Below are 144,179 nucleotides of genomic sequence, written 5' to 3' on the forward strand. Positions count from 1 at the left end.
CTGATGGCGACACCGCCCCGCCAACCAAGAGCAATGTGGTCGGGAGGAGGTATGAGAGGTAAAAGGCGTGTTTGTGGAGCATTGTGCACGTGTGTCGGTAGCGCAGTGGGTAGATCTTCCGGCAGCTTTCGTCGCGATCCGAGAGGTCGTTGGAGATGTCATCCGCGTCAATAAAATTTTTCTTCTTCTTTTTCTTCGTCATCTGATCGTATGCATTTTACCAAAGTAATTTCTTTGATGAAATGTCTTGGGGGACCCTCGCATCAAGCACTTTCGTAATAATTAAACTTTGAATTGCGGAGAATTCGGGATTTTAGAAAAGCAAACTCAGATAAACGCCGAGTTTCTTCCCAAAAATAAATCGAAAAACACCCTCGGAATTTCAAGAAAGATAAACCGAGAACACAGAGCCTTAGCTATATAGCAAAGCGCTACAAAGATGAAAAAAACAAAGGCGTGAAACAAACACGGATGATTAGACGGGACCGCGTGCTTGTTTCGCAATTCTTGTGATCGCGTCACGTGTTAGTCGCCCAGTATAATTCCTACTATCTTGGTAACACGGCTGCCCGCTGTTTTCAACAGCTGCACAGGTGGGGACATAGTAGGCGCACGGGCGCTGTGATTTAGAAACCGTAATTATTCGTTCACATTACTTGCCAACGCTTTAAAAAATACACGAAAAAATTTAGAACTTACCCGCCATGAACTGCGCATGATCAGAGTCACGGATACTTGCTTTGAAGGATGAACATGCCCTCGTCGCACCTACGTTCGATTTGAATCTTCTTTTACAGCGAAAGCTGTTATTAGATCGCAACAAGGGCCGATTTTGGCGCCGTAGTTGCCCGCCGCCGCCGGTGTCCGTAACCACTATCGCTCGAAATAGGGAAAAAAACGAAATAAGAAAAAATATCCGGGATGGAACGAGGTTCGAACCTGGGCCCTCTACATGGGTGCCTAGAGTTCTACCTCAGAGCCATGGCGGTGGTTGAAAATGCTTTGCAAAAAGACCCTTTACATGCTTGATGTAGGGAAGGAACCACAATCACCTATGTAATGCGAATTCTGTATTCAGGCGTCACACAACGCGAATCGCGCAACGAGAGGGATCGTTGAATGCTTCCAACCCATTACAAAAGGATCTGCCATTACTTCTTCATCGTCATCAGCCACAGCATCAACAAAGTGAACATAATGTCTTACAGGTATTTAGCGGGTACCACAGTTCTCCTCAGAATGACGAAAAACACAGTTGATCCCTCTGTCATAGGAATCGGAATAACACGAAAGAAAATGATTCCTTATAGAAGTAACTGAATGTTGACTGCACATTGACATAAGAGAGTTTGCACAATGTATATTGATGTCTGGCAGCTATAGCACCGTTTAACGTGGATGCGCCCACTTTGATGATTGGTGGTACATCTCCATGCTGACGACTAACGTCCATGTTCAATGATTAAACAAACCCTGTGGTAGCTGTAGTAGTTAACGGTGAAAGCGTGATCAGAGAACGAGTTGTGATAGCCAGAAGAGCGTCACATATTGGACGCAGAACTCTGTCGCCATCCTGCGGCATGTAAGAATGTGAGTGAACACACGGCCGCACTAGAGGGAAACGCAAAGCGCGTCGTGCCGCCCCGGTAGCCCGGCCGCAATTTTTGTCAGGGCGAGCGCGTAGGCGGGGAACGAGGTGTTACAGCCAGGTGTGGCAGGCGCGCGTCGCAGAGCTATTTTTGGTTTGATTAGCGTGATGCTATGAGCGAGACCGACGCTTTTACGACGCTTGCTTTAAGGTCGCCACCTCGCGGTGTGTTAAGCCATTGACAAAATTGCACTTCTACTGAAAACGCGCCGGATGGGACGAACGCGTAACGCGTTGCAGGTACTAATTGCGAAAGCCACAGTAATGATGAATTACTCTACTTTGCCGCTCCCAGAGGGCAACACCACACCGCCTACCGGGAGAGTGGTAGATATAAAAGGCGCGTTTGTAAAGCCTCTAGAGTCTGTGACCGTGGCGCAGTGGATAGCGCGCCCGGCATCTGTTGTTGCGGACCGAGCGGTCGTGGGTTCGGTGCCCGTTGACGGAACTTTTTTTTTGCCATCTCATGGTGTACATTTTTTCGACGTCATTTCCGTGACGGAAATACGTCACTGAAGTCTTGGTGGACCCCGGCATAAAACACTTTCGTGTTAAAATTGCATAGTGGCTGCTTCCCTTCTTCATAAAAATTATGGTGATTTATAGCGTAGTGGGTTCCTCGCAGCGCACTTCTATTAGTTGCCAAGGAAGCCCATAAGGCTCCCATGATCCATTTCCTCAGAGTCTCAATAACGTTAATTCGCTCTCTCTCTCTTTCCCACGTTAACGTATGTTATAAAGCGTGGCGGGAGAGTTCAATAACGACCGGGCATCACACAATGCTAATTACGTAACTAGTGGGTCTTTTAAGGGTTCCAACCCATTACAAAGGGCTCAGCCATAATTCTTTATCGCCGTCAACCGTCGCATCAACAAAGTGCACATGATGCCTTACAGATGGTACCTCGCTTCTCCGCAGAATCACGAATTATTTTGTGGTGGGTGGTTCCCAAATTCACAAAAAGTATGATTTGTGGCGTAGTCGGTACGTTGCTAGAGTACTTGTATTAGTAGCTCTAGAAATGACGCTGTTCCAGCTTTCGCTGGGACTGTGCTGCGCTATCCGCGCAGGCCTGGCGTTTTTTCATTACGAGAAGATTATTGTAATTGGCTTAAATGAGTCTATCAAATCTATCATGTGGAGAATATGCTGATAACGCTCACAATTGTTCCGCCCGCTCGAAATGGAACGTGCAACTTTTGTGGGAACTCAAAAATAGGAGGTGATGTGATCCATATCGCTCGTGAAGCAATTATTGAAACGCATAGACACGTCGTATGAATTTTACTAAGTGCTATACTTATTAAATGAGCTTCACGAAGGCGTTCTTTGCTTTGTATAGCTTCATGCAGAAGCGCTTGTATTCTTATTAGCCGCTTTTTAGAGTGCCTGTTGCTGTCACTTTTGTGTGCTTACGGTTCGTTTGCGTGTAATTTCTCTCCTTGAAAAGAACGTGCTGCCATGACGGTTGTGCAGGATCGACGCTCGCCAGCGTTGTTGCCGTAATAACCCATTTTCATTTTTTTACAACAGTCTTACTCGTTGTTGGAATGATCAGTGTTGTTTTTTATTTGTACAGGCATTTGTGCTTCTCGTACCGACACGGTCATGGCGTTCCTAATGTCGTTCTAAGTTGGTGCCCTTAGCAACTTCGATAAAGGACAGTGGCGTGCTGGATAGACGTCCAGCGTTCGTGCCCGAGAGAGGACAGTCTTTAGCTTCTGTGCCAGGTAGCTGTGAATAAGTGCTTCATGAGTACCACAACCTTTTGAGGTGGGTACCTATGGTGACCACACAATTCCTGGGGTCGGAGTTTCAGGAAGATTCATCTTGTGCTGACCTCCCAAATTCTACTACAACTGCTCTGGATCTGCTCAGACTAACATCATAATTTAGAAACTCTGCAAGTGAATTGCCACTGCAGGAGTAGGGACGACTACTGTACACATTAACTGGTGTGTCTGTTTGCTGACGTAATCGTAGCGTGTAAAGCAGGTTAGGGGACGAGTCGCTCGTGCATTGAAGAGTTCACATTTATGGAGGACCTCACAGAGTCAAGGCGCCGATATAATTAGTATTCCAGTCTTACGTTTCTGTGTTCTTTACCACGGAAGTGGGTGGTTCTGGTAGCGAGGTGGATGGTATATTGATAGAGCACGTTGCCGCCGTTCGCGTAGTTTCCTGTTTGGTGACAAGTTTCGTGTCGTTGTACTCGAAAGAGGCGAAGAAGAATTTCGTCCAGTTTTCAGCGTTATTCTTGAGCCCAGTTATATATGGCTCACAAGTTTTATAGGTTCCTCATACTTTATTCGAGCTCAAAAAATCAGCTTCTTTTTTTTGCACCCTAGAATTGTACGGTTCTCTATGAGGCTGTGATCGAAAATTTTCATCGACACTTCGGGAGTTAGAAATAGTATTTAACAAAAACTCAAAGCTTATTTTACGGTCACACGAGTCTTCCTATTATCCTAAGCTGGCTATTCTTACAAAATGAGGCGTGGTTCTTGTGTGATAGTAATTATTCTCTCTCAAGTCCAGCCGAATATCTCAGTTTCACAGGAAGAAAGACCTACAAACTTAAAGTTCTTAAGCCTTACACAAGCAGGCACGTTCGCCAGGCACTCGCCACTTGCAGAGGACATTGGGACGCACGGGACAAAGCATTGCTGTATCATGTTCCTCGCCCTGTCACGCTATCGACACTCCCAAGTAAGAAGTTCCTCTCTTGCATCGGCGAAATTGCAAAATATGGTATAAAGACGAGTGTGATCATGCCACGACTTGGCCGTGGAGTGTCGAGTTGCCTGGTCCCGTGCCTCAGCCGTATAAGAGTTTTACATTTCGTTGAGTGGTTAGCGATTCAAGGCAGTAATCACGCGATAGATATATTCAAGAAAAACGTAGCCACACGGACCGCGAGGAACTTTTCTTGAGGTGCCACTGGAAGCACCACTGACAAGAAAAGTGGAAATTTCTTTCTTCGCTCTTCGAATGCGTGTATGTCCATATTCACAAGGGAGTGCCGTCAGAAGTATAGTGGCATCGATCCCGGACTGAGCGGCGAACTTAAGCTTAAGAACTTCGTTTGTATATGAGGCGTTTTTTTTTCGAAATGGGTCAAATCCATCCAAAGAGAATTTGAGAAAACGGCAAAAATTTGCTATGCAAACTAAATACAACGCTGTCAAAGCTATTCTATGATATGTTTTACATTTCGGCTAGGGGAAGTTTCTGGCCACAATCAATTAAAAAATATGCAGCGGATTTCATCATTTAGCATGATAACTTTGGGTTTGGCTCATTTCGAATTGAGACATGGAATTCAATGCGGTATTCTTGAAAAAACTTTATTGATATTCGGGCAGTGGCACATTCTTGCTTCGTCGGCGTCGACATTGCTTCTGTTCACGATGTCGTCGACGTCTCGGGACCGATTTCTCGCCGATCTCTTCACTTCCATCAGAAGCCATGATAATCCAGCTCCGAAAGGGCAAAAAAAAATAAAACTTGCACAAACACCCAGAAAACAGGCAGAGTAGTCAGGCTAGGCGGGATATCACACGGAGGTTTCCGCGTTCGCCGAATCACGTGATCGCCGAAGCGCTCTACTATTGGCATACGGGATTTGACTCATTTCGATCCATACAGAGCATGGATCTAGCTCAATTTCGTTTTGAAACGAGATCTGTGAGCACACGTAGCTGTTGGTATTTGACTCATTTAGTTCCGATCTCTCTTTTAGAGGAAAGTTGAGAGAATGTACGTGCCAATGGAGCAATATTTGAGCTAGTTTCGGTTTCTGGATTTAGCCTATTTCGAAAAAAAAACGCCACATATGTCGGTTGCCAAAGCGCCGTAGAAAACAATGCCGCCTGCGAACCAAGCCGTGGTTCGTTAGTATTCGCTGCATTGCAGTTATGCAACGTCTCATTACGATGGATGTTTGAACCTTATGGCGGCAACATGTTCACCAAGCTCGCTAATGGTCAATGATCAGTTACGGTCAATGTACGATGACTCTGGAAATGTTGCAGACTTTTCTGCAGTCCTCGAAAAGCAGTATGAAGCATTTTATTATCAGCATGGCAAGTTTGTCTTAACCTCTGCAGTGGACATTATCTTAGAGTGTAGCCTTGCCTTCTACTTGCTGTCAGTTGCACTGGTTTGTGCGACACTTGTTCTAGCTGTTGCTGACCTGAAAGAAGCGAACATGTGGATTTCAACATCACTCATCGATAGCTTCTCATTACTTCTCCCAGCGTTTTATGCAACTCCGTCAACTGTCCCTAGCCGATTCCGTTGGCCAATAACTCGCTCAATTGTGTATACTGCTTGGCACATTGCAATTTTACCATTATGAAACTAGATCCGCTCTGAACTCGTTTCGGGGCTGAGTTTGCGATCCCGTGTTAGTGTCATGGACACACTCATAGAACACGAACTTGCACTTGGCAGGCAGATGGTCACTCCAGGTATACTTGCGGGAAGCCAAACGGTTGCGTATATAGAGGAAAACTGTAGTGACATAACCTTCTACCGAATGCGGATCTTAGCTGTGAAGTCGAAAAAAGACCGAACGTCACTGCCAAAAGTCAGCGCGAGAGACCGTTTATTGCGCGCACGCAAGCATAACCACGTTTGTTTGATACACAGGGTTCCGGAGTGTGTGTTGCGCAAAGTACATACTGACCTTCCAGAATTTGAAGACAAGATACACAAAGTACTCTTGACCTTTCCGGTAAGCAAACATTTCACTCTCAAATACGCTTTCCGTAAATTCGTGAGAAGAATTGTGGAAACCTCCATTATAGGAAAGTCGCATGACTGCATTCACTTGGCGCCCTCAGAGAAAGTACACGGCGAATATATCGAATTCAACCAAATGAATGAGCAGAGTAGATTTCTTACAGGGTTTGTGATGTTTATAGGTTGTTCAGTTGTCTGGTTTTACTCGACTAGTACCTTGTATAATCAGCATACAAGCATTGTTATTCACATAACGCATACTGCAAACAGCTGGAGCTGAGCGCGACAGCGGTTCGTGTTTGTGCGCTAAGGTTGACAGGGCACGCGTGCAATCGGTGCGCATGCGCCGCGGCTAGACATGGTTCGCTATATTTACCGCGAAGGCAGCAATGCTTCTCCGCGTCAACTCTTTTTACTTCATAAGTAGCACAGAATAGAGCGGGCATGGATGATAATATATATACTCGGATTTTCAGGACTAAAAAATCCGGCAGAACCCACGCACTATGGGAATCGATGTAATGCAAAGCAGCGAGCAGAGAGCTATATACATCGCCTTGTTTCTCTTTCAGGAAAGGAAAATGAAGTCATTCGTGTCATGACATGATCCCATGTTTGTCATGCATGCACGTATGTGCTGTCTTTTATATAATGAAACGTAAATTCTGGTATACACAATGCATGACCTCTCATATATGTTCGTGAAGCACTCATGTCATGCAATACTGATTAAGTTGGCGTATATTAAGTTAGCAAAACGGCTGGAAGCGCACCAAGACAGTGTCATGTAAATCATGTCGTACATATGACATGCATGTTACGATTTGCGTGTTAGGACCTGTCATTTATGTTCGTCATACAGTCACGACGCGCAATAAGTTGGTGCATATTAGGCTAGGGAAACGGCCGCTGTCGCACCATGAGCGTGGCGTGTAAATTATGCTATACATGAAATGCATGTCATGATGGTCATATCACTACCGGCCATTAGTGTTCATGATGCAGTCGCGTCGCGCAATACCAATATTGCTGCATGTCAAGCTAGCGAAACACCGCGAGCAGACCATGAGCGCCGTGGCTTGTAAATCAAGCCCTACACGACATGCATATCATGATTTTCATGTTACCAATTGTCATTTATGTTTGTCACACAGTCACGTCACGCAATACCAATGTTGCTTTAAGTCAAGATAGCGCAACGGTCGCGAGCGGGCCATGAGCTTAACATGTAAATCATGCCCTACACGACATGCATGTCATGATTGTCATGTAACCACTTGTAATTTATGTTCGTCGTACAGACACGCGATGCAATACCAATTTTTGGTGTATATTGAGCTAGCGAAAGAGCCGCGAGCGCACCATGCTCATGGCATACAAATCATACTGTAAACGACATTCATGTCACGATTTTCATGTTTCCACCTGTCGTTTCCGTTCGTCATACAATTACGTCACGAAGGAAGGAAGGAAGGAAGAAACAAGCGGAAAAGACAGGGAGGTTAGTCAGTTCTTGGACCGGCTGGCTACTCTGTGCTGGGGGAAGGGGTAAGGGGGATAAAAGATGATAGAAGAGAGATTTACAAAAAAACATGGTTGATCCCTCCGTCATAGGAATCGGAATAACACGAAAGTAAAGCCTGCCCTTACAGAAGTACCTGAATGCTTACTGTACATTGATATAAGAGAGTTTGCACAATGTATATTGATGTCTGGCAGCTAATGGCACCATTTAACATGTATGCACCCATTTTGATGATTGGTGGTTCATCTTCATCCCTACGACTAACGTCCATGTTAAATGATTAAACAAACCCTTGTGGTAGCGGTAGTAGCTAACGTTGAAAGCGTAATCAGAGAACACGGTGTGATAGCCAGTAGAGCGTCGCATATTGGACGCAGAACTTGGTCGCAATGCCGCGGCATGTTAAAATGCGATTGAACACCACGGCCGGACTAGAGGAGAACGGGCGCGATTTTTCTCGGGGCGAGCGCGTCAGCGTGGAACGTGGTGTTACAGCCAGGTGAGGCAGGCGCGCGTCGCAGAGCTATTTTTGGTTTGCATTAGCGTGATGCTATGAGCGAGGCCGATACTTTTACTACGCTTGGGCAAAGATCGCCACCTCGCGGTGTGTTGAGGCATTGACAAAATTCAACTTGTATTGAAAACGCGCCGAACGGGACGGACGCGCAACGCGTTGCAGGTGCTAGTCGCGGAGGCCGCAGCAATGACGAATTACTTTATCTCACCACTCACAGAGGTCAACACCAACCCGCCGACCTGGAGAGTGGTAGATATAAAAGGCGCGTTTGTAAAGCCTCCAGAGTCTGTGACTATACCAACATCGCTTGATGAAGTGCCATATGATATGTTTTTCCTCATGGGTATGCATAGCTTATGGAAGACACGTATGCAGGACCGTAACGCAGAACCCACCATTTCTTCAAGCATGCACTTCATTCGCATGACTATTCAGCTAAAGGACATTTATGACGACCTGGACTTTAGACCGGACTGGTACCCCCCTCTTGGTGAGGTGCTCGGCCACACCACCTTTCCAGTATAACACGATGTGAAGAACTCTCACCGTTCTACTGCACGTTGTGTTAGCCATCGAGTGTGCACTTAGTAACGCTTGATCGCTTATTGTCGCTATGTGATTGTACTTTTGCTTGCTTTATTTGTGCTCTTATTGCGCACTGTAATACTAAGTGTGATAAATACCATGAAAGAAAGAAAAAAGCGACCGTGGCGCAGTGGATAGCGTGCCCGGCATCTGTTGTTGCGGACCGAGCGGTCGTGGGTTCGATGCCCGTTGACGCTACGTTTTTTAAATGCGAAGCATTTCTTAGCGAACTTCTGCGACTTTGAACGTATCTATCTATCTATCTATCTATCTATCTAGCCGCCTACGACTTTGTGCTCTCCTGGTCGCTTGGTTAATCAAATGTGCACCAAAATTTGTATGGCGTAACATGACTGTATGACGAACATAAATGACAAGTCATAACATGAAAATCATGACACGCATGTCATGTACAGCATGATTTACATGCTACGCTCATGGTGCGCTGGCGGCCGTTTCGCTAGATTGATATACACAAAAATTGGTATCTTGTGACGTGACTATGTGACGAATATAAATAACACGAGTTAACATGAAAATCATGACACGCATGTCATGTACAGCATGACTTACGTGCCAGGCTCATGGTGCGCTGGCGGCCGTTTCGCTAGCTTGATATACACAAAAATTGGTATCTTGTGACGTGACTGTGTAACGACTATAAATAACACGAGTTAACATAAAAATCATGACACGCATGTCATGTACAGCATGACTTACGTGCCACGCTCATGGAGCACTGGCGGCCGTTTCGCTAGCTTGGTCTACCCCGAAATTGGTATTGCGCGACGTGACTGTGTGACGAACAGGATAACACGAGTTAACATGAAAATCATGACACGCATGTCATGTACAGCATGACTTACGTGCCACGCTCATGGCGCACTGGCGGCCGTTTCGCTAGCTTGATATACACCAAAATTGGTATCTTGTGACGTGACTGTGTGACGAATATAAATAACAGGAGTTAACATGAAAATCATGACACGCATGTCATGTACGGCATGATTTACGTGCCACGCTCATGGCGCGCTGGCGGCCGTTTCGCTAGCTTGGTATACACCAAAATTGGTATCTTGCGACGTGACTGTGTGACGAACATGATAACACGAGTTAACATGAAAATCATGACACGCATGTCATGTACAGCATGACTTACGTGCCACGCTCATGGCGCGCTGGCGGCCGTTTCGCTAGCTTGATCTACCCCGGAATTGGTCTTGCGCGACGTGACTGTGGGACGAATATAAATAACAGGAGTTGACATGAAAATCATGACACGCATGTCATGTACAGGGTGACTTACGAGCCACGCTCATGGCGCGCTGGCGGCCGTTTCGCTAGCTTGATATACACCGAAATTGGTATCTTGCGACGTGACTGTGTGACGAATATAAATAACAGGAGTTAACATGAAAATCATGACACGCATGTCATGTACGGCATGATTTACGTGCCACGCTCATGGCGCGCTGGCGGCCGTTTCGCTAGCTTGGTATACACCAAAATTGGTATCTTGCGACGTGGCTGTGTGACGAACATAACACGAGTTAACATGAAAATCATGACACGCATGTCATGTACAGCATGACTTACGTGCCACGCTCATGGCGCGCTGGCGGCCGTTTCGCTAGCTTGATCTACCCCGGAATTGGTCTTGCGCGACGTGACTGTGGGACGAATATAAATAACAGGAGTTGACATGAAAATCATGACACGCATGTCATGTACAGGGTGACTTACGTGCCACGCTCATGGCGCGCTGGCGGCCGTTTGGCTAGCTTGATATACACCGAAATTGGTATCTTGCGACGTGACTGTGTGACGAACATAATTAACACGAGTTAACATGAAAACCATGACACTCATTTTCCTCAATGGCATACAAGACGATGTATGCAGCTCTTTGCTGGCTGCTTCGCATTACATCGATTCCCACAATGCGTGGGATCTGCCGGCTTTTTTTCTTTGCCATCTGATCGTGTCCCCGGCCTGATCGTGAGCCCTTTCTAAAAGAGCCTTGGACACGATCCCGGTATCCCGAGGGGAAGGCGTATGTGTCCCGAGGGGAAGACGTCCGCGGCCCGGTATCCCGAGGGGAAGCCGTATGTGGCAGTGAGCATCAACCACGAGGGGATAATCACGAACTCGACAACGGTCCGGACGACAGCAGCCGAAATAGCGGAGCAAGCTGCGATTGCGTTAGCCTTGCTGGACAACAAGAGGTCCACAATTTACAGCGACTCGAGATCAGCGATTAGAGAATTTGCCAAGGGCACCATCTCGGAACCGGCCTTGCGGATCCTCCGGGACAAGAACATCGAGCCACACACACTCGTCTGGTTCCCAGCTCACATGGGACAGATCAAGGGAGCCCCGCCCAATCTCAATGAGTCGGCCCACATAGCTGCGCGAGGACTAGTAGACCGCGTAGCTACCGGAGGGCGCGCTGAGGTTTTGGAGAATCGGGACCCGTCCACCTCGTATAACGAAATTACCAAACATTTTTACCTGGGGCGGAGACAGTACCCTCCACCACACAGAAAATTAAGCAGACCACAGGCTCTGACACTCAGGCTACTTCAAGTCGGGGCGTACCCTAACCCCGCGCTATTGCACGAGATCTATCCTGAAATACAGCCAAGTAATGCATGTTCATTATGCGCAGATATCGCTAATCTCGAACATATGTTCTGGCGGTGCCCCGCGTTACACGGCGGCGAAGTCATCACGCCGTCAAAATGGGAAGAAGCTATTACAAGCTCCGGACTCGAAGCACAACTATGGGCAGTCCAACGGGCCCGCGACGCAGCAGAGAGACTTGGTCTTTCTGTTCCGACGTGGGAGCGGCCCGCAACGTGCTAGGGCGCGTTCCGAGGGACCGAAATAAAGTTTATTCATCCATCCATCTGATCGTGTATATTTTTTCGACGTAATTTCCGTGACGGAAATACGTCACTGACGTCTTGGTGGACCCCGCCATCAAACACTTTTGTGTTAAAAATGAGAGCAAGAAAAGGAAAAAAAAACATGGCTGATCCCTCCGTCATAGGAATCGGTATAACACGAAAGTGAAACGTATCGACACAGAAGTAGTGCTTATTCTGTAATGATATATGAGAGCATTTGCAATGTCTATTCGCGTTTGGCAGCTATGGAACCGATTGGCGTAGATGCACCCATGTTAACGCCTAGTTCTTTGAGGCTCTTATCTTGAGCCTCAAACGCGTGCGCCCGGCTGGCCTCTGTCTCGCTCCACCAAGGCACGACATTCGCGCGTCGAAATCGTGCCCTTTTTGTACGCGTATTGCAGCAGTTTTGTTAGTCGGTGCTCTCGCAATCGAAGTAGTCGGCGGTGGAGAAATCGGCGACGCCAGCGCGGTCAGTGTCTGTCCCTCGCTGGTATCGAGACGCTTTAACCATGACCTCCGATATCGCACGCCATCTTGGAGTAAGCGCTAGTAAGTGTCGATCGTGACGCATTACTTCGTTTCATCTCTCACAGACGGCGGGCCCACCCCCGCTCCGCCCCGCCTCTCTACACCGCCAACAGAGAACACCGCGCGAGAGAGAATGTGTGAAAAATATAAGGCGCGTTCGTGTGGTGTACAGCATCTGCCAAGCTAGCTTAGTATAGCATCGGGCGCTTACCGTCGCGGCCGCAGCGTCGTGGGATCGAGTCCCAGAGGCGGATCTTTTTCTTGTTTTTTTTCCTTCACACCCGTTGGCGTCCATTTTACGAACGTCACATCCGGTAACGGAAGTACTTGGTGGACCCCGGCATAAAACACTTTGGTGTTAAAAGAAAAAGAGAGGGCAAAAAAGGAAACGAGAATATGGCACTACTTAGAATCTGTCTCTAAGACCAGTTGTCCGAAATACCAATTTTGGTGCCTATCAAGCTAGCAAAACGGCCGCGAGCGCACCATGATCGTGGCATGTAAATCATGCTGTACCTGACATGCATGCAACGATTTTCATGTTACCACCTGTGATTTATGATGTTAATACGGTCATATCATGCAATACAATATTTGGTACATGTCAAGATAGCCGAACTGCCGCAGCAGACCATGAGCGGTACATGTGTGCCATGGCGTACATAACATGCATGTCATGATTTTCATGTTACCAGCTGTCGTTTATGTTCGCCATGCAGAAATGGCTCGTCGTACCAATTTTCGCATGTATTCATCTTATTAAACGGACGCGAGCTCCCCCAGACCATGTCATGCAAATCATGCTGCACATGACATGCGTCTCGTGGTTTGCACGACATTACCTGTCATTTATGTTTATTATACTCTCTAGTCGCGCCATACTGATTTTGGTGTTGCACGACGGTACTGATTTTGGTGTTGATATCAAATTGACGAAACGGCCGCAAGAGCACCAACACGATGGCATATAAATCATGCAGTTCATAACATGCGTGTCGTGGTTTTCATGTTATGACCTGTCATTCATGTTCGCCATGCAGTCATGTTATGCCATACCAGTTCGATATACATTCCATTAACGAAACGACCAGGAAAGCACAAAGTCGTAGGCGGCTAGATATTCATGTATAGGAAGACAGATAGATAGATACGCTCAAAGTCGCAGAAGTTCACTAAGAAATGCTTCGCATTTAATATGCTGTGCATAAAAGCATCAGGCTGTGTATAGCTACCGCAACAACTCCAGTGTGGCGTCAAGGCTCTTTCGCTGGGCTGTGCTACACACCAGTTCTTGAAGGAAAGAAGGTGAATTTTAAGAGCCCGTTTTTTTGTTAAGCACAATATTAATGAGAACAGACAATAATGCCAAGGAAAGTATAGGGGGTGTTATTTGTAGTAATTAGGATTTAAATATGAAGGCATTATTGTCTATTAGTTCTCATTAATGTCTCTAACACCGGTTTTACAGCGAAAGCTGTTATGAGATCATTTCAGCGGCCGTTTTCGGCGCCGTAGTTGTCCGCCGCGACCGCCGGTGTCCGTAACCACTGCCGCTAGAAATAAGAAAAAAAAAACAAAATAAGAAAATAATTCCAGAATGGAACGAGGTCCGAACCTGGGCCCTCTGCGTGGGAGCCCAGTATTCAACCTCTGAGCCATGCCGGTGCTGGAAACTGCTTTGTAAAAGGTCCTATACAAGCTTCATGTCGGGAAGGAACCACATTAACACATGCAATATAGCATGGTAGAAGAGTAAAACAAGCACCAAGCGTCGCACAACGCGAATTCTGTAACCAGCCGTCACACAATGCGAATTGCGCAACGAGGAGGTTGTTGAATGCTTCCAACCCATTACAAAGGGATCCGCCATAATTCTACATCGTCATCAGGCACAACATCAACAAAGTGCGCATAATGCCTTACATGCGTTGAGCAGTTACCACCGCTCTCCGTAGAATGACGAAAAATGGCATAGTGCCTGCTTCCCTACTTCTCAAAAATTACAATGATTTATGGCGCAGTGGGTTCCTCGCAAGTGCACTTGTATTGGTTGCCGAGGAAGCCCATAAGCGCATGATGCATTTCCTCGGGGTCTCAGTAAAGTTCTTCGCCCCCCCCCCTCTCTCTCCCACGTCAACGTATGTTATACAGCATGTCGGGAGAGGGAAATAGGGACTGGGCGTCACCCAGTGCAAATTGCATTACTGGTGGGCGGTTTAAAGCTTCCAACCCGTTACAAAGGACTGAGCCATAATTCTTCATCGTCATCAGTCGTCGCGTCAACAAAGTGCACATAATGCCTTACGCACATGTAGCTGGTGCCTCGCTTCTTCGCAGAACGACGAATAATGGCTTAGTAGGTGCTTCCCAACTTCACAAAAATTGTGATATATGGCTTAGTGTGTACCTTGTTAGTGTACTTGTATTAGTAGCCCCAAGAGAGCTTACAACGGACTGTAGAAACGCCGCTCTTACAGCTTTCACTGTGACTGTGCTGCGGTTTCAGCGCAGGCCTGGCACGTTTTGGTGACTCTAAAGCGCAGTCGAATAAATAGTTTTACTCACATTGCAAGAGGGATGCTTGAACTTGTCGTTATAATTTATTATCGTTTCCTTTTTAGCATGATCTAATCACAACTTGCGGCCGCTTTTTCGTCTTTTTTAAGAACCAAAGATAGTTGTATTTTCCGGAGCTTTCCCCTCCGGCGTGCCTTATATTCATATCGTCGTTAGGGCGCGCAAAGCCCCGGAACATATCGTATAGGTGAGCATTTTTAGCTTATGCTCAGACGACGGACTGCAAGACATACATAAATTATGGTGGAATTGATTTACCGTACGCTTGTGGACGGGTCTTTTAGCGCCGCGCGCTGTGGAGCGAGGGGTCGTGGGTTCGATTCCCAGCGCCGAAACTTTTTGTTGTACTTTTTTTGTTTGACATCTGTTAGTGTACATGTTAAAACGTCATATCCGTTACGGATATACGTCAGTGATGTTTTGGTGGACCCTGGCATAAAACACTTTTGTGTTAAAATGTTGCCATTCGTTTCGATGTGAAAGTGCTTTTTTTTCAGCTCCAGTCATACTTAACAATGTATGTTGCAAGATAGACAGAAAGACAGCAGCCAAAGCCAAGTGCCTAGAAAATAAGAGGTGTCATTTTGAAGGCAGCTCGTCCTTTGTTCCATGCGCAGCCTGCGTCGTGTACCTGTTGCCGCTATCATGTGGCCATGTATACTTGGGCCAAATTGACCGATGCATAAACATTCCTTTGCGGGAGCACAAATGAGTGGTAGCGTGAAGCAAGATGCCCACTTGGGGCTGCATTGCACCACATGCGGCTGCTCGCCCTTTTTCGTCGACGCAACCATACTGTCTGGGCATCGTAATAGAACCAATACCACTAGTGAATTAATCAAAGTTTTCCAAAATAAGAGATTCGGGGATCGATGTGTCAGCTACTTGTCAATTGCCTTACCACAGAATAAATACTCTTATTGGATTAAGACGCTGCGCTAACTTTTTAACAGCGATGATGTTTGGCAAATCGTTCCTTTCACCTTGTATCACGAAACTATCATCATGGTAAACGGGTATGGGCCACAGAAATTTAATAAATCCCACCACTAACCACTAGTTCACTAAAAATGAAGAAGAAACCTATTGTTAACAAACGGATATGTGCCACGTGGGTATGTGCCAGTCTCCTCAGGGCAAACAAACAAACAAATATGTGCCACTGTGCGGTCCAACGTTAACAGACTAACCTAAACTGGCAATGTTAGTGCCGCCTATCACCAAGCTATCATCATAATAAACGGGCATGTGCCACAAAAATTGGGTAAATCCCCACTACTCACCAATGGTACTATAAAAATGGTGAAGGCAACAGTTAGCCCAACAAATTGCTCCGAAGCGACGGCGGTGAGCTGCAGACTCCGAGTAAGTACAGCGAGATCATACTAGGTAACAGGAAACGCAATGACGGCTGCGAAAATGCCCCGAAGCGATGGAAGGCCTGTACCAGCGAGGACGTGCCCGTAGATCTATGAGAGGTGCGAACGCTTGGTTTCAGCGAGAGGTTCTGTCTCGGGAGTTTGGACATCCTTGTGTCTTTGACTGCCTGTGGTTTAAGCCGAAGCTCTCTGCGCTGAGAATCAACGGAGAAACAACCTAGCATCACCTAGCTAAACCTAGCAACGTCGTAGAAGCAACCTAGAAATAACCTGCATCACCGAGCTAAGGCCTGGAAACAACCTAGAAGGAACAATATTAGCCTTCAGAATCGTGCAGTTTCGCTGTTTGAAGACTTCTGCGGCTTGGTGCAAGCTTCGGCAATTTTTTTAGCTCTCACCCCGCCTCCGCAATTTTTATGACTTTCCCCCCATTTTTTCGTTGTGACGCATGTGCCTTCACAAATTTAATGTGGAAAGTCTTTCTGTACTTACGGAAGAGGAACCGTACCACGTGTATTAAAATTTAATGTGCAAGTTATATATGGGTTGCCTCTTCAATAAACTTTCAGGTGAGCCTCTGCCGTCATTCTCTTCTTTTGTCCCTGTTTTGTACTGCGCCTCATTTCTGCATATAAGGCAAAGAGAAGGCCGCATTATTCGTTACTTCAACTGACTTCCCAACACGGCTGCTACGTCCTCTTGCGCAGGTTTCGCTAGTTCATCACTTGCGTAGCCAGGGAGAGTCTGGGGAAAGAACTTCCCCCTACCCCCGAAAGTTTTCAATTTCGCATGTGTGTATATAACATGCATACATACAAACACACGTACTAACCTACATAAAAGTTAATTCAACCCGTGCTGGGACAACTGCATCGTTTTTTATGTTTTCCAACCAGCTAGGTTCTACTCAACTCGTCAAAATGGGCCTACAGATAACGCTACAGATAGATCGGCTACCTTGTAGGCGCTGCAGGTGCGCAAACACAACCTGACAAAATCCGTGAAATTTGGGACTTCTACGCAACCCGCAGATTTCTTGGACTGTGCTCCTACTTCCGCAATTTCTCGCAGAACTTCGCGGAAATAGCACATCCTCTCACTTGTCTGCTCAAAAAAGACGTCACTTTCACCTCAGGTCGTGAACAAGCAATCGCGTTATAACCGCTAGTCGCCATCATAACGCATTCACCTGTTTTACCACACTTCGACCCGTCGGCCACTGCGGAGATCATACTGATGCCTTAGCCAGGGCGTACATGCTGGGCCTGCAAATCGTAGTGGCGTACGGAAGCCGCCTTCTGTCGCCGTCGGCGCATAATTACCTCAAAGAACGCGAGTCGTTCCACTGAGCCATCGCTGAATTCCGACCGTTCCTGTCTGGTAAGCACTTCTCCGTCATTAGAGACTGCCATACACCTTGCCGGCTTTTCCTCGCTCAAGGCCCACACGGGACAGTTCAGCCGGTGGGCGCTAAACTCTGAAGGATATATTGTTTCTGTAAATTATGAACCTGGACGATTTCCCCGGAACGCCGACTACTTGTTTCAGAGCCCACTCGATACCCTCACGCGGTGGAAGATGTACCTGAAGTATTTGTTGCCTCCCTTACAGACTTCGTCCGTATAGCCGCTGAACAAGGCCACAACCCCTCCTTGCTGCTCATTACACTCTCTACTCGGGAACTGATTGCACCGGGATGGTGGTTCTACCGCCGGCGGGTGATGTCATCTGCCTAGATGGCACGGAAACACCATGAAGAAGTTGACAGCGGAACGTGCTTGCACTGCGGCAGCACTCTACGTTTTGCCCAACTAAATATACACTCAGTATGTAGTTTCTTCATCCTAGCCTTTTTAACTACGTAGCTTTTTAATATACGTTGATCATACTCGTAAAAGTGGAAGTTATATGATGAATAGACACCAAAAAGGCCATAAAGGCCTACAAAATGCGGCAAAAATTTCATGCGAACAACAAAATCTTTATGAGAAAACAAAAACACAGCGCCTTGTTAAGCAGGCGCTAGGTGAGTCCTTGAGGACAAAAGCTCACTGGAGGAAAATTTCTAACACCATGGGGCGGGTGTCTGTGGTAAAGTCCGTAATCGACGCCAACACTCTTATGGAATGTCACCATAATTCAAGTAAATGCCCATAGGAGGCATCCAGCTTTTACACCCTTTCTTTATGGAAAGCAGGTGGGAGTATTAATCGGTCAGCAGTTGAGATAACTAAGAGATATTTTGAGCTTTATTAGCCAAGAAGCGCATAAGAAGCCCAGAGAACCAAAGTCGTTATAGGCTTATACGCCGTCGTACAATAATGAAATAGAGGTTTCAATGATCGTAAGAAATCGGAAAGAGATAGCCACGGTGCTATACAGCAATGAAAGCTATGAAACCTGGCCATCGGAAGCGTGCTTGGTGTCATTCGACGCTGCGCCGATCAATTAAGACGCCATCAAGGAAGTTGTCAGGATCAAGTTTTTGTGCAGATCTCACAAACGCACTGTACGCAATTATGTTCGCTCATATGAGCCAGCCCGTTTTTCGTGTTGTGTGAGTTGACAATTGTAACTGTATTGCTGTTATTCTTGCTGTGGTTGTTATGCACATCTCCCATTCTGGGATAGATGAGCCCTTACGTCGACAAATGTTTTTCTCAGCATTATTAAGGAAAAAGTAATCGGCATCATGAACGCTGATTCCATGAGTGCTTTCCGAAGATTCAAATATCGACGAAAATGTCAAACTTGGCGCTCCGCTAGTGCGCTTGCAATAGGCAAAAGGCATCTGCGAGCCAGCTGACCAGTGTTGTGGGAGATATCGGCATTTCACATACGATTGATAAACGGAAATGTACGCTGTCAGCATCCTGTTCCTGAGTGCGTTTTGGTGCCGATATGCCGAGTGTGGTTTGCTCAGTGCCATTTGAATTTCAGATTGCACAAACAAACAATTTCAAAGCGCACGTGCGCGGGCGAATGCTCGCACAGCCGTCGCACATGGCACGCAGTTCCGCCGCTGAAGTCAATGTTTATACCTCACGCATTTGCATGTGAGTGTGCATGAGTACTGCGATTCCCCGTCAGTTTGTAAATTGCACCATCTTATTTGAACTTAGGAAAGGGAAATCCGGTGTCTATGATCGAAGTTCACTGTATTATTTGCCTTCATTTGGTCAGAACATTCATCCACAGGTTTACTTCTCATAATCATTTCCTTTTTTTTAGGTCCTTCGTCAGCTATATGAGAAGGACATCTCTCAACAGCTGTAAATTATTTTCCAAAACGATACACAAATTGTGTGCCCAAGAAATGTAAACGACGCACAATGGTAGACAAGGCAAAGGCTGAAAGGCAGAAGTAGATTTTTTAAAATTCAGTTAGTGGGAATGGACATGAAATACTGCGCAACGAGGCCAGCGGTCATTAAGTTACGAACGTGTACATTTCGGAGCTACGAAGTCAACAAATATTCGCTTCAAGCAGAGCCACTGCATAAAACGAGTTGCCTAATTCCTCGAGTATGCACAGCTGTATTGCGAAAGAAAAGTGATCCTTGAATAAAAAAATAAATTAATAATTATTGGGGTTTAACATTCCAGAACAAGATCCCTATATAAGGGACGCCGGAATTGAGGGGTCCGGAAATTTCGACCACCTGAGATTCTTTAACGTGCACCTGAATCAAAGTACGCAGGCCTCAGCCATTTTTGCCTCCATCGAAATGCGACCGCCGCGGTCGGGATCAAGCTCTTAAAAAAAGACAGAGCGAGAATACAAAACCATCTCCTAGCGGCAGGAAATGAACCATGCGACATTTTATGACCGGTCTCAATTCCGTTAGCGTTATGCGATGCATGAGATCTCGAAATACAACAGCATGCTTAAATAAAGTGGCGAATGAGCGACCTCTATACAAGAGAGCATGTATCTTTCACATGCGTATGCACGTTAAGCGCTTCGACATACCAAATACCATGCATTCTGCGCTAACTTGATCATATTGAATCACTTAATTCATCGCAATACACTGCAAAAAAATCTGGCCTCCGTTCACGGATAAAGCAGAAGGTACAGCGCTGCCGAGCACTTTTCCGTGATGCTAAGAAACAATTTCTGTAAAAAGGAGTCTTCTTACGAAGTCCTTGGTTAGCACAGATAAGACAAAGCACTCCGTCACTTCGTGTGAATGATGAACACTATTCGGTGACCAGAAAGAACAATTTCTTTCAAAGAAAGTCTTCTTACGTACTTCTTACGTTAAGATTCCGCAGAACGGTCTGCCCGTATTGTCCAATATGTTACGGCGCATTTGCCTTATTGCAAAATAACTGTTTCGTACCACAGCTGCACATAAAATCTGTTGGCAAAATACGAAAATCCTTTGTGTTTATTAACAAAGTCACATAGACGCTCTGCCACCTATTCAGGTGGCAGTCTCAGTATACAATGGCAACAAGTGAGCGGAGGTCGACCAGTCCACCAGCCACATACCTCCTCGTAAACGTTCGGTATGATCATGTGGTTGTTGTTTCAAGCAGATGCTTCGTGACGTATGAACCATAATTCCAATAGTTTTCTTTCCCCCCGCCTTCGTTCTTGAGCCAGCATCCTCGAATTGTTTAGGTCGAAGCTATTACCTGTCGTCTAGCAGTGTTTAACAAGCTGTCTTAAAATACGCTGCATGAGTGGCTTTAGCAACAACCTCACTTTGTGTTCTTTGGACGTCTTTGGCATATTCCTGTCTGTTTCGCCGATGTAAGTGGTGCCGTGATCCCCGCATCGTACTCTGTAGATGACCCTGCTCTAAACATCCGCAGGTGTGAAGTCTTTGAGCTTTGTGAACACATGTCCCGAGGTATACCCAAACACCGCCGAAGATTAGACCGGGGTCATCTACAAAGTACAATGTTGAGATTGCGACACGACTTGCATAGGCGAAACGGGTGGAAGGTCATCGAAGCTTGAAGAACATAAAAAGGATGTTGCGAAGCAACCCATGCAAAGTGTTCTAAACGGAGCTTGTTGAACGCTGCTGAATGACAAGGCATATTTTCGACCTAATCAATTCGACGACGCTGCCTCGTGTACAAAGGTGGGAGGAAAAGAAAAATCAGGGAATCATGGTTCATTCGTTGCGGCGCATTGGCTTGCAACAACAACACCGGCCTCCTACCAAATGTTTACAAGGAAATGTGCGAATAGTGGACCGGTCTAACTCCACATTTTTGTCGCCAGCGTATACTGAAAATGTCGCCTGCATATGTGGCAATACTTTCATGTCATTTTGTTAATAATCGTTGTGTCAGGTCAAAGTAAACATTTTACAATCAAGCTACACATCACGAGCTGGTAGATGTGGGCGTAGTATGTCATGTGTATATGCACTGTACTGTGTGAACTTGCAGATGAGTGAAGCATACCTGCTGTCTCATGCCAAATAAACAAAGAAGCACACTACTTCATGCTTCTTGAAATGTACTTTCACATATGTATTCAGGAACATAATTGTCAAAGGTGTTGCAAGCCGCTTATGCAACTGTGCACGGCCCATGCACAGCCCCACTTCGCTCCTTTCTGTACGTCTGAAAAGGAAGTGAAAGAAAACACCTGGAGCAACAGCAATGTTCAGAATTTATGCAGATTTAAACATTGCCATGGTGGATGTGTACATGACCTCAATTAGCATCACTGTTTCAGAAATAAAAAAAAGCAGAGACGGTACTTTGCAGATATTTGTGCACTCGTTCTGATCATATGCAGAACAATCAGCATGATTTCACGAAGACTTATTGCTACAGTACACAAGAATTCAGGGTTACATTCTAACTGCAAGAGAATTTATGTACTTGCATAACCGATTCTATTCAATTTTACCATGATGCCGCAGCAAAAGTATTAACAGTTACATTTCTTGAAACTAGTTAATGCTGCGAGAAGACCGAGAGTCGCATGGGTGAAGTAATGAAGAATTGCGCATGTATAAAATGGAATCAGCTCCCACAAGACGAGGCAAATTGTGCACCACTGCGAAGGGCTACTGCTGCAGTGGACATATAATAAGGCTGAAGATGACAAAAAAGCGTAAACGTAAAGGGTGAACATTAAATTGAGAAGCAAGGCTTGCTGTCAATAGCTATTGAATACTATTAGAACACAACTTGACAGTTGTATATCCTGTACATCTTAACGCGACAGAAGTTGAGCTGAAGATGGCTGCTTGAATGAATGTCAAATCATTGAACAAAGAGTGTTGTTGGAGGCAATGTTTCAACAAATTGATGTGTCTAAGTTGTGACAGCAACCTTGATGCGATTCATTGCCCCTATAAAGACGAGTCCCCTTGTCGAATCACTAGCTCCACCAACATTCGTGAGCTGTACATCTCGTTACAGTCTACAAACCTCTACTGTACCAAATGCTACTATGGCAATGATAGTGGGTGCAATACTTAAGCTGCAGTGTCATAACCAGGTGATTGGCTATTCAACTCTTTAAATATATCATATTCATAACGACTGCAAACCTTGAGGCAAGCACAACACAAAGAACAAGCGTAAGGAAATTGAAACGGTTAACTTTAATAAACGAGGTACGGAATTAGTCATCCCCATTTTAAGTATACAAGGTTGTATTTTAGCGAACTCCTTTGCTGTTGAAAAAGATCATGCTGCTAAAAGGATCATACCTGTAGTCAAGTGATAAATTCCAGGACAAAATTTCGTGATGTTGAGAGCATGCATTAAACTTTATGCACGATAAGTGTTAGGTGCAATGTCAGGGAGGTGGAGATCATTTAATGGATAGCAAATACTAAAAATGAAAAGCTCTGAGTAACTATCGCAAGAATAAGGACGAAGTAAGGAGGGAAGCATGCGATAAGCTAGCGCAATGTCTGAGGTGAGGTAATCTTGCCTTTGAATATGCAGTCATAAAGTGAGATCCATTAAGTAGGCGTCACATGCACTGGTTGTGAGAGAGATATGGAAATGACGGACCACCTTTTAAGTAACTGTAAAAATGTCCACCCATGTGCGTGTTGGGAACTAGCTCTCCTGAAGCCCTAGGCTTAGAGAAAGCTTGATAAAGATGAACGCCTGCGCAAGTAAAATCAGTAAATGACAGATGGAGGATTGGTAGTGTAAAAGTAGGGAGAACAGCGAAAAAGAAACTAGCACAAAAACAAGGGTCCTTATGTACAATGCCGAAAAATAAGCTATGACGTTATAAGTTTTTTTAAGGAAAGAAATTTAATTCAGGTAGGAAAGGCATTAAGCCGATTCAAAAATTGAGCCTGGTCAATTGCGTGTGACTGATTCGCTATAAAGGGAACAACTATAGCACCCATCGAAGTGCAGATGTGAAGCTGTGTCATGCAAGATGCAAAGTTATTGCTTTGAGCAATTAGCGCAAAATATTTCAGGAGAGCACCTAAGTGGGCTGGTTAACACATGGTTAAGGCGGGAACAAAGAGCGATGGACACGGGACGGACAAAAGATAGACGAGGGCGACAGCACCCTCGTCTGTTCTTTTTTCACTGTCCAGCGCTGTTCGTTCCCGTTTTAGTGCATAATATTAATTATTCTGAAGGTGGCAGCGTTTCATGGCTAAAATATTTTATTGAATGCTAAACATTTCTTAGCGAACCTCATGCACTTTGGGCGTTTCTATCTATCTATCTATCTATCTATCTATCTATCTATCTATCTATCTATCTATCTATCTATCTATCTATCTATCTATCTATCTATCTATCTATCTATCTATCTATCTATCTATCTATCTATCTATCTATCCGCCTAAGTCTGGGTGCTCTCCTGGTCCTCTCCATAAATTGTGATATACCAAAATTGCAACCGCAGAGCATTAGTGTATGACGAACACGATTCACTGGTGATCACATGAATAACGCAAAATACCTGTCGCCCACATCGTGAAACTCTTTCCCTCAATCACGTATGGCACATACCCGTATACAAGTGTTCATGTTATGCGGGTATGTGCCACAGGTGATAAGAGTCTCAGTCAACGCAGTAACCGTGAACGTACATATTGACACGGAAGGAAAGTAATAATATTACTAATATGTTGAGGTTTTACGCTCATAACCACGATATAATTATGAGAGACGCCATAGTAAAGGGCTCCGGAAGTTTGAACCTTCTGGTATTCGTTCACCTCCACTCTACACGGGCCTCTAGCATTTCGCCTCCATGGAAATGCGACCGCCGTGGCCGGGATGGAATCCGCGACCTTCGGCTCAGCAGCCGAGCACAGTAACCACTACACCACAGCGGTCGACGCGTGGAAAATTAGGGAGCTCAAGACAGAGCACCCCTGGAAGACGCTGGGCTACCATCCACTCGTACACGTGGTCCACAATGTCGACCACGTGGATTACGCAAAAACCGGGGTCAATGCTTTCTACAATAATTCTGCCGAGAGGGCAATGTCCCTCATGGTTATCGGTGACTTCAGCATTGATTCATCAAAACCCAACTACGCCTGGTTCTTATACGGCAGGAAAGACGGCTCGGATGTTGACAGGGCATCACAAGACCTCGGCGCGACGTCCTCAACAGATGGCATCATAGGTAATTTGTTCGTAAAAGCCATACGCGGTTTCCACCAGCTCTACTATTCGCAATGCCAATAGACTGTCGCGCCGCCAAGCGGAATTCAGGAGCGTCCTCTCGAGGAGGGTCAGAAGACGACAAAATGGCAGCACTACGCAGTCGCTCCCTTGTTCGGCTGTCCTAGCCTCAGTGTTAACTCGTTGGCAAGAAAGAACACTACGACTTTGCATGTTCCCTGCATCAGTGACGAAACCGGGTCCTCCGTGACACGAAAAATCTTGTTCGCTCTTGCGATACGCCACATTTTCGTAAAAATACGTGGCAACTCGCGCTTTCAATCCTAGCCCACAGCGTACACATACTATCAGCTTCGCAAGGCTTTCTGTAGCTACCTCGGTTAGTTAAATGTTATCGTCTGAGATATTTAGTTGAAGCTCACCCGGTTTTACTTGCATATAGCATTGGTCAGTGTTTCTTGTAGTTCATGAATCCCAAACACTGTACGCGGGAGGTCGCGCGAGCTCGCCATGTGCCCTTAATTATATAACTGAGCGACCTCAAGTGGGCAATACATTAGAGACTTTTAGCAAGATACGGAAATACGGTACGCAAATACGGTAAGGCCGTATGGTGGCGCTCCTCCTTTCCCGCTCGATGTGCTTTGGCCGCTCAACGAGCGGGAAAGGAGGAGCGGTACCGTACTGCCTTAACGTATTTGCGTATCGTACTTCCGCCACTTGTTAAAGACTATATTCCCTTAACCCCCGCTACCACGCTAAAGCTAAACTATAACTATCTATTAAAATAGGGCCTCTATCCTTTGTCACCAAAGCGCTGTTACGAATCGTGCGAGCGACGTTTCAATCATTCGAGGACGCGTCTGCTCGATGCCTTTCGTGTAGCGAACGCTTTCCACGCCATCCTTCGCCAGTGAATTCGGTTTCATAGCCACCGCTGCACCGCTTGTTTTTGTACGTTTGTTGATAGGTGGCAACACACTGCAAGCGATTTGCTTGTTGACCGGACTGAGAGCATAATGTTCTCCGCACCAAGACGTCTCCCTTATTGTAAACGTGGTGACGCGGAGTGGTAGAAGTCGTTCGGCGGAGAAAATTCTTCAGATTGCTTTCAGCAGTGATGTTGAAAGAGACCATCTTGACGACGAGGATTCTTCACTGCACGTACAAGACTGTGAAAGCACCGAGAGTGACAGTGGCGATGAACGATCAGCTGCTAACTCACGAGGAGCGAGTTGCACTTGACGTCCCTTTGTGCGTTAATGTCCTTTCACGTTCGTAAGTCATTTTGATTGCATTTATGTATAATATCCTTGATGGAGATCAAAACAAAAGCATAGTCCCTCTTGTGCATTGCATGTACCACAATTATTGGGGATATTACGGAGCGCCGGACGCCGTGAACACTCTCGAGCTCGACCAGCGAAGCGAAATGGTTATAGCAATGGAACGTGCAGTCACGGCCACAATCCACGCCTCTCGGCTAACTTCCTCGACGTTGCGAAATCATACGTGTGCATTCTTTTCGACAATCATGTTTTGATCGTGCTGATCGAAACTTTAACATGTGAGTGAAGTTAATTGCACACGGCTAGAGTTTCGGCATGGTTGTGACAGAAGCGCTACTGAATATGGGATGCTAAATGCGTGTGTTCCGTTGAAGACGTAACTCCGTGTTCCCGACTGCGCAAGTAATGACGACGGCGTATTATGTTTGCAAGCCATCACCACGTTAAATTTGCGGTCCCGTGCAGCAGCGATGGCGCTACTTGCTGGCGGCCTAGTACTGCGGCAAATCCGTCAGGCAGGCTCGGTACGTACTACCTCGGAGTGCCGTTCAGCTCATACGTCAATTCTAGTTCATGCAATTTTATGTAGCACGCACAGGATTTCGCAAAGCATCGTTATGCACGGTAACGGAGCTGAAATACAACCTTTCACACCGCAGCAAATAATTAGGTGGCGAGTACTTAGCACTTTTCATGGTTTCGGTGGGTATTTTAGTCTCATATCTATTTCAGCGCAGCTCATGACTTCATCCGGTGAAAGTGGCACGGGCCGCACGTCTGCATGTCCTATCTATTCCTATGCTAACAAACGGGTTGACCCTCCCCCTTAAAAAGCACGGCGCGCCACCTATAGTTCCTGGGCATTGCGAATACCTCGCACTTCACTGCACTTAGACCGTTCGTAGCCCCGATCACGAACGGATCCGATAACAAGCCCTGTCCAGCTGCCGGTGCTCACTGATCACGATGATGATGACCTTATTCAAGAATTGCCAAGAACCCCTTCCACATATGCGCAAGGGTTTGTGAAACGTGCGCGCGTTCTCCGTCATAACGGATAAGTATAAGCATGACAACTGTAACGCAACTCTAACAACGGCATCATCATCATCATCATCATCATCAGCCTGTCTACGCCCACTGCAGGGCAAAGGCCTCTCCCATGTACCGCCAATCAACCCGGTCCTCTGCTTTCTGCTGCCACGTTATACGTACGAACTTCTTAATCTCATCTACCCACCTAATTTTCTGTCTCCTCCTCACGCGTTTGCCAATCTCTTGGAATCCAGTCAGTTACTCTTAATGACCGCCGGTTATCCTGCCAACGTGCTACATGCCCGACCCATATCCATTTCTTCTTCTTGATTTCAACTAAGATATCCTTAGCCCCCGTTTGTTCTCTGACCCACTCTCTTTTCTTCCTGTCTTATAAAGTTACACCTATCACTTTCCATTCCATCACTCGCTGCATCGTCCTCAATTTAAGTTGAACCCTCTTTGTAAGTCTCCAGGTTCCTGCTCCGTAGGTAAGTACGGTAAGATGCAGCTGTTATATACCTTCCTCTTGAGGTATAGTGGTAGATTACCATTCATTATTTCATAATGCTTGCCGAATGAGCCCCATCCCATCCTTATTCTTCTAGTTATTTCACTCTCATGGTTCGGCTCAGCGGCTACTACCTGTTCTAAGTAGACGTGCTCTTTTACAACTTCCAGTGTCTCGCCACCTATTGCAAAGCGCTGTTCTCTGCCAAGATTGTTCCACATTACTTTAGTTTTATGCATATCAATTTTCAGACCTACTCTTCTACTTTCTGTATCCAGTTCAGTAATCATGAGCTGTTTTCGTCTCCCGCGTTGCTCATTAATGCAATCTCATCAGCGAATCGCAGGTTACTGAGATACACTCCATTAACACTTATCCCTAATTCTTCCCACTCTAGGGCCCTGAAAACCTCCTGTAAACACGCGGTGAATAGCATTGAAGAGATCGTGTCTCCCTGCCGTACGCCCTTCTTTATTGGGATTGGGTCGCTTTCTTTATGGTGGACTATAGTGGCTGTGGTACCGCTGTAGAGTTCTTGCACTACGTTTATATAGGCTTCGTCGATACCCTGATTCCGCAGTGCCTGCATGACTGCTGATGTTACCACCGAATCAAATGCCTTCTCGTAATCTATGAAGGCTCTGTATAGGTGTTGCTTGTATTCCGCGCACTTCTCTATCACCTGATTGATAGTATGAATATGGTCTATTTTTGAGAAGCCTGTACGAAATCCTGCCTGGTCCTTTGCTTGATTGAACTCTAATGTCGTATTAATTTTGTTAGCATTTACTTTTGTAAATAGCTTGTAGACAACGGCCAGTAAGCTTATGGGCCTTGAATTTTTCAGGTCCTTGACGTCCCCTTTCTTATGGATGAAGATGATGTTGGCATTTTTCCAAGATTCTGGTATCTTCCCCGTCGGGAGACACTTCGTATACAGGTTGGCCAGTTTTTCTAACATAACCTCTCCACCATCTTTAAACAGGTCTGATGTTACCTGATCCTCATCAGAGGCTTTGCCTCTTGCATTCCCTCTAGGGCTTTCTTTACTTCTCCTGTCAATACTGGTGGGATGTCGGATTCCTCTGGGCTATTACTGCTTCTTACGTTATCATCCTGACTGTCTCGGCTGCTGTACAGGTCTCTGTAGAAGTCTTCCGCTACCTCAACTATTCTATCCACATTGGTTGTGACCTTGCCTTCCTTGTCCCTTAATGCATCATCATCATCAGCCTGTCTACGCCCACTGCAGGGCAAAGGCCTCTCCCATGTTCCGCCAATCAACCCGGTCCTGTGCTTTCTGCTGCCACGCTATACCTACAAACTCCTTAATCTCATCTACCCATCTAATTTTCTGTCTCCCCTCACGCGTTTGCCATCTCTTGGAATCCACTCAGTTACCCTTAATGACCACCGGTTGTCCTGCCAACGTGCTACGTGCCCGGCCCATATCCATTCCTTATTCCTTGATTTCAACTATAGCATCCTTAACCCCCTGATTTTTGCCTATGCACAGTTTTGTCTTCATGGCTTTCAGGCTTCTTCCGTTCTTTACAGCATGCTCAAATCTCTCCATATTATACTTTGTCATGTCGGCTACTTTAGGCCCATTGATTAACTTCGAAATCTCCGCCAGCTCTATGTTGTCTGTTGCATTTGAGGCTTTCATGGCTTGACGTTCCTTAATGAGATTTTTCGTCTCCTGGGATAGCTTACCACTGTCCTGTCTAACGACTGTACCCCCACATTCCACTGCGCACTCCTTAATGATACTAGCCAGATTATCATTCATTGCGTCAACGCTAAGGTCGGTTTCCTCGGTTAAAGCCGCGCACCTACTCTGAAGTGAAACTGAATTCATGTACTTTCCCTCTCAGATCTAGTTCATTAATCGGATTCTTGCGTATCAGTTTCTGCTGTTCCTTCCTCAAGTCTAGTTGAATTCTAGAACTTACCATTCTATGGTCACTGCATCAAATCTTGTTAACTACGTCCACATCCTGAACAATGCCCGGGTGGAGACACATTATGAAGTCTATTTCATTTTTAGTTTCGCCATTAGGGCTGACGCGCTGGAGTTTCGAGTACTGTGGCGGAGCCTGGTGGCGTGCGCCGAAGTTGCTTGGGTAGTCAAAAATGAACGCCGACCGGCGAGTTACGCACTTCTCAGTTGCTTTAAGCGTTTTACTTAATTTTGCGCCTAGTTTTCAGGCTCAAAAAGTGCTTAAAACGTACGCAGGAACTTGTCCGCTATGCCTGCAGAGTCTGACATGTTTGACGAGTGATCCATGCTTCAACAAACCGCGCCGAAAGCAGGTGGTCCGGGCGACGGCTCTGAGCAGCGCGCGGTCCCGAAGCGCGGTCGCCGCCGTTATTGTTGCGTGGTTAATTGCCTCGAACATGGGGGTAAGGATTCTAATGTGCGGTTTTACTGGTTCCCCTGAAAGCCGTACGAAGTGGAGCGACGGAACCGCTGGATACGTGCCGTCCGACGCGTGAAGTGAGTACGCGAGCAAAACGTGGTTTGCAACGTAACGTGCTGATTACTTTTCGTACGCGCGTGCACGCGTTTATATGTGTATATATTCCCTGTGTGCAGTCCAGACGGTACCCCGTGGCTGCCGACGGCGATCACGAGGATATGCAGCCGGCATTTCGTGCGAAACGAGAAAAACGATGCCATGAGTCACCCTGCGTATGTGCCTACGATTTTTCCGGCAGCTTACAGCCGGCTGCTTCCAGCGGCCGGCTGTAAACATTGCGCGCCGTCGCTTCTCGACCGCCACCGCGCGCTGACAGAATTTGACGAATTCCCTAGAAGGAAATGTTGAAAATTACGACCGTGCATGGGGAAAAAGTGTGTTTGCGACTGAATGCGGCAGAAAACGGCACACGACGCGAATGTGCTCATTCGGGCAGCCGACGGCTAGCCTTCGTCACTGGACCTTTCTTGATTCCGTTTCGTCGTGTAATGCAAATCATGTCGGCTTTCTTAACAGCAATCTTTTCGTTTATGCACTGTCGTTAATCGCGCGAGCATGCCTCGTAAAACTTAACTCGAGTTCAACGTCGTATGAGATTGGCTGCACTTGCGAGTTGCAGCGCGGCGAAATGGTTCCTTCAATCTCCTGCACGTCGTAAACATACTTGACGTTGACGAGCTTCTTGCGTTTACGCAGATTGCTTGACCTGAAGAACTCAGCCACGCCAGAAACTGGCCGAGATCCAAAGCGCAGCACAACCGACAGCGGCGGCTCCATTGCGCATCTGAGCTTAGTGCTGCATGCGGCCGCCAGTTTGACTACTCGAAACCAAAGAACTTGTCGTAGGGGGCGCTTTTTAGCACCGTTTTCGCAGCGCCGCCTGGGCAGCCAGTCAGGCCTTTAGGACTCCTCGACGTCCACTTCCGAGTAGCCCGTTTTGTGAAAGAAGGTATTCAAGCTCCGTAAATTATTGCGTTCTCCGAACTCTACTAGTAACTCCCCTCTGGCGTTTCTAGAGCCGATGCCATATTCCCCAACTACATGATCTCCAGCCTGCTTCTTTCCTATGTTTGCGTTAAAGTCACCTATCAGTACAGTATACATTACCTTACTCATTTCTGATTCTGCGTCTTCGTAGAAGCGTTCAACTAGTTGATCATCATGGCTGGATGTAGGCGCGTAGGCCCGTACCACCTTCATCTTATACCTCTTAATAAACTTACGATACATATCACCCTCTCGTTAATGCTATAGTATTCCTCTATATTGTCAGCTATATTTTTATGAATAAGAAACCCCTCCCAGAATTCTCTTCTGTCAGCTGAGCCACGATAGCATAGTACGTGTCCATTCTTGAGCACTGTATAAGCCTCCTGCGGCCTCCTAACGTCACTGAGCCCTATTACATCCCATTTAACACCCTCTAATTCCTCGAATAGTACAGCTAGACTCGCCTCACTAGATAAAGTTCAGGCGTTATACGTAGCCAAGTTCAGACTCCAATGGCGGCCTTTCCGGACGCAGAGACTCTTAGCACCCTCTGCTGCGTTGCAGGTCTGACCGCCGCCTTGGTCAGTTGCTTCGCAGCCGCTGGGGACTGAGGGCCGAGGTTTAATTGGTGTACTCATGTGGGAGGTAGTGGCCAAGTACTACACCAGGGTGGCCAGTCATGCTCTGGCGAGGGAGTGCATTGCTGGCTCTGGTCACCAGTGAGGCCGCACCCCAGGACTCTTTTACACAATTCCATCATCACGCGGATTTTTTTAAAGATCCGGTTGGGAATTGTTCAGCACCGGGATTCGAACCACAGACCTCTTGCATACGAGGCCGATGGTCTACCACTACGCCATCGCTGCCATACATCATGTACATCATGTTGGCATAAATCATGGTGGCATACATCATGCTGTTTCTCTGCATTCCAATCTCATTCATCTTGCACTCATTGTTTCCCTTCAACATGACCAGCTCAAAACAGTATTCTTCATTAAATGGAACTTTGTACATTACCTTTACGTTGCCTGCAGATGCTTATTTCTTCTGGCTGAATAAGCGCCTCTTATGGCATGCTTCCCTCAGCCACATTCCGGACTGGATGGTCAGCACTCCACTGTTTGTCGTGGCACTGCTGTTTGCTACCTGCAGTACGTTCCGAAAAACTTTAGCATTCAAACATGAAAAATAAAAGCCGACGCAGGTGTGCCAGCAGCACCTTGCCCTTTGAGGAGGGAAGAAGAGCTCTGATAGGTGGCTAATTCAAGACAAGCGTTGTTCTTCACAAGATATTATTATGCGATGAGAGGTGGGACTTCAATACACGGACGCACATATAGTGCTAAAAGCAATTGAAAATTCAGCTGAGAGTACGGCTTCTCAAATTAGGTCAACGCCCAGAAAGGATAAAAAAGGGGCAGACCAACCGAACAAAATACAGTGTCGTGCTGCTCAAGTTGTAGTTTTGGCAAATCTACGTTATCTGTTGCTTGAAAATGATAAGCAATTTCCTAGAATACTAATCTAAACGCTTTTGAGGGTCACGTTACTTAATGACATATAAAATTCCGCCTAAAGAAAACACCCCTAGATACATTTTATTTATCCCAGTGTAACGATTCACGATTGACAGCACAACATGGTGGCTCAAGATAATTCCTTCAGAGCTCGTGCGAAAGAAATGAATCTTGAAGCTTCGGTTTCATGGCGTTACTCCAAGTTGACAAGAGCCATGCATAAGTTTGACACGCATAAAACGCATGACAATGGTGTGCCTGGCAAAAATGTCTCCTTTCAGCACAATAATAACGTAGAGCAGTGCGTGCAAGCGAGCTAATTGCCAAAACTATAAAACTACCGACTAAGTTCTTGACAAACATCATGCGCGAGCACAATCCACACAACTACAACCGCATACAGTCGCAACACGTTATGCGATTTTCTTCTGTGACAACGCGTACTGCAATAAGAACAACTCCCAACGTACGAAGCGTAACGCTCAATATCACTTACTAACTCTGGCAAGAAAGCACGGTGGCAGCGTACACTGCAGGCTGACCGCCGGTTTTCAAGCGATGCGTCAAGCAAGGAATGGCCAAGCTACCCGCGTCCGGCCATCCCCGAGGCCATTCTTTTTAGACATTTTGCGTTGCAGCTGCTAGAAAGATCTGCTAGAAAGACCCCTGAAGACGCAGCTCGGAATGTAATTGCCAGAACCATCAGAATTCCGGGGTCGGATCCAAGTATAACAGGGTACCTATGCCCTTGCCCCCCTCCCCGCTTTAATTTTCGTTAGCAAAGAATATGCAGGCATGAGATTTTTCTTTCGAAATTTTTTCCACTGCTTTACTAGCTCACTAACCCCCCCCCCCCCACCCCTCATAGTGGATGCTTGAACTGTTATTTAAAGGCTGGAATGGTCGATGGGTATCTGTTTAGGGATAAAGCAAGAAAGAAAAAACTGGATAAAACGTGCCGCATCGTTTTTGCTACTTTAAAGCTGCCTATACCGTTGTTGTTTCTTGGAAAGGGATGCGCCTCATTGTAGCTCTGCTGCCAAAACAGAAAGCACCAGCAACGAGGTTCTTGGGAAGACGAGCCTGGCAGGTGCATGTCATGACTGACTAAATGCATACGGATAGAGGAAGGTAAAAAATCTCATGCCTGCGTTGTTACACAGCTGGCGGCAGTAAGAAAAATGTGTGTCCTCTGTAAATGCATGGGTAAAACAGCATATGTCTGCCGCTTGACGTTGCGCATTCGGCTCTCTCACTGGGCGCGTTACGTTAGCACGCTCCGAACTCCAAAAGAACACGCTCGAATGCGACGCCTAGAGTGCGACGCCTTCGGTGCTTAGCTTAACGGCGATTTCCGCCGAGTGCGTTCGGGGGCACAAAAGCGTTACATGGCGAATGGCATGTTGCTTTCGCAGTAGGAACGAGTTAGGAAGGAGAACGCACTTCATCGGGGGAAATGGTCGGAAACACGTCATTTTTCCGGAAGAGGTAACAGGCGCGAGCTGTCGTGCACCGTCCCATGCACCGTCTCAGGGTTGGATCGCGTAAAGCGTGCTCCGTAATCACGCACCGGAAGTCGCTTTTTAAGCCTCTTTTGTTAGTTCACAGCGCAAAAGGGACGAGGGCAAGTACAAAGAAGGCGAAGACACGAACGTTATTGGAAGGGTCGTTCCAAATAAATAATATACAAAAGACAACCACGCCTCAGCGGACCGACTGCGCGTGTGCAGCAGAGTCATCCCAGCGATGTCAAGGATCCAGAACACGTAGACTATACGCGTGCGTCCAGAAAACAAAGAAACAAAACTAAAAGAGATGCAAAGAAACTTTTTTCCCGCGTTAATTAGGATTACAATCTCAAATTTAAAAATTGCAGCTTTTTTTTTGCTAACACCAACAGACGGATGGCTTATGCACCTCTCCCCTTCTTTGTTAATGCACAAAGCTTCCATTATTTCCCTCGTGTCCTGAACTTCTGATGTTTCTGCCGGAACAAACAGTTTCCGCACCATCGGCTCGCGTCTACAATCTTTGCAGTGTGGATACGATTTGCAACCCCGGTTTATGCTCGGCAGTCGCGCCCGTTTCCCTCCATTCGGCTAGCGTCTTCAAGTGAAAGGTTGTTGTCTCAAAACTGAATAGACTTTTTTCAAGCACTCGAGTGCCACCAAAGGGAGCGCAAGCACTGATGGGAACAGTGTGTACGCCGCAGCAGTCACCGTGACGAGCGCGCGGGCCAGCGCTTCTCAAATCAAATGAATGTGACAAGGTGTAATATATCACTGCGTAATTCAGTCATGAACTTCTTCTGTGTTTATAGTTAAGATGGCATCTTTGCGATTTCCATAGAGTGCTCCAGCGTGTCACTGTAGGCCATGGCTGAGCACTTTTAAGGCGTTCTTTTTTGTTTTTTTGTTTTTTTTTTGTGGGGGGAGGCAGTATGCCCTCCGACATAATTGAAACAAAGTGGTCACTGCTATTCGCAGATTTCTTTGGAAGCAATGTCTACCGACGCTGTTGACGAGCACAACTGCAAGGCTCTGGGATTTGAACATTGCGCGAGCGTGTAATGTCGGCATTTATTAAAATAAGATACATTGAGTAAACACGTTGCTCCCACCGCAGGTAACACAAGTTATGCTTTTATCACCATTTATTGACACCGTCTGCAGATGGTATACATTTGACGAACGCCGGTTGTGTATTCACGTGCTGGCTCACGTGACCATACTGTGGATATCTAGCCGCACTCGTGAGCCACAAGAGGTTACATTTGAGGGGTCATCGAGGCTGAACGCGGTTGGCAAGTGCACGAGTGTTCATGACACTAAATGCTCAAACGGAAAGCTATATCTCTGGCATTTCTGGCATCTATACATACATTACAAATAATTGCCGAATAAACACGAATTCACGGTTCCAGCTCATGTGGGAGATGGGACGGTTCATTTCATTTTGTAACCCCCCCTTATGTAATGCCCTGTTTAGGGTACTTAAGGGTTAATAAATGATGATGATGATGATGATGATCTCTGCTTCAGCGGCGCTCGTCACCCCCGCTCGCACGCTTTTACCCGCGGGTCGAATATGCGATGCGCGGGGGGACTTTAGCGATCTGGACTTTATACGGAACGTGACGGCGACGGCGAAAACCCATCTAGTGTCTATAAGTGTCTATATATTTGCAGTCGTAATAAAAAAATAAAGATAAACCATGGAGAGCACTCGTTGTTCAACAATCCCCAGGCTTTTCATCAACACATCACGTCTAAAGAAAAAGTAGACTGGTAAACAGTCGCAGTGTGTCCCTGGCTAACTTCACACTCTCTGTACTTTAAAAGAAAGCAATATGTCCGTGGTGTCGGCGTCCCTTTCCTCGGTATTTTGATATAACGAGAGGCATCTGTAAGTTGTACGGCTGTCTTGTTTGGGCCAGTTTTGCAATGTGTCACGGGCAGCATCAGCGCGATGTGTAATCTTCGTATTTCTGTAATTGATAATTTTTTCCCTTGTTCGAACTTGCTTCGGTCACTCGCTAACGCGCTTTCGGTGATTTTGCTCACAGCTGGCGCAAAGGTTCATTCGGCGGAATTTATATTTGGAAAGAGGCGCAGTAGCGCTGGCGTCAAACCCACGAAAGCGCGAGAGCAGGTTGAAGCGTATAACGTTTTGACGTGCCGGCAAGCACTCGTGCTCTATGATTGCAATTGTCTATATATAGTTTGTATGACAGGAGGAAGAGACGGATGGCTTTATATGCTGCCATAACGAACTATGTAGAAATTGGCACCAACAGATATCACTTAAATTTTAAAGTAGGTAGTCAACTTTGCCGCAGCGAAACGAGATCTAACGCCATCAGATTTCCCGCCGTGGCTGTGTGGCAGTGTTCACAGGTTTTCCCTTGGCAACGGTTAAAGGTACGAAAGTGAATTTAGTGCCACCGTCCGGCCTGCCATTACGCTATCGTCGTGATGCCACGCTAGACTTCGCGTCACCGTTATTCATCGTCGTTATTTGTATCACCTTCTCTTCTTCTAGTTCGCCGTAACCAAGTGACTAACAATGAAACAAAGAACTAAGCGAGAAATTCTAACGAAGAAACGTATTCGTGGGCAATACGGTGGTGAAACGTGTGCCCCTCACCTCCGTGAGTAGATGGAGCTCAGACGAGCTAACGACTATGCTTTCAGAGAACGTTTGTTCGTCGATAAAAGGTAATGTCAGAAACACGGTTGGCATAACCTATATCGGCTCCAGCGACTGCAAGTAACAACTTAGCGATCGTGAAAACTTAGTTATTGTAGTACATCGGATCGAACATCAAGAAATGGTACAGTGATAATACCTAAATAAGTTGTTCTTGAGATCATGGAAGTATTAATCACAGACAAAGTAAGCGCAATGGTTGCAAACTCTGTGGCGACCACTCGCTCTGCAGGAAATTCTTTCAAACCTTCCTTAATTCCTATTTTTATTGCGGTGAGCGTTGAGATGGGGTGTGCTGCAGATAGCATTCACCGTGACAATAACTGTGACACCACCAGCGGATTATGTAGCATGGGCTATTTGAGCGCACCGCAATTTTTATTGCGAAATTAAATAGACAGTCTCGGGGGGATTTCGCCGCCACCGTCATGTTCCGTATAACGTGCATAATAATAATATCTGAGGTTTAACGTCCGAAAACAACCATATGATTATGAGAGACGCCGTAGGGGAGGGCTCCGGAAATTTCGACCACCTGGGGTTCTTTAACGTGCACCTAAATCTAAGTACACGGGCCTCGAACATTTTCGCCTCCACCGAAAATGCAGCCGTCGAGGCCGGCATTCGATCCCGCGACCTTCGGTTCAGCAGTCTAGCGCCATAACCACCAGACCACCGTGGCGGGGCCCGTATAACGTACAAATCGATAAAACTGCCCCGCGCCTCGTGTGTTCCGCGCGCGAGTAGAAAGCACGCGAGCGCTGAGGGAAGAACGCCGCTGAAGCAGAGATTAGACGATGCGGCCACCTCTGTCGCACATTTGATAAATTCGCAGAACCAACTGCGAACGCCATTCGCAGCAGCAACTGCGAACTGCCATCGCAAGGGTACGGTCGCGAGTGCTAACTTCACAGACATCAGTAGAAGGCTCGTATACCCTTGTATGTTCCGAGCTCTCAACGCACACCGGGTTGCGACGGCAGACAAGGCAAAAACAGCTTTGCTTCCTTCAACGGCTGTTTCTCTGACTCCAGCGTTTTGTAGACTTACGCAAGATCGGATACAAAAGAGTTAACGGCTAGCCTTCTTTTGTATAACATTAAAATTTGTTATTATCGCATTCATTGATGCGCCCTTGCGGCGAAACTCTGATACTTTCCCGCCTTCTGAGTGCCGTGCTACAGGTCCTTCTTGACTTGTTAATATTCATTGGAGCATGCACACATATTATTTTCTCGCAAGTGCTCTACCACTCACCGACAACGTTTGCAAATAAAATACTTGTGCAGCCTCAGTAATTGCTCCAACTCGCTCCAGTCCGTTCATCATTCGAGCGAGATTCTCGAGTACGGGTGTATAAATGTTCTGTCAGAATCGAACACGTCTTATACGCAGAAGACATTGGCTGCACAAATGCCGGAGTTCAATAAACCCCTTCAATGGCGATTATAACTCAATCTGTTTCAAAGGCCTTCCAGAGGCATGCAATTCTTGTTACCTTGCGCTATTAACTCGACCATCTCGCCCAACTTGTTTCCTCGCCACTAGACATGTGCGGGTCCTGCTGTTCAAAAATAAAAAATAACCTCTTTTGGAACTGCACATATGGACAACCTCCGAAGATCCCTCCCAATGCCTCTGCAACTGTGACATCTGCAGTGAGATATGTCAGCTGCACGTAAATCAGGGCTGGGCAGTATCGCGATAGTATTTCAGAGATACTTTTGAGTATCTGTATTTCTGTATCGAGATACATTTGAAAAATGTATTTGTATCACAGTAGTGAAATACATTTACGATGTATCGTTTGTATCGCGATACTATGCATGACACGAGCATCTCTTTACATTTTTTCTGGTCGCAAATGAGTTGAGGCGTGTTTTTCGAGGCGGAATGAGGGTTTCTTTTTTGTTTGTTTCTGTGCCAAGACAAGCAAAGGCGCGCCGCCGGTCGCCGACAGAAAGGAAAGCGATGGTTTCCCCTCATGCACAGAATGGCCCATGTGGTAAACACGCGACGCCACAGACAGCAGAATCGCGGAGGCAGTGTTGTCGGCCTTCGATGACGAAAGTCGCTGTCTCTCAAGGCCAGTGCAGCACGCCTAATTTTTTTAGGGTGACAAGTGATTACTTCGTGACCTCCCGCGCGGGTACCGCCTTGGACCAGAGGCTTTGCAATGCTTTGCGTGCGTTCAGTTCTCAAAGCGGCTGCACTTCGAAAAGCAGTTCCCGTTGTCGCGGTGGAAGTGACTAGAAGATGGCTATCTTCCTCGCGCTTTCAGCCACCTATCTAGCGTATCGGGGTGCGTTCCTAATTGTTCACAAGCGTGAAACGGTCTTTTGTTTTACCAGGCTCCCCCCACCGCCGGAACTGACTTCGCCTGTTGCGGCTCGCTGAAATGGGTGCTGGTAGCGTCAGTGGTGGTGATAGCTTTATCGAAGAGTGACGCTTTCGGCCCAGGCGACAAGTGCTTGCTGTAGTTTGTGATGGGGCGCTCTGAGCAGCTGTCCCTGTTTCCACGCCTGTTTAGAGAGATGGCAGGAGCGAATTGGGAGGACTTAAACTATCTCACCCCCAAACAACGTGATTTTTGGAAGTCAATGTTTGAATTGTGGAGTTTTTACGTATTGTGTTCCATTGCGCGTAGGTAATGAAGGCCGGCCTATATGGCCAGCGGAATCCTCAGCCGTCTTGCCCGGCGCCAACCGGGCCAGACCGCTGAGGGTTCCGAAGATAGGGACCGACTTCGGCTTCTGAATGGTCAGAACAACCCACGTGAGGGCGGAAAAATATCGGTATCTAGATGATCCAAGAAGAGATATCGCCACGCTGCAGGGCTACCCGGCTATAAAAGCGGTATTTATTCACTATAACACGAATTTGTACTCGTCTGCAGCGGTATAGAGAGACTTTTCTTCTTTCGCGCAAGTCTTGTGCTGCGGCCGAACCGACACTGTCTAGAAGACAGCCTATTTGAAATGCTCACACAGCAACCTACTCAGCAACGCAGATCTTATGTACAAAATAAACGTATACTTTTTTTTCAATTCACTGGTGTTCATAGTGATTCGAGTGATTTGATTAAACTGTTCTTTTTTCTAGCACAGCTCATTTTGTTGTCACCAAGTATGTCGATTTCGGAGTCTAATGCTTGTTACTCTTTCTGTGAAATGGTGTACTTTTTATTGCAGTTGATACGTGTAATTATGTCATTATTACTAATTATGTACTTTGTAACCCCCCCCCCCTGTTTAATGTCTTAATGGCACTGAGGGTACTGTAATCAATAAATAAACTGAAAGTATCAATGCGCTGCAACTTTACTTATAACATTACGCTGCACTTATAAATGTCTTTGCAGAGTATGAGCATCCTTGAAATGAAAAAAGTATTCCAGTATCTGTATTACGGAATACTTTTTTCATCCTGTTGCGAAAGTATCTCCGAAATATCCCGTTACGTTAAAGGCAAATGTGTCTCAGTATCTGTATTTTAGGCTTCCAGTCCATGTATTTCGATATCTGTATTCCGGAATACTTTTTCCGAGTATCTCTGCCCAGCCCTGACGTAAATACGCGGCGCACGTGCACATGTGCATACACCTCAAATGAACATTCTTTTTCGCGACAAGGGTAAGACAACGTTTTAGTTGTAATGACACGCACATGTGAAAGCTAGCGCTGTCGAGGCTACAATAGCGTCGCAAATTTTTAGGCTGTTACTTCGCTTACTCAAAGATGATTCCCGTCATTTCAATGCCAAGAGCAGTTTGTATTTAGGTATTTTTACGGCGGAACTGTTCAAAATCGTCGCTGCGTAGGTTCGCCTCAGTATAAAACTATCATCATCATGAACAGTCTCTACCCTATATAGCATCTCGCCTCGCCTTGCACTTGTCACAGCTGCGCCTAGCGCCTGCAACGCAATAACTGAGCCGGTGCGGGCTCATTGCCCTTGCTAATAAAGACCACGCTAAGAACATGTCAAATAATGCCTCGATAATTACAACCGCCACAAATAGGAACATGTTAATGAGACCATGCTAATTGAGACCCTACTAATTATTACCTGACTAATTAAGATATTGTAAATAAAATATATTAGCTTGTTCCAAACTAATTAAGACCTTGTTAATTAGGTCATTTATCATTATTTAAGCAAGTAGCACACTTGCCAAGGAATTCATAGGGCCCATTTGCAGGCACAGCTTGCTCCCTAACGCCGTACACATGATTGCCGGCGTATAGATCGTTGCCGTGAAGAACACGGCTTGCATTTTAAATATCTTTCTTCGTGTTTAGTTCTGCGGAATCCAAACAATACCACGCGCTGCTCGTTCCGCAATGTCATTACAAAGAGCCCCCGCAACATCTCACGACGGGGTCACGCGCGCGGCCGCCGTAGCGCCACCATACCAGCTGACGAGGCCTATAAAACGAACCTACCAAATGCAGCTTCAATAAGACACGGGTTCACCGAGTCAGCAACCAGCGTTGGTAACAGATGCTCGCATGCTCAAGGAAAAAAAAATCGGTGGCACCTAGACAATTCTTATAATGTGCAAATGCAAGAGCACTACCCGCCGTTGAGTGTGGGGCTGAGTTCACTGCCGACCAAATACGAGACAACCGCAGCGCAGGAAAACGGGTCCAGCCACCCGCTGCTGCGAAGCAACGTGCGCTAGCCAAGCCTCCGATGACGCCAGAAAGCCGAGAAAGTGACTGTGGAGCGAGCACGGCGAGCTGCAGGGCTATCTAGTGAATCGCCCGCAATGCAGAGCCCGATGAAATGGCCGGTATGAAGATGACGTACCTGTGCGCCGCTTCTTCTGCGAGGCCTCTCTCATGACGGCAGATCCGTGCAATGAGCCAAGTAATGCACTCGCATTAAAATCTGAACCAGCCAGAAACATTAGCACTCGGCAATGGTGCTTCCGTGATTTGATACATTATTTTCACGAATGTGACCGACCGTTTTCATAAATAAAATATACCACAGCTTCCCCGACTTCATGTAGCGAAGGCTGATGAAAAAGCGCAGCTGGTGATTTTTGTTTAGCTTTACGATCTCTTTTACTAAGTACTATTTTATCTGTTCGATACTGATGGCAATGCACTGCCACTAAGCCTCCCATCGTCTCCGGCTGTAGCCACTCTCTCTTTCTCTCTCTTGGTGACGGAAGTTTTCCAAGACTCGCAAGCGAGGGTCGGATTCCCTTCGGTGCTGGCCGGCCAAGCGATTTTCTTGCCGATGAGCTTTGTCATAGCGTATTCGTGAGGCCACCTCCTCTCTAGATCGAAACTTGGGGTCTTCGGCTCTTCTCTGTCACTTAGCCTCGGTTTGCTAAGCTCGGAAATCATGGTCGGCACCTCGTCGGAGGGCCCATGCTCGATCAGTGTTCCGCCGCTTGTTCCTGAGACCGTTTCTCTTCACCTTCGCCATCCTCCGCACAGAACGTCGGCATGATCTGCTCCGAGAGACACCCCCCCCCTCCCCACTCTCTCTCCCAGAAAAGCGCCGCCCTGTCTCTCCGCCGATCTGTTGCTCGGCGCGCGATCTATCTCTCATCCTCGCCACTTTTCCAGCACCTGAGCCTGTCGCGCACTTCTTCATCGCTCCGCTCACACCAGCTCCGGCTCTTCTCCTCGCTCTATGTCCGTTTCTTCACTCTCTTTGCTTCCTCTCTCCCCCTCCCTCTCTTAGATATTGGCTTGCTAAACTATGCTACACCTCCGCTGTCTCTTCGCTGAGCCCTTCCTCAGCTGCGCCGAGTTTTTGCGTACGAACGGCAGTGTTCAAGGTTGACCCTAAACAGCTCCGTGTTTACAAGTTACGTTCTCGTATTCCATAATCGGGCAGCTGCAACACCTGTGATCTCTGATGACCGACAAAATAGAGATCGTGAATAAGGAGTAAGCATTCTTCCCTTTTTCTCACTTCATTTTGCTGTTGAAAACAGCTAGGTTCAGCATTCGGTTCAAAACTCTTGCAATCTTTCTCGAGTGCTTTATTCAAAAAAAGAAAAAAAAGAGCCTACGCTTCCTACCCAGATGCTCAACGTCAGAGCGAAAAAGAAAAATTATTCGCGGTACCTCTGCCTTGCATGTGTGCTGTCTGTGCGTTTATGCTTGGTTTGTTTTGTTTTATTTCTCTGCAGCGTCATCGAAACATATGTGCTTGTATATTTTAAATTTACCAAGTGCGACGAACGTTTTAGAATTTTTTTTTATCACGGCAGCCCTGCCCTCTCGAACCGACAGCCAGGGACTTCGACGCAGCAATGCCTCGTCCATTTAAGTGGCTTCCGCAGATGCAGCCTGTATTCCGAACGAGGTGTGCGTCGTCCGAGAAAAGCGCGCACCCCTCAGACTTGAAGCATACTCAATCTACTCTCGGCGTTCTTCGCCCGTCGGAGATCTGATCCTCGCGCTCCTCGCCTTCTGAGTGTTAACGAACTCTCCGGAAGACGCTGCAAAAGCTGTAAGTTTACCAGCTAAAGCTTCATTATTTAATATTTGTTCACATTTATATAATTACTTTTCCAAAAAAAAAGAAGATGTCAGGTCTGCGAGAAACGCGCAGCACAGGCACAACAAAAGCTCAAAGAGCGGCCTTTCTAGGGCCCGTTCTGTCTTTCTAGAGACAGACTGTCCGTTGTAATGATTTATAACGTCTGTCACAAAGCCTTCCGCAGTGTTCCAGGCAGTACAAAAATGTGGAAAGAAAGAAGTGATGAGGTGTTACAAATGAAGTAAAATATGTCATTGGAAGTGTACCTCAGTGTATCACGCTATAAAAGGAATATTTTTTTATTCCATGCATGTCCCAGGTTTTGCCAATATACGAAAAAAAAGGAAGATCATGCTTCTCTATTTCCATCAGCAGTCAACACGTTTATTGCGACAGCACATTTTTTTTTCGGGCAAATAATTGTGATAACGATGGCACTTTGGTTGGTTTTATAAGCTTTCGCTGCAGGAAGACTCCCTAATGGCAGTACCTATGGCGCCATTATTTCAAGAACTAAAATGAGAAATGTCTTTGTGAGTAGCTGGAAATCTCCGCTGGCTATTATGCGTCTGAGAACGTATAACTTGAACGTTTATGGAATCGTTTTTATTATAAAGCGTGATAAACATCTACGCCCTGCCCGGAGCTGAAACGTTAAACAGTGCTTGCCGTTCAGCTTCGTGGTGGTTGAGAAGGTAGTTACGCTGAACCTTAAGTCAGAGAAATACTACTTTTGCTTGAAGAAACCTCAATTTCTCGGTCACATCGTCAATCGCGCTGGAGCTCGTCTGAATCCTGAAGAAAGGTTACCGCTGTCGCACATTTACCCGAACCGTCGTATAAGGCTGTCTGGCGCTTCCTGAGCCTCTGTGCCTATTGCAGGTGATTTATCAGCGAGTTTGAACGTTCTTCGGCGCTGTCAACTCGCTCTACGAGAGATGACGTTGAAGTTGTGTAGGGCGACGAACTGCAAGCTACTTTTGATGATCTGCGCGGACATCTACAAATGACTCCATTTATTCGTGCCAGCTATGACGAGGCAGCTCGTACGAAGCTTCACAATGAGGCCAGAAGTTTCAGTCAGGGATCTGTGCTTGCGCAGCGCAAGAAGACACAGAAATAGTGAGTGTCTATCCAAGCATAGCACTACCCCATACAGCGGCCAATCGCTCGACAAATCAGAAGGAACTTCTCGCCAAGGTTTGTGCGCCTATCAAATTTTGGCCGTATTTGTATGGCCGTCCTTTCGGAAATATCGGTGATTATCATTCACCATTCTGGTTCTCAAATCTTTAGGATCCTTCGATGTGATGAAAACACTGAAACTGCAAGTGTCTGAAGTGCCGGTCATGTGGACTCAAAAGATTACGCGCTTAAAGGTGTACCATTCTTCCATGGCTAACAAGCCAAACCCTAACGGCTCTAAAAAAATTTCTACGCACAAATGGCAGAGACATCTAAATGCACGTATGAGATGCGTGGTTAAAAAGCTTGTAAAGATTCTGACCGCTTGTTATGAAAAGAAGTGAAATCAATATTTTATTTCTCTCTTTGCAATATACAGAAAGGGAGTTGACGTAAGGGCAAAAGCCGCCTGTAGCGGCTTGAGAAGCCCCTTTACGGCCCACATGGCAATGTGGTGAAAAAAGAGCTTAGCTTTGACAAGCCGTATTCGGAACGAGAATTTGCCAGCGATAAATACAAAAAATTATTTCGCGCGAATTTTGTGTAGACTGTTTAGTTATCATAAATTGTACCTGCAATGAGAAGCCGCAAAACCAATTTCCAATGTCGATGCTCATTTCACCGCACAGACAAGCACCAGATCCATAGAAACGCATATACACATCAGTCATACGTTTCTTTTCTATTTCTAAGAACGTCAAGAGCAGCTTGCACATCTGCCTGCATACCTCGCTAAATGCTCTGATCGTATCACTCACTGCCTTCCATTTGCCCTTTGAGCACATGCCGAAAAGGGTTCATTGTGCTTAAAAACCTTAGACCTTTACACATCCACTCTTCGACGCTCGTGGCATTCAGTGCTCCCCTCGACAACCCGTTGCCATTTCATTTCTGTCTGTCGCAAGATTTGATATCCTCACAGTATCTGCTGTTAGCGTCGTACGTTGTTTATGTGATCAGGTTGTAGCCATGCGATCATTACTTGATGAGGGAAAATATTTGTTTGCGCAGATCATCTGGCGTACCTTTGCACGGATAAATGAAATGTTGGCAATGTGATATCTGTAATACTGATTTTCGGTATTTCAGCAGGGACTGGATAAAATAAAAGCAAACGCTAAGCATTGGTTGTTTATTTATTTACATAGTCAGTTAGTTGTTTCTGCAAAAAAAAAAACTCAGGGCATCAAGTGAAGCAAGATGCGCAATACATTACAAAAAAATAACAATAATGGTTGTACCAAAGCACAGCATCAGTGGCGAGAGAGGGGCAAAAAAGAAAGAGAGAGTTGCCATAGGCGCCGGCGAAGTGCTTGCGTTAGTGTAATCCACTCCGCAATGGCTCACGATAAAAAAAGAGAAAAAATTCAACGTATCCGTTCTGCTGAAAATTAGCTTTACATGCGGATGTACGCTGAAGCGGGTCGCAGAAATGGAGTCTACTCGTATCCCGTCAACGCTCCTTGGCCTGCCGCTGCATGAATGTGGTGTAAGTGCACATTACTGTGGACAGCGAGTCGTTTGTTCATATTCTCTCGGTTTTAGGAAAACTGAATATCAATGCATTTTTTTGGCAGGAAAGCTTTTGCATGAGCAAAACGTAATCAATGTTCTGAGATTTCATGTATTCAATCCTTCCAGTACAGTTTAGCGGCTTCACTTCAACTTTTTAGCGTATGCAATGTGGCAACCTGCCCGGGCCATATAATTAGTAGAAGCGATTGACGCATCTCTGTGAAGATCAAGCAGTTTCGCGCTACGTGCTAGTGATGAACCGCATCCCGTAATTCTATCTTTCTTAAAAGGTCACATGGTTATGGTCTGAATATTCCAATCACTGTGGCCGTTCATGTGGGAAGGTTACCTGGCTTTAGGTTCCCATAAAGCGCTGCTTGGCTCCGTGGACTCGTACGCAGTGCCGCGCGAGACGCTGAACGTGGATATATTATGCGTGCTTCTTTTTCAGCGTTCACTGTGATTCCGTCTTCCGAGTGATCATCGACTGCATTAAGCTGTCAAAATACACACTTGATCTAACTAGAAAACGTCATTTCCGGAACTCCAGTCTGGACTGTTGCCGCCGGGAACGTTGTTATAATGAAAATGTCATTTTGTTTTTTCCGTTTAACTACCATCTTTGATGTAGCAGATACAATCGAACATCGTTTTACTAGCTGTAACGAGAACATTGTTTTACCACCCTTTCCGGAGAACTCTAAACAATATGATACGAGGGATACTTAGCACTTTCAAAGAATGTGAAGGCGAAAGGATTCCTAGGGCCTCTGTTCATATGGTGCTGAACTTTCTGCTGATGTGCTGTTGAAGCTAATGTTCCACTCAGTGCTAACGCCCTGTCGAACCTTTGGCTGGCTCTTTGGTGAGAATTCATATTGAAATTTGGATAAATGTTTGCTTGGCTTCCGAAAAACATCCCATTGGTGACCATACATATTCCACTGCATTAACGAACTATTATACTGATGTTTATAGAAATATTGTGTCGTTTACATTACTCGTAGCCGGAGGCGTGCTGAAACGATGCTTTAATTTTGTCACGAACATTGATGTGTGCGTGTCAGCAACTATTTTCTCTTTAATAAATTACATTGAACTCAGACCATGCCAACTGTACTCTTTAATAACATACTTACCTCACACTCTGTCTGATCAATTCTCCCAATGCACATTTCAATCACCACAGCACATATTTTCTATATCAATTTTCAGCATCATATTATGGTCCACTTGATTCACTGCAGAAGTTCGCACATCGTACCCAGCAACTAGAAAGCGTTCTTTCAGTATCCACACTCACAAGCATTATCTTATGATCTTCGAAGTAAAATGAAATATACTGTATCGCTTTTACACATTCTCCGTTGTGAAATGCCAGGTCAATGCATTATGCACGTGTCTCTATTAGCAGTTGCCGTTCGCCATAACGTTCAGCACATCAGCAGAAAATTCGACAGAAGGCGAACAGAAGGTCCAGGTAATCTTCCGCATTCACATTGTTAGAGAGTTCTGAGCATCCCCCGAATTCTTATTTTTTACTCCCGGGAACGCCACAGAAACGAAGTTGAAGCGGAGTTCAGGGACTGACGTGCTCTTCTTTTTCATTTTTTTTTACCCGCATGAGCGCTGCAAAGAAGTGAACGAAGTACTCGCGCAGCTGTCGCTCTCACAAGCTCACTGACAGCTTCTGAAAAGCGCATATGGATGAGTGTAACGCAGAGAGAACCTTTCTTGGAGAATGCATTCCGTTGGAGTAGATTAGCGGTTGGTGGACTCGACGCATACAGGCAGATTTTTCCGCTATCACTGCTTCAAAGCCTAGTAGAATCAGATGTATAGTTTTTTTTTTGCTATGGCAATAACGAAGTTGCATATAATAAGGCCGCAATAAGGCAACAACAAGAGCGGCCATGGTCAGCGTAGAGGAATAGATGGATAGACAAGACAAACCGAAATTCTGCTAGACATACGTGGCAGTAAATTACAGTAAAACAGGGGACACAATCCAGACAGCCGAGGCGGTGAACGACGCTGTATAGCATGAATACACGTCACTGAGTAATTTATTATTATAGAAGGGGCGCTGAAAGAGTTTTCGATCATAGCAAGAAAACATTGCGAACTAAGGTCAGGTTCCTGGGAACTTCATAGCGACGTGTTGTTTCACTGCATCCTTGAAAGGCATTTACGATCATTTGTCAGAAGTAGCCATAAGTATGTCGCATTCCACAACGGCATCAGCAACTTCACAACAAGCGGGCCCAACCGCTATTGGGAGGTCATATATTGCTATGGCAAATATATGGACGTCCAGGTGCACTTGAGCCGTCGTCGTCCCCGTCAGTGTAGCCACGATGTTCCGTATAAAGTCCGAGGGCGATAACATCGCGTGGTATGTCGTATCATCTATCTGCGAGTGAACGCGTGCGAGCGCTGCCGACGATCCCAGCTCCAGTGGGCGGGAAAGGTGCAGCTGTGTCCGACGTGCTATAATCCTATGACGTGGAAGGAGGGGGAGGCGGGCCCGGACGACAGTCTGCGTCGCTGCGACAGAAAGTGCGCACATTGATCGAGCGGGCGTGGTCGCCCGCGTGCGCGCGTTCGCTACCTTGAGATGAAATAGCAGAGGGCTCACACATCTCTACGTGCTGCTTCCTCATCGAAATCTTTGCGTTGCAGCTGCAGGCAGCACGAAACTAGCTCCACTCACTGCTGTGGCCGTGTTTCCTTGCGTCGGGGTTTCATCGTGTTGCGCTAGGTTGGATACTAAAGGAGGAGGATGCTAGAGGAGAACTTATCCGAAAAAAATTCCAATTTGTCGCTATCGCATTCATTGATTCACACTTGCTTTGAAACTGTGACTTATTTTGCCCATTTGTTTGCTTAGTTATGATTTAGTGCGTACGTACTGTCAGTATGTGGGGAATATTTTACAAAAGTGCATGAAGTGTGCCTCGACTGGCCCGAAATTGTTCTTTAAAAAAACTCCAGTAACAGCGGCAAGAGTCGAGCATATAACGAGGGGAACGAAACGAGCTTATACAGACAAGTACGCGCGCAATATATGTGAGCGGCAGGATATGAGTGAAGCACGACATTGCGCACGTAAAAATGAATGTACGAGGCCAAAACAAAAGCAAAAAAGAACGGGACATGTATGAGAAGGATAATAATGAAACTTACGAATGCAAAAAAAAAGAAAAAAAGAAAACGACGCTATGAGAAGATATGGAAAGGAAATGACAAAAAAGAAAGCAGAAGAACAAAAATACACCTGAAAGTGAACAACTTTACGTGCTATTGCTTCTGCCTTTTATGGCGAAAGGATTAAAGTACTTCCTTTGAACAGTTACACATGTCTGTTGTAGTGTATTGTACATGTGGATGAATTACGCGTCTAGAAATTTCCTGCCTCTGTAAGAACGTATGTATGGCTTTCTAGCGTGATTTTTACGAAAACTGTAACGGAGAATCCTGAGGAATGAAGGAAGGAAGGAAGGAACAACGGAAAGACAGGGAGGTTAGCCAATTCTTAGGCCGGCTGCCTGCCCAGTGCTGGGGAAAGGGGCAAGTCGATAAAAGGGATTGAAGAGAGACTTTACAATTAAGGAGAGAGAGAGAGAGAGAGAGAAATGTTTCAATGAAAAGCTGGAGATGTTTGCCTGGCTATTCGCCTGACATGCTACTCCAGGTGCTCCAGGAGAATACGACACTCCATGTTTAGAGTGTATCTCTAAGACCAGTTGTCCGCAAGAAGCGCAATAATGCTTTCAAAGCCTTCTGTGCTGAAGACGACTGGGCCAAGGTCCCAGAACCCTTTTTCCGATAAAGAGCGGCTATCAAGTTTATCTAACGCATATGAAAGTTCCTGTCTTGGAGCACTGAAACGGGGACACTCACACAGAAGATGGCATATCGTTTCTTCGCAGCTTCGGTTATTGCATGTAGAGTTGTTGGCCATTCCAATTAGACAGGAGTAGGCATTCGTGAAAGCCACGCCAAGCCACCGGCGGTACAGAAGCGTCTCCTCAGCTCGCGATACTCCTGACGGAAGACGGTGCTGGAGAGTGGGATCCAAGCTACATAGGAGAGCGTTGGTGAATTGCGCCGAGTTCCTCTGTGCAAGTGTAAGTGCACGTATGCGGAGTAGACACTGTCGCGTGCAGATCGGGCTGGCTCATCCGCACAGTCGTTACCGTATATACCACAATGAGTAGTTAGTTGCTGCTATAAGGCTCCTTCACCACCATGCAATCGATAAACAACACAGCATGGCGTATCAGTGGAAACCGGTACGTCCTGAGGTGTCGTGCCTATGCTTCGGGCGTTTCGCGTGAAATCGATTCAATGTGACAATACTTGATTTTTACAATTGCTTTGGCGGTGTAATTGCTAGTGATAACGTGAAGCATCTATCATTAATACGGCATATTGGGCGAGTCGGTATGTTAGCAGGCTTAGCAAAATGTGCAACGCGGTATACACACAAAAAAGAGGCATTTTATTGCGACAGTAGCTATATGGACACTCTCGGCAGGTTTTCGGCGTTGCCGTCATGTGCCGGATATGTATGTGCATGTATATATTGTGAGTATTATTCATACTCTTCATCATCTTACATGTACACACTCATCATCGCCGCTTGGGTCTGAGCAGCGTGGCTCTGACTCGAGGGTCAATAAAGAAGAATCTTGCGGCCTTAACGGTGTCTCAGAATATAAATAAAAGACGCAAAGAAAAATGGAACCGAAAATTCAAAGCGCATCGCCAGGATTCGAACCTGCGACCCCTCGATCCGCAGCACGCCGCTCTAACAATTTGGGGACGCGCCACTGGTTGTTTTGAATTGTAACGGCGAGCTATTTGTATATACCATTTAACGCTGGCAGTACTAAGAGCTCGGAGGTGCTTCAGCCTCTGTAGAATCATGTGCGAGATTGCCGGAAAGGCGCGCTTAAGGCAACGCTCCTGGCGATTGCTTCAGTTCGAAAACTGCCCTTGAGACGCGCACTAAAAAGTAGCCCGCTGCTGTACCCACTCGCGATATGGAACACCGGATAATCAACGCATCGACCGTCACCGCAAGGAAGGTGACGCGGAGGGGTCACTCCACGCGCTGCAGTTTTCAAGAAAAACATAAGAGCGCTGGGTTCTAGCCCGCTGCTCAAACACGAAGTAACAAATGTGACAGTTGATATTTCGCGCTCGTCCTGTGTATACCTGTGCGTTCTTTTCGGGCTTGCTTCCTTGCGTTTGAGCACAGGCCCGTGCTCTACAACTTAGGTGCACGTTAATCCCCCCCCCCCGAAGCCCTCCACTACGGCGTCTCTCATAATCATATCGCGGTTTGTGGACATTAAACCCCGTAGAATATGATATATTATTCGGCGTTTGAGCAGCGCGCTGCAAATGTGGAGCTGTGACCGTTAGTTTATGGTCATCCTGTCTGTGTTCTTTTCGTGAGTCCTTCGTGCTTGAGCGGCGCGCTGCAAGTATCGAGCTGCTTGCCGTTCTTCGTGTGACATTCTCATTTGTTGCTATCGCATTCATTGCTTCGTCCTTGCGGCGAAACTGTGACTTTTTTGTATTAGCTATCGTAGGGATAAATTTACTTTCATTTGCATAGCTGTACAAGGTAAACTTAGCATTATAATGCAAGTAAGTAAAACGAGTATTAAATGCGTTTATCGTACTATTGTATTGTTTCATTATTATGAAAGTATAAGCAATACAACCGCAATAGAAGCTAACTTATAGTGGGGTTGAGTTAAAAAGAAACCCTTGATTTCTTTTGTTCCATAAGGAACTTACATTTGGCGAAAGATGAGTTTCCACGATGGTTCTCGAGATTTGTTTGTAGCTGGTTGAGTTGAATTCAAAATAGCCAACAGTAAGCGCTAGCTGTTTTTATTTTCGGACAGGCCCAAAACGTATATTTTACCGTGATAACATGCTAGGCAAGCACAGGGAGTTCAACGGAGGATTTCCTTCGTGAAAGCACTTAGAACTCTCATGACAGACGTTACTTCCGTCATGCCACACCTGATGGAAGTGTGAGCTCTCAATTTCGAAGACTTCAAGGTCACTGAATGCGGTAGCATTCCTACAATTAAGGAAAATGACCCGCTAAAATTTCACAAGTCCTTCCCGAAGATGACGACGACGCCATAGTCTAAAAAGTCCGACACGTTCGGTAACCTGAGATGCGCGCTTTGTTCTGAACAAATGCCGACAGTCCGCCAGCGACGCCGACTTGCTCACGAAAGGAAGACCATGCATCTCCTAGGCTAAAGGTGCTGAAAAAGCAGGGTGTAGCATTTGAGCAGCACGTCATCTTCAGCGGCCTTCCTTAAGCTACACGTGTCAACTTCGACGATTCCCATCAGAGGCTAGAATTCCGCGATCGCTATAATGAAGTATAGTCTACAAGAATCTGGAGCTACCGCACCATACAAATTTGAGAATCCGCTGACGTGCTTCAGAGTAGCTGTAAAACAAGGGACCGAAAGCGTTGGCTTGCTGACGTCAGCAACGATATCATAATCCAAGGAGTGGCAATGCACTCTTCGAGAAAAAATACAAGCAAGAACGAAATGTCAGATGGCTTTAGGCATGGAGGCAGGCGAGGATGCAAACGATTTCGAAAAGTTTGTAGAAACGGGTTCACGCTAGGCATGCCCTACGAGCGCGGTCAAGGAGAGAAGCGATGCCCTAGGGATGGAATCGATTATTCGTTAATCAAATTTTATCTCCTAAAGTTAGCCTTTCATCGAATAATGGATTTCAATGTGATGTTTTTATCGATTAATCGAAATTTCTGATGGGTGCTTTAAAAAGGTATCTCATTCTTTGAGAGGCATTGTTTGTGTTTTATCTTGACCGAAGCCTTTCTATCACACGCGCTAGAGATCACATTCTCACGAAAGCGCATTTGCGCTTTCGTGAGAATTCGCACTTTCGTCCAATGTTTACAGGGGGCCCGTCGTCTTTCGGTGATGTCACGTATTGAAGGATATGTGGCCATCATCCATGGACGATTCGGCCGCATGTCGTATTTCCTCGAAGCCTGCCTCCTCGAGCGCACTGAAATCGGAGGCGCTGTCGGCTACGACACTGGTCGAAAAGACGCACTCGTAGGGACGCAATCACTTCTCCCTTTGTAAGTTAGATATTGTGGAAGCCCCCGATAGTACTATAATTGCGCACTAACGTGGTACCTCTTTCGAGGTCACCCATGCGAGATTGCACAGCAGCATACTGCCCTCGAACAGAGCACTTTATTATAGCAAGCATGCTCCCAGTCGGGATGCATGCTTGCTATGCTCCTGCCCGTTTTTCGGTAAGCAGCAGTTTTTCCGCTGTGAAAATTGCTCTAAACGTGTTCATTCGAAGTGTGTAACATGGTCTGATGAAGAGCTGCAACTTCTGAAGTCTGGATCGCGCTCGTTTTGCTGCAGTTTATGTGATCTGAGCCGTGCTGCTCGTAAGCCTAGCGAAGACAACTCGGCGGCGTGCAGCGATGAGCATTCCAGCTCTCAAACCGGTTCCCTCTCCACGTGCACCCCTCCGGGGGGCGATCTCGCCGGGCTGCGCCGCCTTCTCCTCGACGCTTTGGAGGGAATCTCGTTCCTCAGCGACGAGGTATCCCAACTACGTGAAGAAAACGAGCGCCTCCGTAAGGATCACTCCCGCGGTGTTGAACAACAAGCCCGCGTGGTCGCCTCCCTTCGTGCAGAGGTCCGCTTCCTGCGTGAGGAGCTGACGCGCCGCACGGCCGGAGTGGCAGTGAAGGCACCTGTGATCCCCCCAGCGCATGTGATCGTTGACCGATCAGTGACTTCCGAGCAACCTGCCTGCTCTGAACCACCTCTCTCCAAAACTCTTTCACCTTCGAATTCGCCGCCAGCTGACGTAGACACGTCCGAGCGTGGCAGTGTGATGCCTGCGACAGCCTCTTATGCAGCGGTGACTGAGGGTGAAAGAAAGAAGAAACCCGCCTCTTTTGGAGCTATGACAACATCGAATATATCTGTAGCTCAACGGCCACAACGGCCAAAGGCCATTTTTGTTACGAAGCTCAGCCCGGACACCACTGTTGCTGACATCAAAAAACATATTGCCTCATTCGATCTGTCTCCCATCTCCTGCCGGCGACTTCAAACCAAATTTCAGTCCTATTCTTCGTTCTACATCGAAGTCGACAAGGAAACACTACAACGCCTGAATGACCCTTCGATGTGGCCCCTCGAGTGCCTCTTCAAGCCATTTCGTGGGGAGCTGCGCGATGACATGCTTCATCCCTCTGAGCAAGTGACTGGAATCGAAAGTGCCGTGTAACGTAGACATATTCTACCAAAATGCTCGTGGTCTACGTACCAAGACACGAGAGTTTTTCTCTAATGTTCTTTCGTGTTCTTTTCCTATTATTGCTATTTCTAAAACCTGGCTGCGCACTGAAATTCCCTCATCTGACTTTTTCCCCCGACCTACACCACCTTTCGCGGTGACCGAGATTTCAGTGAAACCAAACAGAAAGGCGGTGGCGTGCTGATTCCCATTGACAATTCACTGAAATCCGTTAGACCGAAAGACCTAGACACTATCAAGGAATCCATTTGGCTAGAAACCAACCTTGAGCGCAGTGAAAAATTGTTGATTGGATGTTTCTATTTACCGCCCAGCATGTCCCCTGCCTCGTTTCATGATGTCATGTCTTCCATTGAACTTGTGGTATCTTCTCATAGTGGGCACAGAATTATTGTTCTTGGGGATTTCAGTGCACCTGGAATTGACTGGAGCACGCTTACCTTTTCTCATTACAATCATTTCATAGAGAAAAAGTGCTTTCTGGCGTTTAATTCCCTACTGCAACATAACTCAGTCGTCAATTCCAGTGGCAACGTCTTAGACCTGTGTGTGTCAAACGATCAACCCCTTGAAGTTTCCCGCTCCGACATCTCTCTTGTACGTCCGGACAAATTCCACCCGCCACTTAACGTAAGATTATCCGCATCAGCCGAAACAACGAGCTTCAGCAGTTACGTAAACAAATCTCCGAGATTTGCCTTCAAGCGAGGCGATTACACGGGCCTCTATCATCACTTGTCTACCGTTGAGTGGTCACAGGTTACTGACAAACCAAATGTTGATGAGCAGGTTGATCGGTTTACGGAGCTTGTACTGAGTAGCATGCGTAACTTTATTCCCCAATATACACCTAAACAACGTAAATATCCCCACTGGTTCTCATCTGAACTTATCAGTGCACTGAAGCATAAAGATCACGCACACGGGAAATCTAAATGTTCTCTATCCAGCGAGTGTAAGGAAGAGTTCAGCTTCTTTCCAACTCTCTCTAAACGCCTATATAAACGGGATCATAGTTCGTATATTGAATTCTTAGAAAAAAGCGACTCTGACAGGCCGGCTGAGTTTTGGAAGTATGTACGTAAACGGTCTAGCAAAAGCGGAGAGTCCTTCAGACTACTGGACTCAAATGGGGTAGAAGTGCATGCCGTCGCTGACTGTTTTGCCACGCATTTCTCATCCGTTTATAAGGCCTCAGACTATAGCACTGATGTCAGACAACAGCCCAAGGCGGTTAGCTCATCCAGTGCTTTATCGCTGGATGAAAATCTTATCTGCGAATGCATTAAGCGCTTAAAACCATGCTTATCATGTGGGCCAGATGGCATCCCCTCCGCCATACTAAAAGCTTATGGTAGTATATTTGTCCCAGTACTGACTACGATATTTAATAACTGCCTGGACACTTCCACATTTCCTAGCATGTGGAAAACTGCTCGTGTTTTTCCAGTATTCAAGTCGGGCTCTAAAACAGATGCTTCTAATTATCGCCCGATTTCTCTACTATGTGCCACATCAAAGATCTTCGAGCTGGCTCTTCACAACATATTGTCTTTTAGTGTGAAAAATTCATTGATTCCTAATCAACATGGTTTTCTCGCTGGCCGCTCAACTACCACAAATTTTGCTAGTTTCATGTCGCAGATCTCCGCAACTATTTCTCAGAGAGGACAGGTTGACGTAATTTACTGTGACCTGAGCAAGGCTTTTGACGTAGTCAGCCACACACTGATTATGGTTAAACTTGCGCACTTTGATGTTGACTTGTCAGTTGTGAATCTCCTGCAGAGCTATCTGCTCAATAGATATTGTTATGTAGCCGTAAATCGCCACACCTCTTCTTTGTTTAAAGTGACTAGTGGGGTCCCTGAAGGGTCGGTATTAGGCCCACTCCTATTTTTAATTTACGTTAATGTTGTTTCTTTTGCCATTCGTAATTCTTCTTTCCTCTTGTATGCCGATGATATCAAGATTTTTAAGGAAATTCATTCAGTTAACGACTGTCGCTTGCTGCAGTCAGACTTGCGCTCTTTTTCCGAATGGTGCAACGGTAATAACCTTTCTCTGAATACCTCGAAGACAAAATTCATGTCTATCACTCGCAAAACATCTAGCGTGTCATTTCAATACTCTGTCAATTCTGTGCCGTTATGCAAGGTTTATGAAATCAGTGATCTTGGTGTTGTTGTTGACAGCGCGTTAAACTTTTCTTCTCACGTTAAGCGTGCTGCTATGCGGGGCCTTCGTTCTCTCGGATGTGTTTGTAGAATATCTCGAGAATTCAGGTCTCCCATGGCCCTACACAAATTGTACACGGCAATATGTCTTCCGCAACTTGAGTATGCGTCCGTGATATGGAATGGCACTGCTCAATCCAGCGGTAACACCATTGAACGAGTCCAGAAAAAATTCCTCAGCATATATAACCATCGCTTTGCTAAAAATGACTCTGGATCTCGTTCAAATACTGCTGAATTATTATCACTGCCATCACTTCACTGCCGACGAAATCGCTCTGATCTCTTATTTCTTTACGAGCTAGTCCACGGTATCATATCCTGCCCTGTACTTCTCAATTGTGTAAATTTTCGAATTCCGCGTAAGTTAACCAGAGAGAACAGACCGTTTCACGTACCCGCCTGCTTCTTCCAACACTCTACCGTTCACAGAATACAGTCTCTATAATGTTAATTTTCTTGATCTTGACGTTTTTCATAGCCCGCAATCATTGTTTTTATCCGATCTTTGCACTGTTTTGACATAGTGTGGCACAATGTACCAAGTCTTCCCTTCTCAGTCTTTCCACATAGTTGTGTATATGCAAACTAATTTTTTATTCCCCGTCAATATTTCTCGTGTTGTCTCATTTTACCCCTCCCCTTTTGTGTTCATTTCTCTTTGTCTACGTGTTTTTGCTCTTTTTATTTCTGAAAACTGTCTGTATTTTATTGTTTATTTTTATTGTTTTTTTTGCGTGCGCCAGCACAAAGACCTTACGGTTGTTCCTGGGCACGTTAAATGAATGATTGATTGATTGATTATTATTATTATTATTATTATTATTATTATTATTATTATTATTATTATTATTATTATTATTATTATTATTCCTGATCTTCACATTTCCGCTGTGTAGGTTATATTGCTTCCGCTAACTTGATTCTTGTTTGTTACTGTGTTTCAATGTGGCGTAAATGAGTTGCATGTCTTCTTTCTCTGATTATTTTACGCGACAAAGTTGCCAATATATATGTCATCTATAGTTTGCCGATGTGCCGGGCCCAGTCCTCCAAGCCACCGTCTGGCTTTGACAGGCCTGTTATTTGTTTTGTACAACTCATGATGACAGTAAATAATCAATCAATCAATCAATCATTTATTTAACGTGCCCAGGAACAACCGTGAGGTCTTTGTGCAGGCACACGCAAAAAAAAATCACTAAAAATAAACAATACAATACAGACAGTCTTCAGAAATAAAAAGAGCAAAAACACGTAGACAAAGAGAAATGAGCACAAAAGGGGAGGAGTAAAATAAGACAATATGAGAAATATTTAAGGGGAATAAAAAATTAGATTGCACATATACAACTATGCGGAAAGGCGGAGAAGGGAAGACTTTGTACATTGTGCCATACTATGTCAAAACAGTGCAAAGCTCGGATAAAGACAATGATTGTGGACTATGAAAAACGTCAAGATCAAGAAAATTATTATTATAAAGACTTTGTATTCTGTGAACGGTAGAGTGTTGGAAGAAGCAGGCGGGTACATGAAACGGTCTGTTCTCTCTGGTTAACTTACGCGGAATTCGAAAATTAACACAATTGAGAAGTACAGGGCAGGATATGAAACCGTGGACTAGCTTGTAGAGAAATAAGAGATCAGAACGATTTCGTCGGAAGTGAAGTGATGGCAGTGATAATGACTCAGCAGTATTTGAACGAGATCCAGAGTCATTTTTAGCAAAGCGATGGTTATATATGCTGAGGAATTTTTTCTGGACTCGTTCAATGGTGTTACCGCTGGATTGAGCAATGCCATTCCATATCACGGACGCATACTCAAGTTGCGGAAGACATATTGCCGTGTACAATTTGTGTAGGGCCATGGGAGACCTGAATTCTCGAGATATTCTACAAACACATCCGAGAGAACGAAGGCCCCGCATAGCAGCACGCTTAACGTGAGAAGAAAAGTTTAACGCGCTGTCAACAATAACACCAAGATCACTGATTTCATAAACCTTGCATAACGGCACAGAATTGACAAAGTATTGAAATGACACGCTAGATGTTTTGCGAGTGATAGACATGAATTTTGTCTTTGAGGTATTTAGAGAAAGGTTATTGCCGTTGCACCATTCGGAAAAAGAACACAAATCCGACTGCAGCAAGCGACAGTCGTTAACTGAATGAATTTCCTTAAATATCTTGATGTCATCGGCATACAAGAGGAAAGAAGAATTACGGATGGCAAAAGAAACATCATTAACGTAAATTAAAAATAGGAGTGGGCCTAATACCGACCCTTGAGGGACCCCACTAGTCACTTTATACAAAGAAGAGGTTTGGCCATTCACGGCAACATAACAAGATCTATTGAGCAGATAGCTGTGCAAGAGATTCACAATCGACAAGTCAACGTCGAAGTTCGCAAGTTTAACCATAATCAGTGTGTGGCTGACTACGTCAAAAGCCTTGCTCAGGTCACAGTAGATTGCGTCAACCTGTCCTCTCTGAGAAATAGGTGTGGAGATCTGCGTCATGAAACTAGCAAGATTTGTGGTAGTTGAGCGGCCAGCAAGAAACCATGTTGATTTGGAATCAATGAGTTTTTCACACTAAAAGACAATATTTGTGAAGAGCCAGTTCGAAGATCTTTGATGTGGCACATAGTAGAGAAATCGGGCGATAATTAGAAACATCTGTCTTAGAGCCCGACTTAAATACTGGGAAAACACGAGCAGTTTTCCACATGCTGGGAAATGTGGAAGTGTCCAGGCAGTTATTAAATATCGTAGTCAGTACTGGAACAAATATAGTACCATATGCTTTTAGTATGGCGGAGGGGATGCCATCTGGGCCACATGATAAGGATGGTTTTAAGCGCTTAATGCATTCGCTGATAAGATTTTCATCCAGCGACAAAGCACTGGATGAGCTAACTGCCTTGGGCTGTTGTCTGATAGCAGTGCTGGAGTCTGAGGGCTTATAAACGGATGAGAAATGTGTGGCAAAACAGTCAGCGACGGCATGCACTTCTACCCCATTTGAGTCTAGTAGTCTGAAGGACTCTCCGCTTTTGCTAGACCGTTTACGTACATACTTCCAAAACTCAGCCGGCCTGTCAGAGGCGCTTTTTTCTAAGAATTCAATGTACGAACTATGATCCCGTTTATATTGGCCTCGAGGCCCACCACTGAAAACGCCGGCGCCCCCGTCGGCGTGACGTGCTTGGCAGGATCACGTGGTCTCAGCGGCCGCGTCGGCTGCTTGTGGAGCGCTGCCGCGTGCTTTGAAAACGAGTTTCAAGTACCACATCCGCTGCGGTCTGTTCAAATACGGAAGTTTTCTGTCATTTTCTACTCAATTGAAACCATTGTAATAAAGTGGCTGCCTCTGATGGCGATGAACATGGGGCTCTACCGCTCGGTGCCGCGGTGCCGCGCTGCCGCGCTTACGCAAAGGAGCCCAGTGGTAGCCTGCACTGGTAACCGCGGGACAAGAAACAACGTGAAGCATGGGTTGTAAAGCTGAGAACCGGCAAGTAGCCATCCGCTACGAGCCTTGTGTGCAACAAGCACTTCCGCGACGAAGACTTTTGTTACTGCGTCGGGCCTGCGATGTTCGGTGAGTAGCAGACAGCACGCACTGAGACGATGGCTCGCGCGCGCTTCCCGCCGCCAAATGATGCTTATCTGCCACAGGATGGTAAAAGTGCTACCTTTTACCACGTGCGATGCCATCTCAGAACACTCCAATGCGACCTCTTGATCGTCAGCCCCGTGCTCAGCGTCCACAAAATCGGCTGCAGATGCGCAAGTCATTGTTTAGATACGTTGAATTAAAAAACGCACAGGGTCCCTTATGCATTCGTTAAAGATGACTAGAAGGCAAAAGCCATCTTCTTCTTGTCAGTCGATGTACTGATTCTCCCGCGCATCCCTCCAAAAGCGTTCTGCACCTAACGCGGTTTTGCACGGCCTCCGTGACCGATCACGGAGGCAATGCAAAGCGACCGTGACGTGTGAATACGTCATCATGTGACGCCACATTATGTGACGTCATAATGACGCTACATATTTTGGCGATCTGTGACGTCATGATGACGTCATATGGTGACACCATCACGTGACGATTATTTTTTGCATCACTCGTGTTGACGCCGCCGACACGGGACGCCGACGGGCAATCTTCCCTGATGAGGCATGCATTGCCTCATAAGCTACATAAATTTTGCATTGCCTCCGTGATCGGCCCACCGGCCAAACCCATGTATTTTCTTGGAGCCTCATTTATTTACGTGGGAAAGATGCCACCCTGTTGGCGTTAGACACGACACTGCTGCCAAAATTGCTGGGGCACTCGCTAAATAATTACTATCCTGTTTTGCGGCTGCTGGTTGCTGCAATACCTTCTATTTTATTCACCGCTATTTCAAGTTCATGTGGGTCCTAGTTCACAGCCGACGTTTGCAGAACAAGTCCGGCAAACGTTACTGTATTTTCTTTCTTTTCCTGGGCGTCGCATGCTACTACATGCTCGGTCTCGTAGACTGGTTCTCCTTCCACCAGCAATCTCGAAGTGGTGAAGCTTTGGTCTATGAATTTGTTGATGACAGAGAGCGGCAAGTTCACTGGAATGCAAACGGAACGATAATTAAGGAGCATTAAAAAAAAGGCGTCGCATTTGCTCACGTTTTGTGTGAGCACCAAACGAAATGAATGCGCTGAATAAAGAAATAGAAGCAGCGGCATTTGCCCGCTGAGAAGACCGATCAATACGCAGTGCGAGACAACTTGTCAAATGACATTGAAACGTACCCGAATTTAGACCGAAAAATAAAAAAAAAACACTGAATCGTCGGGACGGCAGATCACAAAGTTGCCATGCGCACCGAAGCCGCAGTTGTAATGAAATTGTTATTGATCTGCTCTGATAGCGTCCGCGCAACAGTAGTTGTTTGTTTACTCGCAAATTCTCATATTTTGCGGCCTAAAGTTCACAGCGCGGTGCCAAAACGCGCTCGTAGCAAAAGCAAAACCATCAGTATGAACATACATGCAGACGCTCATGCATGCAGAGGCACCGTCAGTCGTCGCGAACCCGTGCGATCGCTGGCTTGAGGCTTCTTTCTGTTATGCTCCGTTTGGTGATACAGGCAGTCTACTCTAACGAGATATTTCACATAGTTTGCACTGAGCGAGTGACCACCTTTCACGCAAGAAGCCGGTTCGGGGGTCTCCAACGCGGTGACAGCGTGAAGCGGGTGCTCGGTTTTCTGCAAAGAGACAGCGACTGTAGACTATAGTGTGCTTTCAGTTCGTCGAAAATGATTATTTTGACAGTAAAGAACACAGTTCATTTCGAAAGTAGTTACAAAAATGCCCTGGAGGGCTTCCGCGAGGTGTTTTTGTAGAGCGCCGACAGCAAAACCTATGGGGAGCGCGCCAGCGGTATCCTGCCTAGCACGCAATCGAGGCGCGTCCGATAGAGGGCGACTCCGTAACTCCTCGAGGCCAATAGGCGTTTAGAGAGAGTTCGAAAAAAGCTGAACTCTTCCTTCCACTCGCTGGATGGAGAACATTTAGATTTCCTGTGTGCGTGATCTTTATGCTTCAGTGCACTGATAAGTTCAGATGAGAACCAGTGGGGGTATTTACGTTGTTTAGGTGTATACTGAGGAATAAAATTAAGCATGCTGCTCAATACAAGCTCCGTAAACCGATCAACCTGGTCATCAACATTAGGTTTGTCAGTAACCTGTGACCACTCAACGGTGGACAAGTGATGATAGAGGCCCGTGTAATCACCTCGCTTGAACGCAAATCTTGGAGATTTGTTTACGTAACTGCTGTAGCTCGTTGTTTCGGCTGATGCAGATAATCTTACGTTAAGTGGTGGGTGGAATTTGTCCGGACGTACAAGAGAGATGTTGGAGCGGGAAACTTCAAGGGGTTGATCGTTTGACACACACAGGTCTAAGACGTTGCCACTGGAATTGACGACTGAGTTATGTTGCAGTAGGGAATTAAACGCCAGAAAGTCCAAGAGCAGGCTGCACTTTTTCTCTGTGAAATGATTGTAATGAGAAAAGGTAAGCGTGCTCCAGTCAATTCCAGGTGCATTGAAATCCCCAAGAACAATAATTCTGTGCCCACTATGAGAAGATATCACAAGTTCAATAGAAGACATGACATCGTGAAACGAGGCAGGGGAAATGCTGGGCGGTAAATAGAAGCATCCAATCAACAATTTTTCACGGCGCTCAAGGTTGATTTCTAGCCAGATCGATTCTTCGATGGTTTCTAGGTCTTTCCGTCTAACGGATTTCAGTGAATTGTCAATGGCAATCAGCACGCCACCGCCTTTCTGTTTGGTTTCACTGAAATCTCGGTCACGGCGGAAGGTGGTGTAGGTCGGGGGAAAAAAGTGCGATGAGGGAATTTCAGTGCCGAGCCAGGTTTCAGAAATAGCGATAATAGGAAAAGAAGACGAAAGAACATTAGAGAAAAACTCGAGTGTCTTGGTACGCAGACCCCGAGCATTTTGGTAGAATATGTGTACGTTACACGGCACTTTCGATTACAGGCACTAGCTCAGAGGGATGAAGCATGTCATTGCGCAGCTCCCCACGAAATGGCTTGAAGAGGCATCCGAGGGGCCACATCGAAGGGTCATTCAGGCGTTGTAGCGTGTCCTCGTCAACTTCGATATAGAATGAAGAATATGACTGGAATCTTGTTTGAAGTCACCGGCAGGAAATGGGAGACATATCGAATGAAGCAATATGTTTTTTGATGTCAGCAGCAGTGGTGTCCGGGCTCAGCTTCGTAACAAAAATGGCCTTTGGCCGTTGTGGCCGCTGAGCTACAGATATAGTGGATGTCTTCAATGCTCCAAACGAGGCGGGTTTCTTCTTTCTTACACCCTCTGTTACCGCTGCAGAAGAGGCTGTCGCAGGCATCACACTGACACGCTCGGACGTGTCTACGTCACCTGCGAATTCGAAGATGAAAGAATTTTGGACAGAGGTTGTTCAGAGTACGCAGCTTGCTTGGAGGTCACAGATCGGCCAACGGTCACCTGCTCTGGAGGGATCACAGGTGCCTTCACTGACACGGCGGCCGTGCGGCGCGTCAGCTCCTCACGCAGGAAGCGGACCTCTGCACGAAGGGAGGCGACCACACGGGCTTGTTGTTCAACACCGCGGGAATGATCCTTACGGAGGCGCTCGTTTTCTTCGCGTAGTTGGGATACCTCGTCGCTGAGGAACGAGATTCCCTCCAACGCGTCGAGGAGGAGGCGGCGCAGCCCGGCGAGGTCACCACCCGGAGGGGCACACGTGGAGAAGGAACCGGTTTGAGAGCTGCAGTGCTCATCGCTGCACGCCGCCTAGTTGTCTTCGTTAGGCTTACCAGAAGAACTGCTCAGATCACATAAATTGCAGCAAAATGAGCGCGATCCAGACTTCAGAAGTTGCAGCTCTTCATCAGGCCAGGTTACACACTTCGCATGAACACGTTTAGAGCAATTTTCACAGCGGAAGAACTGCTGCTTACCAAAAAACGGGCAGGAGCATAGCAAGCATGCATCCCGACTGGGAGCCATGGTGCAGGACTAATAATAATAATAATAATAATAATAATATTATTATTATTATTATTATTATTATTATTATTATTATTAATACTAATATTAATAATAGAATTATTATTATTATTATCTGGTGTCTTACGTCCGAAAACCACGATATGATCATGAGAGACGCTGTATTGGAGGGCTCTGGGAACTTCGAGCACCTGGGGTTCTTAAATGTGCACTTAAATCTAAGTAGAGGCCGCTCAAGCATTTTCGCTTCCCCCGAAAAAGCAGGCGCTGCAGCCAGGATTCGCGAACTTCGGGTCAGCAGCCGAGCACCGTAAACACTAGACCACCGCGAAGCGCGAACTGTGAGCATGTCTAATGTATCAGACATTAGAGCATAAAAACGACAAAAGGAGAGCTTTAAGGGCTCGTTTTCGGGGCGAAGCTCCTTAATGCGGCACCCGTTCGTCCCTCGTAGTCGTAGTGCGTAACCAGTCGTAACGCTAGTACCAGATCTTGACCTCCAAGGTGGTGCCGGTGGGAGATTTTTCCTGTGCGTTGTTGAACAATAAAAAATTCGCAGCGTGCGCGTTAACTAAAAGCCGAATTCTTCTGTCTCTCATTCCCCATTAGCAGCCATTGGCATGTTCCAGTAGGAAACGTTAGTAGAAGTAGAAGTGTAAGTGTTAGCTAAAAGCCGACTGGTGAGTGCCTGGTGAGATTCCTCCTGTGCGTGATTAAACAATAAAAATTTTGTTCAAAACGCGGTTGATTGATGAAATAAACCAACGAAAGACGCCAGATGTTTTCTAAAAGCAAAACGAAAGAACGCCAGATGTTTCTAAAGCAAAACGAAAAGACGCCAGCTGCTTAACGAAAGACGCCAGATGTTTTCTAAAGCAATGGTTTTTCTAAACAATGAAAATTCACAGCGTACATGTAAAATTAAAGTGAGCTGCAAGTCGTCATAACTTTCATCGAACCTTTAGTATAAACGCGCCCGATCTCGCGTCGGTGATGATGTACTGGGCAGGATTCACGGAAGATTCACGGTTTACCGATGAACCTCCGCAGCTTCGCCCACTCATCATCATTCGCTCCGTGGATATGCTGTGATTTTTCTTTGTTGAGCATAATGTTTTTCTTTGTTGAGCACAAAGAAAAACATATATACCCCATAAAGTAGACCGAGGGATGACCGCCGCTGTAGCTCAGTTGGTAGATCATCGGAGGTGTTATTCGACGGTCGCAGGTTCGGTCCCTGCCAGCGGCAATGTCTGTTAGTTCTCATTCGAGCACATTGTATTTCACGACTGTCCTCCTTTCGTGAAACAGCAGCAGACGGGGGCCTCTATAGGCTGGCTGATGTGGGAGTGGAAGCATTTGTTGAAAGCTCCATTTCTCCAAGGTCTGTTAGACCATTTTCATAATCCGCGAGTGCGCTTCCTTGCGCTGCATATTTTGTGCCTCAACTGGAGACGAGGTCATAGTTGCACGTGCTGCGGTTTTGTCAGTTACGCGTGTTTATGTCAATAGAGCTGCTCAGTCCACATTTTCCGCATCATAGCGCAAGCAAACTGCGCTTGAACACGCTGTTTGCGGAAGTGCTTATACTAACTGTTATGAACTGGGCTAACTGCATTGCAAGAAAGCTAGCTTTACAGTCATGAAAAAGGTATATATAAGCTATAAGGCGGACATTTGGGTTAGTTGGTATATAGTATAATAAAAAATATAATTACCTTCCTTGACCCTTCCCTTACAAAAATGTATGAAGACAGTCACTAGACTGTATAAAAATGGCTTTCAGTCTAGAAGCTGTCTGAATCCATTTGTGTAAGGGCTCTATATATATATATATATATATATATATATATATATATATATATATATATATATATATATATATATATATATATATATATAGAGCCCTATATATATATATCCACCTCGCCTGATCGTCAACGGGCGAGGTGGACCGGCAACGGCGCGAGGACCCTGACGTACGAGAGTTAAATCACACTAAAAGACATACTTTGCGGGCGATACACTCTAGTGAGCTTTCAACTTTTCGTCTTAATGTACATGATGAAGAAATTATTTCTACGAAAAACGCAAGGCACACCTTGAGCAATATATTTGGTTTTGGGACGCTAAATGGAACCATGAGGCGATGCGAAGCCGGAGCACTTGCACGATCGCGTTCCGTTGGCTTTCGTTGGGCATGCTACCGACCTCGCGTCGTGGAACGCGCGTCCTGTCTTCCCTCTAGCCTTGCCTTTAATTCGCAGAGGGCGAGCGGGGAACGCGGTCGCTCTTGGCGCTCTTTCGCTCGGGAGCGGACTTCTTCCTTGCATTTCACCGATCACAAGTGATAATGAAGGGACCACGTAAACCAACAGTACAATAAAAGTTTGATGTTTAATATATACACGATGTTTCACACTATATTATGTACTGGGCGCATTTCACGGAAGAGTTTCACGGTTTACAGATGATTCCCTCCGTAGCTTCGCCCCACTCATCATCATTCACCCCGTGGATATGCTGTGATTTTTTTCAATTCTTAATGCATCTGCTGACATCAGCTGTATGGGGCGTTCATTCTTTACTCGATAAAACTATGAAGGTGTTATTCCTACGTTGAATAATTACAGGAATGGAATTGAACTGCCCGGCTATTCGTGGAGTGGGAATGGGCTAAGTTTATCCATTCCGAGAAATTGAAAGGAATGGAATTGCGGCAAGTTCTTATTCCCCGGAATGGAATTGGAATGAAATGAAGGCGCCCATTCTGCCACACTGCTTGAAACCATTCGACAAAATATATCATACCCTCGTATTTTTAAGCTAAATGATCTATACTTAGACAGCGATGTCTTTGCTTGCATAACAGGAGTGCTTCCCTATTAGCCATCTTGAGCTTGTTGCAGATAATGATACAAAGCCTTCTAGCAAGCCCGTTCATGCTTAGTACCAGAGAGGTTCATTATTGGCCCTTTTTTCAGCATGATGTGAAGGGTCGTCCACATCTAAAGTGAATACCTCAGTAGTATTCAAGACCTCACAGAGGCTGATGTTTGGTACATAATTCGAAAAATTATTATTGGGTGTGTCGACGCCATGATTAGATATCCTATATCGAATATTTCACGCATGAAGTAGAATCAATGTTTACGTTTTGCCGGCTCGAATACAGATGAGATGTTAGACTTAGATGTGGTCAACCCCGTGCTTAAAAGAGCCTCCGAGTATCGCCACGTGCATTTCTTATTATCACTTTGGCTGTATTCGTTTTTCGCCCACAAAGACTGTCAGCAATGCTCAGGGCAAACCGCGCCTCATTGTTCGAGAAGCTCCCCGATTATTGTAGATCGTTTTATTAAGATTGCGCGCAAGACGTGAAAACTCGACCTTATTCTAGAACTTGCGAGACAACCAGCGCTAACGCTGGAATATTCGACGGCCTGTGTATAAATGCCGACGCGCTTCACCGCTTGTCACTTGATCGACGGTCGGCGCTCTGTTGGCCTGTATCAGTGTATTGCTGTAGTTTGACTTTCAGTTACCCGGCCACAAGTTTGGCCAAATAAACAGTTTGATCTCCGACGTGCTTACTGCTGTCTTCGTCGACGTCGCGACCACGTGACAATATACTAGGCAGCCTCCGAATATACTAACAAAGAGCGCGTTATTATTGCGATAGCAATTATATGGACAGTCTCGACGGGTTCTTGTCAGCGCCGTCGCCGTCATGTCCTTCCGGTATGAAGTCCAAGTTGATAAGATCCCTCCGCGCATTGTATGTTGTACCGCGTCTAAAAGCGCGCGAGCGGTGGCGACGAACGCGGACGAAGCAGAGTTCAAACAAGACGACCCCTCGCTCGGAGGGTGCATGCGATAACATCACCCAGATCGGAAGGCCTGCCGTCGTAGCAGACAGGAAATGCCCCGCCCGTCTTTAACGAGCCTTAAAAGGCGCGAAGACGCGAGCGAGGGGGAGTGTCGCGTCGCGCGAGGAGCAACTGTGAGCTTTGAATCTAAGCCATCACAGCGGGCGGTTCGTATACCCTTCTACGGGCTGCGCTCTCAACGCGAAGTGGCTTTGCGTTGAGAGTCCACGACCTTCACAGAGCTTCCAGTGCTCATGAATTCAGCGAGTGAATACATCATTGCGAACGTCGGCCGCCTGCGTATCACACGTTGTGTGAGAAAAACGTTCAGAGGTGACTGCCTCCCCTCCTACGTGAAGTTTCGCCACATTCTTCACAAGGTCCGACAATTTATTCCAAAGCCTATGTAATATTTCAACTGCCAGAAGATCCGCAATGTGAAGGGTGCTTGCGGAAGAGGAGGAAAGAAAAGACGGAAGGACAGGAATTCCGCAGTAGGACCGCGATCCGCAGAACTACACTCGAAATACGACTGTAGCGCAACCATATTGTGATGTCATCACTGTCAAGCTTATTTCTTCCCTTCAGCAAATGGTGCGAGACAGCTCAAAGAAGGCAGCTAGAAAAATTCCGGCAAAAAAAGACATCGCCGTCGAAGGTCCTGCCGACGCACAAAGTAAACATTCAGAAAACTCTTTCAAGAACACCGCCCGCCGCAGTTTCCAGTACGGCAAACGCAAACGTTGGGCAAGAGAAAACGGGCAGACCTTTCTCGACAATCCCTAATTCATCTGTTGCCGTGAGTGACTCCAAAACAGCCATATATAATTTCGGAGCGGGCAAGGTGTCTAAGCCAGCCCTTTCCCTGCTTTTGGCCCATCCCCTAGATCAAATTGTACCACTAATCTGGACTCCCGCGCATGCGGGCCTTGCCGGGAACGAGGCGGCTCATGCCAGTGCCCGAGGATTTACCGCCCGGGCACAAGCATCCGGCATGTCGCAACTCGCTACGGAGGAGGCACCGTTTACTGCGCGGGATCGGCTTATTTCATTCCACGACATCTGCACACACTACCGTCTAGAACGTTTCACCTTTCCGCCGCTCATTCGCAAATCCCCGCGCAAGTGCGAACTTCTGTGGCGGCAGCTACAGAATCGCACCTTTCCTTCCCCTTACCTCCTACACAGCATTTATCCCTCCAGTTATCCTTCTCCCTCTTGTAAATTCTGCGCCGCTTCTACAGCAGAACTAAACCGCATCATGTGGCACTGCCCTAAAAACCCTCTCCCCTCTTTCCTGGCACGCCTAATTTCTAGTGAGGAGCAGTGGGAGGCTGCCTTGCGCAGCTCGAGGCCCGACATTCAGGAGGCCATCATGGAGTGGGCTGAGAGCGTAGAGGAGGCCTTCTTGAAGTAAGTCCTCCCCCCACCCTCTGTCCCATTGCCCCCTTCCCGTTAACCAGGGAAAAATAAGGTTGTGCATTCAATCATTCCTTAGACCAAGGAATAGCCGCAACTTATGCGTATGCCACTTGTAGAAGAACCACGGCAGAAGCCGCCTAAATCACAGCAAGCTGCTACAACAGTTGCGTTGCAGAATACATATAAGCAAGTTATAGGTCTTCAGCGGCGCTTAATTAATGTCATTGGCGTGTGCTTGGGCAACGTGCATACAACGTCAGTAAGTGCGCTTCAAGTACTGGGCGTTCTGAGTCCAGTGCTGGCAACCCTTGAGCATATAATGGCTCACCAGCCACCATCTTTCAGGGAAGAGGTCCGAAATGCAGCACTTTTCTAGTGGAATATCCGGGGATTGAGATCGTGCATCGATTTCCGTCGGTTTTAAATGCGAAGCATTTCTTAGCGAACCTCTGGCACTTTGAGCGTTTCTATCTACGTATCTATCTATCTATCTATCTATCTATCTATCTATCTATCTATCTATCTATCTATCTATCTATCTATCTATCTATCTATCTATCTATCTAGCCGCCTACGTCTGGGTGCTCTCATGATCGCCTCCTTAACTTGGTGTAGACCAAAATTTGCATGGGAGGGTAAGAGGATTTGACGAATATGATTGCCGAGTCATGACCTGAACAACCTTAAAATCCTCTCGCGTACGTCGTCAAACCCTTTCCACTAGACACGTGTGGCACATACCCGTTTACCACGGACCGCCGTGTACGGGTATGCGCCACAGGTGATTGACAGTTTATATCTACCCAGGAACGGCGAGAACAGACACTGGTAACTTAAATGCTAGAGCGTTAAAGAAAACCAACATCGGCAGCGTTGACTCAACGAATGGAAAAAATGAAAATTAGGATCCCAGCAGGAATCGAACCCAAGCATTCTGCGCGGCAATCAGGTATTCTACCACTGAGCCACGCCAGGTCTATAAACTGGTTCGGAAAAACAGCCTACGCAGGCGTAATAACGGCGCAACGTCAATTGTGGTTCTGGTGCTGGCTATCTAATTTTACAAGAAAGCAATAAACACTACATGATACTCCTACGATGTGTACTCCTACGATGCATCCGTCATATCAGATCAACATCTGTAGTTCCAGTGTTGGCTCCGCTTTTATAGCAGTCTAATAAACATTACGTTTGTATTTCAGTGACTCAACAAGCTATATTGAAGCATTGCTCGACCCCGGAGGAATACATTTACGAAAGTTACATATGATATCCACATCACCGCACCGTAAAGTGCACTTCGTCCACCAGAACGACGCAGTGTCGTATTCATTTCATACGAGGCTGCGAGATGGCCTCACGCTGACCGAGGATGATGCCAGATTGAATGACAGCCGCTTTGTAGACTAGGCTACGTAGGCCACATACGCCCAGATAGTCTACGAATACGACAAACACCATCCACTGATGTTGGTCTACGTAGCACTATCTAGGCCTACCAGCCTCGACGGCCTATACCTCACCAACGCGAAGGGTGGCTTCAGGTTCCGACATTTCGCCGGCTCTGTCGACAGACAATTTGTCGGCGAAATGACCGAGGCATCCACGAATTCCAACAGCTCTACTATACCACATACTTCACTACACCTGGACCACTCGTCACCACGATCACGACCGGATCCTATAACATGTCATGACCAGCTGTTGGTGCTCACTGATCATGGTGATGGTGCCCTTGTTCAAAAACTGTCAAGAACTTCTTGCACACAAGCACACGGCTTCGTGAAACGTGCGTGCGTGCCAGTGGCAGCGTTACCCAACCGTAAACAACCGGTTATATAACACGTATGCGTCTCTTCAACATATATATCTGTGCGTATAAAATTTATACAAATCTTTAGCGACATTTTGTAACGTGTCGCTAAGTAAAAAAAGTTACGCCACAGTCACCTACCCGCCGCATGCTTCGCATAACGTCGACTCCCACGGTACATGGGATCTGCCGAATTTTTTGTACACCAATGTTTCAAATCATCGTCATCTGCGAACGCAACTCATCGAACATAAACAGTCTCCGGATATGAATTGTTTATGTCAGTTGCTGTTGGTGAAAACAGTAAGGTTTTGTTGTTCGATGCATTTCCAGAGCTTAGGCGGAATAGGAAAGAAGAACGAAAAAAACATGCAGACACGGAAAGAAAGAGGGACACTGTTGTCTTTCTTTATCTGTTAGTTTTTTTCCTATTTAGCCTAAGGGCTGGAAATGCATCGAAATTCAGTATTCTAACTAGCCCAGCAAGCTGCTTTAACTACTGTTCTGTTGTTTGTTCGCCCTGACCTCATGCACATTCTTCAGTCTGTACCACCTGAATAGCCATTGTGTATGCCTAACAGTGAAGAAACAGGGTCTTAATTTCACTGTTCTAGGCGTATACTTGACCCAATCAAACAGACTTGATCACGAGCGACTACGATGCATATTGTCATGCTCTACAGGGCTCCGTGTTTTCGGTTTTATCCGAGAAACCCGATAAACATTCGCCGGTAAATTTTTTGACAATTCGGATTTATCCGATAAACTCCGATTTCAAGGGCCAATATTACCTGAACCAAGACCAACTCGACCGACTTTTTATTATACAGGTTCCGTTCTTTGTCGAAAGGGCAAGTTCTAAGCGCTCATTAATACAGCGTCTGGTTTGACCGATTTAAAGTTTACCGCGCGTAGCTGTATTAGGCGACGTAGCTGTATTCTGCTCCGACTCAGCTTCCTACATGCAGAAGCTTTACAAGGAATTGCAGCTTTTCAACCCCGAATTCAGAGGGCTTTACTTCAAATATCTGTGGCACCTACTCCACAACGCTCTGAAGGATGGAGCTCGTTTGACGTAGTTCGAGATTTTGTTGTGCACTTTCCTGCCCTGCTACCATGGCCAAGCACACAACCAAACTTACGTCGCGGGAGCTGCCCCGTAAGTTTGGTCTTGTGTGCCTGGCCGTAGGCATGTGCTTGAAGTCGCTGAAAACCTATGTCCGTCGAGGTGGTTCTCTTTTTATAAAGCTCTAGAAGATATTTTCCACTACTGGAGCGCCATTTCGTCTTTCTTAAGAAGCGACAAAGCCAAGGGAACTCAAGAGCATTAGGCAAATCAAGAGCCTCAAGGGAACTCAAGAGCTCAAGAGCCTTATTTCATCACCTGAAGCTGGACACGACTTGCTCGTTAAGGTGAGGTTCCTGAAGACGAATTCGTGTGCCGTGCTCTCAACCATTAACGAACTTGAGGCAGAGAGTAACTTGGGACACCAAGTTTATCCCATACTAGGGGTTCGTTTGCACGCATTCATCAGTGACTGGCGTGATCCAACCGAGGGCTTCGCATCAAATGTCACAAGCCTGTTCGACCTCCTTGACGAGAACGATCGCTTAAATACATCGCTTACGACTGTCGCAGACATTCACGATACTACGCTGCTGTCGCCAAAAAGTGGTGACAGACGTCTGAAGGAACCTGTGCGATCAACTCCAGTACAGCAAAGAATCGTTTGGTACTGTGTTCAAATTGTGAATCCAAATAAATGTTAAGCATATCGAGCTGCCCTGCGCGTTCCAAGCCTATTGACCTATTGTTCAATTAGTGTTTTTTTAAACTGACGACATTAGCCAGCTCCTGAGTGTTTTTGAGATCTACCAGTGCTATGAAATATGTAACATTGTTGAACCCCTGTCGTTTTGGAGACTTCAAAATATCCAGCGGTCAGTGCTTTCACGCTGCGCGCTGCGTCTTCTGGCGCTTCCTGTTTCTAGCGCTAACGTTGAAAGCGCAATTTCAGAGCTGAGAGTCGTCACTCGAAAGGAGCGCGCTTCGATCACTGACAGCAACCTCGCAAAGTATGCTGGCGTGTTTTACAATAACCTTTAAGCTAAGGTTGTTATGTGCACAACTGCAGGTGTTTTGTGTTCAAGTATTTCGCTTGTGCATATATCTTTCGTGCATTCAAACCGTCTAGAAAAAATAAAATGAGCTTCGTGTGTTTTGATGTTTTAGTATTCAGATATGAATTGATCTAAAATTTGGGGTTTTGAGAATGATACAAAACTCCGAATTTCGGAGAATTGGGCATTCACGAAAAATAAACTCTGATAAAAGCCGAATTTCAGCCAAAAATATAAACATCCATAAGCACCCGCCAAATTTCAAGAAATATAAACACCGAAAACACGGAGCCCTACCCATGGCTCATAATTGGGAATTGTAACCCCACCAGATGTACTCGGAAAACACGAAGGTGAGCGCGAAAGGCAGAAGTGTGATATCTTTTGCTTCAGACAGTGAACTTTGCTTGTTTAATGATGACTGTACCACGTTTTTATGTGGCTCTACATTTAGCAGCTGTCTTGACTTCGCGCTCCATAAGTCCCTGCCAAGCTGTGTAAATCGCTCTCCATGAGCACCTGCCACCTGCCAGGCACTGTTAGACTGTCAATGTACGCGAATGATATCTGTATTTGGATCTCTGCCGCTCTGCTGTAACATGCCTACAAGTGCGAGCGAGAATTCAGAGAACTGACACTCAAGCTGCTATTTACCTCCGCAATAGTGGTCTAGAAATTTCCACTGAAAAACGTGCACTTGTGGAATTTGAGCGACAGCGCAATGACTAACGGCCACAGTATACCTTGCATTCAATAGTAGAGGTATCCAGGCGTCATAATTGACAGAGACTTGTCATGGAGCCCTCATGTTGCATACGTGAAAAGGCGATTGGCAGGCATATGTCCTCGGTTTGAGTAATCGGCCGGAACGACATGGGGAGTGTCTACCACTCTTATGTTGCTTGTATGGGGAGACCTTTTCTCGGGTTCTTACTGTACAAAGCCTGCCTTCATATACCAACGGAAGCAACACAAGCCTACGGATGACACAAATTGTTCTGCTCCCAGCCCTGCGGATTTGTCTACGCACGCCTACGACGGAATGAAGGGTGGCAACTATAGCCATCACTAGGGCCCATCGCATCAAGACCCACGTCGACGTTGACGCAATGAGGACACATATAAAACATCTTGTTCGGACTCGCCGCCACCACGTAATCGCTCTACTAGCGGACACACCACGAACCTTTTTGCCAAACAGTAACCGCGCATGGTGAATCAATTCGAGCTCGCTTCACTGTTGCCGCGAGACCACTCACTTCTCTATGGTGCCTCACTCAACCAAATATCTACCTTACAATACCTGCCGTCCAGAAAAGAACAGCAGATTTGTCACCACCGTTTCTTAAACAGCTCACTTTACTTCTATTCTACCATGGGTACCAAGACTCAACACATATCTAGAATGGCGGATGCGTCTTGCCGAACAGCTCAACCACAGCGGTTATGATACCAAGGGTGGTTACGTTGTATTTTTGTCGCGTGCCAGGGTGGCGAGCAGTAAAGAGGCGAAAGAAATCAGCACGAAAGCTCGTGTCGGTTCCTTTCTCCCACTGTATTTATCTGGTTCCGCTTATGCACGTAAAGCTTTTAAGTATTCCACAGCCAAATCCAGTGTGCTAAACGTGGATATCTGCAATTATCGTGTACATGGAACACATGTGATACCGTTGGCTACAGTGTGTCCCACAGGACATAGTCAAACTTAGTTCAATCAATCAATCAATCAATTAATCCATCAATCAATCAATCAATCTCATCCCAATATATAGCGCGGTAGTATCAGTTTACAAAAATGATCGCCGAAACTTTCTATAGCGCCTCTGTGCCTCTGAAAGTGATCCTCAAACTCTGCTTAATCACTTCTCACATCATTGGAAATATTCAAGGCGACAAACCAGCACCGTCATAGGATATGCTGCAAACTACGAATGTGGACCTGAGAGGAATCGCATACCATACACGGCAAATGAGCAAAGTCTGTGTATCAAAATATTAAGCAGGGAGGAAAGGACGGCCTATCTCCACTCCTTATGGGGAGTTACTACTCGAAAAAAGGAAGTTTTTTTCCAGAAATACATATTTTTGGTTCCTACTTGTTTTGTAAAGTTTAGTTTCTGTAATTTTGTGACAACAGAGATCAATGTTGTGTTTAAAGTGGAAATAGGTTAAAATCACTTTTAAAAGCGCGTAAGGTGGATACAAAAACTAAAGATGGCTCATTGTCTAGAGTCCTCTGGAAAATGTCATCTGGCGGCTTGCCATTGCATTTCACACGAGGAGTTCACGAAAGCCACATGCTCAAAATACCCATGATTCCCAAGCTGTCATGATGTAAGAAATAGTTTAGAAAGCATATCGTTACCATGTAGACGAGCTTTCATTTTTACCTCTTAAATGCATTTTTCTCAAGGTACAGTTTTCGGCAACTACTCGAAATTGGACATCTTGTTTTTTGTACTTATTATGACCAGATCTGGACGAAAGTTTTCCCACATATGCCTTAACATGTGAGGAGTGCAATTATGTGGCTTTATACTTGGTATCACTTATATAATTACTACGAACTGAAAGTAAGCAATTAGTATGGACTGAACATTTTAAGACTTCTCGTATTATAATTTTCCTTGTTCATTAAAATGTCTTATACACAATTTCTATTACGTCTTCTGCATTCTGCAGTTAATGTGGAGCAATATGAGCGCATAATGGCTCATAAATACACAACTTTACTGACAGAAAAAGGTGTGTCTAAAAGCAGTTACATTTTACACATTGTCATGATACAAAAGTAAAACTATGCAGCTTACTGTAAAACTGAAAATCAGTTCTGAGGAAACCCGCAATGTGGCAGAAGGTTTAAGAAAAATAATATAGACAACCACCCATTTTCTTACCCCGCGACCAGCACCCCGGAAAGGCGTTGGTCCTGGGTTCGAACCCCGGACCAGGACGAATTTTTTGGCGACTAAGAGGCTTCATTGCTGAGAAATCCGTATGGATTTCCTTGTGGCTTCGTGCTACCAATGGGTGGTTTCCTATAGACCCTTTTCATAAATACGCCACCTGACGGTGAGCTTTTCGTCAGTTTCGCTTCGCAAAGGAGCGTGGGATAGCCAGCGCCATCGTGAGGGCATGGAAAGCGAGCCGTCAAATGCGTGAGTGCTGTGATGTTTGTGTCGGCGCCTAGTTCTCCGAGTCATCCGCTGAAATCTCACCGTTTGCGTGCTTGAACGAGCTCTTAGTAATCTCCGTTGGTCTTTCTGAGGTGCTTCCGATGCACAATGAGCAACATTTTGCACCTTTCAACGGGTTGGAGGAGCAGTTTGGCTCGACTGCCGCGGGTGCGGGACCGTGACCACAGCCAACTCGCGTGCGCGCCCGGACCAGAAAAAAAGGCTCGCCGAAGCTACAAACTTCTCAGCGAAGGAAAGGAAGGACGTCGCTGTCGCGGAACTATGCGACCGCAACCGGTGAAATTCCTGCAGGTCTATTTTCCGGACGCCACGCGTTGGGTATATTTGTGGAGACAATTAAAACAGCACTCTGACCACGATTAAAAGCAAATAAAAGCACGACGTTCCGGCCCCCGTACGGGAGCCTTGTTCACAAGTGAAAAATGACTGTGTGAGCGGTCCGGTTATGTATGTTATAAAATGTGACGTAAGCAACGTGTGTAGGCGTGTGGAAAGTTTCCGTCATTTCGATTGAGTGTGTGCGCCGTTGTCTGGATCGTGAGAGATTCGAGATGAAGCCGAGATGACCAGTTCTTTTCTCTATATGTATATTTGTATGCAGTGGCGTAGCCAGTGTGGGGGGGGGGGACACCGGGCCCGTGCCTCCCCCTCTCCCCGAATTTTTTTTTTTTGCCATGGCACACACAGCACAAAATGACACTCGACCACATCTGCCTGCCCGGCCCCCACACTTCAGATCAAGGTGGTGCCCCCCCCCCCCCCCGAAAAATATTTCTGCCTACGCCCCTGTTTGTATGTACTAAAAATGTTGACACGTGGCTTACGATATGCGAGTACTGCCGCTACTAAATGAACGGTACGCAACTTCATTTTTATTTTTCTGGCTGGCCTTACGAACCCTCTCAGTATTTCTGCACAAACAATCTATCGTAATTCACCGCATGCAGGCACTCGGGAGAAGACTATTCATTCGTAAAAGCAGGGCTACACATGGCGCTGTGAAATAAGCACGTCCGTTTTTGTAGCGCGTTTACAAAACGGCGTCCTTCCGCACGTCCGTTTGACACCACGTACGGAGAGAGAGCACGTGAGTTTGTTGTTCAAGTTTTATCGCGTACCTTATCGCTGTTCTCGTCGCGATATCCTCGATGGTGGCACATGGGAACGCAGCACGTCTGCACCATTGCAGCACGCCGCCTCTACGAAAAACGTTGGTGACAGTTCGCGATTCGGCGGTGCTGAAATGTCACGCACTGACACGTTGCCGAAGCCTGCGTCGTCTGCTGCGGTGCCCTCACAATGGCGGCAGACTGTAGTTTGCGTGCGCGGCGCTAGGGGCGCCCTTTTTCGAAAAGGGTCTATTTTCCCATTCTTAACTGTAAAACTGATTACATATTCGAAATCAGCATAAAAACTGAAAACAGCAATGATTTCATTACCCTAGGCTACAGATTTAATACATTTTTTTCGAATAACATCTTCCCATAACAACCAATTTGTTTTAATATATTTCACTGTGGCGTCGTCATGTAGTGTGAAGAAGAGCTCTAAAAGGCGCCACAAAGCGCAGCCTACTGCCTGTCCTGTACGCTTCTCAAATTGAATTGTCAGTATATCAGACTAATTCCACACAGTTTTAGTAGTGCTCAGTGCCAGTCTTGTGACTGTTCCTCAATTTGAAAATTGCTCACGCTGAGCCACAAGAAAAGCTGACCAGGTAAATTTGAAACCCCTGCCGTTAATTATTGCTCGAGGAAGTCACGCGTTTCCAAGGGTTGCTATTGCGTTTCTCGACGGGATAGCAGCGCATCAGTGCCGCAACGACAAAGATAACACACAGCTCGCGCTGTCACGCGATACTCGATCTTTCTGTTTATTTTGTTTGTTTTAGTCACGACAACGCCACTCTCTATTTTAACGCGATAGCGTTAGAGAGCTCGTGTCGCAGAAATACCGCCGTCGGCGTCGGCACCGTTGGTTGTGAGCGAAAAATCGTCCGTGAGCGGACAATCGAGAAAGAAGCAAATAAAGTAAAGAATACAATGTTCGGTCCCATTGAGGATCGAACCCGGGCCGTTCGCGTGGCAAGCAGGTGTCCTACCACAAAGCCACGATGTTACTTGCAGTTGCTGCGGAAAAAAAAAAAACACTACATAAATGCTATGTAGTGAAAGGATTTGAATGGCGCAGGCTCTCTCCTTAACGCATTTTGTTGGACAGGTGTCTCGACGAAAACGAGCCCATTCGGCGATTTGTAGGCGCATTTGGGAGGCCATCAAACTACGTCGAAATAGGCCGGGATAGTGCAGCCAGCGCCCCTAAAAACACACACGAACTTTCAAACAGCTCTAAAAATGGACAACTATGTCCATCTAGCGGAAAACATATCAAGACACCACCGGCTTTCCAGAGGAAGCGTTGATCAAGCAAACAGCAAACGCTAGATAATGTGCTGCCGACTGTGAGGCATTGTGAGACTCTTCATGGCCTCCGAGATGGCAAGCGCGCGGCGTCTATCTTGGAGGCTATGCGACTCTTGCTTTAGATCAAAAACCTGCATGTACCATTGGCGCGCGCGCGCGTGTGTGTGTCTGTGTAAGTGTGTGTGTAACAATACACATTAATAAGTATGCACTTAGTGGTTGAAGTGCGCACTAGGGGCCGGATTTCGCTATTGCGTTGAACTCTTGAAGGCGAAGCTTAAGGGTCCCCCAATGTTTTTAGCCTTTCTTTACACGATGGAAGCGCGAAGCACGCACGGTTCGAGGCACGCTTGAGAGGTCACGTGACATTTTGTACCGTATGCCACGTTTTGAAGGCGACAATTTGATGAGTAAAAGGTCAAAGCGTTCCCTTAAGATGACTCGAAGGCGAAATCCATCTTATTCTATTTTTTCTGAGTCGATATACCGCTTCCCACCCACTCCTCCGAAAGCTTTCTTCACCTAACGTGCTTTTACACTGCCTCCGAGAACGGCCCAGTTCTGACCAAGCAATGACGTCATTATGCGATTTCACATTATGTCACGTCATGATGACGTCACAAATTTTGGCGATATCGGACGTTGATGTTATTGCGTGATGACGATCTTTTGCATCACTCGTGTTGAGGCCACCGACGGTCAATTTTCGCGTATGATGAAGCGTCTAAGGCGTTCGCCTTAATAATTAAGTTAAGAAAAGAATGCACGACGTTGTCAATCGACAGTGAAATAAATGCTGTTAACTCGACTCGCACAACGAAGGAAAGCTCTTATCGTCGCTCTGGATAAAACGAAAAGAGCCGCCCAGGCTCATGTGACGCTGAATTACAAACAGCGGTTCTAGCAATCGACCACCGTCAACTTCAAGAGACATATTAACCTTGGCCCGCTACTCTAGTTCGCCCATTGTTAAGGATCTGCGGTTCACTATTCAAATCTGTACGTCGGATGATGGGTACGCTTCCGACAACCCACCAGCCTCTGTTTAGAAGCTGCCTTAATCTTTGCAACGGCGGGACACAGCAAGAAACCAAAACGCATTGATGTCGTCTTCAGAGGCAACTGATATTTTGGCGAATTGGATTCTGTTAAGCATACTGGGTGAATTCAGCTCGACGCAACGAAGATCGTCGTCTCGAACGATGATCTCTAAAGAATCGCTTGGAGATTGAAATAGAAATACCTCAAAAGATCACCGAACGCGTCGGACGAGGACAACAAAGAGTTTTCAGCTGCCTTTCTCTGGGTGATATTACTTCTTTCATTTGGCCTATGTTTTAAGATGTGTACCTGTTCGAGTCTTGTTTCTGCCTTGAACCTATGCTTACTTTACGTCTTAACAAATTATTGAATGAGGAGTACAGTAGAAGGAATTAGTTATCAATCTTGATAAAAGTCTGCGAAAAATTAGTAGCTGCAGCATTTACTAGGCCTATGTGAACTTTACTACGCGCCGCTAACTCTTTACTGCTATAGAAATATACGAGGGGCAGTAACCGTTATAGCAAGCGCTTCGGGGTTAGCAAATGTCACTACTTGCGTGCGTGATGGGTTTCAGCTAACGCGTTTCATGACGATCGCTAAAGTGGATGACGCGCGCTGACGTTGCTTCGCTCACACGTGGCATCGCTCCCTGTGTAGCCTGCAACGAGCTAGTCGGGGGCAAAGAAGAAAGAAAGGGAAGCGTTCAATGGCTGCGAAAAATGCCTGTCACGCCGCTCTTACGGATGCGGGAGATTTTTGCGACAATCGATTCTTGAGGCAACAAATCCCACACTGCGGTCTTCCGATGATTACTTGAAAAGCGATTCAGCAACCCTTCAAAAAACCCCCTTTCATTCACAGGTACGACTGGTTTTTCTTTTTTTTCTGTGGTGGTGCCGGCACACGGTTTGTGAATCGTCTGCGTCAGCGGCAGAACATTCGCTGCATTTTTGGTTTCCTCTACCTTTACAAACTCGTGAGCCGACAGCGCACGTAGACAACTAAATTGTCCCAAGACGATTCGTTCCTGCTTTCTCAAACCTTGGCTATCGCTCTATTCTGGAATCGTAGGAGCTAATCGTTGTATTTACTCTTTCCAATTGCTTTCTAAACTTTTTCTCATATGAGTTTACTGACCTGCGCTCGTGCAACGCGGTACAACTCCTATAATACGACCTGGGACTGCTAAACAGGCCAGGAAGCTCGTAAACATCATTCAGCTATATTTATTGGTCTATAATATTTGCTGTTGGTACGCCTTACCAAAAAGAAGCAATAACAAAAAAAAAAACATCGGGCGCACCGCGATCGTTACTACTACTGCATAGCTCCCCTCGAACCGTAACAAATACGCACTTTGCGCCCGGCATCTGTACAACTGCGAAAGTGCTTTTGTCAAAGCGAACTGGTCCTTCCCCTGTCTGCCTCTCCAACGCAGCGCAGTGTAAAAATGGGGCAAGCATAACGGCACGAAAGAATAAAAGAAATGTTGGGGAAACAGTGCGCCGTGCTTGACCCACCTCGTCACATCGTTTAGCGCAGCTGACAGCGGAGGCCGCGCAGGATAGGCACGTGAAGCACGTGTTTCCATTTTGTGCGGCAGTCGGAGACAGATCAGTGACCGGGTGTGCATGTTGTAAAACTCGATGAAGGCTCCGAAAAGGGAGACCACTGCGCAATGTGAGCGAACGCGTTTGATTGGAAAGAGCTTTCGTACACGGAGTTATGGTGCGGCGGTTGAGGAATCCATACCACAAGATATGCCGCAGTCCTCCAGCATTGACTGGACAGAAAATACAGAGGTGAGAATGTTCATTGAAGGAATTTGGGGGAAAATTTAGGTGCTCGTGAACGTCGCGCTATCAGAGGTCCCTTTAACACATTTGGACGCCACCTGTGAAGAAGCTGTCTGTAAGAGCGCCATATCGATGCGTCATTTCAAAGCACTCGATATTCTAATGCAACAAAAATAGTGCCATAATACAATCATTTGTGTGTACTATAGTAATTATTCCTCATTAAATTGTAATTAAGTATGTATTTATTATGAATGCATTCATGCCTTGTTTTCGCATAAAGAGAATGAAATCTCAGGCGATAAATACACTGTGAATTCGTTTTCAGTTACGTAAATTGCGAGCAAAGAATCATTATACCTTAGACGTGGCTTGCGGGAAACGGCACGTCGAACGACTCGTCGAACGTGATAGCGCCTTCAGCAAACTGATCATATACAACAGTACACTGCAAAAGGAAGTTAAATGAAGACAAATTTATGATGCAGGAGGTTCACTTCATCCAATGCTCAATGTATCTGGCTATTTGTTAGCCTCTAGTCGAGACAGCTAACAAAGACAAGTGGTGTACAGAACTGCTTACATAGCGTGTAAGAGGGTTGAGGTTGGCGGCCGACATATTACAATTAGAAGATACCGCTTGGAGCGACCTCTCTACGAGATAGTGACTTTCACTTTCTCATTCACAAATTTGCAATCATTCGCAACTCATTTGCAATCGTAATATATTGCAGCGTCTTTCGTGCTATGAATTTGTTGGCCGTGCCCTGAACAAAATTTTAACTGCAACGCATTTCTTGGCGAACCAAAGACATTGCACCATTTCTATCTATCTATCTATCTATCTATCTATCTATCTATCTATCTATCTATCTATCTATCTATCTATCTATCTATCTATCTATCTATCTATCTATCTATCTATCTATCTATCTATCTATCTATCTATCTATCTATCTATCTTGCTGCCTACGCCTCGGCGTTCTTGTGGTCGTCTCCTTAACCTGGTATATGCCGGAATTGGCACATGGCTTACAGGTTATGACGTGAGTAACGATACATGCCTGTCGCGTACGCCATGTAACCTTTCCCAAGTTCACGTGTGGCGCATATCCACTTACCCCAGCCCATGGAATGCCGGTATTCGCCACAGCTGAGTCAAGTCTGTATCAACACAGGAACGGCGAGAATAGACAAGTGACGTCTTCACGTGATGGCTTTAAGAAGCCATGTCGCAAAAATTCCAGTGCCATCGTCGATGATATTTTCGAGAAATGCAATGAACAAAAGTCACGGTTTGATCCCGATTCGAAACCGTGCATTCTGCGTGGCTGTCAAGTGCTCTACCACAAAGCCACGCTAGCGCTTGAAACTGTTTTGCAAAAATGCCCTACACGAGCTCCTGTCGGGGAAATGTCATTAGAGGTTTGAGCGCTGGCTAAACGCTTTCTTATTAATGCGATGAAGGTTAAATGTGTACTCCTATGACTGATCAAGTTGTAGAAAAGATTGCTCGACCTAAGAGGAATACGTCGGCGACTCAGGATGCGCGCATTATCGCACAGCTTGCACTGTGTTTCCAGAAAGCTGACTTGCGTGCACTAACGTTGGTACTGAAGCTACATACTGTCGCGGTGCATCGCAAACAAACGAGAAGGACAACTTGCGACAGAGAAGCAGCGTGTTCAAATCAGTTTTACAGAAAAGCGTCTTCCTCGTCTTTCACTCGGAAACCTACTGTCCCATTAGCCGGAGTCTGTGAAACCTCGCCATCGTCATCGTCGTTTATGCATACACACGTGTCACTTGCCTCTCCTTAAGAGAGCATCGCCCCGATGCTAAACCAGAACCACCATTTTCTTGGAAGCCCCGAGTCAGTCGGTGACATACGGCTTCATTTGTACCACATGCACAAGTTCAGGCCGGTGCTGGTGACGCGTTGTGCAATAGGGACTGTCGGGGACGACCTCGTAGGTTACGTCACATAGCTCTCGCGATACACTATGTGGCCCGAAGTATCGCCTTAACAATTTCTAAGATAGTCCACGTTTCCGTATGGGCGTCCAAACCCACACTCGGTCGTCGGTTTTGTAGGTTACTATTCTACGGCTGGCATTATTGCGGCCTGCGTCGTAGTCTTGCAGCTGGCGGATCCGCAAGCGACCGAGCTGCAAGCTTCTTCCACGCGTTGAGTAAACATGTCGGCGTCCGTGTCATTTTCATCCCATTCGTGTAGTAACATCGCATCCAACATCGTCCGTACATCCCGTCCGTGAACGAGGCTGAATGGAGTCATGCGAGTCGTTTCTTGTTTAGCTGTATTCTATGCGAACGTGATATAGGGTAATATTTCGTCCCAGTTTTTACGTTGGCCATCCACGTACATCGAAAGCGTGTGTTCAATAGCCTTGTTTAGGCGCTCTGTTAATCCGTTCGTTTGCGGGTGGTAGGCAGTGGTCTTACGATGAGTCGTGCCACTTAACACCAAGACATGGTCTAAAAGAGCTGCCGTAAATGCGGTTCCACGGTCTGTAATCACGACGGCTGGGGCGCCATGTCGCAGTACTACATTTTCGATGAAAAATCTTGCGACCGCCGCCGCTGTGCTTCTTTGGATAGCCTTTGTTTCTGCGTACCGCGTCAGATAGTCCGTTGCGACGATAACTCAGCGGTTCCCGTAGTAGAATTAGGAAGTGGACCCAAAATATCCATTCCGATCTGGGCAAATGGTGTTCGTGGGACTTGAACAGGTTGCAGCAGGCCGGCTGATTTCGTCAGAGACGACTTGCGTCGCTGGCAGTCGAGGCAAGTACGAATGTGGTCTTTCGCGGCTGTGGTGAGCCTTGGCCAGTAGTATCCTTGCCAAACTCTTGCCAATGTGCGCGTGCAGCCTAAGTGACCAGAAGTCACCTCATTGTGATATGCTTCAAGCACTTCAGTACGAAGGGTTGCAGGAATGAACAGCAAATAGGGAGGTCCAATCGACGAAAAGTGTCTTTTGTAAAGGACTCTGTTCCGTAAACAAAGCGACGGCAATACTCCGTGCAAAAACTGTGGGTGCACTCTGCGATCGTCCGTCTAAGTAATTATTTAAACCAAGCAACGCAGGGTCGTCCGCGTTGTTGTTGGGCGATCGTGCACGTGTCGAGGACACCAAGGAATGCAGTTTCATCCTCATCGGGTAGAGAATCCGACTGTAATGATGATCGGGACAGGCAGTCGGCGTCCCTATGTCGCTACCCCGACTTCTGTACGACCGTCATATCAAATTCGTGCAGCCTGAGACACCAACGCGCTAATCGGCCAGTGGGATCTTTAAGATTAGTCAACCAACAAAGTGAATGATGGTTTGAAGGGGCGGTCATACAAATACTGGCGAAATTTCATAACTGCCCATACCACGGCGAGGCATTCTTTCTCTGTTGTTGAATAATTAGCCTCTGCGCGTGTTAGCATTCCGCTTGCGTAGGCGATGACTCTTTCCGTGTCCTCTTACCGCTGCACTAGCACAGCTCCCAGACCCACATTGCTAGCGTCTGTGTGAAGCATCGTGGGGGCTTCCTCGTCGAAGTGGGCAAGCACGGGGGGTGTTTGAAGACGTTGGCGCAGATCGTTAAACGCAGCTTCCTGTTCGTCAGTCATTCCACTGAAAGGCGACGTCGTCCCTCGTTAGCCGAGTTAAAGGTGACGCAATGCGTGCGAAGTCTGCGATAAACCGCCGATAATAGGCACAAAGGCCCAGAAAGCGCCTGACAGCCTTCTTATCAGACGGTACCGGGAACTGTGCAACGGCGGCAATTTATTCAGGATCGGGCCGAATGACTGCGTGGCTAACGACATGACTAAGGAATTGTAGTTCTTCAAAACACAAGTGACATTTCTCTGGCTTTAACGTGAGGCCCGCGGACCTTGTTGCTCGTAAGACAACTTCCAGCCTTTTAAAGTGCTCGTCAAAAGTTCTGGAAAAGAGTATGACGTCATCAAGATAAACCAAGCATGTTTTCCACTTCAACCCCGAAAGGACGGTATCCATTAGCCTTTGAAAAGTAGCGGGCGCTGAACACACACCGAAGAGCAAGACTTGAAATTCGTATACTCCATCTGGTGTCACAAAAGCAGTTTTCTCCCGGTTTCTCCCGGAACACTGGCTTCTCGTTTGGCGCCACTGCAGTCGGCGTGCCTGGTAGAGCACAGCAGGGGTCGATCTTTCCGGCCGGGCCCGGCCCGGACCCAAACTGCCATGCTCCGGCCTGCCCGAGCCCGGCCCGGTGATGTTAAATGTAGCCTGTACCCGGCCCGGGCCCGAAGGTTTGGGCCCGGCTCGACCCGGACCGTTTCAGGTAGTTATGCTTTGAGCATATCCAACCTTCGGTTATTGTGAAGATACCTGCCGCACGCAAGATATTTTCTAGAGATTGTTTTAGGAACTTCTTTCAGTGTCACGGCTTTCACTGGTACTGTGTATACTATCGGTTAATTACGCCCGTAACACCTTGCGAAATAACTGCAGGGCAATATAAAATATAATTGTAGTCATAGCTGGCTGCTTCATGTACGCACGCAGTGCTAATCATGCAATCTTATTTTTGCATTTCAAAGAACGACTACAAAATAAAATGCCTCCATAAAGTGAAAAAAAATGGCAGACATTTTTATCTTGAGTCTAAATCAATTGCATACGAGCCATTGATGTTGAGTAAAAGTAGCCAGCCTCCTGCAAACTTCATCTACTCCACAATGCAAAGAAAAAAGGAACGTGCTCTAGCTGCTTCTGGGAGGAATACACCAGGCTTGGCAGCGTTACATAAATTAAAGCTGTCGTGCTGACTACTCGGCAGGCAACTGCACCCAACGTACACTAAGGTTTCATGTTCAAAACAACAACGTTCAAAACAAGAAGATACAAACGCGCACGTCTTATATACACTAATCTAGGCAGTTTACCGTTTGTTTACTTATACGCTACCCAAGAACGTCTCTCACTCACTGTAATGGTGGAAACCTATATTAGGCGTTTCTTGAAATGTCGTGTAGCATACCGATCGAGCGAAGTCGTAGACGTCTTGTACTGTCAAATTCCCTGCACGTCAATGCACTCCAGGTGATTTAAATTACCCGGACCCCTCAACGACGCGCCTCATATAGCCTGGGCCACTTCGGGAAGTTAAACCCCACAAAACAACAAAAACAAGGCCAAACAACGTACACACGCAATTAAACAGATAGTATGAGACCCTGGCCTAATACGGGCCTGGCTCAGGCCCGAGCCCGACCCGAGCTCGAAGATTACGGGCCCGGACCAGGCCCGATCCAACAATCTCTTACCCGGCCCGGCCGGGCCGGGGCGGTTGCAGTGCTCTAGCACTGCCTGGTAAGGCAACAATTTGCGCACAACTACGCAAGGAAAGGAATACCAGGAAAAGAAAACTGACACCCACCTGTTTCTAGCACGGAGCTACAAGGACACCTTTTAAATGCGAAGCGTTTCTTAGCGAACCTTTGGCACTTTGAACGTTTCTATCTACATATCTATCTATCTATTGGGATGGGAGGGTAAGGGGACTTGACGAATATGACTGTCGGGTCATGAAATGAATAACGTGAAAATCCTGTCGCATACGTCGTCAAACCATTTCCTCCAGACACGTGTGGCACATACCCGTTTACCACCACAGGTATGCGCCACAGGTGATTGACAGTTCATATCTACGAGGAACGGCGACAACAGACATTGGTAAGTTAGATGAGAGAGCGTTAAGAAAAACCGACATCGGCAGCGTTGACCCGACGAATGGAAATAATGATAGTTAGGATCCCAGCAGGAATCGAACCCAAACATTCTGCGTGGCAATCAAGTATTCTACCACCGACCCACGCCAGGCCTATAAACTGGTTTGGAATAACAGCCAATGCAGGCGTAATGTCGGTGCAATGTCAAATGTGTTTGTGGTGCTGGCTATCTAAGTTTACGAGAAAGCAATAAACATTACATATGTACTCCTACGATACAGGCGTCATATCAGATTAACGCCTGTGGTTCCAGCGTTGGCTCCGCTTTTATAGCAGTCTAACAAACATTACATTTGTATTCATATGATTCAGCAAGCTAAACTGAGGCATGCTCGATCCCGCTGAAATACAGTAACAACAGTTACATTTATATTCACGTGATTGCACAATAAATTGCACTTAGTTTCGATAATGCTGACGTATGCTCTCTAACGTCAGGGCTCACGTTACGTTGCACCATAAGCCACCCTTTAAACGCCAGCGTGGTCGACGTGCCTGGTAAGGCCACGATGTGCACATATCTACTGCACTTACAAGAACACTGTTGATCAACCTCGTAACTCTTGACATAAAGCCATAAAGTACAGCATAGAAGTACTCGCTGAGTGCTTTGCATGAAACCGATTCCCACAAGGCGTGGGATCTGCCGAATTTTTTGCCGAAAAATTCTTCCGGTGATCGAAACCGGGACCAACGCACGCCGTTCCGGGGCGGTCGCTCTGCCAACTGAGCTAACCATGACGCTAGCAAATGGCAGCGCGAGGGCGAAATAATCGGGAGCTCGAAGCACATGGCACATAATACTGCACATCGATACTGCGGAATCCGGCAAGGCAGCAGAAAGTTTAAAGAGGGGTTCATTTCTGAACCCTTTCGCTAAGACGCTAAGAAGCTTTCCTTCTGGGACCGCCTCCGAAAGGCTTTGGTCCCGGGTTCGATCCTCGGGCCAGGACGAATTCTTCGGAAACTAAGAAGCTTTCTTTTGAGAAATCCGAGTGGATTTCCTAGTGGCTTCGTGCTACAAACGAGTGGTTCTCGATTTGCCTTTATAAAACATTCCGCCACCTTGCGGGATTGTGCAGAACCAATTTCCTCAAGTACGCAAAGTACGCAAACGCGCCGATTCATCTCGTGATGCTCCGTTTAAATAAAAAATGAAGAATGAGATAAAAATACTGCGTAGTCATCTCTACGCTGACTGAGCCTTTGCATGAAATGGCTCTCAGTTTGTGGGAGCGAAGCGTTAAAGTTCGGAGCACTTTACGGACCCTGACTATCGGTGTCCGATGTGTCATCTCGTCGCTGGTCACGCTGGGAAAACCATATATAGCATAGCCATGTAATGTATAGCATAGCAAGGAGGGCGGGAAAAGGTAAGTGAGAGGGAGGAGGAGGGAAAGGAGGAGGGGATAGGGTGAAGCTTAGCATAATCATGTGTAGTATAGAATAGCAAGAGGTGGGAAAAAGAAGTCAGGGTGAGGGGGAGGGGAGTGTAAAGGAAGGCGTGTATGGCATAGTGTGGCCAGAGGATGGGAAGGGAAAGTGAGTGCGAGGGGTGGATGTGAATGTGAGGATGGAAAGGGCGGAGCATAAGAAGAAGGGGGGGTAAACCTTAGCATAGCCGCGTACAGTACAGTACAGCAAGTGGGTGGGAAAGGGAAGTGAGGGTAGGAGGAGGGAAAGGAGGATGGGATATCCTGGCACTGCATGGCAAATGAAGTTTTTGTTTCCTGCCATACACGCCAGCAGGCTGCACGTTTGGAACACCAGCGCGCACTCATTATAACTCATAGATTTCAGCGCCTTCGTCATAAGCGGGAAACACGGCGCCGGCAAGCGTACAAAATGCGACCCACGAAGGTGTGCCGGTCACGTGTGTATTTGCGCTACGCTGTTTCCAGTAACTGATGATTTTTTTTTGGTCGTGGGCATGTCGGAGATCAGATTTTCTGATATGGCCACCTGATCTTTGGTCAAGGTGACTTGCCACTTCAGCGTTGCCATGTTTCATTGTTGCCCGGATATAATCGCATGACCGTCGTTGTTGCCTGTTGAAGTGTTTCACTGCTAAGCACATGGATGTATGCCGCATTCCCGGCCTGGAGGAAGGAAACAAGACGGAACTTTCCGCAATGTGGTAGAAAGACGGAACAAAAGAAAGAAAGGAACAAACAGAGAAATAATAATAATATCTCGGGTTCAACGTCCCAAAACCACGATATGATTATGAGGGACGCCGTAGTGGAGGGCTCCGGAAATTTCGACCACCTGGGGTTCTTTAAAGTGCACCTAAATCTAAGCACACGGGCCTCCAAAGTTATTGTCTCCTTCGAAAATGCAGCCACCGCGGCCAGGATTGGATCCCGCCACCTTCCGTGTCAGCAGTCGAGCGCCATAACCACTAGACCACCGAGGCTGGGGCACAAACAAAGAAGAAAGGAAGAAACAAAGTAGTATTGTCAGGCACGCACACGCCAAGCTTCGCTTGCCCCTGGTTTCCCGACAGGGGAAGGACTCCTGACTTTTTTCATTGCGATAGCAATTATATGGACAGTCTCGGCTGGTTTTTGCCGCCGCCGTCATGCACCGTGTATGTATACGTATGTATATATATATATAAAAGTCCCAAGGAAAAATAATTCAGAAAAACGCTTCCGAAGCGCGGAATCGAACCGGCAACCTCTCGCTCCATGGCGCGTTGCGCTAACCACTATGCCACAAAGAGCAGACCGTTCAGGTAGTTAACAGCGAGCGTTATATACACACCCTTTACCGCTGGCAGGACTCGGAAATGCAGGCGCTTATAAGCGTTTCTTCATTAAGAGCGAGATGGCGCGAGGAGCGCCAAAGGGTGCATTTAAAAGTCGTCGGCCAGCTCGCTCACTTCTAATATTTGCGGAGGGAGAACCTTGCCCTTCCGCTGTCTGCTCGCGCGATACTTGCAGCCGGGGGTAGATGTTTCTGCAGCGTAGCAGCGCGTCCATCACGGGCAGCTTTTCTTAGTATCGCATTCATTGCTTCACCCTTGCGGCGAAACTGTGACTTTTTTGGGACATAGTTAGATTAACACTGTTATGTGGGGTTCGTTAAGCGTGGGCCAACGCCGAAGTTCGTGAAGAGCAGTGCACGCAACGCGACCTATACTGAAGGCAAGTGACACAACGCAGCCCACGACGCTTTTCCTACGCCAGCCCTTATACGTCCGTCTTCTTGTGCCGGTCGAATAAAATTGTTTCTGTAAAGCGCGTTACTTTTTGTTTTGATTCAACAGACCACATGCTGATTGCCTTGCGCGATGAACCACGTTTTCACGTTTAGTAATAATTTGCGAGGTCGTATGAGGCATAAATACTTCATGAGCTTTTTTCTAAACTCGCAGGAGACAGACACAGCACACAAAAAACAACGGCGGCCGTCCCAAAGAATGGAGAATGGCAACAAAGGATGGCCTGGATCGAGTGACGTTTTCACCATTTCCAAGTAAATATTCAAAATGTTTTTGTCGATCTTATTTGGTACTTTTTTGAATGAGATGGAATCATTTCTTGCAGAGAAATGTGGTAGGGATATCAACAGAAGCAGTGTTTCATTTTTTACAGCTGATTAATTATGAAAGAATTAGGAATCGGGTGACATTCTATCCAGGTACAACATAAGACCTTCCTAAAACGTTGCAACGTTGTTCTTAGGTAAACATGAACTGTCTATTGATTACCCTTGCTGGCAGCGTTATTATAGAAAAGCCCATGAGCATTTTACAGTAAAACTTCTTTAAATTCTCTGCGGCGTTTCCCAGTGCACTGAGGAACGCCACCCAGCTATATCGGTCCCACAGCCTAGTTATGTCTTTTTGCATCTACATTATAAGTTACGTGGCGTGTATACACGCTCCACTGACGCTACAGTCCGCATGACATGATCAAAATTAAAAATATCGCAGAATGGTAATTTCTCATCGGCCTGCACTCCCCCTTGAATAAGGGGTTGGTCTATTCGGAGCTTAAGAAAATGTAAAAAAAATTATCTAGAACAAAAGTTAAAAATAATGCCATTTTCTCACTTCCCTACTTGCGCAGTCAGCAATGCACAGCTGCGTGTCACAAATGAAAAAAAGAAAACAAAAAACCGCAGCGTTAACAAGACGTACCCTGGTATTGTGGCTAGCGTCCTTGACTTTCATGAAACTTAGAGCGCCATATTTTTCATTTCAGTTTACTATTCTTCCATGAATCCGTGTGATTCCTGGCAATTTGATCTGAGAAAACTATATTCGTCTGCACCATCTGTTACTTCCTTAGGCGCTACAGAGGTTGCATGAACAGGAATAAAGTACCCCTTAAATGCTGACCGACATTTCGGTAAGCGTACCTACCTTCGCGAAAGGGTGCTCTGTTGGATGATCTTCGGAGCAGGACCTAATGCGATGGCTTGAGGCACAGTAGTATATATACGCGCCATTGACGCAGGCCTGTAGGCGCTCTCCGAAGACATCGACAGTAAACGGTGAAAAGTATTCTTTACCGAACGACTTAAATAACCCCACGCGTAATATTGGCGAGATAGACAAAGACCTCACGCAAAGACTTCGTTATCGTAGAAATGAATATCGCCAGCTCAACAGAGAACGTAGTGCTCTGAAAGAGTACTACAACCTTTCTTACTCTCAGATTACCACCGACAGCGGAGCAGGGAAAAGTACGAATGGAAGCAAACATTCAGCAAACAACATTCCAGGCGGGGATGGGGCTTTGTTGAAGTTCTGGCGCATTCAGCAAAAGCCGCCAGACAAAACCAATCGTTATTTACGAACCATCCATTACCTTTCAACGGGAATTGTCCTTGAAGAGTGTCTGCGCAAACTCCAAAGCGCCAAAGGCGCACGTGAGCGCTGCTACACCTTGCGCGACCTCAACTCCCCAAGGAGCCGGTCGGGCTCCGAGACGTCGGTTTCCTCAGTACATTTCGGCGTAATTTTCATTCAGTCTAATTCATTTCTTCCCAGCAAGACATGTATCTGCCAAATGTCTTGTTATGAACAAAGTCGTACCCTAATTGGTACCTGCGTTGAAACAATCAAAAAGTGACTAGTTCATGGTGTAAAGTCATTCATGGTGTATATTCGTGGTGTATACTATGTTCATGGTGTTAGGTTAAAAGATGTTTTTAAAAGCGCCAAAAATAAGTGAGAAACTCAGCCTAAAGAAAACTCTGCTAAGAGCAATCCAGGATGACTGTGGGTTATACGATAAGCATTAATCTGTTCCCAAAATGTATATGTCACATGTGCGTGTCATATATGAGGCTCGCGTACAGCTGGGCTCGTCTCTCTCTCCTCCCCGAGGGCACATGCAATGATATGCCTGGCGCTGCTACGACAACGTCCATTCCTCACTCATGTCGAAATTCATGTACTGAATACATAAGAATAGCAGTTCTTTTGCATTGCTTTATTACAACATACTTCGGCTCGATTGAGGTCAAAGGTAGAGAAACTTCAAAAGATCTCATTTTTTTGTCGTTTAAAATTGAACGAGTAGCTCAGCACATGCCGGAAAGTGCCTCAATATTCATAGAATGCTAACCACATTAGATTCTCCTTTTGTAAACTTTGAAGGTGTAGAATTTAGTTGTGAGTTAGTCAAGCTTTTCCGACAAATGTGCGCTGCCGTATGAACTGTGATAACTTCCGAGGCATATATATAAAATACCACCGGCATGTATTTGTTCCTCACATCCCTTTATAATATAATTATTACACTTTAAAAGCAAACCCAGCCTCCCCCCCCCCCCCCGTGGTTTATTGGCGAAGAATCTGATTGCTTTACGTTAATATGTTTAACGAGAAAGAACCTCCGGATCGTTTCCTCGTATTTCGTTCTCGGTCTGATTCATCAGACGAAGCTTCCGTTCAAGCGCGCATGCTTATCTTTCAAAACAGGTTCGAGCCAGAGTCTCAAAGACGTACGTCGTCCGTGCAAAGTTGCTTGCCCGTGTCTGGAAGGGCTTCTTTGGGCGGCTATGATCACCGAGCTCCCAAGGCAAGCGACATACGGTCAGCAGCGAAGGCCGACGGGGCAGGCGTCGACAAATGCTGGTGGGTAGCTGTGTTGGCTTTCGTTATGACCACGATGGAGTCGTCGTCCAGCCGTTGCTCCGGCTTCCTCATGGTGGGAATCATGGAGCAGATGAACGTCGAACGGGGGCTCGCCTCCTGGCCTGTCAGTCTTATCGGCTCTCTCATCGATTGCGGAGGTGAGCGCTTCGAATTAGGGATGTGAAAGCTGTAACATGCTTCATCTGCCGTGATATTTTTCGTGTCTGTTGCAGTTCAACACCTTTGGCAGGGTATTTGACAAACACTCAGGCCACATACCCTTCAACCATAGCTACACGCGCGCGTGATCTGTATGCACAGGTTTCCAAGCATTACAAAACGCAAAGTGGAATAAACTAGTTATGTAACGCTCAGCAGCAAAGGAAGATAGTCATATAGACTGTTGTGTAATTTAGCACTTTGTATAAGTGCCTCACAAGTTACCTACTCGCGACGGAACACATGTCCCCTTGCAGGATTTGACACAAATGCGCAATTCCAAGACAATGTGTAGCTATTCTTCGTTGATTTACGTAGCTGCCGAAATCAAGGACAGGAAAAGTCGTCACAAAAACGCAACTGAAATGACTACCTTTTTGTAAACGACCGCATCCGTCAACTGTAGGACGTGGTACAGGAACTGACAGGCCTAATAGATTTACATGCAGGCCCTCAGAGTTGTTTCTGACATGAATGTGATGAAAGAATTCTTGAATATAGGATGTCCAAGGCTTTCGTAGGATTGCCCTTTGAGGAAGAAAAGGCCACTTGTAGCGTTGGCTACAGCGACATCTCGTGTTCACGAATTTTGCATCTCTTCAGGCTTCCATATTCTCCTGAACTTCTGCCTGAACCTGACCGTGACAATTTAAGCCTTCATTTTTACCACGTTTCGCTTGCAAGGCTTGCAGCTTCCTAGTACACCCATTCCCGTTCTCCAAGCCAACGAAATCTTAGGGACCAATGTCGTGTGAGATCAACACTCGGTGTTGGTAAATCTCTAACACCAAAACACTTTCATCATACAACGTAAGGCTGTGCAGACATGTTGTCAGTACGTACTTAGTATGTGTGTATATAGGCCATATTTCCCACAGAAGAAGATAAAAATAATATTTTCTTTTCCTGGCTACGGCACGACGAAATGACGAGAAGCAAGACATCGAGCGCCATCTCTCTTTTCATCTCGCCGTCCCATGACAAGCTCTGTTTGTTCCCGTCCTGATGTTGCACCAACGCTGAAGTTGGCACATTCCTACAGGTGTATTATTAAAGACAGGGTCCTCGAATGCACATAAGCCGTTTAAAACGTAATGCCTGTTCATATGCTCGCAGACTCAAAGGAATGCTCGTGCAAACCGTTGTTCGGTTCCATATGGCCGCACTAAGAAAAGCGATATTGCTGCACCACGCGAGCTTCTTAGGCCCTAGTTTATATTCGTTCTGTGTCTGATAGCAGAAAGAACCACATTTCTGTCGTATTCAGGAAATTGGAATTAAGCATTTAAATTAATTTTTGTCAACTATTTTGATTGTGTTGACCGTACACATGTCTGGTTATTGGTATATGAAGTTTGCTTCATGATTTGCTGCTTGTGATAGAAATCACCTGCGAGTGAGCCTCTGTCATTTGTCATCTCATTTGTGTCATCTCGAGTCACCGTCTGTGGCGTCATGAGCGTCTCTGTCAGTGAACGTCTCTGTCATCTCGAGTGAGCGAGTGAGCGTCTGTCTTGTGTCATCAGATTTGTGTGATCTCGACCACGTGTAAACTTGTGCTCACCATCATATCTGTGATGTATGCACCAGCCCTCAATTCAATGTGGTTAGATTTCGTGCTTTTCCAAAAAAATTGTTATTATTAATGCAATTTTTCCGGTTAGAAAGCACCTATTGGCGTCGAAAAGTTCCATGCGTCTAGGTAAAAAAGGCGGGCGTAGCTTCCACTAGGCTAAAGGCTCCGCGAAGCTGATCGGTTCCTATAGCTGCTCCTGGCCATACGTATCGATGCCAAGCTATACGAAGTTATACGAACATTAATTATCACTAAGAGACAAGTTACACGAAGAATAATTGGCACGAAGAGGCAAGAAAGCCAAGGACAAACAGGGGATGCCATTTGCAGCAATTATGATGTAAATGTGAAGGAAGTAAAGTGAACGAAAAGATAACGAACAATATTTAAAACTAACATGCAAGAAAATCATGTAAATTATACGGGATGTTATTTCTAGTAATCATGATGTACATTTGAAGAAGTTAATGTGGCGGAAGAGTTATCTTTTCGTTCACTTTACATTCTTCACATTGACATCATAATTATTACGAATAACATCACCTATACATTCGTTGGCTTTCTTGACTGTTCTAATTATTTCTGTGTCTAACAAACAAAATCGAGCCGTTAAAATTCTTCTGCTCTCGTACATTAAGTTATACGAAATAATGCGAAGTGACGCCGAGATCCAGTCGAGTCCAGCACAGTCGCCTTGCGCCGTTTTGGCTGTACTACGTTGTGAACTACTTTAAACGAGTCGACTCCAGCAGTCTTGCTTGGCACAGCGCCGTGATTGCAGGTAAGCGGCTTCCCCATCGGCGTTGCGAACACTTTTCGGTCTCCCCATGTGTGCATCCGGCGCTGCGCGCCGCTGCAAGGCATCGGCTTTATACAGAACGAAGGAGCGCATGCGTAGTTGGCCGTAACGTCACATCTGGTGCGACCGAGCCGTTGCGCGCAGTGTCCAGGCAGGCATGGTGGCGGAGCAGTGTATGGGCTAGCGAAGCAGGTGCACAGCAGTGCGACCGGTTGCTAGGCAGCACGCTGTGACGTCATCGCTGCGAGGATACTCTTTTTGTTCGCGTTGTCAGATTACGGCCGGCTTAAACAGCTCCAGTCATAGAAAAAAAAAAAAAAGGCTCATCGTCGGGTAGACGGAAGTTCACGCTCCGCTGAGCCAGTTCTGCATCGAAGGCTGGGCAACATTTACTTGTCGTTGTAGACATCAGTTTTTTGTGCATAATTAGCATGGACACTTCTGTGCAGAGTTGCATACTCCATGCTGCGTTATTTAAAGTGGGCTGAGTGCACGGAAGAACATATATTTTTCTAGAAAGGCTGGCAGTTGTTGTCTTGTTTTATCTAGTGAGACATGTACGTGCGATGGCAGCATTATAAAGACCGTGTAGGCAGCTGCCTAAAATGTTCTTAAGCTCTGTTTCTGCTAGAAAGCAGGGCTGAACAGAGATACTCAGAAAAGTATTCAGAATACAGCTATCGAAATACATGGGTTTGAAGCCTGATATACAGGTACTGAGATACATTCCTCTTTGACGTAACAGAATATTTCGGACATTGATTTCCAAAAAGGCGATAAAAATATCCCGGAATACAGCAACAGGGATATAGATACGAGAATACAAAGGCAGGAATGTTTTCTTTTCATTTCAAGGACGATGATGCTCTGACAAGACATTTAATAGGTGCAGGATACTACTGTGATTGATCTTAAAACGCACTGCAACTTGCAAGTAAAAAACATCGCCCGAATCACTGGCGAACGCCAGTGAATGGAGGAAACGTATGCATTTATTCTAGCCGCAAGTTCTGCTTTGCTGAGAAGGTTGTTGCGGTAATTACACTTCAGCAACAGCACCTTCTCAAAAAGGCTATCATTTACACAGCGTCAATTCGGCCTCAATACCACACTTGCGAGCTCCCGAAATGGCTTTTCCCCGAAAAAAAAATTAGGGGTGTGACACTTGACTTAACAGACAGTAACTTTTATAGGCAGATTATGAAAATACTCCTTCCGCGATTCTGCCGTCAGCGACGTCGGGCGCTTTTACCAGACGGGCCATTCTGTGAGTGTGGTCAACCCTTCCCCGCCCTCACTGTGGTGCGGAATTGTTTGGATAAGAAAAAAAAAGTCTTCCATCCCCATTGGAATCACTTAAGCTCATTCGGGAAAAAAAAACGAATGAAAAAAACTAACCCGCGTGCTGCACTGTATCGCGATGTAATCGATAGATCGTAAAAGTATTTCTCTACTGAGATACAAATACATTTTAAAAGTGTATTTCGATACAAAAATAGAAATACTCAATAGTATCTGTAAGATACTATCGCAATACTCTTGTATCGCGATACTGCTTAGCCCTGCTAGAAAGTGGCACTCTGGGCCCGTTTGAGCAGTGGAATGCGGAAATCCTGGTTGAAAACAACCATTTCGACTTCGTGATAGACAGCTCTGACATAAACAAGGGCTATGCAAGAGAGGAGGAGTGGAAAAGGATGGAAAGGCAGGAAGGTCAACCAGACAGGCGCCCGCTTTTTGCTGGGGGAAGATGATTAAGGATGGAATGAGAAAAATATAGAAAGGGGTGGCGAGAATATGAAAAATTTGCCTGAGTTTAAGCAGCACTGCTGCGTGCCGTGGACGTTGAAAATAAGACTGACTCATATCTTGACAGTCTCAAAGTATTAGATGGAGGACCTCGCGCCTGTAGCGTTGCCCTGTACAAATGACACGTTTCTGACCTCATTACTAAATCACAGTATTTAGTGATTTAGTAATGCGGCAGTGGGCAGCTGTGAACATCAAGGACAGATTTTTGTTCTTGCAGCGGTCGTGCATGCGCTCGGTTCACGTCCTATCACGTGACACAAATTGCGGCCAACTGTGTTCGAAACATTTTATCGTGACTGTGGAGTTTCTTGTCCGTAGTAAAGAGTAAGTTAAGGATCCTGCGGACGGAAACCAATTCCAGCCTAAAATGCAACAGTGAGAGATAAGATGGGCAAGGCAACAGATGCACGAACTGTAATTAACGCCTTACTTGCGTTAAAGTCCCGGCTGCTCGAGGCATCTAGAAGTGCTTTGCTTCTCGCACACGCGAACAAACAAAGATACGACGTTCGAGTGAAGATGAAACGGCGTGCTCACAGCTATGTGGAAGTATAACATCGCTCACGGGCTTTTAGGTCCGTGAACGACGGCGGACAATTGTAACTTTTCATGCAGGAGGCTTTGTACAGAAGGGGGCTCGCTGCTCAGCTGCGCGAATGTAGGCACAAGCGCTAACAACACGCTCGTTGGAAACGCACTAAGGTCACCGCGTGACACGGCAAACAGAGCGCCAAACCAATAGAGCCCAGAGAAGGCTGTGCGGCATGCTAGGGCAGCAACACTTGAGACCGACGTGGCATCGGATTGCCTTGCACACTGGACTTGCATATGCGTTTTGTACAAGGCACTGAACCAAGCTGTGGCATGCACTGAGGGAGCACGGGAGTGTTTTAAGGCGAGAGAAGCCACATGAAAATCTATACACAGTGAGAAGCCGGGCTGTGGTGCAAAATAGCATGAATCGCAAAAACCCGCCCGCGTGCCTCGCTGCTCAAGGCGCTCCAGCTGCCTGCTCACCGCGTCTTTGCGGCGTTTGCGCTATTAAAGAAATATGCAGTTTGCAGTTGCGAAAGCGTGAAAACGAGGAGACAATGACGAAGATAAAGAAGACGATCCCCTGGAGTAGCTGGCGTCATGGAAAGCTTCCGTACAGTGGCGCCGGCTGCAGTTCGAGTAAAAAAAAAAGAAGAAAAAAGCTGCGTTCGCGTGACTGAGCTTACTGATGTCTAGCGGAACGAAATCCGTATAAAAGCAAGTGAAAACATAACTGTGCCTGTGTGTTAGGTTAACGGTAACTAGTGAAAGTTCATATATCCTGATGCAAATCGAGTAATTAGGTAAACAATGAAAGCGACAATATTGAAGCAAATTAGTGAGATTTATTTGGCGAACGAAGAAGGGTGATATAAGTTGCACGATCAAATGCACCAGATGCCTTTCGCCTTCCAGTCATCTCAGGTGAATCTATCAGGGAAACCGTGAATTTTGTTGTGGACGTCGTCGGCGGTCGCGAAACACCTCCCTCGGTGTTCGACGCTTGTCGACTAGCAGAATGTCATGCGCATTACCTGACCAATCTGTGAAGCTCAGTAATAGTCACATTTGTCCGCCTTCACTCCTGGCTATAAAATTTTAAGTATATCTGATTTGGCGTCACGGCAACGGGATGCCCAGGCTACGCCGATTGCGTTCAAGCGTGCAATAGGTTGTGTACCTATAGAAACAATGAGAGCGGAAGGCTAGGAGTTTTCGACCTATACGACTCCTGTATGAGCCTGCGCAATACTCGCACCAAATAAATGAAAAATCTTTACACTACTCGTGTTTTTTTTTGTTTTGTTTCTTTGCAGGCCTACTGTCTGGTCCTCTCAGCGAACTCTTTACTACAGTTCCCGTCCTGGTCGGAGGATCTGTACTTGCGACGGCTGGCATCATAGCATCGGCCTTCGCCCCGGATATCACGTGGCTCACGGTTACGCTGGGGGCTATGCACGGTATTTGTTTACCCTGCATAGCACATGTCATACTTGTTTTAAGTTCACGTGGCAACAAATCAGTGCTAAGGTAACACTTCCACAATTTTTGTAATAGGGCCAATAATCTTCCTTGCTTAATCCGGCCATTCACCCGATAGAAATGATTGGACATTGAAACGTTCAGTACGTAGCGTAAGAGCATTTCTGTAGCAACGCTATGAGACGCAGTGGAGAACAGGCCCAAACCTGCGGTAACAAGGAATCAGCTGCTTCCGTAGTCGTATTTTGTATTGCAGTTGCGCTACCAGGCAGTTTAAAATGAAAAGAACAACAGCTAAGTATGCGAGCTACTTAGTGCAAATTTTCTTTATTAGATTCATTTCCGAGATTCGAGAAGAAATGAGAGTGAGAGTTTTGCATGGGCTTCGATATGAGGGGACCTAAAGGTGAGCGTGGTCAGTGAGAGTTAAGAACAGAGAAGATAAAAGAACGACAAATGCACGGGTGCAGTAAGTTCAAATAGCTTGAAAAAAAAAAAAACGTGAGCAAGAGTGTGTGATTGAGCACCTTCTATTCTTATTGAGAAGTTAACGGATTATGGTATGTGACCGTCAGTATGACAGCCAAGTGGCTATCATGGCTGATTCGTGAAGCACCTTAAGCTGGAACGGTGCAAACAAAAGGACGGAGACAACGGCAAGCACGAATGCGCGCGGATTTTTCAACCGAATTTTACTATCGAAAGCGCCAAAGTATATGCGCAGGAAAACAGGTCAGGCAATGGTTATCACAAACGAACTACGAATACAAAAAAGAGGCTTACCATAAAAAATGGATTCCACAAAAAAAATGTAACATTTTTTTAACGACTTATCACTATCACCTTGCGCACGTGTGGTTCTCCGAGAACATGTACTACTAATATTAGATCTAATTGCTGCGGTTTGACGTGTCAAACCACGAAATGATTATGAGGCACCAAGTTTTTGGGGACTTTGGGTTATCTTCTACTAGCTGGGGTTCGTTAATGTGCACCTAAATCAAGCACGCGGGTGTTCTTTGCATTTCACGCCTAGGAAATGGCGGCCGCCGTGACCGGGACTAGAACCCGTGCCCTCGGGCTTAGTAACGCGACACCATATGTGCTGAGCTACCACGGCCGCTAAGAACATCAACCCTTCATCGGCAAAAAGCTACAGAAGGCTTCAAATGACTCAATGGACCTTTTGACGCATCATTTGGGCTGCCTCACGAAAAAAAAATTGGCCGCGTATCTGCGTACTTTGCTGCAAGTGTCGTCTAAAGACGATAGAAGAGGCACTGCCTGAGATATGGACGCTAGAGTGTACTAGAACTTTTGAGTGGCGCGACCGAAACGCTCTCCCCTTGCTTTCCCATCCCCAACTTGCGGCGAAAGTAGCGGCGGCGCTGCCATCGCCCAATCTTCCCACTTGGCTTGCTCGGCGGCATGGCCGGCATCTCTCTTTTGGTCGCGAAATGTAAAAAAAAACAGCGTTTAAACATTGTTACGCGCCAGGTTGCACAAATGGACATCCGCGTGTGCAACAAAGTCTCAAGTTAACCCTTTTTAAGGCCCCGAATGACGAAGAACAACGACTCCTTTGGGAGCGGAACCTCCATCGGCTTGACAAACCGCTTGACGCCGATTGTGCTGTGTGCGAATTACATTTCGAACCGCATTTCATTGTGAGAGACTAGGTGCATATTATCAATTTTGCTGAAGCTACTTACATGCAGAGATTGCCTATGCATACCTTATTACAAGCCGCTTAAGCGAAGATAAAATTGAAAACCTCTTCGGTATTGTCAGGCTGTCATCTGAATGCAATGCTCATCCCACTCCGCAACAATTTCTCACGACCATTAATTGTCTAAGCTGTTATAATCTTGCCAAGAGTGTTGCTGGATCACACGTTTCAGAGGGGGTTGTAAGCTCGCTTTTCACTGTCGCAGACAAGCCTGCTAACTTGTATAAGCAGCAGCAACTGATTGACTAGTTGCTTGATGAAGGATACTTGGAAGGTGCTGAAGGTTCGCTTCATAGAAGCTCTTTGACTGCACCAGACCACCCATACGTCAATCAGCATAGCGACTCCAGGCGTACGTACTATGTGGCAGGCTATGTTGCTAGAACATGTGCGCTCCAAAGTGCATTGCATGCATGAATGAGCTTCTGCTGCCTTCATGAGATGGCCAGTCCCTAAATGGTGCTGTTTTCACGAAATCTTGTGATTTCGGTGTTCTTCTGTACCCTTCACAGAAAGCTTTTGTTTTTATTAGTGAACTTGAAGAAATTTTCACTGGTTGTTTTAGTACGAGTGACTTACACAAAGACAGCATCTTGGATGTCTTGGCAGTAATCAACAGGAGAAGCATTTTGGGGGTGTTGGCTGCAACGAACATTGCAAGCCATTGACTGCTCAGCTGATCCGTTTTTATGTGGTCACACGTATGCATGTTTATGTGAAGGGTTTAACATGTCGCGGGACGAGAAACAAAGCGCGCAGCAGTACAGTGGCGTAAAAAGGATGTCATTTTTCGTGCATATTTTATTGCACTCCTAATTTTTTTAAGGTACACCAAGAAGAAAAACAATTTTTCCGAGAAGAGGCTTGTAAGTGAGAGAACGTGCAAATTCTGACGCGATATCTCAAAATAAAACTTTGATTTTGAATCTTTTTGTATTAATAAGCCTGTGATGGTAAATTTAGCAGCATTATGGGTGTCAGAGCACAATTAATCGATCTAAGCCGATTCATGGTTCCACTTTAGTGTCCCTTCAAACGACTATGCAACCATAACATATTTTTTTTTATTTACATGTATTTTGGAAAAACAACCTAAACACTGTCTTTGTGTTTTCTTTGTTTTATGTTATTTTTGTATCCTGGCTCTATAATTTTGTTTTTTACAATTTGCTAATTTGCAAATGTATTGTTTCATAAATATGCAAACCTTGTATTTTTGTGTTATCAATGATTATTATCATTACAGTTACGACTGTGCTTTGCAGTGGTGCTGCGTTTTTTAAACTCTCAAAATCTTCCATGACTATGTTTCACTGAAAGCCTTCTTCTGCAGTATTACGTATTTGAATTTTTGTGGGTCCTACAACAATGAATCTAATCCCATATTTCAAAATCAAAGGGAGGTTTGGAAAAACTCTGCTGTTCTTCAAACAATGCCAATAAAGCCTGCTTTTCTGTCCTGTGTGCACGCAGCCACAAGCAACGCGCCCTTTGATCCCAGCTTTAGTGTTTTACATGGAACGGGCCAAGAGTTCTTCGTTTTGTGGGCAGCATACTCATTTTTTTTTCGGGGAGATGGGGGGTAAGGGGGGGGGGGCTTCCGTTGTGTACCAGCCAGCTGGTTTCTCATTTAATTGTACACTGTAAAACATGGCAAAAGAAACGCGCTCCTTATACTGTATAATGTGCTATATATGCTGCTTCAGTGCGGTCAGCAGCAACTTCAATAACAATAATGTCAAATAATCTTTATTTGCATTAATATTTATGAAAGAGAGGAAGTATAAGAATAAGAAAAAAGCGGGAGATCATCTTGGCCGGCACACTATAGGCGCGACGGAGAGGCACCAACACGTACGCGGAACGCCTGCCAGCCATCCGCCCGGGAAGATTGGTCGACGCCAGCGCCACCGCATCATTCCACGCTGAAACGCCCGCTCCCAAGCAGCCACTCGCGCCACTCAAAAGCTTCTAGTACACTCTATGGACGCCATCTGGCAATACGTCGGGAAACATGAGTGCTGTGTTGCGGGCTGGTAGTCCCGGCGAGCGGCAGGTGCAGACCGGCGGTGACCAACGCGACCGGCGGGGACGCCGGACAGTCCGAACACGCGGTTTGGCGCGATGCGCCGAAGGAAAAGAAACGTCCGCACTCAACGAGTACTCCCCACAAACTCTTATTTACACGTCGCCTGGTTAAAACAGGAATGCCAGAGCGGCCCCCCCTGTCATTCGTACAATGCAATACTGAACCGAAACCGAAAGACAACATGAGCTTGCGCAGAGGGCACGGAGGAAGACAAGTTTCAGCGCAGTCGCATTTTCAGCGCAGCTCAAGAAACTAGGGTCTTTAAAATTGCGTATCTATGCATTTTCTATTAAAGAAACGCACCACCTAACACTTACCGAATGATGTTGCGCCTCAGATATGCGTAATATTTACATTTTGATCGACAACGTTCACAAGTAGGAACAGCCGTACCAGTTCAAGATGGGTGGGCGGTAAGCAAGTGGTTCAACTTTGGCCGGGTGGCTGAATCGAGTGACGTGCCGACAAGCAGAAAGACAGACCAAAATTTCTGCGTTTAAGTTCCCCAAGGAAGACTATCGTCTTTAATAATACGAGCGCTTTCAAACATAGCCTTTTTTCCCTCAAGATGGAACATACTCTCATTATTTCGATCCAGATTTTCCTTCTACATCGCGCATCCTTACGTCAGTGGATTGCGGTCAGCACAGTGAATTGCTTACTGTCAGTTGACTTTTTAGCGAGTTTTTGTACGTAAAACACTCAAGGAGAGTGCCTACGCTACTTACAAAAGCGATGAGCAAGCGACATAAAATCAACTGATGACTATATGCAATTTTGTAGACATTATACCGAAAAGCACGGTCTGTCGAACTTTACATACGCGTACGAACATGCACATTACAAAATTGTCAGTGAATCGCGCACGCTGCTTGTATAGAGACAGGAAACTATTTTAGGACTGCCTGAAGATGGCTGATTTCTTACATATTCACTTATCCTTCACAGACTCTACCATATCGATTTTGCACGCGCTACATGCAGGTCTGGGCCTTGGGATCGTGATAACCATGCTGCAGGTCCTAATCAGCATGTACTTCGAGCGATACCGGGGTGCTGCCAACGGCATCATGTTCGCCGGCTCCACCGCCTCTGCGTTCATCTTTCCCCATCTATTGCTCTTCTTTGGAAACACGTACGGCTTCCGCGGTAGCCTGCTCCTATTTGGTGCCGTCCTCATGAACATGGTCGCTGTGAGTCTTGCCTTCCGAGAACCACCTTGGGTACGGCGAGAAAGAATCAAGAACAGAGAGTGCGTGGAGGGAACACAGCGGTCATCGCTCTCCGCTCCGCAGGCGGACAACCGGACAAAAGTGCCTGCCGTCGAGGCCCTGCTGCGAAACATTCGCGCAGTGCTCAAGTGCGCCATGATTTACGTTCTTGTGATCACGTGGTTAGTGTTCTGTTACAACTACGACATCTTCTTCTCCACGATAGTGGACTTCGGCATGGACAAGGGGGTGTCACTGGAGGACGCCGTGTCGTTCATCACGTACACGTCCATCACGGATCTTGTGGGTAGGGTTATGTTGCCCATTCTGACTGATCGCGGCTTCATGGAGCGGTCCACGTTAATGACTGTGGACTATTTGCTCCTGGGCTTGTGTGCTGTGTCACTGCCATTCTGCGAGTCCTACTGGACGCTGCTGACGGCCTGTCTCGGTGTTGCCCTATTTTTGGGCTGCGCCATTACCATGCAGAGTGTTCTGATGGCCCAGTATTTGGGACTCGAAAAACTTGCCGTAGGCTACACTGTCCTCGGCGCATTCTGCGGGCCAGCGCTCTTAGGGAAGGCCCCTTTCGTGGGTGAGCATTATTTTCCCGTTTGTTCGGCCTAAGAATTGCAGTGCATAACTCATTAGAAGCTACGGTACATCTGCTAAGTTTTCAGTGGCGAGAACGTGTTACAAAGGATTGTTCGGTGATGCAAGACATATTGGTCTGTTGAGCAGTTTTGTAGAGTAAGGGATTGAATGGAAACCTTACAAATATTTGACTCGTGTTAACAACCTCATATAATCGTGCAGGCTGGAGCTCCTAGGGAAATATTTGTCGTTGTGGCGGCACACCCGTGAGCATAAGTATATGGAACACGGGAGTTGGGGCCAAAATTTCCATCTTCGCCGCATAGTGACAAGCCTTCTACTGTCTAAATCGGTGTTTTGACACATCATTTTGGCTAGAGCAATGCTCTCGACAGTAGACGGCTCGCCACTAGACGGCTCAGACGGTTTTTTAGGCGCGCACTCCTCCTGTGGTGCATATACTTATGCTCACTGGTGCATTTACGTTGCCAGCCATCAACAACGCCACTGCTGACGTCAAAACTATACTTACAATCTGTACTACTAAGATCGTCACTAAACGCGACTGGTATATCTTTGTATTGTTTAACCTACGCCAAGCATGTTGTTATAAATGGTGTGCCTATCTCTGAGGTAGTGAAACAACCGATGAGTGGCAAAAAGCTTCAGGACGGGAGGGGCAGTATTATCAGTCATTGCTAACTTATCTTTAGTAAATTTATCAGGCCCGCCTTGACGCCAGCACATAAGACTGGTGCCATTTGAGCTCTCTATGGGTGATCACTGTAGCTTGATCATTGTCGCTCGAACACTTCTATCTCGACTCAATGAGAAATCTTTCTGTCTCTGTGTCGCGTAAAATGATCATCTCTATAAAGATAGAAAGTAAAAACGAAACAGCCTTTCTTCGCTAAGGTGGGTTTGAACACACGCCCCCACGCTTCGAAGATAAGCGTCTTAACCATTGGTAACACACATTTTTTTTAATTGTTTCTTGTTTTTGACTCAGTACAATTGTTTGCTGCGTGAAATTAAAAAAAGTCACAGTTTTGCCGCAAGGCCGAAGCAATAAATGCGATAGCAAGAAATTCAAATGTCACACGAAGAACCAGAAGCAGCTCGATACTTGCAGTGCGCCGCTGAAGCACAAAGGAGGGCGCCCTAAAAGAACGCACAGACATGCACAGGGCAAGCGTGAACGAACAACTGTCACAGTTGTTACGTCTATGTGCTTGAGCAACGCGCTGCAAGTGTCGACAATGGAGAACCAGGCGCTCTTAGATATTTCTTCTTCTCTTAAACTGCGGCGCATGGAGTGACCCCCTGCTTCTCCAGCCACACGGGGGCGTCTGATGCAAAGTGTGCCCGATGTTTTTTTTTTCCTTCCACATCACGAGTTTGTACAGAAAAGAGCCGCTTTGTCGTGCGGGTCCGAAGGGCTCTTTTCAAATTAAAACAAAATTAGGCGCGTTGCGTAATAGAAAACACGCTCCTACAAGATTTGCTTATCACTAGCGGTACATGGTGCATACAAATAGCTCGCCGTTATTTCGCCGGTGAATACATGGCGTGCGGTTCAGTTGTCTAACGCAGCGCGCTGGTGAGCGAGGGGTTGCTGGTTCGAATCCGCGGTCGGTTAATTCAGAATTTTTTTTCTTTTGCTTTATTTTTCTTTGTGTCTCTTACATATATATATATATATATATATATATATATATATATATATATATATATATATATATATATATATATATATATATATATATATCCGGAGCATGAGGGCGACGGCAAAAATCAGCCGAGAGTGTCCATATAATTGATATAGCAATAATATGCGAGCAATGAAGAAAACGAACTCGTGGGGTCACAACATTTACAGTGGGACGCATTGCCAGACAAGCTATTTAGGCTGCATGTATTATAAAAATGGGTGCAGTTGCACTCAACCTGCAAGCTGTAGGAAGTGCGGAGCAGTGATTGGCCTGACCTTTAGTGACGCTCGTTTTCACGGGCAAGTAAGCGCTGGTGTTCCAAACGGGCAGCCTTCTCGGCGTCCATGGCAAGAAAAAACACATTTATTTGGGATGCAGTGCCAACCGCTACCCTCCTCCTTTCCCTCCTCACCCTCACATCACTCCTGACGCTCAGTGCGCTCTTCCAATCCCTTGTTATACTATACTATATACGCCTATGAGATGCCTTGCCATTTCCCCCCTTTTTTCCTTCCTTACCCTCACTTTCCGTTTCCACTCCTTGAATTACTCTACGGCTATGCTATGCTCTATCCTCCCCCTCAACCACACATTACTCCTCCTCACCCTCACTTCCCTCTCCCACCCCTTCTATACTATTCTACAGGCGCCTCTGCTAGACAATGCTGGGTATACTATGCTTTATTATCTCTCAACCTCATGCCCTCCTCTTCCTCCTCATCTTCACGTGATATCCTAACGCTCGTTTCCCTTTGCCGCCCTCTTGCTACACATTGCTATGTTATAGATGGATATGTATACATGGTTTTCCTGCCGAGAATTCCCCGCCGGCAAATGGGGCACGGAGAAATTTGCTTTATTAAAGCTGTTTGCAATATATCACATATTTGTTTACAGCGCTATAGCTGTTGTGCAAATATTGTCGCTTTACTATGTAGTTGAGGGAACATTTAAGAAATGTGGGCACTTGCAGCAGTAGCTTATACAGAGATGCGCAAGTACCCCGTGCGATGAACGCGAATTTCAGCTAGCAAACCAACATGAACAACATGCTGCATGAAGAGACCAATATAGGCGTCGTATTTAAATATTATTTCATGATATGACGACACAAACTGTAACAGACATCACTGTGACACCAAATTTTTAGGACGTTATGTGTTCTCTTTATACACGCACAGCTCCAGTACTCCTTACAAAATCTGCACGCAGCATCTCATTTAGGAGCTGTTTAATGGATGCGCAAGCATAGAGTTTTGTTCTAGCTTGCAGCCTTCCTTTTAAGTTTGTTTCGGGTTAAATCACATGGCGTGTTCGGTATTTATTCTAGCGTTCTTCGGCGTCTGGAACGAGCCCAGGGCAGGCGCGTCTCTCGACCACCCCCAATTTGAGTGTTTTCCTAATGGGTGCGATTCACTGTGTCGGCTCTAGAAGTTTTCCCACAGGTTGCTTCCATTCCGCAACCAAGAAATTCAAATAAGCCTTCAAGAAAGTGGTCTTTTAGATTTGTTGTGCACAGCGGCAACGAAGCATTCGTGTGGTTGAAATAATTTACAACCTGCAAGCTTTCGTCAGTGGGGTAGTGGTTAAGACACTTAGACAGACCCTGTTTTGTATAATTTATAACTGCAGTTGTAGAAACAAAAAATAGCAATAACAAATAAATAAGATATAAACGGGCAGACGCGGACGAAGCACGAAGTTCTTTGTTGGAGTGCACTGAAGCGTTGTCAGCAGAAAAGCACAACAAATTGCAATCACACATATTAAAATGAATATTGGCAATTAAACACGGGTAGAGCGAGCACCTCGTAACTTCACCGAAGCAATACAAGTGCTGGTATCGAAATAAAAGAGTTTCAAAAACTTCTGTCCTGAACACCATCGTCATGTTCCACAGGGTGGTACTGCAAGTAGGCGTACAGTTGCATTCCAATAAATATTGTCACTTCGCAAGCTGTGGTACGATATGGGCAATAACGTTTCTTGACTACCTGCGAATTGTCACATGTGTAATAATTACTCGCCGATGCTTAACCGCATCGCACTTTTGTCCATAGGCTTCGGAAAATTTCAGCAGGGTCTCCCAAATGACTTTTTTTCTTTGAAGGTCATTGAAATTTTGGTATTTTTCCAGGGTTTTTCAGAGATGACCTTGGTTCATACAACGAGATGTTCTGGGTCCTTGGAAGCTTCAGCATCTTCGTCTCCATGATATGGGTAATAGTGTACTTAGTCGACAAGAAGAGAGCTCGTAAGTGGCAGCCCGACATTACGGACATGTGCTCTGGACCGAAAACATGACAAAATAAAATTATATGTATATATGTAAAGATTTCAAACAAATTTGTAGCAGCCCTGGGTGTCTCGCGTGACTGGCAGCAAAACGTGTGATGAGTTCACATTGAAATGTATCAACATTTTTACCACCATTGTTCATGCAATATTGTAGCAGAACAAGTAGAAAATATCGACTTAAAGGGACACTAAAGGCAAATAACAATTTATGTCAGAGTGCAAGCTCAATGTATGACAAAGTCTAAAGCGGCAATATTATCAACAGCAGTGGCCTACTTACCGAGAAATTAAGCTAAATGTATCACACTATGAGCGCCACGAGCGGGACATTTTGGAAGGGAACCCGATGACGTGAGAGAGTCCGACTACAATTAATACCTAGTGATCAAACCAGCTGCAATAAAAAAAGAACCTTCCGTGCATCAAGAGAAGTAAAAAATGCTGCTTGTTGGCTTATGCCTGATTCATGGAAAAAAGGAACCTCTTTCGCATTGCCATGGGGAACGGCGCGCGTGGTTCAAAGGTTCCGTTTTCGCCGAACTGCGCTTCGCCCGGACCCTGCTTCGCTCACGCGGTCGCGTCTCAGTGGTAGCTTCGGTATCGCGTACTGTCGCGTGTGTTTTGCACGCCCGGGAAAATCGCTCTGACAGAAAGTTCGACAAAATGCCGCATGCATGTGATGTTGCCGGATGCTGGAAGGGTGCACGCCGCCAGTGCGTCCCGCCGCACAATAAAGGCGGGCAGCGCTGGGCACGGCAGCAGTGATGTGAGAAAGACCGCTTTCAGGCGGGTGATTTGAAGTGCGCTAACGCAATGCGGACTACTAAAAAGTGATTTTATTTCAAAATAAGCACTTCCTTGGCACAAAAGTAGCACTATGAGGTTTCTTGACCGCTATTTCAACAATCAACGTCGACCTAATATTTGCCTTTAGTATCCCTTTAAAGGGAATGATAGAAGGCGTAACTGGACGAATCTCTGAAAAACAGTTCGAGTTGGAGGTGAAATGCCAAGATAAGAAATAAACAAACTCACATTAACCAAAAAAGACTGAATAAGGAAGCGGCAACATGTGGAAGTGGCCAAATCAAGATGTAAAATTTAAGTCGCTGAAGCAGCAAAGCTGGTCAACAGCAAAAAATGTCCGTGGCGTAAGGAACTACACCATCGCAAGGATAGAGGCAGCAGTAAAAAGAGGCGGATGCATCACAACAGCTAGAAGCAAAGTGGAAGGACCATAACTAACGCTCTAAAGGGTAATGTTATCAACGATTTCAATGAAATAGTGAAGGTGGCAGAGGAATTCTACTAAGAATATTACAATTCGCCGACAAAGCATACATCCCCATGCCAAAGCAAGATAGTTCACGACACTGAACGAAAACCGAGAAAAACGAGTCCTTAATTCCCCCCTTCTTTCAGACTAGTACATCGAACTACAGACGTGTGTATAAAGGCCATGCGCGATATTCCCTGTGGTGAAGCGGGCAGGAATAACTGACAAAAGAGGTGATTCGATCAAGGATGGAGGAAGTTTTTATATCGAAGAAACTTTCGGCGGTATGCAATCAGTGTCTAAAATAATCTAAAGTGGCAGTGACCTGGAAAAAGGCGAACCATATGCCAACCACAAGTAATGCTTAAAACGGGAGGCGTTACAGAATTGATGAGCCGCAGATTCAACTGCTTATATCCAGTAGTATAAAATATTTAGGAGAGTCATCCGGAACAGGATAAGAGAAACGCTAGAGAAAAAGCACTGATAGCCCAGTCGTGCGCCTCACTTGCGAGGCTCACCTTGGGCTTATCATTTAGTTAGAATTCCAGACCATTTTATGACTTGCTCAATTGATGCTGTGAATGAGGCTATTGCTTCATCCCGAGAAGGTAAACTTCTCGGAGTACATTTTAATGCTCGCAGTTTAAGAGAAAATGTCGATGAAATTCGCAACTTTTTGGCCCTGTTTAAGCGTAAATGTACATTTATTGGTATATCTGAAACGTGGTTATCGGCGAATGAAGAGCAGTCTTATAACATAGCAGGCTATAACATTGAAGCCAAATGCCGCACAGAAACCTTATCTGGTATTGCTCATGGTGGAACAGCGTTGTACACAGACGAAGGCATGACTTACAAACGGCGATGTGACGTAAAATTTAACACCATATGTTGTGAATCTGTCTGGATAGAAGTTGATAAAAAACAAATGAAAATGCCGCAGAATATTATCGTCGGTGTTGTGTACAGATCACCATCAGCGTCTTACGATGATTTTTGCGAAGATCTCGATAATATTTTTCAGTCTTTTTTGAATGAGAATGCTGCTGTGATAATAATAGAGGACTTCAACATTGATCCTTCAAATATAAGCTTATGAGCTACGGATTTTCTTCTCTTGTTGATACACCCACATGAGTCACTGATCATAGCAGCGCCATCATTGATCACGTATTATCTAATACTTCACTTTGTACTTCTTCTTTTGTATTATATGCAGCTGTTACGGATCATTACCCCGTTGCTTTTGTTCTTTCAACTGTTTCAAACCAAAGCAGAATTGTTTCCTTAAGACTTCATTTGACTCGGATCTATGTATAAACGCTGCACGTTCCACAAATTGGACGCCCGTACAAGAGTTGCGATGCCCGAATGAGAGCTATGTTAGGTTTTCTGAACTATACGCCGAGGCCGTAGGTACCGCTTCGAAATCCTTTTATGTGACGTACAAATATAAAGTGCCTAGAGACCCATGGATAACATATTCCCTTTTACGCTCTATAAAGAAAATGTATATGTACAGAAAACTAAAGAAACAGCCATTTAACGCTTCATTGAGGAAACGATACACTACATACTCTAACGTGTTGAATGGAATCCTTTATGCTGCAAAGAAAGAGTACTTCAGTAACCAAATTGCTCGCAATGAAAATGATTCCAGGAAGAACTGGCAACTTTTGAATAAATATCTCGGCAGGGAAAGAAGGCTGTGTTACCTGAAAAAATCATTTTTAACAACGTCTCGTATAGTTCGCTAGACGATATCAGCGAAGCATTTAGTGATAATTTCTCTTCACACTTGAAACCGACAGAAACAAGGTTTGATGCTTCGTACATTCCTCGTTCTGAGTACTCATTTTTCCTTCATCCCACATATGAAACGGAAGTAGCTTCGGTTATCTCTGCATTACGCAACACCGCTTCTGGTATCGATAATATATCAGCCTACTCTGCCAAACCTGTTATAAACAATATTTCACCAGTACTAACACATATAGTGAATACAATATTTACAACTGGCGTATTCCCCACGAAGATGAAAACTGCTAAAATTTATCCGTTCTACAAATGCAAAGAAAAAGAGAGGGTGGAAAACTATAGACCAATCTTGGTGCTTCAATTTTTCATAAAGTCCCGGAAAAATTAATTTGCACTCGGATAACAAGTTACTTAGATAAATTCAAAATTCTTTCACCTCACTAGTTTGGCTTCAGGAAAAATTGCTCGACAACAACAGCAATTTCAACGTTTGTTGACAGTATTAGGAAAGCGATCGATTCCGGTTTATTGGTAGCAGGAGTCTTCATTGACTACGCAAAGGCGTTTGACTCTCTCATTCATGATATCCTCGAACGTAAACGAACGATATGGAATAACCAGAACACCTCTAGCCCTCATCAGCAGCTACCTAAAAGATAGAACACAAATTGTTCATGTGGGCGGTCACAATCATCTGCTAAATTAGTTAACTTCGGGGTGCCACAGGGTTCCATACTTGGACCGTTACTTTTCCTCTTGTTCGTGAATGATTTACCGTCACAGCTGATTGATGCTACTGCGATACTTTATGCGGATGACACTAATCTACTGATATCAGACCGGAATGAAAGTTTGTTAATTAAAAAAAGTTAATGCTGAACTTTGCAACCTTCATCGCAATCAGGGCCTTTGAGCTTTGAGGTCCTGACCGCTGAGCAGAGGCGCCTCCCAGTCCCCTCTCGTCGCGTTGGGGGGGGGGGGGGTGTAGGTTGGTTTGATTGGCACGCCCAGACTATGTGGAATCTGCCAGCGGCCTCCCCACAGAACTGGCACACACCATCAAATGATCGGTTAAAATGTTTCAGCACCACCGGGCACGGTAGAGTGTTGGTGAGAATTTTTAAACGGAGGCGCTCGTCAGTGCCATCCAGTCCCTCACAAGGGGTCGGATAGCGCCAACGCTGCTCATTGTAGTAATCGGTAATGTCTTAGACAGAAAAAGCCAGACTGTCTCATTGGGAGTAGGCTTCCTAAGAAATTGAGATAGCCCAGGGAGCGTGCGCGGGGGGGCTAATAGGCCTGTTCGTTTCGTTAGAGTCCCTGGTGATCAGGGTTCTAAACTAGGTTACACGGAGTTAGATGGACGGCAAACGAAACAGGGGACAGTAGCGAGTTAAATGGAATGACTAAATGAAGAACTTCGCAAGGATAAATCACAATCAGATTGCACAAGACCGGGAGACCACTGAGAGGGGCCTTCGTGAAATGAAATCGTTTACTGTGACATACACCACACATATGTTGGTACCTGTAGTGGAACCAAGATAGCGCAACAAGATGATGATGACGTAGCTGAACTTAAGTTCCTTATGAAGCCCACGCTTTAAAATTTGATGCAAACAGGTGTGATCGCATTGAAGCATGCTGCCGTTAATCACTTCGTCTTGAAAAAAGAAAGAAAGGACGGTCCATAAGAAAAGGCGGAACAAGTAAATGATATTATATTGCTCCCGAAAGCTTTATGAGTTATGAGTTAACTTGGATACGTTCCTTGTGAAGCACGAATAAAAACGCAGCTTTAGGGAAACGTATTTCTAGTCCTTGAATAACAAAGAAATGAGCGAGTTGTTAAGCATTCACGTCAAAGAGACGGGGCGTGCACACACGGACACAAGACAAAAGTCAAGACACCACTTGACTTCACCACTTGTCTTGACTTCACTCTTGTGTCCGTTTCGCTCGTCCTGTCTCTTTAAGATGAGTATTTCTATACGACAGTATTATTCATCAGTCAGGAAAAAATCAGTTTCCCAACAAGAGCGAAACAGTGAATGTCATGAAGCAACAAAGTGGAATATCATGGGATGTAACGCTAGCAGCTAATTCCTGTAGGGTCCGCTTGTCTGGTCTAGTGCTGCGACAAGAGGGTTGACGACGTCTCTTCCCGAAATGCGCGTCAGGGCATTGCCCTGTGCCCATCGGCAGCATCAGCAGCCGACATTTCACACTTGTGCGGTGCCTTCGGAATACGTGAGATGGAAGAAGTGATTGAGTGGCTGTCTCAAATTGGCGTGAGGCGGTATGCCGCAATGGGTTGGTTGCGATGGGCCCGCTCCTTGACCAGACACACCGGTGAACGTGACCGTGGGATACAACTAGCTGCTTAAGCTGAACGGCGTGACAATTGTGTGTGAAAGTACACATTGATGATGATGATGACCTCTCACTGATGGCACTTACCTACAAAGGGGGATGGGCCAAGGACCGGGCGGCAGGATTTCTGATGTAAATACCTATGCAGCTAAAGAAAATCGATGTACTTTGGGAATGTCCTTTGTCTGTCGTTGTCCGCTTCACTGTCACACAGGTGGTTGAAAGATTGCAGAGAGGGGGGTGGGCGAAAATTGGCAGACGGAATTACAGTCGTCAATTAAGGTCACTTAGTGGCCATGATTTGCCGTGGGCAGAGTGGGCAGGAGCAAAGAAGGTGTTGACACCTAGCTCCCGGCTGCCCACAGGCGTTCTTGTCACAGGAGAGCTGCTCTGCACTTTTAGGCTCTGCCAAGGAATGTAGCGACAATTCCAATGTAAATAACTGCCTGGTCAACTATTTATATTGTACACAAAGTTAAGTTGTTTGCTAGAAGTGTGAGGTCTCCATCATTGGGAAGTGGCAAGCACCACAACGAGGCAGTGGCAGCGCGTTCCACTCAATTCCTCTGCCGCGGGGGTGTAGCGGTTACGGTGCTGGGCTGCTGATCCTAATTTCGCAGGTTCGATCCCGGCCGCGGCGGTCGCATTTCGATGGAGGCGAAATGCTAGAGGCCCGTGTACTGTGCGATGTCAGTGCACGTTAAAGAATACCTGGTGGTCGAAATTTCCGGAGCCCTCCACTACGGCATCTCTCATAATCATATCGTGGTTTTGGGACGTTAAACCCCGGGCATTATTATTATTCCACTCACTTCTACGTAAAGCCCGTGCACGAGCCATCTTGAGGAGAGTTAAAGATGATATGGACTCCGCCGTCTGTCGATGAAGCGCAGTACGGGAAGAGGAGAAGGTTCGCGTTGTCGGTTATAGACGGGCGGGGGGAGCTTCGCTCCTCCGCCTCGGTAAGGGCGGCCACCGCGGGTATAGCGGAGTAAATCGCGGTAGCGCACACCGACTCGAGGTAGCCAATCAGAGCTTTCGAATCGGGCAACCTCGCTCGAGAGGCGGCCTCCATTCTAGAGAAGAGGGCTTGTCCCTGCTCTCATTTTATCACTTGGTTCCCCGCGCACATGGGGAAGAACGTTCTCGCGTGCTTCCCAAACCTCGAAGAGCTGGCCCACGATCGTGCGCGAGAACTCCCGCGCCGCGATGGTCTGGAGGCTCCGGAGGGGCAGGAACGGACACAGCAGAATGATCCACTTCTGACATTTAATGAAGCCGCTAAGCATTACCAACTTGGCAGGAGAGTCTATCTCTTCCTCACCCGAAGCTCAGCAGAGCTCAGTCAGCTACTCTGAGAATGTTGCAGACGGGGTGGTGGTAGTGGTTTCAAGCGGAAAAGGCGCCTAATTTCTGCAGCCCGGTCGGGAGCACGGCGCAGCGCCTGCAGACGGGGTCTTTCCCGTCGCGGGGCATCCTCAGTAAGATGTACTCGGACATTGACCCTGGTTGCCCCGACTGCAGCGAAACCTTTTGTTTCATGGCTCACATGCTCTCGCGATGTCCCGCGTTGCCTAAAACCGTTCTTTCTAGCGAAGCCGAATGGGAGGAGGCCATCAGAAGCACGGTACTCCGAAAGCAACCCCATGCTATACAGAGGGCCCAGGAAAGGGCGGAGCGTCACGGCGTTCTGTCCTCTACGTGGGTGCGGCCAGTGGTTACAACGGCCTCCCTTTAGGGGGTCCTGTCAGTAACTCCTCAGGATCCAATAAAGTTCGTTGTCTGTCTGTCTGTCTGTCTACGTTAACAGCGGCTACGCCAGCTGGGAGAGCTCTGCTCTGAAGCAAAAAAGGTGGATTTGGCGAGCAGGTTGTATTCACTCCAGTCTATCGTAACTCTGCAAAACTCTGGCATAAGGGAAAGCGGCCGTTCCAGTGAGCGAAGCGGCGCCGAAAATTGACGACCTCTTCCAGATCTGAAAACGGCGGACGCGGAAAATTTTTGCACTGCGATTTAGCGTGGCCCATTTTGTTTCGAAATAAAACGCCGAAGAGTGCAGGTGCCACGGTCATTGCGGACGCAATTTGTGATTTGGCCTTTTCCGCTCCATTATCGGCCTAGCATAATGTCAAGTTTTTCATGAGTTCGGATCATAAAGGCATTGGCTTATGCTCGAGATTTCGTAACATGACAGCAATTATTACTCTAAGGTAAATGGGGCTTTTTTAAGACACCTTGAGTACATCTGACAAGAAACAATTCTTCAGGGAGACGGATGTATTATGTAAGTATTCTGTATACGCATATGTTCTTCTTTTTTTACATCAACAAAGAGCACAATCTATTTTCATCACCTGCTCTTCTGTCATGAGATAGTAGCCAGCCACGCCATGTTAGATAAGGCCGAAGTCTCACAACATAGAAGTCTCCCTTTCTCATTTTACTGTCTCAATAACTCGAGTAATAATAATTATTTTGTCGCTTCGGTTCAACTCATTCGAGATAAATATCCCTAGCAATATGCTTTCTATCGTTCAAGAAATGCAAAGGCAGTTTTTTGAAGCGTGCGCGCTAGATACATGGTCATCATTTGCAAATTTTCGTAAATCCATACACAACAGTAGAGTCGCCAGCAAATACGAGGCATATTGAAGCATACCCACCTGTATACATTCGAAGGAAAGGAAGAAAGCCTCTTTATATTAGTATAAGGGTCTTGCAGTATTGATTTCCTGTATTTGCAATCCGTGAGCCGTACTGGCTCTGACCGCCCTCTCATTACCATAATCTGGTCCGACAGGCCGGAAGTCTACCGCAGCATCTTCCGCTGCTCCCTTGGGCGGTGTAGGCGGTAGAGGCGGGAAATGTGAATTTTTTGTGCTCGCTGCGACAATGCGTCAGTGTCCTCGGCATATCCCAGAATTACCATTGTTCGGCATTTTGTGCTGGGAGTAGAGAGGGCAGCGAGGCTGTTAAATATGCCGTATAGAAAGAAACTAAGCGTTGGTTGGAGCTTGTTCAGATGTACGTGTGATAGGGAGTGCAGCCGGGCCCTTTAAATATGCCGTATTGAAATAACCTATGTGTTTCTCGCAGCTTCTTCAGGTGTACGTGCGATAGGGGAAGAGAGAACTGCTATTTAATCTGCTGTGTTGAGTGATTGCCTGGAATGTGGCCAGTGGTGTTCAGAGGATGAGTCAGAAATACGCAGGTCTAGAGGCGGCTCACAGTACCACGCCCCTTGTGTGTCTCACACGTCAATCTCTCTCTCTCTCTTTCTATATATATATATATATATATATATATATATATATATATATATATATATATATATATATATATATATATATATTGTCAAGACGTTTTTAGCGGGCACTCGGCGACGGCGCACGACAGCGACAGTGAAAGCGAGGCCGACTCTCTGCACGAGGGGCGTGCTCTCAGAGAAGAGGACGACCCATTACTGAGTAGGAACACGTCGCTACAATATATATATATATATATATATATATATATATATATATATATATATATATATATATTATAATATTATTGAAGAGAAGGTTGTAGGTACGAAATGTGGTTTTATTAACGTTTCCGCTGATGGGCCAGCCCACCAGCCGAAGCGTCAATAAAACCGCATTTCTTACGTGCATCCTTCTTTTCAATCATCTGTCTTACCGGACCCATCAATCTTCACACCAAAAAATATATCGAAAGTATAGCAAAATTTTGGGTGCGAAGCAAATTCGAATATTGAAGTGTAAGTGCGAATCGAATGGAATATTTTTCGAATACTTCACGAATGTTTCTAGAATATTGTTCGAATATTTCGAAGCGAAATTGCAGAAAAAAAGTTAGAGAGGATTTGTCTTATCAAGAATTAGGCAATGCGGAGGCCGAATTCTATTATGTACATGATTTGGTGCAACCAAAGTGTTGCCGACAACACTTTACACGTGATAGTCAAAGATGCCATTTCCTCTGCCTCTCCTCCTCTTTCAACTTCTGTGAGAGTCCAGCTGATGTGGCGGACAAGGGTGTGCTCCCTTCAAGTCCGGAGTTCCAAATCGGCCTTGTTCGTGTCGATATATAAGAACAGCTGAAATTTTGGATGCTAAAAAGCTTCGGCTTCCGATTTCTTGAACTTGGTGCCCAAATTTCAGGTCCAAAACAGTATTAAATGAGCACCCACCTCTGCCATACCTTTCACCTCCATGTTGGAACCAGCGTTTTCTTGAGTTAGTACACTTGCGACCGTAGCAGAGCTTGAAAGACAGCTTTGCCGCAATACCGGGTGTGCTGAGGTGAAGCATATTAAAAATCTAAAGACCACTTTGAATCGGACGTTGACAGTCTCTTGGAAAAGTTCGACCGTAACGGAGCTTGAAAGGCAGCTTTGCCGCACAACCGTGTTGTAATGGGGTGAAGCATATTGAAAATCTAGGGACCACTTCCAATAGGGCGTTGACTGTCTTGGCAAAGTTCGACCGTAACGGGGCTTGAAAGACACCTTTGCCGCAATACGAAATGTAATGAGGGGAAGCATATTAAAAATCTGAAAGGGTCACTTTCAATGGGACGTGGACTGTATTTGTTTTTGGGACGTTCGAATAGTAAAATTCCAGGGCGAATCGAATCGAATAGGAAACACTATTCGAAAAATATTCGAAATTTCGAATATGCGCACACCCGTAATAATTATATATATATATATATATATATATATATATATATATATATATATATATATATATATATATATATATATATATATATAATTATTACGGGTGTGCGCATATTCGAAATTTCGAATATTTTTCGAATAGTGTTTCCTATTCGATTCGATTCGCCCTGGAATTTTACTATTCGAACGTCCCAAAAACAAATACAGTCCACGTCCCATTGAAAGTGACCCCTTCAGATTTTTAATATGCTTCCCCTCATATATATATATATATATATATATATATATATATATATATATATATTATTCGGTAGAAGCCGAGAAGGAAGAAGTGCGCGTGGATAGAATAAGAGTATGGCGTATGAGCCACGGCCCGTCTCTCATATATAGCGTCACACGAGTCGACAGGATGAAGACCTGGCATCCACTTCATCCGCCGCACATCATCGACGAGCAGTAACGAGACGCCCTGACCACACATGGACTGGCGAAGCAGGTCCTAGCTGCACACAGCGACCATCAGCATGGCACTATCATTGACAGACCTTGCCATCCCACACTACGCCGGATCAGCGGACGATGGAGCCGTAGAGGACTGGTTCAACCTCTTCGAACGCCACGCTACCGCTGCATCATGGACGGAACAGGACATGGTCGCCTACTTCAACAACTACGTCACCGGTGAGGCTTTCAAATTTTACCTCACACACATCTTTCAAAACGACGAATCATGGAAAAAGATCAAAGATGAAATGATCACCCGCTTTAAAAAATACGATGAAGACTTGTCCATAACCCATCAAATGGTGGCCATTCAACTTGCTCATGACAATAACGCGAAGTCTTCACGCAGCAAGCATATTTGTCGAACAAGGTCTTACGTGAGAACACCGTCGACGCTCCCCCCATCTTATGAATATTCCAGATATACCACGTGCAATCGAACGTCGAATAGGAATTCACAATTCCCAACAGACAAGGTCAAGTCTTTACTGATCGAAAGACATTCAGGCTGTTTTCCCAAAAGACTGAACCTTCCACCAGGTTTTCCATCACCGCAAAGATCGTCATCGCGCGTACCCCTTCACTGCGCTATAGGACACAAGACATTATTGAACCCAATGCAGCTGATTCGTCATTTCGCATACATGACGCACCACCTGGCTTTGCATCAAGTGGCTCTTCTGTTATTCGTAACGACTGCCACATACATCAGAAGGTCACTACGTTCACGACAGATGAGCTGACGTGCCGGGAAAGTAATCGACCAAGCCACGACCTTTCTCTTCACTTGAAAGCATCAGAAGAGTTTTCTTCTGTTATTCTGCATAGGGACAAAGATTCGGATTTGGGTCAAGCCATGTCTGTTGCGGTAACTTCCAGCACTCAACCACCGGAATGTCGAAGTTATGAGGATTCACCATACAGTGCCAGTTCCAACAATGAAAATAAAAGCGCAGGTCTGACTTCAGATGACACAAGCTCCTTTCAGACAACTGCCTTCGGTGAACGGTTTATTATTACTGAAGCCCAAGATCCACTTGACATCTCGTGTCGCATGCATGGCCCGCAATCGGGTTTGGCATCACCTCAAGTCAATATTACCGATAAACCTGACGACACACCTCAAAAGATGCCTACACTCATTCTCAACGAGCTGGTGAACCTGCACGAAGCCAGGCCACACCACGACTTTCCAGAGCAGGGTTTTTCGTCGGATGTTCTCACATCGCTAGCTCCGCAAAGTGACACGCATTCACAATTGACCAAGCCTTCCCTGCCTGACAAGCAACACAACAGCCCACCGTGCACCAGCTACCCAGTGGACATCACATCAACTTGCAAAGAAAATCAGAGTCATGTTCCTCAAGAACTGCCTCATCAGCTAGACCAGCACAAGCAAGTCGACGAAATCAAGCGACTACAACGCACACTTCAACATGTGCAACGACGAAAGAAAACGTCATCGAAACCTCGATCACGGCTTGAAGAAGATAGTCTGAAAAGAAGCCCGAAGAGAAGACACCGCCGAAAGGACCATCGTCATGGACCCCTTCTGCACCAAAGATCAAGATTGCGCCTTCAATCAAAACAACTTCGACATCACCACATAAAACGCCTAAAAAGACACGAAAGTACCCCTAGTACTCTGCAGGAACAGAGGCAGCGCCTAGTCAGCCTCAATCAACAGGCACGCAAACTGCATGCACGGGTTCTGTACCACTCACAACGAAGAATACGACGCCTACGAAATCCGAGCTGTCGATCCTGCAGAGACTTCGAAACTCGTCCATTGCTCACTCGAATACCAGCTTTGTCATCATTAGTGTCCATGTTCAAGGTATGCTTATGTTGTCCCGAACGCAACAGCCAGCCTCGCCCACCAGAACTCTCCTTGATGTCCCCGGACGGCTGGCCTCCCCTGTGAATTTTTTTGTGCTAGTTTCACGGAACTCCCTTGTGACATGGAACTACTACGCGTTTTGACATTTTAGCTTTAACACTGTGCTTGCTCATGTTTTGTTGTTAAACTCGCGCATTCTTTCGGGGGGAGGGGGAATCCTGTGACGTATAAAGGCATTGATGTCTGGTAGAAGCCGAGAAGGAAGAAGTGCGCGTGGATAGAATAAAACTATGGCGTATGAGCCACAGTTTTATTCTATCCACGCGCACTTCTTCCTTCTCGGCTTCTACCGGACATCAATGCCTTTATACGTCACAGGATTCCCCCTCACCCCGAAAGAATGCGCGAGTTTAACAACAAAACATGAGCAAGCACAGTGTTAAAGCTAAACTGTCAAAACGCGTAGTATATATATATATATATATATATATATATATATATATATATATATATATATATATAAATATATATATGAAATGCCTTTTATCACCTTAATGTGAACTGAATAGCCTAGTAAAAAAATTACAGCATATCCACGGGTGAATGATGAAGAGCTTGGGCGCAGCTCCTGAAGCAATCATGGTCTCGGGATTTGCTTCTCGTTGAGCCCGTTTCGCAGCGGCGCCCTTGGCGCGCACCGTCACGGGATCCGCCTGGCTGCCGCCAAGCGAGCGCCCGCCGCTGCTCATCGTCCATGCTCCGCCAACGATCCCACACGTACGGCGACGATCCAGGAGAATGAGAGAGGTGCTCGTTCCCCACGCAGCCCGCGCAGCAGCCAATCGGAGAGCAGCGGTACTTCCAGCGCCATCTAGTGTCGATTCACACAAGCGCCATATTGCACACAATTCTATTGGACCAACGCCATCTAGGAAATGAGATGAGAAATGGTGATGACGACACAGGTTGTGTACAGCGCCATCTAGAATATCGGCCCTGAACTGCAGTTTGTATGTACTTCTATGAGACAGCGCCATCTATTGCATCATACGGGAGATCCGTTTACGCCGGACAACGGAGACGTGACAAGGTTAGACTAAGAGGAGCTACGCCCCTAAAACAGAGCATTAGTGTTGGAGCATTATTCAATTTATTAAGATATGCTCGAAAAAAATTGGCGGTGTATCTGTGCGCTACGCTTCAAATGTCGTCAACAGACGATAGTGTTCTGCCGGCCTTTTCTGCGCCGTTTCAGCGCAGCCTAAAAACATAAGCATTTTCAGCGCCGCCTAAGAAACATTAGGCTCTTTAGAATTACGTATCTAACTATTTTCTAGTAAAGGAACAAACCCCCTGATACTTACGTATTCAGGTTGCGCCTCAGACATGAGTAATATTTGAATATCGTGGGTACAGCGCAACATCAGTAGGAAAAAAACGACACAAATGACGATATTCAGCACGAACCAACTCGCCCAAATCAAGCTCTTGTTGTAGTAATATTTGCTTTTTGATCGACAGTGTTCAGAAGTATAAACGTAGCTACCAGTTCAAGATGGCTGGGCGTTCAGCAAGTGCGTAAACATTGGCCGAGTGGCTTAATGGTGTGACAGAGAGACCCACATTTCTGCGTTTAAGTGCCCCAAGAGAGACTATCATCTTTAAAATTCCTGCTTCTTCCGTTCTAGGTCTCCTTCAAGGTCCAGCCGTTCCTTCCAGATCCACTTATCGCAAGCATGCCTAATAAATACTTTAAGTTATAGAAGAAGTTATTCATTCAAAGTTATCTGAGTTCATCCTTCAGCCGTACACTCGTATGGCAGTGCTGATACTTTGAAAATTCGTCCGTTAAAAGCGTGGTGTGGTAACTGGCTGTACCTACTTCATACGCCTATTACAATCGTAAAAGTACAGTTTTCATATGATCAATCAAGGTTTGCTCGCCGGAGTAAGTTGTCGGCTGGACACCAATTCCGAGGAATTCTACGCATATGTCGCACATAGCTGTTCTCGTTCGGCAATAATGTGCCGGCAGAGTAGCGAATGCAGGCATGTTATGAGTGTAGGCATGCTTATCAAATACACAACGCTGAGAGATCGAATGTAGAGCTTGTAGTTCAGCTCAGAATCCTTCGCTATATGTGATAATAACGACAGGGCAAATAACACAGTGAGGTCGTTTAAAGGTCTGTTTAAGGCCTCTGTTCGCGCCGGCCACACTGCTGAAAAGCAGGGTGGTGGAAGCGACGACCACTGGTTGGTAGCGTCAGTGTCGTGTGAAATCACTCGCATTAAGGATAAAAAACTGTCATCATCATCATCATCATCATCCTATTTCATGATGGCTCTAAGACGATGGCCTCTCCCAGTAATATTCAATTCGTGCTGTCCTGCGCGAGCATGTTGCATTTTATACGTGCGAGTTTTTAACATTTTTCCTGCCGTAAAAAAGAAACAAATTGTGCCAAATTTACCGGAAATTTTATCGCTAATTTTGTAAAGTTTTTTTTCTGAATAAAACTGCACCATTCTTTCAATTCAATGGGGTTCACTTATTTCTATATTTGCGTAAAACATAGCACGAGGATGGTTTCACCGCATGGACATGCAATGAAATATGGTCTGTACGATGAAAGCCGAGGCACGCATGGCACAACATCGGCAAGTGTGGCCATCCAACGTCAAGAAACACAACTATGACGAGTGCAGTCGTCAATGGTTACATGTGGTACCAATTTTCGTTGATTACGAGTATGTTCGCCATCGGTCATTTTGGTACAAAATCCCATGACGACTATAATCGTAAACAAGTGGAAAATGGTTAAAACTTTCATCAGCCCTCTACGCCCTCTGCAATCCTTGGATACGTATCTCATCGTCTGGTACCAATTCAGTCACTCTACTAACGACCAATTATGTGTCCTATGCATGACGTGCTCCTAACTTTTCGCACTTATCATCACTGAGAATGTTGGTTACTCCTGTATGTTCTCTGACCCATTGCGATGTCATGCTCCGATCCAAACGTTGACCGAAACGTTAATGTTACGCCAACTATTTTGGGTATGTTTACACACTGCATAGTCCTTAACAGGATTGTTGTTATTCTCCAGGTTTCTTCCCTTTATGTTAGTACTGGAAAATGCAACAAATGTACGCTTTGCGATTTGAGTGCGGCGGTAAGTTGTCAACCATAGTTTGGGACAACCTGCGGCATGTGCTATATTCTTAACCTTCGGTAATTTTAGTAAGTCCAGGCTTTTTCAGCAGTCGCCTGCGCACCTACCAGTAAGCCTTTCGAGAATCTGTGCTCATTTAGGATAATAGCCTCTTACGTCGGATGAAAAATGCCTCAGCTAGCTTATGATGTGGTTCGCAACGCAAAGTCGGGGCAGGCAAGGTCGGGCAAGCGACGAAATAAAAGAAACAGTCGTACAGCAACGTCCTTGCCAAGAAAAAAAAGAAGATGCTCTGAGACAACTGAGAACGCCCCGAGAACCAAAAAATGAACCCTTACCGAGCGTAGAATAAATTATACGAGCATGGATTATCTCCCCACATTGGAAGTAGCACGTTCCTCGTAAAGTGGCCTCTCGTGGGCTCCTTCCAGAAAGAGCCACCCGCGCACCTTGTGCCGAAAAGTGTACTAGCAGCGGCAACATTATCAAGGGTGTGTCCGTTCGTATACCTCCCATAGGGACGCGAAATTCAATCGCTCCGTCGAAGTTAGCGCCGCGAGCCCCTTTGAGTTACGGCCCTTGCGGGTGGCCGCCGGGCAATGGCGCGATCATGTAGCGATTACGTTGCTGGCGTCGTCAGGGCAACAGTAACAACAGCCGCTCCCTTCTCGCCCCGTCTCCCTGCCACTCCACGCGCGTTTTCTTTCTTTTTTGCGCGCTTGCTTGTTCTCCTCTTCCGTGCTGCGAACAGCTTTTTTCTTGTTTTATTGCGATAGCAATTATATGAACACTCTCGGCTGGTTTTTGCCCGTCCCCGTCGCCGTCATGCACCGTATATGTATAACTATGCGTATATATATAAAAGCCCCAAAGAAAGATGGTTCGGATGCGCGGAATCGAACCAGGGAGCTCTCGCTCCTCAGCGCGTGGCGGTAACCACTACGCCAGGAAACGCAGATCCTCCAAGTAGCTAACGGCGAACATTATATACACGCCCTTTACCGCTGACCGGACTCAGAGACGGCAGGCGCTTATAAGCGTTTCTTTATTAGCAGCGGGATGGCGCGATGTGCGCGCTGGGCGTTTGGCGCTGGACGCGCTTTGAAGGTCGTCGCCCCGCTCCTGCGTACGCCGATGCTCTGCGCCTTACAGGGCGTGGTCGCCTTCTTGCACTTATCTCAAGGAAAGAAGGGGGCGGGCGGCGGGTTGTATGTCTTGTGCTTTCCCCTCGATGTCCGCGCTGAAGTCACTGAGTGTACGAAGGTCACTTCGCTCGCTGCAGCGGCCGCGTTTGCGAAAGGAGCGCGCTGTTCAAACAGAAATAAGTAACAACTGCGACATTTAGTTCGCCCTCGTCCTGTATGTACCTATGCGTTCGTTTCGTGCGTCCTGCTATATGTTTCAGAAGTGCGCTTTAAGTATCGAGCTGTAACGCATGATAGTTCGCGCTCGTCCTGTGTGCGCTCTTTTCGTGCGTCCTTTGGGCTCCAGCGAGGCGCTGGCAATTTCGAGCTGCTTTCCGTTCTTCGCGTTACATCCCAATTTCTTTCTATCGCATTCGTTGCTTCGCCGCTGCAGCGAAACTGTGACTTTTTTGTTTTGCGCGCTTGTTTGTTCTCCTCCCTCATGCCGCGCGCCGGTTGTTTGTTTTCTGGAGTGCGCTCGCTCGCGCGCGTGCTGTGCTTGGCCGGACATTCTTGTTTGCCCGTAGCCAGCATGTGCTAGAGCATAAAGGATGAATCCACCCACAAAATTTCTGTGACTTCTTTTTATTGCTCTGTTCCTGAAACTCAAGCTTTGCAAGAAATGGGGCACGATGCAAGTTCAGGAGATGAACAGAATTAAGGGAGGAATTTGCAGTGTGTGCATGGCAAAACACAAAAGTTCAATATAAAGTTTAGAAATTAGAAATTAAAAATCAAACACTTTGAAATGTGTAGGCCCTTTGACGTATACACATATAAGGAATACAATTTTTATTTAGTGCAATACCGACCAAAGTGCAGATCAGCCTCTGATGAGAGAGAACCATGCCGTTTAAAGAGATGTCAGTGAATGGCAAAAACATAAAGAGCTCAATATCTAAATATGAAATAATGATGCACTTATCTACTTCTCAACCATTGTACTGATACAAAACAGCAAACAGCCAGTTACATATATGCTAAGATGTTCCACAAATATGCATGGCATGCTGGACACCCTCACTACATAAACAAAATGAAAAGGTCATATTTAGCAGAGTAAGTAGTACATTGCGCTAAAAAGAGCAAAACGCATTATATGGTACTTGAACACTACTCGAGAGTTAGTTGGTGGCAACGGGATGCAGGCGATGGTCAATTTATGCAGCAGCACATAACATTCGAAGAAAAGCGTATTACTCAACGACCAGGTGAAATAAGCCTTTACGCAGCTTTTCTTTCAGCGCAAATACAATGCCTAGCTGAATATAACGTCACTGAAAGGAGGATGTTATGCCGGGTACACTGAGCCTTTCATTGTGATAAACAAAAACAGTAACATTCTGCATATAGGACGTCTCATGCCTACACATGAATTCTTAGAGCGGCTTTTCCGTAGGTAATTACAGAGATAACACATAAACACGAAGAGTACTTCTTCAGCCTAAGCACAGAGCATATTCACGCACCGAGAAAAAGCACTGGGGACAGGATAGAAAGCTGGTCCACTTCTGTTGCCACATCGAGACTTCGCAGAGAGCAGATTCTACAGCTGTTAACCCCTCTTTGGGCAAACGCATCAGTTCTCGCCCTCTCGAATACTCCGAAAACGTTTCCGTCTTGAAATAAAGCAAGTGAAAACTATGAATTCCAACGATACTAATTACGCAGTTGCATCCCGCAAACGTAGTTTCGTCGTCTCGGCTCAATGCAAGCTGCGATACATCGAGTCTCAGGAACGCGTATTTAAACGATGGTGAATGATAAACAGGTAAAAAAAGCAAAACACACTTCCATCACGCAGCCATGCCAGAGACGCAAAAGTTACACTGTGTGTCTCAGGTGCTTTATTTACACTGCTTCTAGGAACAGCGATATTAGGTGCTACATCGTGCTCTTCACGATACAGCCATATTTGAAAAATACTTCTTGCGGGCTCAAGAGCCGTCATCGACTGGGGCTCGGAGTGCTTTGCCATGTCTGTTCCTCGAAGGCTACGCAAGGTCTACCTTGTTAGGGAGCAAGCACTGCCACCGTTATCTCGGAAGTTCGTTCCCGTGAATTGGCATCGTACAGCTGAAGACAAGGTTCATGTAATCACCATCACAGGGACAAAGCTCTTGCACGACCGCTATTCAGTGATTGTGGAGCCCATGGTTGCAGACGCATCAGAAAATTCGGTCAAGGTTTTGATGACGAACTGTTCATCTCAAGCCGTCGTGCTTTCACATCAGCTGACAATTTTCCTCTAGAAGAAGCAGGCGGAATTGAGGATAATGAGCTCTCTGCAGATGACTGCCAACAGACCCTCCAAATTTCATGCCTGCCTTCTCCTGAAGACCTTGATGCATTATGCTGGATGCATGATGCTGCGGGTCGTCGTTCAGTCTCAATCGGCGACGTCAGCTTTAACATCGGAACAACGTTATCTTCCTGTGAGCTGCAGGTCGTCAATGATTTGTTGGCGAAACATTCTGCTCGCTTTGCGCAGTCAAGTACGGATGTAGACTCCTACACAGTTGAACGATATTGCATTTCAACGGGAAACGCAAAGCCAATATCGCAACCTCTTCACAGATTTTCACCAGCACAGCGTGATCTCGTCAAGAATATGATCAAGGACCTCATTGATGCCAATATAGTGCGACCTTCTCGGAGTCCTTGGGCGTCACCACTGGTCCTTGTAGCAAAGAAAGACGGGAGGACGCGCCTGTGCGTCGATTATCGACGTCTAAACGCAGTCACTGAGGACATCGTTCACCCTTCCCAAGGATTGAAGATGCGCTGCAGGCACTCACCGGAAGCAAGTACTTCTCTGTTATGGTCTTGGTGTCTGGATTTTATCAGATCGCCACGCATCCAGATAACATACAGAATACTGCCTTCGTTACGCCGTGGGGTTTTTACGAATTCCTTCGGATGCCATTTGGCCTTAAAGGTGCCCCATTTACTTGTCAGCGAGCCGTGGATACAATCATTGACGGTATTAAATACGACAGTGCACTTGTCTATATGGATGACTGTGTTGTCTTCAGTCGGACATTTGAAGAACACGTTTCGCACCTTGAAAACATCTTTACTAGGTTCGAAAAAGCAGGCTTGAAGTTCAAGCCAGAGAAGTGTTTCTTCTTTTGTACTGCCATCAATTATCTTCGGCACGTTGTTCCAAAGATGGTGTATCTCCTGACCCATCGAAACTGACAGCTGTTCAGATCTTCCCGCCTCCTCGAAACGTCCATGAACTACAGTCATTCATCGGGCTTACATCACACTTCAGGAAGTTCATCCCGAATTACAGCCTTATCGCCGCAGCTCTTCGATCACTCCTAAAAAAAGTCTACTTATTCTTGGGAAGAGGATCAGCGAGTTGTTTTCTGAGAAGCCAGAATTTGGTGTCCAAGTTCACACAGACGCCTCTCGGCTCGGCTTGGGAGCTCTGCTGCTTCAAAAGGATGAAGAGCGCCGCTACCGTCCTGTACTAGAGTATGTCGCTCAAAGGCACAGAGCTGAATTATTATTCGACGGAGCTGGAAGCTCTGGCGGTTAAATGGGCATTAGAATAGCTCCGACCATACCTGTTAGGCCGAAAGTTTGAAGTTGTCAGCGACCACCACGCACTTTGCTGGGTTTTACGCTACAAGGAAGGAAACCAACGTCTTCTTTGTTGGTCGCTGATTTTGCAGGAGTTTGATTTCGACGTCATCTATAAGTCAGGAATCCTGCACAGCGCACCGGATTGTCTTTCCAGGAGCTCTCCCATTGTTGCTGACACAGACCAAATTCTTGCAGAGTCATATCCCTCACTGCGATCCTGTGACATAATGGGTGAGGAACAGCGTCAGGACGCATTTTGCGCTAAAGACTTGGGTGTACTTAGTGGTGCGCTGGGCACAAACAAACAAAATAAGTTCGTTACGCACAATGAAGTGTTGTATAAAAGAGACCAAAGCGCGGTCAGCAATCGATTTCTCCTCTGCTTTCCTTCCCAGCGGCAAGCTGAGGCACTTCGGGAAATGCAGAAAGGTCGATACGGTGGCCACATGGGCATCAGGCGAACATTCGATGCCCCAAAGGGGCCCTGCAACACATTCCTTTGTTATATTGGAATAGTCTCATTATTGACGTATGACTCTTCACGAGTCATATGCCGCAAAAAATTTTCGAATCCGTCAAGTCTAAGTGGTGTGACCAAATGATAGAGATCACGTTCCGCAGCTTTCTCCCTCAACTCAACGCCGCGAGCGCGCGGAAAGCTGCGCGGGGCGTGAAGGGAGGGAGGGCGGAGGTGCGAGGAGGCGCCGAAGAGTTACGTCATCGCCGGCGGCATTTTTGTTCTTCATTTTTTTCTCGCTGGCGTCTCGGCGCAACCACGTGGTCTGTGGCGCTACTTCCGGTCGGCTCGCGTGGTCGTCGTCGGGCGGAGCCCATCGCACCGTGTATCGCGCGTGCTTGAAAACTGCGAGTCGGTTTGGTAATGTTGGGTGTGCACCTCGAACTGCCGTAGTGTTTTCTTCGCTCTACCAACCATGGACGCAAACCTACGTGCGCGTTTGGAACGAATGACAGATGAGATGGGTTTCGACCCACACTCCGATACACCGCCTCGTCGCTCTGCTCGCGCTTGAATCGTATTCAACACGGCAAAGCTGCGTGCACACTTCTCCCAGTGGCGGTACTTCGATGCTGTTTGCTCTTCGAATGCGGGCGCACAGCGAGTGCGGGCTGACAACAAAGAACTAAAGACTAGAAGAAAGGATCGTGGGGCATAGGGCCGACGCGGACCCTTCCCCCGGCTGTCTGCAGCTACCGTGAAAATGCGTGAAATGCTTCGTTGCTGTGTCGCGGTTTCTCGGGAACGTGAGGCTACGGGGAGGATACGCCGAGGTACGGCTCGATGACATACTGAACAGACAGGGACTCTCGCCATACAGCGAACACAGGTGTCCTAAACTAGGAGGCGCCAGCATTGTTATTAGAGAAATGCTGCACCGCTGCTTCGGTCGGTCGTGAGAACGTGCCGACGATGCAGTTTCCAGCTGACGAGACAACACTCGAACGGCTGCCACTCTCAACGGCAACCGGCGATGGTCAAAAGTACAGAAATATTCACGATTTCGGCACTGTGCATGGTGAACAAAACGCAACCACGCAACTAGGAGCAGACGATAGTCGTTGATCGCTTTTCTGTTTTGTACTGCAATAGAAAGCGTACCGTGTGAAGTGTCCAACCTTGCAGCGGGTTCTCTGGAATGTGAGAAGTTTTGTGGCGTTAGCTACACTGGCCTAGCCAAGCCAGTTTCGCATGGTTCCTCAAGAGCCGTGCTGGGCATGCGCGAGGATCAGTGATGTCACGCACCGGAGCCGGCACCTACCGCACACGTCGCCGCCGCCGCGCGCGACTTGCCGCCGCCGGTCTGCGCTTTCCAGAGGAGCGACGTCGTAGCCTTAGCAGGCGTATTGGCGCCGGCGCGCGCGCAGCTATTTGCCATCGCTCTGCAGTCGCCGTCTGACACTGCGCTGGGGCCGCTTGATAGCGCCTCTGACTGGCGTTTGCGAGTGTGGTATAGCCATGGAAAAGGAGAGCGCAAATGCTGTTCAACGGCGCAGCACAGCGGAGAAGCTTAACTCATCGGATCCCCAAGTAGTTGCCTGTGAAAATAGGTATACATGTGCCATATAATACGTATACCGTGTGTGTGTCATTGGAACAGCAGTAAGCATTGTAATCAAGCTAATCCTAGACAGTCAGGAAAGCTAAGAATATTATCTGCACCTGTGCTAACGCTGTGTTATCCTGGCATAGCCGAGTTAAGCCACTCCAACATTTTTAAAAAATAATTTTTCGATCTGCGTTAGGTCTCCTTCTATTGGCGTGAAACATGCCCATAACACTGGTTGGTGGACGCGATGACGATTGTAGTGCCGGTAAAAATTAAAACCGAAAGCACAAGGGATTTCTGTAGGATTACATTACTTTCGCTGAACACTAATATTATGAATGTAACAGTCGTTTCCAGCGCACTAGCACTTAAATGAAGCCTTATTATACAATCACAGTACACTTGTTTTGCTGTAATCGCAGTTTATGCGTTTATTTTAGCACTGCTGCCGCAGTCCAAGCCAAGTTGATTCATTAAAAAAGAGACAATAAATGCACGCCTTCATAGGGCAGCACGTGTGAGGCATCGTAAAAAGAATACAGCGGCACTGTACGACCAGCGTGGAGGGCCGCGTGACATAGCGCATGAGTTGAAGCAGACGAAATCGAAGACGGCGCCGCAAGCAGCGCCACCGGGCGCCTTTTTGGATGCGTGAGAAAAAAAAAGTAGCAAAAGTTTATTCTCTGACGCAACCAATTGCGTAAAATACAATTTCAAGTTATCAAGCGTCTTTCCGGGCCGCCAGAAACTCAGCCTGCCAATCCAAATGGGTGAAGTACTCTGATTGTCTTCGTGCTTATCCAAATCTTTTAAGGCGCTCTAAGAAGAAATTCTTCCATACGGACTTGCAAACTATCATTAGAAATAACCCAAAAAATTCTGGAAGATCATGTTACCGAGCAATAACTCTTCACAAAGCATCAGTTTGCATGACCAAGAGGCACAAACATTCCTCGTGATCGTTGTGCTGATATCATGAATGACTTCTTTACCTCTGTCTTTACTCGCGAGCCGGCACATAACATACTCCACTTTCCCAACCTTAATTTAAATCAGATGCCTCCTATTGTCATATCAGCTGAAGGCATAGGTAAACTTCTCAATGACTTGAAGCCATCCAGTGCTACCGGGCGTGACGACATAACTACAAAGATTATTAAAGGTACTAGGGACATCTCATGGCAGATATTACAAATTATTTTTAGTCATTCAGTATGCACTTCTTCAATTCCAGATGATTGGAAATTAAGCAAGGTCGTGCCAGTCTTTAAAGCCGGCGATCGTATTGATCCATCGAACTACCGACCAATCTCATTAACGTGCATTGCCTGTAAAATGCTAGAACATATCATTTACTCTCAAGTCGCTTTTCACCTGGACAAAAATTCTTTCTTCTTTTCTAAGCAACATGGTTTCCGCTCTGGATTTTCTTGCGACACCCAGCTTTACGAATTCACTACTGACCTTAACTTCAACTTAGATTCGTTATTCCAGACTGATATTATCTACTTAGATTTTTCTAAAGCCTTTGACCGGGTCCCACATCAACGTATGATGGCTAAACTTTCCTGCCTATCCTTAGATCCTTTAATACTGTCCTGGATTTCTTCTTTCCTTTCAGACCGCACTCAGTTTACTGTTATTGGCAACCACGCTCCAATTTATCTCAAGTTTTTTCAGGCGTACCTCAAGGCTCTGTCCTCGGACCACTTTTATTTTTAGTCTTCATTAACGACCTTCCTACTGGTATTTCATCCACGATTCGACTATTTGCAGACGACTGCCTCCTTTATCGCCGCATAACCTCGACCACTGACCAGAAGTTGCTGCAGAGAGACCTAGATATGATAGAATCTTGGTGCGTCCGATGGCTTATGAAACTCAATGTATCAAAATGCAAAAGCATGCAAGTGTCGCGAAAGCATTCCACCCTAGATTATTCATACACTTTACATTCTACTACCCTTTCATGCGTCAATTCGTACCGTTATCTAGGTGTCCTTATCGCTGACAAGCTCAACTGGTCCGAACACATCACGAAATTAGTAGCAGATACATCGAAAACACTAGGTTTCATTAAACGCTCTCTTTCTTTATCTCCGAGTTCCATTAAAAAACTTGCTTATGAGGTATGTGTCAGACCTAAACTCGAATATGCCAGCGCTATATGGAGCCCACATCAAAATCACTTGATTGAATTATTAGAAAGCGTCCAGAATAGGGCCGCCCGTTTCATCAGTTCTGAATATAGTAGTTGGGTCCGCGTTAGTGCCATTAAATCATCCCTCTGTCTCGACTCCTTAGCCCAACGAAGAAAAACGCTGCGTCTAGCACTGTTTCATAACCTGTATCCTAATCACCCGGACACTCGAACATCGATTTTGATAACACCTTTGCGAACATCACGTCGACTTTTTAGTTCCATGAGTGTGCAGCGTCTAACTGGCTCTACAACCGCATTTAATAAGCCTTTCTTACCCTTGGCCATAGAAGAGTGGAACTCGCTTCCCGAACAATCGTCCATCAGCGTGACAGTTCAAAATTTAGGCAGTTGGTATTAGCTCACTTGTCAAAATAAAGCAGATGACTTCTTCACCAACTCAAACATGAAACTGGAACCTCTCTTCGAGCTGCTCCTTATTCCTAGTGTACAACTATTTCGCCCTGTACCTCTTCATTTTCATTCTTTTCTTTAATAATGTGCCTGCAAAGTGATACCACTTCATGGTCTGAGGCTCAAATAAAAATGTATAACGACTTTTCTTTCAAAACCAGTTCACCTATCATATTGTAAACACTTAATATGATGTTGTTTTAATTTTTTTTATGAAACCACAACGCAAATACTTTTTGAACACATGCAGGAACACTTAGCATGTGTCTTTTTGCAGCAGTTTGTAGGTTTTGTAGCAGTGTACAGAGCTAACCTGCCTCTTTTTCTTTTCTTTGTAATTGTAGCCTTGTATGTATATTTCGCTACTTTCCCCCCCCCCCTTGTGTAATGCCCCATCGGGGCCCTTAAGAGATAATAAATGATGATGATGATGATACATGTTTGTTTTTAAGCAAGATGAGTCTACCTGCGAGGATTACTTGTCCTGCCACTAGATTGAACCACGTCGCCGCTGAGCGACGCCAGTGGTCATTTGTTTCGCGATTTTTAACATCCAATTAAAAATATAATTCCTTTTTTATGGGGCAAAAGAGTGCTCGTTGCCGCCGATGTGACGAACGATCTTCTCATTTTCACCACAATCAGAAAAAATTTTCCAAGCGGTAGACAGTCCCTTTAAGAGTGAACAATGACCCGCCAACCTCAACGGGAGACTTTCACATGTCCCCCAAGCATGGCCTGCGTGCACAGCCAGCCTGATGTACATACGCGCTCAACACTCGCTTCGTGCTGCAACGGAACTTTCGAGGAATTTAAAGCTAGCGTCGCGGCGCGAGCGCGGCCGGCGCGGGGTGCACGGCTTTGTCGGCAAACCGGCGGGCCCGGCAGGCTGCCATTGGCTGCTTTAATTTTGAATCTTCGTCGACAATAGCGCCCATTGCGCCCTGAGTTACTGCCCTTTTAAGCAGCCGCCAAACTATTAACAAAAATTCGACAGATCCCACGTAACGTGGGAATCGATGTTATGCGAAGCAGGCTTGGGATGGTGGCTGTGGCGCAATTTTTCACATTGAGCGAAACGTTACGGAATGACGCTAGAGAAAGGTGGAAGTGGTACACGCGCAGTGATATGTTGAAACGTCGCATATATATTATATAACCAGTAGTTTACAGTTGCGTAACGATGCCAACAGCAACATGGGTGTTACCAACACCAGACGCGGTACGCTAATATGTTGTGCTTATATTCTTCTATACTGGTTGTTGTTCTTGTTCACCTTCAGCTGTGGCTCAAGCCCACTGTGTGGGATTGGCCAAGAATTGAGTGGTTTTATCAAATGTTATATTATTTTAGAACGGAGGTTTAAAAATGCAACATTACAAATTTGATAGCAAATTTTCGCGCTTGATCGATAGCGCGAATCCGAGCAAGACAAAGAAGAAACACAGATGCACCGGACAGGCGTTCCTCGCAACTAAGATTCATTTAGGAAATGTGCCCTAGAGTGGCACGCGCAGGCGCAACAGTTGCAGTTCATACAGTTGCGTTACAGTTGTTATGCTTATATTTGTCCGTTATGACGGAGAACGCACGCACGTTTCGCGAACCTGCGTGTATTTGTGTGAGGGGTCTTGAAAGTTCTTGAACAAGGTCATCATCACCGTGGTCAGTGAGCACAAGCAGCTGGACTGGACTTGTTAATCGGATCCGTACGTGATCGCGGATACTAGGGGTCTCAGTGTAGTGAAGTGCGAGGTATAGTGCAGCTGGCGGGAATCCTGGATTCCTCTTACGATGAAATGATCTATGATGCCTCCTGTCCTGGACCTGGCAGCGAGGTGTTTTGATGCCCTGTCCACATCGACCAGGCGTTGTTGAGTCTTGATAAGTCAATGTTGAAGTCACCGGTAATGATCAGAGGCCTGTTTCTCTCGGCAGATGTATCGTAGGGAAACATTCACCCCGCTTTTTGTTGTAATCCACGTAGTCCACGTTGCTGACCACGTGGACGAGTGGATGGTAGCTTACCGTCGTGCAGGGGTGATCTGTCTTCAGCTCCCTCACTTTCCTTGCGTCGGCCGCGGTGGTGTAGCGGTTACGGTGCTCGCCTGCTGACCCGAAAGTCGCGGGTTCGATCCCGGCCGCGGTGGTCGCATTTCGATGGAGGCAAAATGCTAGATGCCCGTGTACTGTGCGATCTCGGTGCACGTTAAAAAATACCACATGGTGAAAAATTCCGGAGCCTTTCGCTATGGCGGCTCTCATTATAATATCGCGGTTTTGGGGCATAAAACCTCAAAAATTATTATTATCACTTTCCTTTCCTGTCAATGTGTGTGTTCGCCGTTACTGTGTTGGTTGAGACTCTGTATCACCTGTGACACATACCCGCATAACATTAACTCTGATATGCGGGTATGTGCCGCACGTGACTGAGAGAAAGGGTTTCATGACGTACGCGACAGGTATTTCGCGTTATTCATGTCACGACCAGTGAATCGCGTTGCCATACACTGATCCCCTGCTATGCCAATTTTGGTATACAAGTTATAGAGACGACCACCAGAGCGCCCAGACGTAGGCAGCTAGATAGATAGATAGATAGATAGATAGCTAGATAGATACGTAGACAGAAGCGGCCATAGTGCCTGAGGTTCGCTAAGGAATGCTTGGCATTTAATATTCAAGATGGTGGCTGTGACGTAATTACTTGGGACGCTGGAGCGGCCGTCTTTCCGAGTATTGACAACGCCACGGCGACAGTCCGACACGCTTTTTGTCCACCCCTCTAATACCCCTGTCACACGGCAAATCTAATGTCATTTACAACAAATGACATTAGCTGAACTTAATGTCATTTTACCTGCCTGCTGTCACACGACGAAAACAAATGTCATTTTAAAACGATGACCATGACCTTAGCCCTCCTCAGCCGTGACGTCGCGAGAAATAAAAATCTACTAAAACTTGCATCTCACATGCGTGCATCCTCGAAAATAATTTTCTATCACTAAAAAGCTCCTCGAAGAATATAAACGCTGCCGTTTTACACAACTTGCCACAACTGTACGGCTCAAACGATGTCAACCCGAGAACCAATCGAAAACCAACATGGCCGACGGTATGGCCGTGCGTTGGTACAGTGAACTAAAGCGTGGGAGCCCGATTGACACTCCGGCTGAAGAAATAGGACGGCGGCAGCTAATTCGTGTAGTCACCACCTTGATCACCAAAACACGTGCAATCGAACGATCAACACCCACGATACGGGCAACAACAAGAGAGCACAAATGAAACATGTCCGGCGTCCAGCCGCTGTAGTTGAGTGTAGCTTTCCTTTAGAAACTTTCGCGCGTGCTGTTACGTCATCAAACCAGTAATAAGTTAATCTAGTAAAGAATAAACTATTTACGAATTACAAAAGTTACACATACATAAGTCAACAGTTATCTCCCTAAAAGGTCCCTGGCGTCGAGACTACGCATTCGGTCCGAAATCGAATGTGAATGTGTTTCGGGAACTCATTCGACAGGAAATGTCATTTTCATCGAATGGCATTAGTTTCCCCGTGTGACAGCAAACAAATGACATTACAAACGAATGACATTAGCTGTAAATGAGATTAGATTTGCCGTGTGACAGGGGTATAACTGCCCTCCCTCGTGCTCTGTAAAGGGGCAGCGACCTCTCACTCGAATGGTTTTCCTCTGCACTCGGCGGACCTGTTTGTACTTGTCAAAACAAGCCAGTCAACTCTCTGCCTTGCAGCTGTGAGAACTCATTCATCTCATCTCTGCTGAACCCAACTCCCAACAGGAGTACCACTTCACGATGCCTCATGGTAAGTCAGCAGGATGTTTCTGCCTGAAATTCGCGTGGTTTGCGTAGATCCATTCCTTACCGCAATTCACCTAGGAAATTAGCCTTAAAGGCAGACATTTCTTTACACTGCACCTACAGAGCCACTTTCTAACTTTTTTTTATAATCGCCCATCAAACACACCATTCAGTGCTCCATCCTTTATCCAGCCTACACTTCACTTCCGCCAAATATATCCTAATATAGAAGTACTGGAACTATTTGATCAAGCATATCTGGTAACATTGCGTGTCTCCTGCTAGTGCTCATGGAGTGACCTGTACAAAAGCAAAACAGGAAGCGCAGAGTGAACCAAGAAAAAGCAAGAATCTGTTTGTCGTTTCTTCCTGTGTCCTTGTTCCACGTTGCTCTACGATAAATGTCGTTCCGTAATCACTAAACAACAAGCCCACATTGGTACCTAATCTCCTTCTTGTACCCGCTTCTGTCTGTTACGGAAGAACATAAACCGTGAAATCTCTCAACCACAACAAGCAAGAATAGCCTGCTGAACTCACCGTTGATTGGTGGAGCTACTGGTTGGTGTTAACTATATTTAATTTTACTTGTCATACAAGTAGATTTCCGGCACAACCATGCGGGCGGGTTCTGTGCTGACATACGCCAAAGCTTTAGATGCGAAGCAGCTTTTGCTCGGGGCTGTGTCCGGTGGCGGTGGTGGCGTCCGGGCTCCACTGCAAATGCGCCTACTGTCTCTAACTCTCCTCCTTTACGCAGGTGCTCGGTCGCCTTCTCTCCTCCCCCACACTACAGCCGTGGCGCGGCTGCATCACGTAGGAGGAGAGGCTAATGTCATTCCTCCCACGCCTCTCCTCCCACGTGATCCAGCCGCGCCGCAACCAAATACAGCGTGTAACCCACTCTCTCCTCTTCCTTCCCCATTTCATGTGTACATAACCGCGTGCGCTCGGTCGGCTTCCGTCATTCTCCGTTCGCTCCAGTTCAGATGAGTTGTAACATCAACGTCGGCGCCACTCGATCACTCGGCGCTAACGGAAAGCAACGCACAAACACAACGTAATGATAACACAAACACTAAATACAAACCTCACACACTAACGGAAACGCCGAGTGAACGTAACGGAAACTTGATGTGCGCCCTCAATGCTGCTTCGCATCCCTTCATGGTTCCCTTGAGTGGGAGATGGTGTAATTTCTTTTTGTTAGACACTTGTAACCACAGCTGCGTAAATCGTGAAAGCAGTGCAGAGATTTGTGGCGTGAATATTACTTTATTTGGCGTTACAAGTTCAAGTGTTATTAACATGCTGAAATATAGCGTCGCAGGCTACACATTTCCGAAACGGGCAAGCAATCATTGCATAATAAATACCATTTTCGGGGATACGGCCTTTCAAATGTGCAAAGCAGTCGCTGAATAATTCGAGATGTTTGGGCAGAACTTTGATGCAAATAAATCTTATTCCTGCAGCAAAGCTGTCACTCACAAAGAGAGACGATAGTCGATTTTCATCCACGAAATAAGTAATCCCTAGCCAACAGAGACACTTATTTCGCAGGAAGCTACTTGTTCAAGCGAAGATACAAACATAACCACACAATCGCAATTAGGTCACCTTTACCTGGTGTTTTCACACCCCGTCAGCAATATGGTGATTCCCACACTCTAACAACTATTTATTTCTTTCGTGTATGTTCTATTTGTCTAGATCTGCGCTTGAATTATTCACTGTAGCAACGAATGTATCATACTGCCATACACGATCGCGTTCTTTACTTCAAGTTTTTACTATAGCTAATAAGCGAACACGCATATCTAAGGCTGAGTTCCATGCTTTTCGTTTTACCCCGTCCTCCTTACCACGCCCTTATTTCAACAAATGTTCCAAGCCATTGCATGCGCAGTTCTTATTGAACATAAGGTGTTTTTAGCCCCCGTTGTCGGCGACCTTCAAATGACCTTGAGCCAAAAGCCAGAGCCGGACCCTCAAACGAAAACATTGGGGCACCGTTGCGAGAACCAAACGAAATTACCCGCGCAACCTATCAAAAGTTAAGTAAATATGGTCCATGGCATCAAACCTTTTCTAAAGGGCCGCACAAGTTACAACAACATTGCCTCCATCTTCTTAGTGTTTGTTTAAAGCAGGGGTCTCAAATTCCCCTGACCCTAGCGGGGCGCAGTCACATAACTTTACAAATACTCCTGCAAGGGCCAGGACAGTGAAGAAGGTAAAAGCGGAAGGGGGGGGGAGGCTTGTACAAAATGTTAGCTGGAGGGGATTTGTGAAGGGGACTTGGCGCCGGGATTCCAACATCCCATCGATACCAATCTCCAAAAGGACTAAAATTCGGACGCCGATCATGAAATTTACTTTTGTTTCACGGTTATGTATCAATACATGGTGATCCCGCAGGCGGTGCCTCGCGCAAAAAAGATACTTTAGACAAGTGATGCCTGTGTAGCTCATGAACATACTTATTAGGAAAAAAAAATATATGGGACGAACAGTCATGTGCTGCCGGGCCGCTTGCGGGAGGCCCACGAGCCGCATGCAGCCCGCGGACCGCGTGTTTGAGAGCCCTGGTTTACAATATCCCTGGAGCTGTAACTTCGAGTACGATTTATTTGTGTTTTTGAAGAGAGACATTACGAAAGCAGGTATAATGCCGCACACGCTTGATCGTCATTTTTTCGCTCTGAGACAGGGATGATTAGGCTCTTTAATGATTGTGGTTAGTATCATCTTCAATCTACTTTGACAGTAGCCATCTTATGCCAACGTGTACTCTGGATTACGAGAGAGTCAGCGAATGTTTCTGTTTGAAAATCATATATTATAGATGTGCAGTGCGTCCTTGCGTAAACATTCTTGGCGTTGGGAGGTCTGAAATTGGTTTCTTTAAAAAACGCGACACCAATGCCCCTGCTTTATTGCCGTCAGTATAAAAGCACCTTTCTTTAGGACTCACTATATTTACTTTTCTGTGTCTGCTTTGCCTTCTTCTTTTTCTTCCAAAACCCAAACCTAAATTACATTTTTCTAGGAGTGAGTTTGTTCGCCTCCTCTGCCATTGAGGTGGGAGAGTGGTACGTAGACGTACGTAAGAATGTTGCTAAGGGATGGAGTTGCTGCCCTTGTACCACCAAGATTTTTTTTAGCGACTTCTTTACGCTTGATCGAACGGCTACATGGGCATTTTGCCCTGTCCCATGCCTAAATGTCTTACCTCCAGAATAACTCGGACTGCAGTACTTTGATGCATAAAACAAGTTAGCTCACCTCTATGCTTTCAATGGATCGGTGTAATATGTGCTGCAATACTGAGAAAAGGTGGAGCTAAGCGAGTGTAAGAATTGTGATCCCACTTTTAGAAATTCACAACTTTCATAGCAATAAGAAATATCGCCGTTATATAAGAGAGAGAGAGAGAGAAGGAATGTAGGAAAGGCAGCAGAGTTAACTGGACTATGCGCACAATTTATTACCCTACACATGGGAAGGGTGAATAAGGGAGTAAAAGAGAGAGCGAGAGAAGGATAGACACATGGATCAACACTATGGATTGCATGAGGTCGATAACATGATAATCTCTGGCTTACATGGTAACGCAACAATGGTTTCCATGATTTTATTTTATAATAATTTATTATTGATTCGTACCTTTAGGCATGGGATGCGGCGCATTATATTTGTCAACGTTGAACACCTCGAGACCTCAACAGACAAGAGGAAACATGCTTGCACCGCATCAGATTAAACGTCGCTTACACTCATTACTTAAAGTTCAAAAATCAGGATGTCGGACTCACCATTGTGCGTTCAATGTAACGCCCTAGAAGAGCTGAAACACGTTCTTTGTAAATGCAAACGATACGCATCAGAACAGACGATCCCTGAAGGTGGCGATGCATCTTTAACGGGACTCATGTTTAGAACTGTGGCACATTCTGGGCCCATGGCAAAGCAGCACCTGTGCGTTACGCGCCACGAAAGCGCTGCTGACTTTCTTGCGGGCCACAAGCCTGACCGAAACTTTGTAAACAGTGTAGTCTATGTATGAGTGTGCGGTTATCATCGTATATATCATAACCATCACCTAGCCCCTGGAGTAGCATAGACAGGCAAACCTCTCTAGCTTTTCATTAAAACATCTCTCACTCATACTCTCAATACATGCAGCTTAAATTTATTAGCTAAGGGAAAGATTCGCTTACTATTTCTGGCGGTATTAACTTTTAAAGCACAATGTACGTAGTAAAAATATGCACCACGGGAACCAAAGAAAGTGATTTCGCCCAAGGGACACAACGGACTCGGCAGAAGGTAGGCCCGACGCCCGTGGCCGTTCAAAAAATGGCCGGCCCGACGTCGGCGAGTAAGTTCGCGCCGATGTCGTTTCTTGCAAGTGGCCGGGCAGTTTGCCGACCATCGGCAGCTGGTCGGCCAACGGCATCGGGCCGACGTCGCGGACTCGGCAGTGCCTACCTCGGGCCGCACGTGGCCCGAGCACTTGCGAACGACGGCAAAAGCACGGCTAATGCTTTTTTTGCCGTTATTCACCGCTAAATATTCTGAATTTATTTATGCAAGTGTATGTTACTTCGACCGCAGAGAGAGTCTGTTCTTTTGGAGATAAGCCATATCCAATCTACTTTGGCTTTTTTATTACGCAATAGTTGACGCAAACGAAAAGAATTGAAAATATTTTCGCTGAAATAATGCTTCAAATGATCAGAAGTAATAAGAACGAAATATTTTTGCACAAATACGCTTGTTTGCATTGTTAAAGACAACTAAGCCCAATTGTACTTGAGTGTACACATCGGGGCCCTAAAAGTGACAAATACAACTACTGCTGACGCTCTGTGAGATATTGGCACCCACCCACGCAATCGCTTTGATCAATAAAAAGATCAGACGGATGCAAGTATAGGTTAGAGATCACAATTATTTTTTTAAATTACATTAGTCAATACAAACGTCTCTCGGTCGAGGTGCCACGCGTGGTGTCAAGGTGACTCTACATTTATGTCGTCTTCCGTTTCTGTCGCCTGCTGTTACTACCACCATCTCTGTTGCTCGCGCCAATGAGCCACCTTTTCCTACCGAGGTTTTCCTACCGCGGCCAGCGATGCTTCCTGGAAGCTGCTACGGACGGATACTGC

The 144,179-nt window shown here is 46.1% G+C and overlaps 1 protein-coding gene and 1 long non-coding RNA gene across 3 annotated transcripts; one reads left to right on the top strand and one right to left on the bottom strand.

The window, feature by feature from the left end:
- Nucleotides 1-5,710: 5,710 nt before the first annotated feature.
- LOC119390763 (uncharacterized) lies at nucleotides 5,711-46,802 on the bottom strand. Its single transcript, XR_005183487.2, has 5 exons — nucleotides 46,613-46,802; nucleotides 32,345-32,473; nucleotides 21,846-22,007; nucleotides 20,675-20,782; nucleotides 5,711-5,844 (listed from the first exon to the last, which is right to left on the bottom strand). It is a non-coding gene; the product is annotated as an uncharacterized LOC119390763 (long non-coding RNA).
- On the top strand, nucleotides 42,840-110,124 carry LOC119390762 (monocarboxylate transporter 9). Of its 2 annotated transcripts, XM_037658462.2 has the most exons (7): nucleotides 42,840-42,965; nucleotides 43,292-43,533; nucleotides 91,320-91,420; nucleotides 93,879-94,192; nucleotides 100,291-100,434; nucleotides 105,259-106,080; nucleotides 109,929-110,124. In XM_037658462.2, the coding sequence occupies exons 3-7, from the start codon at nucleotides 91,365-91,367 to the stop codon at nucleotides 110,093-110,095; spliced, it is 1,503 nt and encodes a 500-aa protein (XP_037514390.1). In that variant the 5' UTR covers nucleotides 42,840-42,965; nucleotides 43,292-43,533; nucleotides 91,320-91,364; the 3' UTR covers nucleotides 110,096-110,124. The 2 variants fall into 2 exon arrangements, with proteins under 2 accessions (XP_037514390.1, XP_037514391.1); XM_037658463.2 differs by lacking the exon at nucleotides 43,292-43,533 and having other exon boundaries at nucleotides 42,843-42,965.
- Nucleotides 110,125-144,179: the final 34,055 nt, after the last annotated feature.

The sequence above is a fragment of the Rhipicephalus sanguineus genome, chromosome 4 (genome assembly GCF_013339695.2).
Source record: "Rhipicephalus sanguineus isolate Rsan-2018 chromosome 4, BIME_Rsan_1.4, whole genome shotgun sequence".
Taxonomy (NCBI): Eukaryota; Metazoa; Arthropoda; class Arachnida; order Ixodida; family Ixodidae; genus Rhipicephalus; species Rhipicephalus sanguineus.

Coding starts and splice junctions, on each gene's coding strand:
- LOC119390762 (XM_037658462.2), top strand. CDS start 91,365: ATGGAGAATGGCAACAAAGGATGGCCTGGATCGAGTGACGTTTTCACC. Junction 91,421..93,878: donor GACGTTTTCACCATTTCCAA/GTAAATATTCAA, acceptor CTTTCAAAACAG/GTTCGAGCCAGAGTCTCAAA. Junction 94,193..100,290: donor CTCTCTCATCGATTGCGGAG/GTGAGCGCTTCG, acceptor GTTTCTTTGCAG/GCCTACTGTCTGGTCCTCTC.